We start from the raw sequence: 144,179 nt of genomic DNA, 5'->3' as shown, positions 1-144,179 counted from the left end.
AGATTTAGATCCTTGCAGAGTGAGACAAATGACAGGTTTGCGTGGTCATTCACTGGCTTGTCTTTCCAGGAGAGTATGCCAGAGTGTTTTTCATCATTTCAGGATGCTAGCAGTGCATCATAATAAAGTGAGAAAATTAGTGAGAATGTTGTATTATGCTAAGAGTCCAGCAATTATGCTTAAACAATTATGTGCTGCTCTTTTGCATGGTTCTGAAATAGATGTGAAGAATATTTGTGAAGAAATTGAGTTTTGTTACTTTGGTAGTAAAGATGAGAATGTTCAAATTGACCCTGAAGTAGAGGGTAATGTGGAAGATAATGTACAGGTTTCCAGTACAGATAATTTTCAGAAGGAAATTGCCACGTTTCAGATGAAATCAAGTGAGAGGCCTAATTTCACTTGTGTATGTTGTCGACGCACTTATTATAAGAATCAGACTAAGGTAGTGGATTTATATGCAAAAAGTGAAAGGGAAAATAATAGTGAATGGAAGGATTTTGCCACATACTTGATGGTAGAAAATTATTTTGATTTGGGATCGGATCAACGTGTGTGTACTTATTGTTGTAATAAATTAAACCAAAACCAGATGCCTGCTAGGGCAGTTCATAATAATCTGGAATTGGTTGAGATTCCTTCTGAATTGAAGGATTTAAATACTTATGAATCTATTTTGATTCAAAGTATCCATCCCTTTCAGGCTATTGTAAGAATGGAGCCAAAGACAGGGAAGTTGCCTCCAGCAGATTTACAGAGAGGATTAAAGGGAAGAGTTGTTTATTTGCCTCTAGATTTGAACAAAAACATTACCACAATTGGAATAGAAAAAGTGGAAGAGGAACCTCTGGTTATCTTGGTTAATGGGGTTCCGACAAAGAATAAGAAAATATGGCAAGATTTAGTGGATGTTAGGAAAGTCAAAAAGGCAACAGTGTATTTGAAGAAAAATAATAAGTACTATAAGAATGTATATGTTGCAGAAGAGGAAGTAAGTGATGAAGAGGATAGCGATTTGTGTGCTGGCCAAATTGAGAAAGTAGAGACCTCTAAAAGTGAAGAAATATATGAACATTATAGTGTTCATCCTTTGCATTCCAAGGAAGTCATGGGGAATGCTATTGAGTTGTTTCAAATGAAACAAGCCAAAGGGAGTCCCATTAGTGTTTGGGAGGAAAGTTTGGAAGCTCGGTGTTTCCCACAGCTATTTCCCACAGGTCAAGGAGGAAGATATGATGAGCGACCTCATCAAATTCCTGCGTCTGAATACCGGACTTTACGATTGTATGCAGAAGATCCTAGGTTTCGGCAATGCATTCCCTATTTGTTTCATCTCCTGTTTGAAAGCGATCTGTCTGGACTGTCATATGCAGTGAACCACATCTTAAAAAGTGGTATACAGATGCGAAACATCTCGGCAAGTGACTTTATGCATAAAGTCAATGTCCAAGACAGTATTTTGGATTCTCACTTAATTAATCTCATGGCGTGTCAGCGTGGTACTAATGAGTACTGGTACCGTCGTCATGGTGATTTAAAATGTATGCTGAGGAACTTAGGAACTCCAACATGGTTCCTCACTCTGAGCTGTGCCGAGTATGGCTGGGAAGACTTACTTGAATTTCTACGAGAGGCAAATGGAAATATTGAAAACATTGAATTCAAGACACCTGGAGAACTGTGTTCTTTGGATCCAGTGAATGTATGCAGGTACTTCAATCATAGATTTGAAGCTATGATGTCTTTCATCACAAATAAAAAGAATCCACCTCTTGGAGAGGTGTTGGATTTCTTCTGGAGAAAGGAGTACCAAGCAAGAGGTGCCCCTCATATACATATGTTGATGTGGATCAAGGATGCACCTAAATTTGGAACAGATCCGGATGACTTAGTGATGAATTTCATCGAACAGTATTCTACGTGTGCTGTTCCAAACGCAACGGAGAAGAAAAGTCTAAGAGAACAAGTTCTACGTTTCCAAAGCCATCGTTGTGGAAAGTACTGTCGTCGTAAATTCAGAAACAAGGACAAGTTCTACACCAAATGTCGTTTCAACTTTCCACGACCGGTGATTTCTAAAGGAAGAGTGAACAGTTTGATGTCTTCGCTGCGACATAATGTGACGAGAAAATCACCCAAGAATACATACAATTTGAAAAGGAACGAAGAGTCCAAGTACATCAATGACTACAACCCAGTGATTTTGTCCATGTGGAATGCTAACATGGATATACAGTTTGTGGCTGACAACTGTATGGCTGTGGCTCGGTATGTGACATCTTACATCACCAAAAAAGAAAAGACCGAACTGAAGGATATGTGGGAGGACATTTCCCATGAAAAGAGCCTCAGCAAGAAGTTGTACAGTTTCAGTCTGAAGATGTTGTCGCATCGAGAAATCGGAGCTTACGAATGTTCTGACCGATTGTCTTCAGCAAGTCTCTATGCCAAATCCAGGAGTCTCGTTTGGGCGAGTCTTGGTCTTGCTGCAACGCGAAATCGAGTTCTAAAACCTGTCCGGGAAATTGAGTATTTGGCAGAAAAGGAACCAAACAGTACCGACATTTTGAAGACCAACATGTTGGATACATATTATCCAAATCGAAGCAGTCACCTTGAGAATGTTTGTCTATATGAGGTTCTCCAAAATTATATATTCAAGAGGAACATCAAAGAAGATATTGAGAAAGGAGTGTATGCTGTAATTGGAAGTGAGGGATGCCTGGTCAAGCAAAGAAAATGCCAATTAGTAAACCATCGAAAATTGAGTGGTGAATCTCCAGAAAAAAAGGAGTTTTTTTATTTAGCACTTTTGCAACTTTTCAAGCCTTGGCGTGCAGAAGAGGAACTGCTTGGAGATTTTCTCTGTTACGAAGACTCTTTCAATGCAGCCAAGGAGTCCATAGAATGTCCTGCTTTTTCTAAATATCAAGAAATGCTAACTTTGGAAATTGAGCAGGAAGCAACGATTGCAGCCGAGATTGCCAGAGACAGTTCTCAGGACAGTCAGAGTTCTGTTTCATTGAGTCAAGATCCACTTGGAGGACCTATTATCGAAAATGAAGCTGCCACTGCTATGAATGAAGTAGAAAGAGCCATGGCACATGCTCAGGAGGATTCAGTTAACTTAGAAGACTTGGAAAAACAACTCAACGTTGAGCAGAGGAAAATATATGATGAAGTTACCAAGGAAATTGAGCACGGATTAAGTCATGAGAAGAACAAGTGCTCATGTACATCGTTGAAGCCTGTCCGACTGTACGTGAGTGGAGAAGCGGGAACTGGAAAAAGTTTCCTCATTAAAGCAATCTCTTGTTATTTGCAGGAAAGGACTGAGTCATCGCTGTCTTGTGTTGTCACCGCTCCTACTGGACTGGCGGCACATAACATTAAAGGTATTACTTTGCATCGTCTACTGATGCTGCCGGTGGAGCATGACAACAAATTACAATACAACAAGTTATCTGGAGATGCTTGCTGTGAAGTTTCAAGAGTCTTGAGGAAAATGAAACTACTTATCATTGACGAAGTAAGCATGGTTTCCAATGTCATGCTTGCCTTTGTGCATTTGAGAATGCAAGAAGTACTTAAAACTGAATATGATGTGTTATTTGGTGGGAAACACATCATTGTTTTCGGAGATCTTCTGCAGCTGACACCAGTAAAAGGTCAACCTGTGTTCAAAATACTCACGCATGAAGATACCAGGAAGTGCCTAGGGAGCATTGGCAACGTCAATATATGGTTAAACTTCAATTATGCAGAACTGCATCAAAATATGCGTCAGGCAAAGGATGAAGATTACAAGAATATTCTACAAGATATTAGAATTGGAAAAGTGACTGAGCATGGGAAAGAAGCTTTAAATGCACGATTACTGTCAAATTTATATACCAAACAAGAGATTGTGCCTGAGAATATTTTTCAGAAAATTACTGAGAAGAAATCCGGGATATGTCTCATGCCAACTCTTGCAGAATGTGCCATCTTCAACAACAAAATGTTGAATTTAGAAAAGCAAGAGATTGTGAAACTTGAAGCTATCGACAAATTAGAGCACATGGGATCAACAATTATTTTGTCAGACAATTTGAAATCAAAATTGGATTCATTAGAGAAGACTATATCTAAAACAGCGGGTTTTGAAAAGACTTTGAATGTGTGTTTAAATTGCCGAATCATTTTGAGAAGGAATTTACATGTAGAAAGAGGTCTGGTAAATGGATCAATGGGTAATGTTGTTGATTTTGAGAAATACAGAAATAGAGATGGAATAGAATTTTTAAGAATTAAATTTGATGGCATTGAGGAAGTACAGCAAATTGGTCGTTGTTCTGCTAGGTTTTTGCTTGTTAAAGACTTATATGTTCGCCGTAAACAGTTTCCTGTTTGCTTGGCATATGCGGTGACAATCCATAAATTGCAAGGTTTAAGTGTAGACTGTGCATTGGTGAATATTGGAAGTTCTGTGTTCAAGGAGGGTATGGCATATGTGGCATTGTCACGAGTTAGAACTTTATCGGGATTGTACTTAATTGACTGTGATGTCAGAAACATTTGTGCGGATCTAGATTGTGTTAAGGAATACAATAGGTTAAGAAGAGAGTATGCGCCACATTTGCCTCAATATCCTTTGTTTGAGAAACGTGTGGTAGGCCGGAAACGTAGAAATAGCAGTAATAGTAGGGAGGTTGTTGCAAAAAGACTAAAAGTCAATGAACCGAAAATTGTTAGCAGAAAGAAAGTGGATTCTGTTGAAGATGTTGTTGGTTTTCAATTTGAAAACAGTTCTGGTGTCAACTGCTATGCAAATGTAGTGGTTAATGTTCTCTTTTCACTAGAGAGTTTAAAAGAACAGATTCTGTTGAATTCAGAACAAATTTTATGCAGTTTGTTGAATTCTGTTTTCGAGAAATGTAGCACTGATCGAACAAAAGTAGAAAGTGTGTCTGAAGTTCGTTATCTGTTAGATGAATGTTCAGGTCAAACAGACTTCTCTGAAAATAGTCAGCAAGATTGTCAGGAGTTTTTAATGTATATGCTTGATATATTGCAAGATGAGGGTGTAGATGTAGATCAACTGTTTGGGCTTTCTTATCAATGGCAGCATGACTGCGAGAATTGTAGGGTATCAAGTACTACTAGTGTAGACTCAGAAAGATTTATATATTTAACTTTGCCAGACAGTAAATCAGTCTCCTTTAATAAGCTAGTAAATGCAGCTGATCACAACATGGAGTGTAGCCAATGTAAATCTGAAATGATGTCAACATTACTTATACGTAGATATGGCCAGTATGTCATTTTAATGATGCAACGATGTAGGCCTGATGGATCAAAATTGTCAACTTTAATAAAAAAATTTGTGGCTTCTCAGCTTTCAATATCAGGAAGGACTTTTGTAACTGTAGCAATTATCTATCACGATGGTCCTTCAACTACTTCAGGACATTATACAGCTTATTTAAAGTCTCGAAACGGCTGGTCATTCTGCAATGATTCCGTTGTAAGTTTAAAAAAAAAATTGCAGTTTGACCTTAAAAATTCTTACCTGGTGTTTTTAAAACCAAAATTTTAAAGAAAGAATCTCGAGATTTCCTATGAAGAATTGGAAAAGGTTCATCAAGTTGAGGGAATGTAAGTCTGCAATGCTGTCTAGATTATTGGTCCAAAACTTTTAATTGTAATGTTATTTTGTAAAATCCGACTATATAAACCTGATGCAAGTAAGTCTGCTTCATAGTAAGCAGTATCAGTGTCATAGGAAAAGGAGAACATGAGTGACAAAGAAGGGTAAGATATTAGTAGTCCAGGATTGTGAAAATTATCTTAAATGTTTTGGGAGTGTGTGATTTTACTCCACTGGACTTTCTTAAAAAAACGGCGATTTTACCGAAATTGTAATTTTAAAGTGCACTAACCTGCTTTTTGTTGTGCAGGGTCCCACTAACACCCCTGCTCCTCCATTGCCCTCCCTCGTGAATTCCAGCCGGTCTCTCGGGGCCGAGAGGAGAGGGCGAGCCGCCATCTTGGGGAGGGGTGTCCCACGAGCCTGGCCGGAGTTAGCGGTCCAGTGCTCGCGTGGGAAAGACTATAATTGGCAATGTGTTTCCGGAAGCGCAGCGGACGAGCGCAGCGGGCGCGCCGGTGGCGCGCCGAAGGCAAGCCCGTCTGCGCCCGTCCGCGGCCAGACGGGGCTAGGGGCGCGTCCTTATGCCCGCCGATTCATCTATTCTGCCAATGATCTTGTGGCATTACAGGGCCAGTGGCCTTTGGCGGATGCCACTATTGCTGATATTGAATCTCTTGGTCTTAGTCCCTCTACTCACGAGCCAGTCCCTGCCCATCTGGCCCCTTCTATTTGTTGCTCGACTCAGCTGCCTCCCGGCCTTAATGCCTCGCTATCCCGCTCTTTATCCATTTTTTTACTTAATACGAGGTCGGCGGTTAGGCACTGCCAGGACCTGTGTGTCCTGCTTGAGGTACAGAAACCAGATATATTATTTCTGACCGAGACCTGGTTTAGCGAATCGTCCCTGCCCTCTCTATTGGCTACCCTTCCTCCATCCTATGTTGCCCTACGCTCAGATCGTCCGGCTGGCAAAGCGGGGGGCGGAGTGGCTATCATTGCCCGGTCTGACCTTAACATGCAACTACTCCCATCACCCCCGATTACTCCCACAGATCATCTTGTAGTTTCTTTCCCTACTTTATCTCCCCCTCTTACCTGTCTATTGGTATATCGTCCGCCCCAGCTGTCACCTTTATTTTTGCCCTCCATACAGGATCTGTTGGCCACCTTAGTGGTCAACCATGCTTCGGTCCTTGTACTTGGGGACTTTAATTACTGGCCCACCGACGCTCTAGAATGTACCTCTTCTAAACAGTTCTCTGAACTTCTTTTGGCCTTGAACTTGGTCTCCCATGTCCAAGTTCCTACACACAAACATGGTCACGTGTTGGACCAGGTCTGGTCCCTCAATTGTTCTATTTCATCCATTTCTGTTTCCCCTTGTCCGTGGTCGGATCACTTTTTAGTTGCCTTTTCCCTCCATTACAGGTCAGCGGCGAAAGTTCCATTAGCCAAAAACACCTGGGCACGTAACTGGGGTCGTGCTGACCTCCAGTCTTTGTCATCTTCCCTACTGGACTCCTCGCCTAAGTTGACAGGCCTCTCCTCTTCATCCCAAGCCGCCATCCTTAACACCTGGCTTGCCAGGGGATGCGACTTGGTAGCTCCCCTACGTCGGATATCAACTAGACGTCCCAACGAATCCAATCGCTGGTTTAACGAGGAGTTAAAGGAGAAGAAGCTTGCTCTTAGGCGAGCAGAGAGGCTGTGGAGAAGGGAATACTGTCCTACATTGAAAGTTAGATACACCATCCTCCTGGGAGAGTATAAGAGAGCTATACTCGATGTAAAGACTGCTTATTTCTCCGCCAAAATTTTGGTGGCAGAAAATAAACCCAGAGAGATTTTTTCCATAGTTCATGACCTGGCCTACTCGGACAGGGCATCTCTCAAACCCCTGCCTACTCAACATTTATGTGATTCCCTTAATTCTTATTTTTTGGATAAAATAACCAACATTAAACTAAATATTCCTCCTCCTTCCCCGGCCTTCGTTGATCCTTCCCCCCCTATTGCCCGGTCTTCCCTCACTTCTATTCCTCCGCTCACTGAGGATGCGTTTCTGGCCATTCTCCCAAAAGTTAAATCGGGCTCTCCGACGGATGTCTGTCCAGCCCGCATCCTCAAACACATTTATACTGTTTGTCCCTTGCCCCCTCTTACTTTTCTTAACAATTCCTTGACTCAAGGGGTGGTGACTCCTTCCCTAAAATCCGCCACTATAGTGCCGATCCTCAAGAAAACGGGGGCTGACCCTTCCGCTCCAGCCAATTATCGTCCAATCTCGCTGCTGCCCTACCTGGGCAAGGTGCTGGAGCGGTATGTAACAACGATTTTCAGCTCCTTCATTGAGGAGAACGGCGCCTCAGCGCCCCGACAAGCAGGATTTCGACCAAGACACTCCACGGAGTCCGTTGTGGTGTCGGTCCTTAACAACCTTAGGGAGGGAGCAGACCAAAACCATCATCAGGCCCTGGTGCTCCTCGATCTCTCCGCCGCCTTCGACACGGTGGACCATTCCATCTTGTTGTCCCGTGTCGGAGCGGCGGGAATCGGGGGCTCGGCCTTGGTCTGGCTCTCCTCCTTTTTAAGGGATCGCACCCAGGCGGTCCGGCTGGGAGACTTTTCGGCTACCTCATTACCTGTCACTTGTGGTGTTCCTCAGGGCTCTTCTCTTTCCCCTCTCTTGTTTAATCTCTACATCTGTCCTTTGATTTTTGCTCTTCAGCAGCTGGAGGTCACCGTCTTTAATTATGCGGATGACCTCCAGCTTATCTTCAATCTTTCCTCTTCTTCTCATTCTATCTCTAATTTTCAGTCAGTTATGGTTTTCATCAGGGACTGGATGAATCACAACCACCTAAAGTTGAACCCGGACAAGACCGAGTTGGTCCTCACGGGTGGTTGCTCCAGTCCCTGGAATTCTCTATTCTGGCCTTCTTCTTTTGGGCCCCCTCCTTCTCCTTCTGCCTCAGTCAAGACACTAGGTGTCAAACTCAATAATCAACTCACTCTTCACTCACAAGTCAGTCATGTGGTTTCTTCTTGCTTTCTCACACTTCGCACTATTCGCACTGTTTCCCGTTTTTTTTCTTTTCCGGCACTCAAGTTGATTATGTCCGCTCTTGTTGTCTCCCGGCTGGACTACGCGAATGCCCTGTACAACGGCATTCCAGCGTATAGCCTACGGAAACTCCAGTTGGTTCAAAACCAGGCAGCCCGACTTATTCATGGCCTTTCTCGTTCGCATCACTGCACTCCTCTTCTAAAAGCACTTCATTGGTTGCCTGTCAAAGAGAGGGCCTTGTTTAAGTTGGGTTGCATGGTTTTTCACTCACGGCGGGGCTTGGCTCCCGCCTTCATTTCTTCTATGATTAGGGAGTATATCCCCACTCGAGAGCTTCGCTCTTCGTCTCAGTCCTTGTTGGTGGTCCCCCGCTTTAAGCGCAAGAAGTGGGGTGGGTCGAACTTTTCCACGCTGGCACCCACCTTTTGGAACTCTTTACCGGACCACCTAAGACTGGCAACACACTACCTTCCTTTTCGGAAAGACCTCAAAACTTTTCTTTTCAAACAGGCCTTTCCTTTGTGATATGCTCTTACTTTTCTTCAGGTCCACCAGTCGTCTGGTATGGTAGTCACTCTTCCCCATTGTTACCCTGCCCTCCACAGCGCCAAGAAACTGCTAGTGAATGTTGCGCTTAATAAATATTTTAAATTAAAATTAAAAAATTTAAATTAAATTAAATTAATTAAAAAATTAAAATTCTTTTTGAAAGTTGCGAATATAGAAAATGACGGGATTTGATTGGAAGAATTACAAGACTTGTGAATAGCTGCAACATGATTTGGCCAAGTGGAAACATGTGGTAGAATGTGAGAAGTCTTTTCTTGTATGTAGCATATTTTTCGAATCGTTGGAGGTTTTCTTTCAGAAAGTGGCGGGCTGACAATATTTATAGCACAACACAGTGGACGCTGTTCATAGGACATCCTTCGACGTCATTGAAAGTAAGTTAATTTTAAGGAGTTTTGAATTCAGATTTCTTATGTTGAATGGGTTTTTTAAACACAATCATTTTGATTGTGTTTTTTTTTCCCCGCTGTTACATGATGAATACCTTCAAGTCACTGATTTAAGTGAAATTTGATACATTCTGAGAACAGCAAAAATAAACCATTTAACATGTATAATTAATGTTTTGCTTTTTGTACTTATGATATACATTTAGAAATGTGAAGTAGATATGGAGAAACTGAGTCTTCTGTAAGTGTCAATTTTAATCCTTACAGTGCTGTACTTCTGGGTACTGTTTTTTTTAAAAAAAAAATGAATAGGCCTCACCTCAAAGAAAGCTGTTGAAAGCACACATCTTATTTGCATCCTGAAACAATTATTTAAAATGTTAGACACTATTTTATGATGGCTTTACATCTTTTTTGCGCTGCAATTGCATCACTATTGTGAGACATTAGCAGTGCAAAAAAAGCACCATGTTCCAAAATAGGCCTCAGTTCATCAACATCAAGATACAGTTTTTTTAAAATATATATATTTAGGATTGTGTAGGGGACGTAGAGAAGCAGAGACTTCTGTAAATGTCAAAGTTGTTGAAAAACTGTTTGTTCTTGAACCTTTTCCCTTGTCTTTTCTAATTTTTAAATACATGTTTTAATATTTTTGGAAATGTTTGTTCTCTGTTTTACAGATTGAAAGTATGAAAAAATATTTTAAAAAGGTAACAAGAATTATAAGGTAAATGTTTTCTACTCTTTTTACCCGCAATGCACTGCTGATGATGTCACTGACACTATCTCTCATTTACTCTCTATAGCTGTCTTTCTTTTTACATTATTCTCTGTTTACTTCCCTTATACTAACTCTTCTTTTTTAAAAAAAAATATTTTTTTAGTTCGCTTATAGTTCGCGAACCGGTCAGCGAACTTGAAGCGAACCAAAAGAAATAGAGCTTGCCAGAGTGATAAACATTCTAGCAATTTTATTTGAAAGGGGAGGTAGTTCTGAAAAGAACTTTTTTTTTTGTTTTTGTTGTTTTATATATATATTTTTTTTTTCTGAACATTTTTTGATTTTTTTGTATTTTTAGAACAGTTTTATGTTTTTTTTGTGTTTTTTATGGAGGGGAAACAACAAAAAAACAGGCATTGAAAACGGCTCAACAGGAGCAAAAAAAAAATTACTGCTTGGGTGCATTAGGGCACTTATGGTTTTCGAACACCATATTAATCAAGTTGATGCTCATGTTCCCATACGACAGCATTGCACCACAATATATACAAGTTAACCTCATATGTTTGAAATTTGGTTGAATGTTTGGCACAGTTTCCTGTGCCTCTCTTCCTGTCAAAGACATTGTTGTGTTAGATCTGGCCACAGGAGTTGTCGGGGGATTGTCTTGTAGGTCCCTTAACTCAGCCCGGCTGTAGTTTAAGGGATGCCACCTGGTCATATGTCGATGCATAGTATAGTTGCCCATACTATATTTCTTCTCTGTGCCTCTAGACAATCTGTAATCACAGATGAGGCAGGTGGCATATTTCGCATTCACCTTCTTCTCTCCTGGAGGGATGGAAAAAAACTGCCAGATGAAGCTTGTTTTTCTCTTAGAAACACGGGGCAACTCCGGGATAAATTGTGGTTGATCTGTATCCTCTTCTTCTTCTTCCTCCTCTTCCTCCTCTCTGTTAGAGATAAATTGACTTGGTGGTCCTCTCTTCTTATGAGGAGGTTGAGGTGGTGGTGGGGGTCCACCAGCTGCAGCAAGTACAGAAGCCATTGCTCAATTATAGGTAAATGGTCTTTCTCTCACCAAGATGAAAGTCAGAGTGAGGAAAGAAGGAGGGGTTTACATGATTTGGGAAAAGCAAAAGTTCTAAACCAATGAAAAGTGTTATTTTTAGGTCACATGACCTAGTCATACATCATTTGGAAACCAAAAGTGAAATGAACCAATGAAAAGTTTGATAAACAAGTCACATGACCTGTTCCGCTTACGTTACGCGGTGCGCGCCGCGTCCCGGATCGCTTCCGGTTCGCGGTCCGGAGCACTTCCGGGAGCGCTAACGCAGCGCGTCATTAGACGCATTACGCGACAACGTGATACGTCGCGCTTCCGCGACGCGTCACAGTTCCGCTAACGTAACGTTGACCGGTTCGCGGACTAGGTCGCGGCATTAAGATGAGCTAACGGAAAGCTTCCCGGTTCGCGAACTAGAAGCGAAGAAAAAAAAATATAAAAAAAAAAATTATTAATAAACATCTAAAATATATTTTAAGATTTAAAGAAGAATACATTTTACAGCTACAGATGTTAGCTTTTAAAAAACCAATGAAATTCACAGAAAAAACCATAGGTTATAGACCATATATAGTTAGGAATTTGCATTTACAAAACCTTGAAAATTCACTGAAAAAACCATAGGTTATAGACCATATATAGTTAGGGATTTGCATTTACAAAACCTTATTTTACTCGCATAAAACCATTGAAATTCCATATATAGTTAGTTGCGCTAACTATATATCGCGCACCCGCAATCCACTGCTGATGATGTCACATATTACATCATTCATGACATGGTCAGTGACATCACTGATGACATCACTGATGACAACATCCAGTGACTGTATGTTTCTGTAAAGTGTAAATATGTCTTACATATTGAAGAATGAGTGGATGTATAAGTGTCTGGATGAAGGATTTAGTAGGTGCATGACTGACTGTATGAGTGAGTGATTAAATATGTCTCACTGAGTGCATGGGTTAGTGACTAAACTGTCTTAATTTGTGCATCATTATGTCTGTTGTTCTGTAAACTGCTGCATGTGTTGATAAGTAGCTATATGAGTAACTATATGGGTTATTGATTGGTAGCCCAGTTATTTGTATGGGAGACTGAGTGTGTGTGTGGGTGGCTGGGAGGTGTATGACTCTGTGCATAGATGTGTGAGCAGTGGATTCACTAGATGTATGGGTTCAAAAGTGCATGTGGAAACAGCTGTATGGGCGGTTGACTGTGTGCATGAGTGTATTGGTGAGTGAATGGATATCTCAGTGCTACATGTCAAAGTAAGTACATATGTAAAACACAGTACATGTGAGAGTTGACATATATAAATAACTGTGCATAAGAGCCAGTGAATGTGTGAGTGGCTGTATGGATCATTGTGAACTTGTATCAGGGATTGTATAAGAGAGTAAATATGTGTTAGTATATGTTTGAATAAGTAAAGTTTGTATAACTGTATAGTTGAGGAAATGGAGGTGTGATTGATTCTTTGCATGACTGACTAGGTGTGTGAGTAACTCCATGGATGAGTGACAGTCTGTGAGTGTCTGTTTACACTGATTGTATCTAAGGTTATATTAGAGTCTGAAGAGGTTCATCGTATTATCACATGAATGATATCATCAGTGATGTGATCAGTAATGTCAAATGAGATGTCATCAGTGATGTCATCAGTGATGTCATTTGAGATGTCATCAGTGATGTCATTTGAGATGTCATCAGTGATGTCATCAGTGATGTCACTGACCATGTCATGAATGATGTAATATGTGACATCATCAGCAGTGGATTGCGGGTGCGCGATATATAGTTAGCGCAACTAACTATATATGGAATTTCAATGGTTTTATGCGAGTAAAATAAGGTTTTGTAAATGCAAATCCCTAACTATATATGGTCTATAACCTATGGTTTTTTCAGTGAATATATATATATACATATATATATATATATATATATATATATATATATATATATATATATATATATATATATATATATATATATATATATATATATATATATATATATATATATATATATATATATATATATATATATATATATTACAGTAGTTATAGTTAGGACCTAGTTTCCATAGGAAATCCTCAACATTCTATTTGGAATAACTTTGGCCCTGGTTGAAGAATCTTAGCGAATTTCTCAAAGAAGATGGCTCAGTCCGCTGCGCTCCTTCCCTAAAAGTTTGGGGGGGATTGGTCAAGTGGGGGCTGAGATAAAAGGGGGGTCCCAAAACTTGTTTTCTCCATGTTATTTTCCATAGGACCTTTAGACTCGGCTACAGGTCGAACGGGTGAATGGATTTATAAGAAATTTGGCAAAACTGTACAGTCCGGCTCGCAGATTACGCTTTTTTTGGAATGGTGTAAATCCGTTCAGTAGTTGTTGAGAAAATTAAAGTTAAAGTCAATTATATATCTATAGGCGCGCATGCGTGCGCGCACCCAAGTGGCTGCGCGTGAGCGGAATTTTTTTTTGCTGCGTGACGTCTGTTAACGTTCGATTCGAAGGAAATCAGGAAGTGTTGACCGCCATTTTGTCACTGCGAGTAAATATATTGTCATTTCAAAGCGTTGGAACATGGAAAGGGGAGAAGGTAGAGATTGTTTTGCTGCGTAGGTTTTCTCAGGGTGTGCAGTAAGGTCCTTAAAAGCGAAAATATATATATTTTTTTCTTGAAAAAGTTGCGGGGTGCGCGCACTCGGGCGCGCACACCTATTTACAAAAGTGTGAAAATGGAGATAAATCAGAAGTTTGAGTGCTTTGATATAAGGTGGCTCTGAAAAGAGCCCTTGTGTTAATTGAGTTGTTTCTGCATTTATAAGTAAGTACCGATGCAGAGTTTGATATAATATTGTTGGCAGCATTTTGAAAGGAAAGACAGGGGCCCATTTTCTGGTTAACAGGTGACCAGGCCAACTTTTCACGCCAGGCCCATTCCTGCAAAGTCGACCGCCATTTTTAGGAGATCTGCAACCACCGGCAGTCACTGGGTTGCAGGAGCAGATGGACTCAAGCCTGTCGGGCGAAGCATCGTTGCACCGCCACAGTGGACGAGACCCTGCTGGGCTCGTGGAACGCCGCTGTACCGCAACAGTGGGCGAGTCCTTTGCTGGGCTCGTGGAGCGTCCCTATACTGCCAGAGTATGCGAACGCTTTGCTGGGCTCGTGGAGTGTCCCTATATCGCCACAGAGTACGAACCCTTTGCCGGGTGCATGGATCATTGGGGGTGCAGCTGAGGGGCCTCCATCTGGGGAGGCTCGTCCGCGCCGCCTCTCCCTCCCAGTGGACCCCACGGAATCTTGCTGACATTTGTTATGGCCGGACCAGGCGAAGAAGAGAGGGGGAGGTCGGATATATATGAGTTATACTATTAGGTATGTCACATCCCCCTTGTGGCCTGCAAGGCACCGAAAAAAGAAGAGAATGGGAAGACAACTACATCTCGGGTCGGGCCCATGCCTTCTCTGGCCGATGGCGGCCGGCCGCTCTTTGCCATGGCCCCAGGAACGGATCCCTTGGTTCATCCTGGGGACAGGCCTTGGCGTGTGGTGTCTCCTCCGGACTATTCGCGTAATGGTTCTCCACCCCAGGCCGTTGCCGACGGCTTTTGTAGACTTTCTGACGCTCAAAAACCCTACTAGAAAGCAGCCCAAAAGTAGCCCAACATTGCTACTTTGGGGAAGGAGGGGCTGCGCGCGAGCAGAATTTTTTTTTTTGCTGCGTGACGTCTGTTAACGTTCGATTCGAAGGAAATCAGGAAGTGTTGACCGCCATTTTGTCACTGCGAGTAAATGGTGCTCCACATTGTAAATGCGGCACACCATGGGTGGCAGAGCAGCGGTGCACATTAACTGGTGCATCTCTGGGGATGCGCCAGTTAACATAAATCTGCTCCTTTACATTTAAGTATGAGCAGGGGACACAGAGTTGGTGAAGCTTATCGAAGGTTAAAAAGAGATGAGTCCTGTTCACTGAAAACTTGGACATAGGACTCACCTCCTCAGCATCGCTGGACATGGCTAAATAATAGCTGCAAAATGTTACTGTTGTTAAACAATTTTACTATTATAGTGTCTGAGATTTGTCTCTTACTCTGCAACATCTCATTGTTGTTCTCTTTCTTTAAAGATAAGGACATTAACCATGAGTGATAATGAGCAATCCGTTGGTCTCGATCTTATTGTTGAACATGTCATTGAAACGTCAGTGGAAGTGGAACCCTTAGATGATTTTAATCCTGAGGATGATGAAGAACATGATGAGGATGCCGATTTGTCAGAATTGTATGACATAGGGTGGGAAGCTGACGTGCTTCAGCATATGGAACTATAAACATTTATTTTTCAAATTTACTGGAAATAAAAAGTGAAAATGTAAACCGTTTCATTTAAAATTAAACATAACTTGAAAAACAGGTTATGTGTAGTGTCTTTAATAAAATAGTCAAATATGCTCATAAAAATATTTCTAAACCAATGAAAAGCCTTAACAAGTCACATGACCTGTTATGCTTACGTTACGCGCTCCGCGACGCGCCCCGGATTGTTGGTCATTCAAACTGAGGCTGGCGTCAGCATGACAGCGCCAACGTCTCGTGGCTACGCCATTCAGAAAATATTGTTGGCAGCATTTTGAAAGGAAAGATCTGCAACCACCGGCAGTCACTGGGTTGCAGGAGCTGATGGACTCAAGCCTGTCAGGCGAAGCATCGTTGCACCGCCACAGTGGACGAGTCCTTTGCCAGGTGCATGGAACGTCGCTGCACCGCAAGAGTGGACGAGTCCTTTGACGGGTGCGTGGAGCGTTGGGGGTGCAGGTGAGGGGCCTGCACGTGGGGAGGCGGGAGAGGCTCGTCTGCGCCGCCTGTCCCTCCCAGTGCACCCCACGGCGTCTTACTGACATTTGTTATGGCCGGACCAGGCGATGAAGAGAGGGGGGGGTCGGAGGCATATGCAAGACATCCCCCCTCGTGGCCTGCAAGGTGCCGAAAGATTATCGTCCGCGTCATCTCTCCCTCCCAGTGTACCCCACGGCGTTTTGCTGACATTTGTTATGGCCGGACCAGGCGATGAAGAGAGGGGGGGGGTCGGAGGCATATGCAAGACATCCCCCCCTCGTGGCCTGCAAGGCGCCGAAAGAGGAAGAGAATGGGAAGACAACTACATCTCGGGTCGGGCCCATGCCTTCTCTGGCCGATGGCGACCGGCTGCTCTTTGCCACGGTCCCAGGAACGGATTCCTTGGTTCATCCTGGGGACAGGCCTTGGCGCATGGTGTCGCCTCCGGACTATTCGCGTAATGGTTCTCCATAGTTGTTTTAATATATTTTTGTTCAAGAATAAAAACGTTTTAATCTGTTATTTTGCTGTCTTGTGGTATATTTCTAATATTTGTCGCTCTGATGTCGTTTCCCCTCCCAAATGGAACATGTGATTGTAATCTACAGCCGGACATTCCGACAGGACATGAGAGCAAAAGGGGTGGTCAGATCTGAAGTTGGGCAGGCGATAAGATCACGTTTTGCTATGTAGGGCTATCTATGTTCGTGATGGGGCCTAAAAGGGGGCAAGATGGCGTCGAGCTCGGTTTCTCTCACTAGTTTCACTAGTTTCATAATTCTCATGAGGGGTTGTTCCTAATGTTTCTATTTTAGCAAGGTCAAAAAGAGATCCTATCAGTGGCCTATTGATTTTGTTCGATTCCTTTTGTTTTCTCTAACGATTTTTAAGTTAAAGTTTGCTAGTACGATACAGCGGCTAGTCCGCATTTTATATATATGTCTTTTTTATTAGGGGTGTTTTCCGGTGGAGTCGGACGATCTACCTCTAATAAACGGTAAGTGTTCCTCTGAAGGAATGCGTCTGGAAAGTGGCTGACTGTAATGTATGATATTTCACTCAGTGACTTTCAGGCCCATGCTGTTTCAAAACTGTGCATGTGTTTGAAGCAGGCGTAGGTATTGACGCAGCATAGAAACTACTAGGAACCAATTGGAAGTGTTGTTTTCAAGTCACATGACTTCACATGCGCGTCTCAGGACGTGTACGCGGTGATAGTATCTGGTTGGAAGTAGCGGTCCAATTTCAAAACGTGAAAAGGAGTAAATCGAAACATATCCGGATTTAATATATCTTCTGAGTAGTATAAGTTCTATGGTGGGTGTATGAAGAAATTTAATAAGTTGCAATCGCGAACTTTTCCCGAAATATATATAGGCGGGTGCGCGCACACGGTCGCGCACGATCGAAAGCCGATAAACGCCCTTTATAATATGCTCCTGGAGCTGTTTTTGGAAAGTTCAAATTGCAAAGTTTTCACGAAATATATAGGCAGGTGCGCGCACTCGGTCGCGCACGAAAGCCTGGAAATGCGATATCCATTTTATTGACAACTGTTGCCGAGAGTGCGCACACCGGGTCGTGCACGAAAGTTTAGTAAGGCTATTTTTATTTACAGACAAATTTTAATGTGTTTAAAAAAAGGCAAGGTACAGACTTTCGAATTCTGTATCGCCTTACAAGGAGTCTCTATGCAACTTGAACAGTGAAGAAAACGGCTTGTTTTCGAAAAAAATATTGCCAGAACTTTATTGCCAAAAGTATAGGTTGCATACACGACATTTTTCTGAATTAGCATTTTAAAAACCAATGAAATTCACAGAAAAAACCATAAGTTTTACACACGTTATAGTTAGGAAGTAGCATTTAAAAAACCTATGAAATTCACTGAAAAAACCATAGGTTTGATACATGTTATAGTTAGCTGGAAATTTTACTGACATAAAACCAATGAAATTCCACGTTATAGTTAGTTGGACTCACTATAACTTGCGCGTGCAATGCACTGCTGATGACGTCACATATTACATCACTCATGACATGGTCAGTGACATCACTCATGACATCACTGATGACACCATCCAGTGAATATGTGTCTTTCTGAAAAATAAATATTAGTGAGTTATGTTTAAATATTTAAATATATATATTAGTGTTTCACTTTGTGTATAAGTGGCTACATGTGTTGGTAAGTAGCTACATGCGTATGTATATGGGTTATTAGATATTTTTATTAGTATCAGTATGAGTGTCTATATAGTTTGGTGGGGGTATTACTTAGCACATAGATGCATGAGTGGCTGACTCTCTGTTTGTATGTGTTTTGAAGACAGCATATGTACAGGACTGTATGGGTGGATGAGTGTCTATATGTGTTTGTTAGTGAGTGAATGACTGTCTCACTAGTGTCTTTATCAGTAATTACATATGTTTTAATCTAGTATATATGAATATTGATGTATATAAGTGAGTATATGTGAGAGTAAGAGATTGTAAGAGTTCCTGTTTAAATAAGTATGTGTTTCTATAAGTGATTGTTTAAGAGAATAAATATGTGTAATTTTCAATAGAAGTAAGGTGGAAGTGTGTGTATAACTCTATATTCAAATAAATGGATGTTCAATAGTTTATTTGCACGTGTGAATATGTGTGTGAGTAACTTTTGGATGACTGTTGGTGTGTAACAGGATGTATAGGTGTATCACTTCATATGATGAGTGAGTATATGTATGAGTGACTATATAGAACTGTTGGTGAATGAGTGGATGTGTATATAGATAGTGGAATTACTGAATTGCTTGTTGTAACTGATATAGGTATCTCCATTTTTTTTTAAATTTCAGTTTCTATTTTTGAATATGTGTCTCAAGGGTTACATTACAGTGAAAGGAGGTCTGTCACTATGTCACAAGGATGGTGTCATCAGTGATGTCACTGACCATGTCATGAGTGATGTAATATGTGACGTCATCAGCAGTGCATTGCACGTGCAAGTTATAGTGAGTCCAACTAACTATAACATGGAATTTCATTGGTTTTATGTCAGTAAAATTTCCAGCTAACTATAACATGTATCAAACCTATGGTTTTTTCAGTGAATTTCATAGGTTTTTTAAATGCTACTTCCTAACTATAACGTGTGTAAAACCTATGGTTTTTTCTGTGAATATATATATATATATATATATATATATATATATTCAAATATATATGGTCTATAACCATAGGTTATAGACCATATATAGTTAGGAATTCACATTTACAAAACCTTATTTTACTCACACAAAACCATTGAAATTCCATATATAGTTAGTTGCACTAACTATATATCGCGCACCCGCAATCCACTGCTGATGATGTCACATATTACATCATTCATGACATGGTCAGTGACATTACTGATGACATCACTGATGACATCTCAAATGACATCACTGATGACATCTCAAATGACATCACTGATGACATCACTGATGACATCTCATTTGACATTACTGATCACATCACTGATGATATCATTCATGTGATAATACGATGAACCTCTTCAGACTCTAATATAACCTTAGATACAATCAGTGTAAACAGACACTCACAGACTGTCACTCATCCATGGAGTTACTCACAAACCTAGTCAGTCATGCAAAGAATCAATCACACCTCCATTTCCTCAACTATACAGTTATACAAACTTTACTTATTCAAACATATACTAGCACATATTTACTCTCTTATACAATCCCTGATACAAGTTCACAATGATCCATACAGCCCCTCACACATTCACTGGCTCTTATGCACAGTTATTTATATATGTCAACTCTCACATGTACTGTGTTTTACATATGTACTTACTTTGACATGTAGCACTGAGATATCCATTCACTCACCAATACACTCATGCACACAGTCAACCGCCCATACAGCTGTTTCCACATGCACTTTTGAAACCATACATCTAGTGAATCAACTGCTCACACATCTATGCACAGAGTCATACACCTCCCAGCCACCCACACACACACTCAGTCTCCCATACAAATACTTGGGCAACCAATCAATAACCCATATAGTTACTCATATAGCTACTTATCAACACATGCAACAGTTTACAGAACAACAGACATAATGATGCACAAATTAAGACAGTTTAGTCACTAACCCATGCACTCAGTGAGACACATTTAATCACTCACTCATACAGTCAGTCATGCACCTACTAAATCCTTCATCCAGACACTTATACATCCACTCATTCTTCAATATGTAAGACATATTTTAACTTTACAGAAACATACAGTCACTGGATGTTGTCATCAGTGATGTCATCAGTGATGTCATTTGAGATGTCATCAGTGATGTCATCAGTGATGTTACTGACCATGTCATGAATGATGTAATATGTGACATCATCAGCAGTGGATTGCGGGTGCGCGATATATAGTTATTGCAACTAACTATATATGGAATTTCAATGGTTTTGTGTGAGTAAAATAAGGTTTTGTAAATGTGAATTCCTAACTATATATGGTCTATAACCTATGGTTTTTTCAGTGAATTTTCAAGGTTTTGTAAATGCTAATTCCTAACTATATATGGTCTATAACCTATGGTTTTTTCAGTGAATTTTCAAGGTTTTGTAAATGCTAATTCCTAACTATATATGGTCTATAGCCTATGGTTTTTTCAGTGAATATATATATATATACATACATATATAAACATATATCATCTGTATATCTATATAAATACAAACATAAATGCATGCATACATATACTTATATGCATATAGATGCATGTTATTTACATGAAAGTTGAAAAAACACTAATAAAAGCAAAGCTAAAAAGCCACCTCATTACAAACAGAATGGCTTTAACTTAAACGAGGGCGAGATCTATTGCATTTTCAATGCTTGTTTACTTTGGTTCCATCAAGAAGGCATTCAGATGTGTCACACATTTGCCATAAATTCTGAATGTTAGCACTCTAGTTGCACATTAGATCACTGTAGTAAAGCTACTGCTCACCAGGGACGTCTGCTGCTGGTATTCAAAGTGCATGTTTCAGTCTGCATGTCAGAATTTTTTTAATGAAATAGAAGAGGATTTGAGAAGTCACTCAAAATGATCCCTAAATTTTCTTTCTGAAGCACTAATCATACTTTCTATGGCAAAATTAACCCCCTCATGTTGTTCCTTTTTAAATTGAGTGTTTTCAGACTTACCACTTCATTCCAATCAAGATGGCTTCTGGTGTGCCATACTTTTGTTATAAGTAAGACTGTTAGCGCTCTAGTTGTTCTTTAGAACACTCTGGGACATTCTGTCATTGGGCTATACTTGGGGTACATCTGGGTGATATTTGGGCTACATTTGGGCTCTTTTGTCTCTGGTGGCCATTTTGGGAGACTGCATGTCAGAATGTTTTAATGAAATAGAAAAGGATTTGAGAAGTCACTCAAAATGTGCCCTAATTTTTCATTCTGCAGCACTAATCATACTTTCTATGCCAAAATATACCCCCTCATTTTGTTCCTTTTTAAATTAAATGTTTTAAGAGTTACCACGTTATTCCCATCACGATGGCTTCAGGTGTGCCATACCTTTGTAATAAGTAGGACTGTTAGCGCTCTAGTTGTTCTTTAGAACACTCTGGGACATTCTGTCATTGGGCTATACTTGGGCTACATCTGGGTGATATTTGGGCTACATTTGGGCTCTTTTGTCTCTGGTGGCCATTTTGGGAGACTGCATGTCAGAATGTTTTAATGAAATAGAAAAGGATTTGAGAAGTCACTCAAAATGTGCCCTAATTTTTCATTCTGCAGCAATAATCATACTTTCAATGGCAAAATATACCCCCTCATGTTGTTTCTTTTTAAATTAAATGTTTTAAGAGTTACCACTTTATTCCAATCAAGATGGCTTCAGGTGTGCCATACCTTTGTAATAAGTAGGACTGTTAGCGCTCTAGTTGTTCTTTAGAACACTCTAGGAGGCTGCAGTAGAACACAAAGGAATCAACTGACAGTCTCTGTCCTTGTTGGATGTACATGTTTTACTGAGAATGTCAGACTTCATTTTCACATGACTGAGAAAGATAATGTGAATTTACAGAAAATATGCTTTCAGTTTAGCTTATAGATCCCCTTCCAAACCACTGTGGGAAAATCATGAGATATTAGTTTTCTTTCAAACATTATTCATGATATCACAGCAGAAGGTTTTTTCACATGGTAAAATCACCTTAGAACCCACCACAATTCCTAAAACGAGTATGGTACCATCAACAAATGATTTATAATGTAACTAAAGTCCTAAAACCCTCTATTAACTACAATGCTTTTTAATGAGGTGCTATCATGTAAATTGGTCCCAAGATGGCTGCCAACACTTCTTGGATGAAGTGCTGACAGCCAATCAGCTCAGATGTGTGGTTAGGCTCCGCCCAGATATATATCTTTTTTTGAACCTAAATTACTCAAAATCCACTGGAGCACATATATTGAGACCTAGCAAAGGCACATCGGGCTAACAGTCCCTACAATTTTGCCAAGTTTCGTGCAAATCCATTCAGCCGTTCGAGCTAAAAGTGAGGCCAACCGCCCTATGGAAATTAACATGAGAAAAATGCGTTTTGGGACCCCCCTTTTTTCTCGGCCCCCCCTTGATGAAACCCCCCCAAATTGTCAGGGGCTGCTCAGAAACAAAATGTTCCATTTTCCTGAAAATTTCAGCCAATTCCGTCCACAAACGCCAAAGTTATTAGACATAGAATTTTCAAAAATCCCATAGAGAAAAAATCCTAACTATATATACCTACTGGCGACCACCAGTAGGTAATATATATATATATGTATATATATATATATATATATATATATATATATATATATATATATATATATATATATTATTTTTTTTTATTATTTTTTTTTAAACAATGTTTTTGTACAACTCTGAATTTATATGCTTTTCTCATGATTTAGTAATTGACATTCATGTCCACCAAGAAAGGATATTCCCAACATGTACAACAAGAAGAAATTGAGAAACAACCAGAAATATAACTATTTCACTTTAGCAGGGCGTAAGACAACAAAAATCTAATAAGTAGAATCGATGATATGATTTTCTAAAGTTTTCAGAAGAAATAGTTTCAAAAAGCAAAAAGCTTCAATTGTGGACATCTGGTTGCACTGGACCAGACTGGAGTGAAAAGTTAAGGCCGGCTGTGATTAAGCACGAGGGTCAGATTCATCCAGGGTGTAAAGTTTATCTTCTAGCTTAGTCCAATTTCATGCGAGAAGCACTTGTGGACGAGGTATTTAGCGGTCGGGCTACAGGTTGGATCTGGAGAGTGGCTCATTATGATGGGTTGCTGAAGTCCCAGGCCTAAATCAGAACTTCATGTTGGCAGTGCGGTCATCATTGTCACTAAGAACTTGCCAACAATCAGATCTTCGCTTTGGTGGGAAATGCAGGTAGTTGTCAACCCAAAGAGCTCTGGATGGTGAAGTATGGGGCCTGTATCTTGAAAGATCTTGTGGCAGTTGGATGCAGTTTCTGCATTAGCCTTGGTTAAGTCTGCATGTGTGGCGAGAAGACGAGAGTTGGTTCTTTTCAACAAGAAGAGCTCACAAGCTGTGGATTTTCACTTGGTGTCCAGTTCTTGCAGTTTTAGGGTTGGGAGAGTACACTCTATCACCATCCAAGGGTCCAGATCCTTGATTACACTCCTTGGTGGCATTGACTCTCTCCAGCAGAGAGCAGCAGCATGGTTCAGGCAAGTCTTGCTGGTGCTGGTCAGCTGCCCAGTTACATGGAAGCCCCTGGAAACTTAGGGGCATATTAGCAAGAACCTCGTTAAAATTATCGCCATTTTAGCGGCAGGAAACTGCCGCTAAAACGGCGATAATGGGCTTGCTAATATGCGTTATAGAATTCCAAATGAACCCCAGGTTATATGTCCTGCACATGTAACATGGGCTTCTATTGGAATTCTATAACGCATATTAGCAAGCCCTTTATCGCCATTTTAGCAGCAGTTTCCTGCTGCTAAAACGCGATAATTCTAACAAGGTTCTTGCTAATATGCCCCAGTTTATGTCCCTGAAGCTCAAATGGGTGGTCAGCTAACTGACCCTTGATGTAACTTCTGTGATCCTGGGTTCAAAGAAAGCAGCTGAAGTCTTCCTTCAGCCTTCAGACAGTGGAGCAGTCCTTCTCCTGAGGCTCCACAGGTACTGGAGTGTTCTTATGAGAGGTTTTGAGGTTGCATTTGTAGTTCAAATCTCTTTATTAAGTTTAGGTGTAACCCCTATACTCACCTAAAACCTTTGGCTGGAGAGGGTAGCAAAGGTGGAGGAACAAGAACTGGGGTGGGGAAGGCATGGAGGTACAGAATGGGCAAGGTGGGTATTGTGTGAGGGGAAGGTTGAAAGGGGAAGAGAAGGGTGGGTTGGGTTGACCAGTCAGTTGTTATATGCTCAGCGAGTACTCATCTGTAGTTCATTTGGCCACCTGGACCAGTAGTATTTGACTATGCCATTAATGCTCCTGGGGTTCTAGCCCAGTCATTCTAAGCACTCTGAGATATATTGTGCATGAATGTTCTTCTAGGTGGCGGGATGAGTATTGCAGGGCAGTATCTCTTTCATGGAGACCGTGATCTCCTACATGGCCACAGCTTATGTAGCCCGTCCGAGTGTGCTGTTAAGTGTCCTTGCCCCAGTTTGATAAGAGAACTTGTTGCACAGCTCAGAAGGCCAGTGTAATTGCCTTTGCCCTGTCTGAGGTGAGTGGGTATATCAGTGGATTCAGTCACCCTGGCAGGATATATCTGGAAAAGGGAAGAGTGTTGGTTGTGGACATCTTGTCTAAGTCCTTGTGAACCCCTTCCCAGTATTGAAGGACTTTGGGGCAGTTCCAGAAGAGATAGTTAAGTGTGCCTACCTGGTTGCAATTACGCCATCATAAGCCTGTTGTGTTAGTCTTCGATAATGCCAATCTGGCTGGGATGTAATTTCAATTGTGTGCCATTTGAGCATGGATTCTTTTTTGGCAGAACTAATGGAGGATGTGTAGTCTATGTGGAGAGTATTGAACCATTCCTTAGGCTTGAATTTGTGTTCTAATTTGGTCTCCCACCACCTCTGAGCCAGGGATTTGCTGTTGTCTGTAGGCGAGTTAGGCAAATGTGTAAATATCCGACAGTATTTGTTTGTCATTCGCCTTGGTGAATAACCATTTATCAAATGTAGTAAGTGGCCTACTAGTGTGTGGGTGGATCAATGGATGGGAGACCCATTGTTTTTGCATTGCATAACTCCAGAACTCGCTTTCCGGAAGACTGTATGTGCCTTGAAGCTGTGAAAAGTCCAGTGCCCTCATACGGTAGTACAAATCTCCAAATCGTTTGCCATTGGCTGTTTGCCATACATAAAGTTCTGTGCCCGTGTATGCTGGAAGGAATGCCGAATTCCATTTGTCGTCATTACCTTATCCAAATGCTGTCATGGTTGTTCTGGTGATAGGTGGATGTATACCAAGCTTAGCAATGTTTTTGGCATGCCAGATATGGACCCCTGGTATACCCATGATCGACAAAGCACCAATGTTTTTCAGGAAGGGGCCTTGTCCATTCGACCATGTATCTAAGTTGGCTGGCTAAATAGTGGTGTGTAAGCTGCAGAACTCCAAGGTCACCATTAGCAACAGATAGGTCTGCTCACTTTCTTGCCATGCAGGGTTTCCTGCCTTCACAGTTGTATGAATCTATTGTATTCTGGAGTTTGGTTAGCATATGTGGGGGTGGGTTTAAAGGAAGTGTCTTACATACAGAAATTACAGTGTAACAGTGTCATTTACACTGTGGCAAATCTGCACATCCATTACAGGCCTCCCTTCCTCTATCTCTGGAGATCTCTGCTTACTGTGTCTAAGAGAGATAAGTAGTTACACTTCACCATCCCTCTGAGGGAGGGGTACAATTTGAGATCTCACCTTGTTGTGCTGCACTACTGGAAAGGGAGAGAGCAGGAACCATTCATGGTAAAACTGGGAATGTGGCAAAATCCACGATTGGATGCGTGGGAACAAACACGCTCCACTCATGGAACGCCTTCCCAAGGCAGAGTAACTTGAGGCAGCGACTTACGCTGCTTTGTGTTCATCCAGATTTACCAAGCACTGCAGGCTCACAAAAGCGGCCATATTATCAAGAACGGCGATAACATTATCGCCGCCGGTGTGAACGGAACCTGGGCTTCTAGGCGAATTCACAAGGGCATATTATCAAGCCCCTTATCGCTGGTTTAGCTGCAGTTTTCTGCCGCTAAAGCGGCAATAATGTTATCGTCGTTCTTGATAATCTGGCCCACTTGTGCCTTGCATTGCGTGGTAAATCTGAATTAAGTATGTGTTGCGTTGAGCTTGTGTTACCTTGCGTGATGCAGCACTAACTGTTATGTAGAACAGAAATGCCTCAAAGGAGTTGCTCTGAACAGTTGGAGAAAAGCTTAAAAATATATAAAATTCAGAGGAAAAGAGCTGGGAGCAGCTTGACTTGTCGGGCAATTAAGCATCAAACAGTGTGCCTGAAATGGCAGACGGTGGTGGGTCCAGTTTGGCGGTCATCCTGATATTTATCAGTACAAATGCTGTTATGCAGCATATTGCATTAATTACAGAACAAGGCCCCTAGCAGAAGATCTTCTGGTTCTCACAGGCAGCGGGCCTAATTTAGTGTGATTTTTTAAAATGATTAATAGTAAAATTTAGCATCAGCAGAAACGTTAACTATTTATGGCACTTCCAATTATATGGCACTTAAAATATTCCCAGAAACTGAAGAAGCTTCAGTTTCATCGTTATCAGGGGTCTGAGATTCATGTGAATTCATGGATGGAGTCAAAGCAGCGTAGTTTGAGTAAATGAAATGCAATCGTATCAATGCAGCATGGTCACGTTAATTATTTGCACAGAAAAACTCCCTTTTCCTGGGTTCCCAGCCCTCTGCGGCAATTTGACATAAATGGCTTCACTTTCAAAACTACTCTTCCGCGCTGGGCTGATGGGGAACAGTGTTCTAAAAGTAAAGAATAAAGTAAAGAACGCCCTAAATGAGAAAACAAAACTTGCAGAGGACTCCCAGCAGTGTCCACACAGATGAGGGGTGGGTGGATTTGACTCCCAGCAGTGTCCACACAGATGAGGGGTGGGTGGTTATGACTCCCAGCAGTGTCCAGACAGATGAGGGGTGGGTGGATATGACTCCCAGCAGTGTCCAGACAGATGAGGATGGGTGGATATTACTCCCAGCAGTGTCCACACAGATGGGGGGTGGGTGCAGAGGACTCCCAACATAGGCCAACAGTATGGGGTGTGTGGATATGACTCCCAGCAGTAACCAGACAGATGAAGGGTGGGTGCAGAGGACTCCCAGCAGTGTCCAGACAGATGAGGGGTGGGTGGATATGACTCCCAGCAGTGTCCAGACAGATGAGGGTGGGTGGATATGACTCCCAGCAGTGTCCACACAGATGAGGGGTGGGTGCAGAGGACTCCCAGCATAGGCCAACAGTATGGGGGTGGGTGGATATGACTCCCAGCAGTGTCCAGACAGATGAGGGGTGGGTGGATATGACTTCCAGCAGTGTCCAGACAGATGAGGGGTGGGTGCAGATGACTCCCAGCACTGCTCAGACATAGGGTGTGTACATCATCAAAGCATACCACAACTACATGGGGGTTTGTGCACATCCCTAACTTGTGACTTTCATGACAGTGCCATAGCAACACATTACTTACAGCAGTGTCCCACTCCCTGGAGGATGGATTACTGTCACAATCTGCGTGACACACCACATGTGGGTGTGATGTCAAATTCACATGCATACCCGCCCATGGATTTTGCTGGCTAAATACACACCAGACCATCATGACACTATAGAGTCTAGTGATGTAATAGCCCACCAAACAAAGAGAGCAAAATGGAACACACACTGTCATGTACATCCCTGGGCTGATATGAATGTCCAGGTGGTGGGCAGACCACCACGATGTAGTCTATTATGGAATGTATAGGGTTCAAAACCCTTAGGTACAATGCTCAGAATTGTGAGTCATGTGTCCAAATACCCTGCCGAACAATTTCCAACATAGGTGTAGGTTGTGATAACACACATGCATAGTGCCAAAAAGGGTGAATGTGTCCATGAAGGCATTTGTACATACTGAAAACACAAGTACAGTGAGTAGCATGGATGGCACAGACAAATGAGCAGTACACATCTGTGAGCAGGCATGGCCCTTGCTGAAGGGAATCTTTACCAAAACAGGAAATGTGCACACATGTCAGCACAACAATTGTGCAACTGTCTGCAGTGAAGATCTCAGTTGTCACAGAGGAAGGAACACTTTTAGGGACAATGTCTGTAGCCAAACTGAACATACACAACCAATGATTAATTGCAGAGACATTGTGAAGACACACAGATCCATTGGTCGACCTCATGACCATCATCAAAAAATATAGTTCACAACCCCAAAACATTAGCATGACACCAACTCCAGGGCCCTCATCAACAACATCAAGTACCTGAAATGCAATAGTGTAGAATGCAAAATAAAAGGCTTTATTCAGCTTCAAAATCCAATAATTCAAAAAATGAGTCCAAGCTCTAAAGAGTCCAATTGGCAGTCCATAACAAAATCCTATGAGGGATGTAGGAGAGGTCGTCTACCCAAAACTTGCCTGCACAGGAATGGATGATGATCTGTTGACCCTTGGTGGGCATCATCTGGTTCAGGACTAGGCACCAAAGGGACAGCAGTGGGAAGGGTAGGTGTGGTGGGTGCAGGGTGGGACGTATCCTCCTCAGTGGCTTGTGCAGCACCAAAGGTGGAAATTTACTCAGCGCTGCACACTGCTGCCAGTTCATCAAGACCACCCCCTGCACCTGGGGGCACTATGGGAGTGGAGGTTGTGGGCTGTGCGGGTTGCGGATTTTGAGTTTGGCTGAGTGTGTGTGGTCTGACCCCAGTCCCTGTGGGTGTGCCTGCCTCCCTCTGAGATTGCGTGCCAGGAGGTGTGCGCTTTGACTTTTGTTGGGGTGTGCTGCATGTGTCCGTAGGTTTGCATGATCGTGCCTTCCTGCATGTGCTTTGGACAGGTATGGGAGAGGGGAGTGTGGATGGGTCCGAAGAAGGAGGGACGGACCACTGCAGGAGGGCAACTGCTGCCGTCAGTGAGGAGTCCATGGACGTGAGAATCCGACGTTGGTCAGACATCATAGCTGACATGCCCTCCATGATCGACAACAACTGGGTGAGTATTTTAGCCTGGCCATGGAGGACTGTCAGCATTGATATCTGACCAACATGAATCTGCCGGAGTAGGTCCACAGACTCGGCACAGAGTTTAGCAGGGGAGACAGGGGCAGGGGGTGCGGTGCCTGGGCCGAAGGAGACATGGGGGGGCTGCACGGACAGAAGGCACTGGAGCAACTGGGAGGGTGGAGAAGGTACTGGAGGAGGCGGGGACAGACACAGTGCTGCTGTCGGGTGTTGTGGCGTATTCCCTCTTCTCCAGAGAGTCAGAGGCGGACCCATCTGTATGGTAGGAAGTGTCGCCTTCCAAAAGGTCCGCATGCCGACTCCCCTCACCCTCCGTGCCACTGGCTCCCTCCGACTTCACAGCGATGGTGGCACTGTTGCTGGGTCCCTCCTCTTGGTCCGTGCATGTGTCTCCTTATGTCTCTGTTGATGATGGTGTGGGCAAGTAGAAGAAACAGAAAGGCATCAGTCACCTGTACACATCTGACACATGAGCACAAAAACAGTAGGTCACACTGCAAATCATGGCATGCATCATGAGTAACAGCCAGACAGCCCTGCACATATTTGAGACTTGTACTGCCCAGTTGGTATGGACACAATGCTACTTGGATACAAGGATCCAAAGAACACACCAGGCCACAACTTGAATGCGAATTAAACATAGAGGCTACTGTTTCTTTACAGGAGAGCTGATCAATACAATAAAGTGATGCCACCTCAAATACACTAAAGAAAGTAACAGTAGTGGTAACACTCTGGGAACAATAACCCACCTCACTCCCCAATGTGATACAACAATCAGAGCCATGTAAGTGCATTGTTTAAAATATCAATTTTAAGAAATTTTAGAATATTGGGACTCATCACACTTTACATAATCGACATGTATTGAATATGGTAAATCACCATCTTGTGAAGGCAACACGTATGTGCCTGCATGACATATGTCTCACAATGAAAAGCACACAAAAAAGATGTACACCCTCTTTATAAACAGCTGGAACCTTTTAAGATAAAACACTGTTAGAAACAAATGGCATTGCAGATTTGCCACATACATGGTCCAACGGAGTTCTGGATGTCTTGACACTCATTACCTTGTACAATTGACAACAAATGAATGTCAAGACCTCAAGACCACTGTGGGGACATGTATATGGAGATCAAAGCACACCATTAATCAGTAACACTGGACTCTTTGAAAAGCTGCCTGCTTCTTTGACGAAAGTGGAAATTGTGTGCACTACCTTGTGAGACAACTATCACGCAGGCACATAAGTGCCATGTACACAATTCATCATATTACCACATCCAAAACATGAACAACTTTTTACAAGTCTTGTGAGTGCCAAGGTACAATCATTTATGTGACACTACTTGAAATATGACAGACCTCACATGGGCATCCATTCCCTGATAACACAGTTGCTTGCAATAAGACCTACTGGTTGTCATGTGGAGTGGCAGACATGTCCCAACTCAGGACAATGCTTCAGCTAATGGGCCTGCAATTGAGATCAACAAAATCATTGCTGCATTGTGGACACACCGTTATCCCCATGCAAAATGACAACACAGAAGTGTCAGAGTAACACAATACACCGTAGCATCTGAACTACATACATTTGACAAAATTGTATGAGGCACAATCATATCTGGAACCAAATGATATTGGCTGCCAAGCCCCAAATGAAATCACTGACCAACATCACAGGGGCAGTGCATGGTGAAACATTGATCAGCCAATTCACATCCACAGGTCAGACCTGGCAAGGCTAAATCAGGCAGGTCCATGTAGACCTCTCCTGCACAACACCCCCATACCTCAGTCAATATGACTGCTACAGCTCAAGAAGTGAGACCTCAGAATCAGGCTAACAAAAACTGTGCAGCAACAATCCAAAAAGTAACAGTAGTTCACCTCGTGGGGCTGGCAATACATTTTACTTACAAACAACCAACAACAGATTGTTGTGAATAGGCACACAGGCACTGCCCAGTGTGAGTATGCACAATCCAAATCTTGTATCCATGTCCAGTGGACACATGTAGCAGACACAGGAAAAATACTAACTATGCCAGGGATCAATACCACTGAGGCAGACCCATGCTGAAGCCACATAGAATGGGCACAGTGTTGGATGACACACATGATTAGGAGGCAAGGGTGTCTCAGGGGACTGTAGTGGGCACATTAATCCGTGGGTCTGGAAAGAGCTGACTGTACCGTGAGTAACAGTCATGGCACCATGCATATCTCACACTGATGTACAGCATGTCTGAGAACCCAACATGGGTCTTGCATGCTGCAAGGGTGTGCAGTAGAAACCTCACTCTCCTATGTTGAGACTCATCATCAGTGCAAACAAATATGAAGCCAAAACACAGTGCACATGTGATTGCACAGGCAAGGTCCCAAAACATGTCACAGACCACCCTCCCACATGATGCATAGATCAATGTGCAGTCTTATTTCCTTGCACTATAGATGAGAATGATGTAAATGTGATTACACACAGACCAGAGGACACATGTGAAGGAGGGGAAGGGATGAAAATGAGTACCAGGTGACTATGGTGCACTGAAAAAACACTGCAAATATAACCTGTCTAACCAGACACCACAACTGTGGGAATGTGTAGCCAGGATTCAGAGCACTTCAAAAAGCATGTGACATACTACACAACAAACATCCATGTACCTACCCCTTCCTTGCTGCTGTCTCTCCTGTAACTGCCTATCGAGGTCTGGAAAGACGACTGCCAGGACCCACAGCATGTGGGGGGTGAGGTGACGGCTTCCACCATGCCGGCGTACGGGCTTCAGCTCCAGCTGGACCCGGGCGATATGCCGGGTCCAGCACCGGATGTCCTTCCACCCCTTGTGAATGTTGTACAGCCACCAGCGATGGCCCTCCACAGAGCTGACGGACCTGACTATCTCCAACCATATTTCCCTCTTCTCGTAGGAAGTTACCTGTCAGGAAGTCAAAGTGAAACAACATCACTACACCTGCTCCATGTCCCCGACACACACACTTGCACACCATTGATAATGTGAACAGGGCATAGGATGGTGACAGGACTTGCATCATTGTCCATGTGAATTAGGCCTGTGTGCAAGCCACAATGCACAACATGGTATCGAAAGCCTACAGATGGCGTAACGGGTGCAACAGACCCACAGATCATGGCACACACTGGGCAACACATGCAACTGCAGGGTTAGTGACAGCACGTGACAAACACACACATATCCCACTCCACTTGAGAACCCTCAGCAGATCAGACAAACGCACCCTGGCACAGATCACTCGCCTGTCACTGACAACAGCGGAAACAACCCTGACTTTGCCCATGTGCCATTTGATAATGGGGTGTCACAGGTGTTGTGCTAGCTTAGCAATTCAGGCACACAGTACTGATTACATGTCACATCAGATGGCAGAGCAGCTGCATACGCACGCCATGCAGCAGTGGTGCAAGGCATCAAATACACACTCAGCCAGATGAAAAAGAACATTCACACACATCAATGTTCATGAGGTCTAACACATCATTTGGACAATCTCACCACAGGTCCCCTCAAGTCATAACCATCTGTGAGTACAGTCACCTGTCAATCCTGGGGGTGCACTGTTCTACCTCAGCACATTTTAGAATGAAGCCACCAAGGTCTGGCATGGCTGAAAGTGTCATTCACTGTGCAGTGAAGGTCACAGTAAGCACAATGCAAGTGAGGAGTGAACACACATGAAGGGACACCACCATGAGGGACACCACCATGTACACCCCCAGGACTCACTCACAACCACATTGCATGTCTGTCCCACTCTTAGAATCGGGGGTCTCTGGTTGGCACAGGTATGCACTTGTGGCAAACAGGGACCCTCTCCTCTAGTCAGGGTAAGAGAACTACTCCTTTAGAAATAACCCTTGCTCACCCTCGAGGTAGTGTGGCGCCAGCAGACAAGGCTACACTTCAGGGCGATAGTTAGTAAAGCATTTATGATCACATACAGGAAACCCACTGACCCACCACAGACGGACACCAGTCATAGGATTGTATCAAAAATACGTAGACTTTTATGTAAAAATACTTCATATGCAGAATTTATCACAAGACCATATAACGTTTAGCGATTGGAGGCCACCAGATTTAAATAGGCTATTGTTCTTAAGTGTTCTTGGTTAGCAAGGTAGGATGACAGGGAAAACAAATGTTGCGGACCCTGGATCCGATACAAACTCGGGATGGAGTTCACGGGTACCTTGCGATGAGTGTCCGAGGCGTTTCAGTCCGCGGCTACTGGTGGGGGCGGACCCGGGACGAGGCCAACGGTTCTCCAAAGGACTTCTCCGGTTTGGAGCCCCCTCGAGGTGCGAGGTGGGTGAGCGGGACGGTGTGGATGGTTGTGGCGATCCAGGGTCTGATGCAGCTCACGGGGCGAGGCGCCGTTGAGGCCTGCGGGGTGTACTACTTCTTAGCACACCAGGTCGTACCTGTGGATCTGTGTGGGGCGTCGCGTTCTCGGGCGGACAGGTGTAGCACCGGGCCTTTGGTACCACAGTACAGAAGGCCTTTCTTGAGGTGCGGAACGGCCTTGGTATGCAGTAGGGCAAAGCGAGACAGTCGGGTACGTTACCATGTACGGACCGTCCGTGGCTATCAGATGAGCTCCGTGCAGATTCGGCGGGAGAAGGTGAGAGGCGCACAGCGTGCTCCGTAGCAGGCGAGGTGACAGGAGAACGGGCGGCCCGGCTCTGAAGCGGAGAGCAACTCAAGCTTGAGCGGGGCTCTCTGTGGCGGGGCGACCAGGCTCCGAGCTGTCACGACCTTGGAGGGCGAAGGCACCCGAGTCACAACTCCGGCGAGGGAATAAGAACTAAAGGCTCAACAGCAAACGGGCACAGGCAGAATAGAACCCAATGCTCCTGGGGTTCCGTTCAGGGGGCAAGCTCGTGATCAAGCCCTTGGAGATAGTTTCAGGCACAAGTCTTCAAAGTCCTTTCTGGTCTTTTCCTCTCCATCTTCAGCAAGACACCACTGCAGGTTTCCTTTCTTCAGCTTCTTTTGGTCCTTCTAGTCAGGCAGAGGTTCGTCGTGGTCAAAACTGGATCTAATTTCTTAGGAGCAGGGCTCCTACCTGTATACTTGGTTTCTTTTGTCTTGGCAGGCCAGGGGGCTTGTGCCTGGTTCAACCCGGTTTTGAAATACTCTGTTGACAGGAAGCTACCGTCTTCTTTCAGGGTGCAGGGCAGGGACATCAGATGCTCCGCAGGAGGTGGAGCCAGCATTGTGGTGGTGGAGCACAACCCTATTCAGAGTCAAGGACCACTCCACCCACCCATTCTGGTGTAAGCACCCTATTCACAACCTGGTAACATCGACTGTCCCCGGGAATTCCCCAGCCCTGTCACTCACACAAACCCAGACAACAGATACACATCCTGGCAGAGGCGGGCTGAAATAGTCAGGCGAGCGAATGCTAACTTTCTAAAAGTAGCATTTGCAAACACAGGATATTAAAATAAGCCTTGCTAAAGGAAGTATTTTATTATTCTGAGTTCAGGCATACTAAACTCGACATGCCACCGTGTTCCCTGAGCGATAGTCCACACAGTACCGGAGTTCGGGTGTAGCACCCGGTGCTGCAGCCTTAGGGACCAAGACCACTGGGCTGGCCAAAGGACTGCTGTAGGACTCAATCACCCCGACAGCAAACATCTTCGAGACTTCCTCCTTGATGCAGGCTCTTACCCTGTCAGTCACGCGATAAGCCTTGTGCTTCACCTGCAAACTGTCTCCCTTGTCCACATCATGGATGCACCAATCTGTGACACCGGGAACCAGGGAGACCAAGTCAGGGAAGTGCCCCAGCAGCTGGCGGCAGTCACTCTGTTGCTCAGGGGTCAGGGAGGGTAAGAGGTTGACTCTGTCCACTGACCCGTCACGCTTGGAGGCTACCAAGAGGTCCGGAAGAGGTTCGGTCTCCTCCTCAATTCCGTCATCGGTTGCCAAGAGCATGCCCACTTCGGACCTCTCCAAGGGGGGCTTAAGGCGGTTAACATGTAGGACCCTTAAAGGGTTTCTGGGAGTTTGCAAGTTCATCAGGTAGGTGACAGGACTTTTGCGCTCCACAACCTCAAATGGACCTGTCCACTTATCCTGAAGTGTACAAGGCTCCACTGGGGCCAAGACCCACACCTTTTATCCAGGTTGAAGCTCTACCAGAGTGGCATTCTGGTCGTACCACAGCTTCATCTCTTCCTGGCTGGCTTCCAGATTGCCTCAGCAAGTTGCCTGAATCGCTTGGTCAGGTTTCGGAAGGTCAGCATGTAACTGTATACATTCTGGGGAGGTTTCCTGGGAGATTGCTTATAGCCTTCCCTAACAAGACTCAGAGGTCCTCGGATCGGGTGACCGTACAAAAGTTCGAAGGGACTGAATGCGAGCGACTTCTGTGGCACCTCTAGTTATGCAAAGAGCAGGCATGGTAAGAGGACGTCCCACTTAGGCCTCATTGGTCCTTCTAGGCTCATGATCATGCCTTTTAGGGTTCGGTTGAATCTCTCAACCAGCCTGTTTCCTTGGGGGTGGTAAGGGGTGGTGAACTTGTAGGTTACATCACACTCTTGCCAAAGGGATTTCAAATATTTCGATATGAAATTGGTGCCCCGGTCAGACACCACCTCTAAAGGGAATCCTACTCGGGAGAAAATTCCCATCAGTGGTCTTCCCACCACGGGGCCCGTCACTGTACTCAGAGGGATAGCTTCCGTGTACTGGGTGGCATGGTCCACCAATACCAGGATGAACCTGTTACCCATGGCTGTCTTGGGGTCCAGAGTGTCAATTCCCACTCGCTAGAAGGACGTACTGACGACGGGGAATGGCTGGAGGGGGGCCTTGTTTTTCCCTCCACACTTACCACTTGCCTGGCAAGTTTGTCAGGTCCTCCAGTGAGCATCTGAGCGTCTGTGCATTTGGGGCCAATAGAAGTGGGTGACAAGCCTGTCATAGGTCTTGTCCATCCCCAAATGTCCTGCTAACAGTACATCATGAGCCAGCCCCAGTAGGAAGGCTCTGAACTTCTGGGGTACCACCAGCACACAGGCTGACCCAGGTTCAGCAGCCTTAGGCTCCGAATAAAGGAGATCGTTCTCCCAGTAGACTAAGTGTTTTCCGGACTGAACACAATTGGCCTGGTCTGCAGCCTGCTGCCGCATACCCACGAGAGAAAGGCACTCCCTCTGCTCCTTGCAGAATTCCTGCCTGGAGGGACCTCCTTCTTGCTGCCAATGGGTCAGCTCAGGCAGGTCTCCCAGTTCAGCAATCTGTTCCCCGGAAGGCTCCATGGCATCCCCCTCGATGTCTGCTTCCTCCTGGGCCGTGGGAACAGCGGGGGCCGGATGTCCATGCCCCCTGCACCTTCTCTGTAAGGCCGGTTCCTGGGCCTCTCCTTCAGGCTCCAGGACTTCTTCAACACCCTACTGGCTGCCATGGACCGGGTAGTCACGCAGGCCCAGTCGAGTAGACCCACCATCCGCAGATGTGTCGTTTTCTCCACCTTTCCCCAAGGGGAGTTCTCCAACTTGTTCCCAAGTAGACAATCTACAGGCATGGAGGTCCTCACAGTGACTTGCAGAGTACCAGAGACCCCCCCACTCAAAGGGAACCTGAGCCATCGGACAATGGCTCTCAGAATTGTCAGCATTGACAACCCTACAGTAGGCGTGCGGTACCACCTGCTCCTGAGACACCAAGTGCTGCCGGACGGCAGTCACACTGGCTCCTGTGGCTCGAAGAGCCTCCTCCTTCTTACCGTTGATGGTCACTACCTGCCCATATTTTTTAGTGTTACTGGGGAGGTAGTTCTCGGGGACCATCTCACTGTCTCCTAGAGAGACTAGGGTAATCTGTACAGGATCCCCAGCCCCTGGGACTGTTACTTTCTCCCTTAACGCTAGCTATTTGCTTTGGGGAGCACCAGTGGGTGCGGGTTTTCCAAATAAGCGACACTTAGGATCAGTGGCAATGTGACCCTGTTCACCGCACCAAAAACAGGCGATGGACGCTCTTTGAACAGGTTTACCTGTCGGGGCCCTGTTCTGCTTCGGTGGTGGAGGAGGCTGAGAACCTTTCCCTTGGTTCCCTTGGGAATTACTTTGGGGGCATCTTTGGAACCCTTTCTGTTTTCCCCTGTCCCCCCACTCTTCTGCTGACGACCCTGCCCACCTTTGTCTGAGTCTCCCACTGGACCCTTGTGGACCCTGGTGCTGATCTAGCAGTCCGCTTCCTCAGCAAGCTTCCTCGGGTTGGACAGCTTGCTATCGATCAGGTGCTGCGTAGCTCAGGAAAACAATTAGCGGACAAGTGCTCTCATGCTACTAAATCAAGAAGCCCTTGAAAATCATCCACTTTGCTACCCTTCACCCAACCATCCAGCGCTCTGCAGAAAAAGGTCACATACTCCACATACGTACTCCCAGGAATCTTAGTACAACCCCTAAACCTCTGTTGGTACATCTCCGGGGTTAACCCAAACCTGGTCGTTAAGGCATCTTTTCATGTGTGGGTAGGAATTATATACCTCGGAAGGGAGATCTAGCAGGGTGTCCTGCCCCTCAATCAGGAACTGCCCCCACAACCCCACCCCCCAATCCATCTCAGGGATCCGGTGGGAGGACATGACTACCTTGTAGGCCCGAAACCACTGCCCTATGTCATCCCCCTTAAAGTTCTCCTTCACAACATCTTTCGGTACGTAGACCCTTGACTCTACCTGCACTGGAGTTGTGCTGTCACCAGGAGCTGTGTCCAAACTTTTTGATTTCAGCTCCAAATCTTTGAGTTGTATCTCATGCTCTTGCTGGAGTTTCTTCTCCGCCATTGCCATTTGTCCGGTTAATCTTGCCATCTCAACTTCATGCGCTCTAGTTGCTGCCCTGTCCGCCAGCTCCTCTGGTGACAGGCCTCCGTGCACCTCTACAAGGCTATCTGGTGGATCCACCACCAGCTGATTCTCTGGCTCTCTCGATCCTTGATGATTTGGGCTTTGTTTTTGCATCCGGTTTGGGCGACTCTGAACTTTAGGCACAAATATTTCAGCTGCTCTACTTTGTAATTTTCAAGCCCTTCCCAGTCGACGTCATCTAGTCCAGAGATGATAGAGGGTGTTCTCACAGGGAGTGAACCAGGCATGGTTTGACGATACGAGATCTCTCGGCCAGACAATAAATCTGTGGCTTCGTTATTGGTCTGCTCTCACTACGTGGTGATCAGTAATTTACTGTACATAAATCATAAATGCAAATTCGAAATTCCCACCGCTGCTGGCAGAGTGGGCTAAAGAACGGTGATGGATCAAACCCAGATCTTTTGACTGGATGTGAGTGTTTGATTGATTCAGATGCTCCGTCCATCACCACCCCCTTTTGTACCGCTTTTGGCTGCCATAGGTGTGGCAGGGTATGCTCAGACGTGAGTCCCTTGCTTACTTTGCCACTGGATTCAAGCAAGCCAGGCTGAAGACGGCTGGAATGCCAGAAACCAGTCCTCGGTAGCTTGGTTCCGGTCCAGGGAAGGCATGGCTTGGCAGTTCGGGCTGGACTGTTCCCATGAGGCACAGGGTCAGACTAATTTGCATATAGCCATGTCTGAACTGGGGTGGCAGAGTGGGCTAAAGACCGTTGATGGATCAAACCCAGATCTTTTGACTGGGTGTGAGTGTTTGATTGGGTCAGATGCTCCGTCCATCACCCCCCCCCCCCTTTTGTACAACTTTCTAAAAGTAGCATTTGGAAACACAGGATATTAAAATAAGCCTTGCTGAAGGAAGTATTTTATTATTCTGAGTTCAGGCATACTAAACTCGACATACCACCGTGTTCCCTGAGCCGGCCGGGACTATAGCGTGTAAAAGTTCCAGCCGATCACCTTGGCCTAAGAGAACCGTCAGCCCTTCAATAGTGAAGAACGAAAAAGGGCGGTAGTTCACTACTAGGACATGCCACACATATCAGGGCTTGTTCCACCTTACGCTTACAATGCACCCGGCCTGTAGGCCGACCATAGGGGTGACTGATATGAAGGTTAGGGAAGGTTTTAGGGACTGGCAAGTGTGTGCATTTGCACAGTCAGCGTGACAGTACCGGACTGTACGCAGGCTCTGCGATGGCGGACCCGAGACATCTTTTACGAGGCCGCTTCGGTGGGTGGCGCAACCAGCGCTGCAGGCCCACTAGCAGCATTTGTATCTACAAGCTTCGGCACTCCTTGTGCACGTTACTGGGGACTCACAGTAAACCAAATAAGCCAATCATGCAAATCAATTACGGATACACTTTATATAGGGAGCACTCGCACTGCGGCATGGGTTGGCCGTGGCGCAGTACCCTGAGCATCGAATACCAGCAAAAACATCTGAGGCACATCAGCTAAGAGTGGAAGGGAGATTCACGCCAAGGTGCCAGGTCTAACACCCACCAATACACAATGCCTGTTGTGACACTCACACAACGGTTGCACACTCAAAGGTTGTTATGTTATGTTATGTTATAAATGTTTGTATAGCGCACGGCTGCCCCAGCCAAGGGGCGTCCCGGCTCTAGCTGTCTATGTCCAATGGAGACTGCTGAAGATGTAGTCTGCAGGTGGCACAACATAACTAACGGAAGAGGATGGGTTTTTATAGCTTTTCTGAAGGATAGAAGATCCTTCATCTCACGAATCTGGGCTTGGAGTCCATTCCAGAGCTTTGCAGCAAGGTATCTAAATGAGCGACCGCCCATCCAACTTAATTTAATGCAGGGAATAGTGGCCAGGTTCTGTCCCTCCGACCGTAGAGTGCGTCGAGGAACGTAGGATGAGAGGAGTGGATATAGCATGGGGGGAAGCAAGTTTCAGAATTTTAAAAGCAAGGCATAAGGTTTTAAAATGAATCCTCTTTTCTACAGGGAGCCAGTGTGGACTCCTGAGGGTAGTAGTGACTGATTTGTGGCGGGGAAGGCCCGTCAGAGCTCTTGCAGCGGCATTTTGGACTTGCTGTAATCTGGCTTTCTCGGCTACGTTAGTTCCCAGCACCAAGGAGCTAGCGTAGTCCAATCGCGAAAGAATTGCTGATTGTACCACCAATTGGCGGGTATGGTGGTCAAAGTATTTTAAGATAGGCCGTAGGTTTCGTAAAATTCTAAAACAGCTGGCAGCCACATTTTTTGTATGATGGGTAAAATTCAAGGCAGAATCCACCCATACTCCTAGATTTTTTTACCACATTTTTGGGCACAGGTGGTTGATCCAGAGTCTCAGGCCACCAATTATTCCCCCAGGCTGTTGTATCTTTACCTAACAGCAGGACCTCCATCTTGCCGGCATTGAGTTGGAGGTAGTTTGATGACATCCAGCTGGTGATATCTGCGAGAGTCTGTTTAAAATTCTGCGCACTCACGCCGCTCTTGACTTTTTAATGCGACCACCTGCTGGGTATCGTCGGCGAAGGACACAAGTGAAAGCCCGCGCTTCCTGGCTACCTCTGCCAGAGGAAGGACATAAACATTGAACAAGGTGGGGCTGAGGGCAGACCCCTGAGGTACTCCCTGTTCAACGGGACATTTTTTGGAGAGATACAGTGGAATGGAGACCCTGAAAGATCTGTCTGACAGGAAAGCTTTAAACCAGCTAAGACCCTGACCAGAAACCCCTACTTCCTCTAGTCTGGACAACAGCACCTGCAGTTTGTGCAGTCAGCACTGACCTGCTCCTCTGGTCTTCCATACATCTTGCTGTCTTGTGGTAGAAGTACATCCAGCAGGGCCTTGTTTTCCTCCTCACTGAAGGCTGTGGCCCTATCCACAGTATGAGCCATCATGATATGCCAGAGGATGCAGAGACAGCAGCAGTGTGGTCCACTCCAATGTTGTGCAGGCACTCTCAGGGCTGCATGCAGGCTTAAATTAGTGCTGCTGAGGAGCTCTCAGTTTCAGGAGTACAGTGTGATCGGCCAGATTAGTTTGCATCCTACGTTTCATCCAATCCCTTCACAAATAAGGCCCTGACACACATTTGCATGGTTTAAAATGTGAGCTTCAGCTCCACAATCACTTTGCAACATTGTATATTTCTGACCAACTGAATTTTGCAGGGCACGTGTAGCACACATTCAAATCTCAATTTCCATGACAACCAGGATGCATTCAGGGCCTATTACCTGTCCCCTAGGTGTCCCCTAACTCTTTTTTTGACATATACACACACGTGTACGGTGCGTTTCACGCGCTCGCGTATTGCACGATTACAATAGTGATACCATGTGCACACACGCACGGAATAAAGGGGTTCAGTGCGCTCGCGTATGGCACGATTCCAATAGTGATACGATGCGCACAAACGCACAGAATGCAGGGGTACGGTGCGCTCGCGTATGGCACGATTCCAATAGTGATACGATGCGCACACACGCACGGAATGCAGGGGTACGGCGCGTTTCAGACGGTACTGTTCACACGCTGTAGTGAATGCAGGGGTACAGTGCGTTTCAGACGGTACGGTTCACACGCTGTAGTGAATGCAGGGGTAAGGTGCATTTCAGACGGTATTACAATAGTGATACGAGGCGCACACATGGTAGGGATGTAGGGGTACATTTCAAACAAGGATGTCTATCAAGTTCTTGTCATTGCATACTTACATGAGCAGGCCCTAGGTGTGGCAGGTAGTGATATAGCACAGGGCATGTGATCTTGTTGCACAATCGCTGTGTGATGACCTGTTGACGCGTGTCATGTGTGATGGGGCACTATGTCCCATATGTATCATTATGCAGATGTTGTCATGCACATCAACAACGGGATGGCACATTCATCACTACGGGCACCTGTCTCATGATGCCAGGGACCGGGGCACTTTGTCACTTGACATTTCTCGCTCAGCATGACCCTATAAGACTATGTCCGGTGTGTGTAATGTTAGAGATTGAGCTTGCTGTTTGTGTTCCGTAAACTACATCTGCTGTTGGTGCATCTAACATGGGTCTGTGTTGAGATGGGAATGGTTTCACATGTACGCACACCATGCCAAATGTGCATTCTCACGGGTTTTGGCATTTTTCTCCAGGCATACATGTCTGCATCTTGACAATGGCTGTGTTGTTTTGTTGTCACATGCACACCTTAATCGCAATGTGTTTGATATGTATATTTGACATTCCATGTGACCGTGCGGGTGTTTATACCTCACTACGTTAACAACACTGCCATTACAACGCAAGTCGTTACTACGACTTGCGCTGGATGGCGCTGTTGGTTAAGGAATATTGTAATTTTATATTCCAACACCTTCCGTACTGTTACGTAGACTGGTGTTGGAATATACATTTATAATATTCCACAATCCACGACCTCCAACGCAAGTCATTGTAATGACTTGCTTTGTAATGGCAGCGTTGTCAAGTACCGCAATCTAAAATATCGCGTAGTACTGACATACAACCGTGCCATGCTGTCTGCTGTCTGAATGGGATAACAACCTTACACTGCAGGTATCGTGACGTGTGTCACTCCCGTGATATCTTGGGCTGTTCACTCAGACCAGACCAGCAGCTCCTTTGAGGGCATGTCATGTTTATTTTTAAATCAACTGGTTTATCTGGGTTGTTGTAGGAGTGCCAGCAAGCTGCCATATATGTCCTGGATGTATTGCACACGCCACACTCCATAGTGACCTGATGTGTACTAGCAGTTTTGCATGTGCTATGTACATTGCTATCGATGTAGGCTGACAGTTATTCTCCATTCTTCCCAAATATGTCCTGCAGGGTACCGCCTAACCCTGGGAGAAGGACTTCGCTACGCCCATGGAGTGGGCGCAGTGTTGCCCACTTCGCCCTTTGCAAAGTAGGCGTAGCAGGCAACACTACGCCCACTCCATGGGCGTAGCGAAGTTGGCCGCCACCTGCCCCCCTCCCGCCCTCCCCTACATACCTTATTTTCGTTAAATAGCCTTAGAAAAGGAAATAAAAAGCACTTACCTTGTCCGCTGCGTCCGGGGGTCCCTCTTCTAATCGCGCCACCGTCTTGGAAACCAATGCACATGCGCGGCCGCCCGCATGCGCATTGGTTTGACAAAAATAGGGTATGTAGGGGAGGGGGCAGGCGGCGCGTAGTGGGGTTATGCGAAGTGCGTAGGTGGCCGTAGTTTCTCGCCCACTTTGCGTAGCTTTGCGTAGCCCCACTACGCATACTACGCCCAGGGTTAGTACCGCTTCTACCAAGGCCATTTCCAGACTTGGCTGCTATGAGGGAACGTGACTGCATCCGACGTTACAGATTCACTCGACAGTTGATTCTGGACTTGACGAACAGGCTGGAACCACATCTCCAACAGCAACACAGGTATCCAACTACGCTGAGCCTCAAGCTAAAGGTGATGGCAGCCCTCCATTTCTTTGCAACAGGTACGTTTCAATTAACCATAGGGGATGTCGGGGGAATGTCCCAAACAATGTTCAGCCATGTCCTGCGTGATGTTTTAGCTGCCATGTTGGAGCACATAGATGAATTCATCAGATTTCCGTCTCCGGAAGAGTTGATAGATGTCAAGGGTGAATTCTATGCCCTGGGAGGAATGCCACTTGTCATTGGGTCCATTGATGGGACACATGTGGCTTTGGTGCCACCATAGGCTCAGGAGAAGGCTTACCGCAACAGAAACATTACCATTCAATAAATGCCCTGTTGGTGTGTCTTGCTAACATTCAGATTTCCCATGTTTGTGCACGTTTTCCAGGATCGTGCCATGATGCATTCATCATGAGGCGTAGCAGGATGCCACGAATGATGCTGCATCTGCGCAACGATTGGGCATGTCTTGTTGGTGGGTATACTCTGTTTGTCCTCTGTGTCTTAGTATCTTTTGCTCTGAAGGCATCTCCTGAACCACTTATTTACATGATGTATATTTGTAGGTGACGCTGGATATCCCAACATGCCATGGCTAATGACACCTCTCCGCAACCCAAGAACAGCTGCAGATCAGGGGTACAATAATGCACATGGGTAGACCAGGCGAGTTATTGAGCGGACGTTTGGCCTCCTGAAAAGCTGATTCCGGTGCCTCAATAAGACCGGTGGATCCCTCCCATTTGCCCGGGCCAAGGTCTGTAATATCTTCATCGTGTGCTGCATGCTGCACAACATGGCAGTTGAGAAGGCAGTGCCACTCATCCTGGATCCTGAGGAGCAGGAACATCCACCCGTTGAGGATGAAGGGCTTGGTCACAATGCAAGTGATGAGGAGGAGGAGGAGGATGATATCCAGAGTCAGCTCATACCCAACTTCTTCTCATAATGGTGAGTCACTGGGAATGAGTGTGCAAGCTTGTAGCATTGAGTGGCATGTGTTGCAATGTGTGTGCCCAGTAGACTGTATGCAATGTAACTTTGATGTGTTTGTTCTGATGTGTCACGCAAATGCTGATGTCATGCCACACTGAAATGCGCAATGACTGAGCTAGAAATTTACATATGTACTACATTGTTCCAGTTTATTACATGCCCATGTCCTTGTCAATGAATTTAAACAGTGAGCCCTTGTGTGTCAGTCATTCCCAGGTTAGTGTGCCTGTTGTTTGTTAGTGTCATCTTCATCCTCCTGCTATTCCTCATGATGATTGCAACGTGGACCAAATCAACGTTCCATGCACGGACATGTGTAAATGTCAGTTCGGGTAAGAGATCCAAACAAGCTGTTTTTGGTTGGTATGGTTTGAGAATGTGTGGGAACTGTTCCTGTGCATGTTGTAGAACCATATATCCATGTCTCATCACCATGGATCACATTTCATGTAGCACCACTCCCATGACCGGACAGTCACCCTTCTTGACAGTCATCTGTTGTGGAGGTTTTTACTATGGTGAAGAATCAATGTCTGTAAACCTTCACACTGACACATTGTGGATACCATCAGTTAACATTGTGTGGGACATCACAACCACAGGCTCTATGGGGAATTGCAGCATCACTCTGTGCAGCGGTATGTGTTTGGCTCATCCAATTAATCTTGTGTGCCAGTACAATGGATTTCCAATCAAACATATTGTGAAGGTGTGGGCCAGCGTATGTCCCACATGTTCTGTCAAATGTCCGGTGAGTATGTTTGTATGGATGCATTGTCCCTTGTGCCAGTATGTCATGTCACTGTCACATTGCTTCCTCAGGGTTAGTGTAGGACACTGCTTTGAAAGCCTTCTCGGTAAGTTGATGTTAACTTTCTATTCCTATGATGACAGGAATGTTGCGCTGATGATGTCACAACGTTGTGCTGTAACAAATATCAATACTTCAGTGGCACCAGTCGTGTGACCTGAATCCCAGAATTGTCTTGTGCAGTGCTGCATATCCTGGTCACGGTAGGGGTGGTTTTGTGCCATTGTGCATCATTACTTTCTGTTGAGTTCTGGACCGGCAGCTTGTTATGTTAGGCATTTCAAAGCCCAGTTGGACGAGCCTATGACTGTCTCTTGCGGGGCTTTCTTGTGTTTACTTAATTTACTCCCTCATTGGATGAGGTTCTTAAGGCTCATGCGGATGATGTGTCATTTCCCTTCTTGACCCACACAATGATTCCCAGGGGTAACTACGGATTTTTGTCTTTCTGTGAGTAGCACTGCAGCGCATTAAAATTTCTGTTTATTGGAGCCATATTCATGCACTGTGATTCCTTGATATCCGCATGGCAATAATTGCATAGAAGCAGCCTGCAGAGCGTTATCACCCCTTCATTTAGCTGTCAAACTCTGCTACCATTGATGTATCTGTGTTCAATCCTCAGATCTCCTTACATTATTATTACTGTGATCCCAACTAGGATACAGTGGCTGTTGATTTCCTTTACAGGTGTAACTGTTACAGTATAGGTTCTGAGGGATTCTGTGATTAAGTGACAAGAAGGGTTGAATCCTTATGCTTGTTTACCTTTGTTTCAGATCTTACTCCATGCTGTTCCCTTCCTTTCCTTCACTCGCCTGATCACCCTTTTGAGTCTGTCAATTATACTCAGACCAAGGGACTATCGGGGGATGAACCACTTTGCGCAGCACACGTTTCTGAGGATTCAAGGATCCGTCAGTCCCAGGCAGTCATGTGCAGATTGTTTCACCAGCATTACCGGTAACCAGTTTGGATGACTGTTATTTTCTTCAGAGGAATACCACTGGCCATGGACATTGGCTATAGCAGCATGGCCTCAACACAACCTTGATCCATTTGTGTAGTAAATGTGTTCCCCACAGTACAATGTGCCTCATTATTGTCATCGCAGATCTCTTGCCAGTTTGCATGCGTCATCTGTGGCATACTTTACAATGATTGTACATATGGGAGTATGTGTACTGTGGCAACATGCATGCAGTTTATCATGGCTAATGATCCATAATGTGCATGAGGTACATGTTTGTGTATGTATTTGTGCAGCTTGCAACCACAACGGGCAGGCCACACCTGCTGACGCTGTTTGTCCATGCCGCAGCTTGGTCTTTTGGTGTCTGATCCTGTGACCGTCATATTTGGTGATTGATCATCCATTTTCTTTCAGTGACCCATGAGTAACCAGAGACTCTTTCCTTTCCGTGCACCTGTTACATTGTGCCTTTCAAAGCTCCTTGTATTTGTGTGCTACTTTCTGATTGGTGTCTCACCCCTTCCGCCGTCATGTGTTCACTCCTTCCTGCTGCTGCCTCCCCTGCGGCACCGCACCATCAAGAGCCCTGATTCTGCAACACACAGCCTCCGAGATGCTCCTCACTCCCTCCACCCATTCTTATTGCAAGCAGCAGTTTGTCAGTGCCAGTGTTGGGCCACCTCTGTGCCAAAGGCAGGACCATCATAGCCTGCAACGTGCACAGTGCAAGACCCTCTGGTCCTTCCATGATGTAGGTAACACAACAGACTTATGATCCAGCCACCTGAGGGAAAGGTTCCAGATGGTGGTTAAATGGTGATTGTGAATCTTAGAAAGGATGTTGTATTGCTTGGCGGGCAAGGGGTCAGTAGGGGAACCAGATTTACACATCTGCAATTTGAGCAGAGGGGCTTCCTATGAAATTGTGGCTAAATCTGAGACCACAAAGCTGGGAAATGGCTTTAGTGATTGGTCCTCAGACATTGGACAACTACATCATCGCGCAGGCCCTCACCTACACAGACTACATGGGTCAGGGGGACAGCAACACCTGGCTGGAGGACAACCACACCACCATCCTGCATTGGTACATCAACATTTGCATCCACTAGTCTAAAAAACAAGACACTGCACCACACTCTGCTTCAGATGCACCAGGAAAGTTTGACCAGAGTCAACATTAATGAGCTTTGTGGCACCCTCCCATAGGACATTCCAACCAACTAGACCGCCACACCCTGCAACCGCACACCCTGGATCAGCAACTGATCCAATACTCTTGCCACATAGGCTGACTTTCCTGTGAAGCACAACAACAGTTAAGTCACCAGGGAGAAGGCAGGCCTACTGGACTCATACAGGTCTAGCCGGACTCATGTGCACACCTTGTAAAACACACAACCATCTGTTGCCTTTCTGCCCTGAAATCCTCCACACACAGACATCACCATATCATCAGCACGGACAAGAGGACAACCTTCAGGTATGGCCTAGGCACCAACACACACAACATGAATGACATGATCTGAATTGTGAGTGAACTATATATCCCCAGCTTTCCATCCAAAATACATCACACACTTGCAAGGCCAAGGGGATCCCTTGCAACTTACTACCACTCCAAGCTTGTGGACGTACAAAAAATCCTCCTCACACAGTGGCAGACTGCGCTATTTTCCACTGGACATACCCCCCTCAGGTCCTGGACTCCCGTCAGCAGCAAAGACACCACCCGGCTCATGTACTCCATCCACTGCAGCTATCCATCAGGAGCCTTCACACACAACATCTCAATCACAGCATACACCATCCTTGAAGCCCACATCCAGCACGTCATGAATCTTTCTTTTGACTATGCCACTTTCCATGGGAGCTGGAGGCATGCCGAAATCCAGGACCTTCTTTGACAACGGATGTCAGTAACACAGGATGACCTGGAACATCCACCTGCTTCCCTACCCGGCAAATGTCATCAATAAGACAGTAAAGGAGCAATTGACCATCTGCCTACAAGCAAACATATCCAACCAACTTGCCCCAAAGCATCTTCCACAGTAATCACCCCACTGCAACAGCCCTCATTGCCACCAACAACATCTTGGACCCTGCGCAACAATGGTGAGGCCACCACCCTCACCCCATCGAATGCTCAACGGCATTCAACACCATGTGCTAACACACTGTCAGATCACACATCTCCAACACTGGGGTCCACAGGAAGACCCAGGATGAAATTAACAAGTACCTCCCCAGTAAGGCACAGGGAGTCTGCATCACCCCTTCGTCGCATAGTACACTGGGGTCATCGGTCCTTTGGCCCAGGCCACATCTCTCAGCGTGACGATCTACAATGTCTCCATGACCCCCCTCTCCAACATCACATGCGCACACGACCTCATCATCATGCCCTATGCCATTGACACCCAGCTGTTCCTCACCCTCACCAAAGACCCAGCAACTCCCAGATCCAACATTCAAGAAGGCATGAGGTGCGTTGACAAATGGATGAACATCAGCCACCTTAGGCTGGACTTGGACAAGACTGAGCTCATCATCTGAGGAATGTCCCCTCACAGTTGGGACAACTCCTTGTGTCACACCGGCCTGGGCAGCACACAAGCACACAGTGGCCACGCACGCAAGCAGGTGCTCATCTTACACTCCTCGCTCACAATGAGCATGCAAGTCAATACCATCACTACCTCACGCTGCAAGTCCCTCCGCATGCTGCAAATGACCTTCCGATAGATCCACTCCTAGTCAAGACAGATAGTCACCCAGGTCCACGACACCAGCCGGCTAAACTACGGCAAAACCCTCTATGCAGGAACAAGAGCTAGACACCAGGAGGACTTGTGCACATCCAGGATGCATGCGCACACCTCAGCCTCAACTTCCCATGCCACAGCCACATGACCGTCCACCTGAGATACCTACAATTGTCTCACTGTCAACTGTAGGATCACCTTCATACTCCTCAGCCACACTCAGTAGGTACTCCACAACCCCTGTCCCAAAGGCGAACATGGACTTCTCCCATCCAACACCACGTTGCCCCAACTCCGTCCAGCCACCCTTGCCCTGGGCACCATTCATCACATCCACATTATAACTGCATGCAGGAGATAGTTCTCCCACATCACCAAACAGACCTGGTATTCCCTCCCCGGGTACCTCATCATGACCCTTAACCTCATCACCTTCATGAAACTCTTCCAGAACTGTCTGTCACAGCAGTAGGGCAAGCCCCCCACCCCCCTCAGCAGACTGAAACTATCACAGGTGACTATTTCGCTCCATGTATGTATTTGGTGATACATTGTGACCTATGTGTGTCCTCAACCGGACTCAGATCCCAGTGTATTGATGGCTTGAGTTTGTTGCACACTCTGGCATACTTTGAGATATCCCCTCACGTATGTTGTTGACTCATGTAAAAAGAATGCAACATCAAAATCTATTGTGTTTCTTTTGTTTATTTTTCCATCTTGTGCAGGAAACGTGAATAGGTGCCAGGTGCTGTACAAAAAGGGGGGAATCCAAAGTTCACAAAGGGAGATGTGGTGCCTTGCAGTTTGAGTCAACAGAGTCCAGACCACAGTGCTTGCCATCATTGGTCAGACTGCAACCAGCAAATCCATGTGGGTGAGTGGGACAGTCAATAAGGTGATGCTGTTGCACACAACGGCAAGATGCCAGACCAGGTGACCTGGGAGATGCGCATGGCCCACTGCCTCTCACTGTCTTTTGCGTGGACGACCCACCTTCCTTGTGGGACCCTCATATGCAGACCTTGACAATGCATGGGACACTTTGTCAGGCGATTCCTCTTCCTCGTCCCTCCCTGTGCCTGTTGGCGGTCTTCACCTTGATGTTTCTTGTCTGGTGACACAGGGAAGGGTGCTGCATGTTATCAGCGATCTGATGGAGTGAATGGCTTATGTCCCTGTGCAGCGCCAAGAGCTCATCCAGTCTTGCCTCCATCGGCCCTTGGTGTTCTCGTTGAATGGCGTGTTGCTCCGCCTGCAGGTTTTTGATTTCTGTGAGGGCCCCCACTACCTGGCTGAACTCCCTGGTGTCACGCCGGTATGCCTCCATGATGTTTCGTAGTTCAGACATACCGGGCCCTGCAGCTTGGTGGTCAAGTTCTCGCCTCTGCCTGATGCCACTCCCACCACCCCTGCCCACACGAGCCTGGCCTGTGGTTGTGGGCACATCAGGTCGACGGGACCCCTGAGGGATGGCAGTGGTGGTGTTGTCTGCCACCTCCTGGGTGCCCGGCAAACCTGGTCCCTCATTGTCAGACTGGCTCAGTTGTGGAGTGTGGCAGGGCTCCGAGCTGTCTGCTGGGATGTGGCAGGAATGGGTGTGGTGGTTGGCGCATTTGTCCCTGATCCAGCTGCTGCACAGGTTTGGGCTCCGGAGGTGCCAGGTTGGTCGGGGTCATCCATGGAGTGGTGAGAGGCGTTGCTGTTGGTGGGATCAGGGTCCTGCGTAGCCTGGAAATGTGATTCATATCCCGCCTCATTGGGGGTCAATTCAGCACATTGCCCTGTGGGTGTGAGAGACACACAATGTTAATGCCATTTCATGCAACATACAATTTTCACATACATTGTCGTTGGCACTGTTCCACCTGGTAGATGTCTATGCTTTGGATTGTTCTCAATGTTCACTTATGGAAGGGTATGTTGTGGGGTCAGATTGATCTATGCTCCGAGTCATTGACATGTGAGTGACTATTTACAATGACTGACACAGCCATGCATGTCAGCAGTGATTTGCCAGTCATTGTGCACCACAGGTATGCCAACATGTATGCAACACATTGACACTGAGTATCACCATGATGGAGCAACAGCACAGCTGCGTCACGCATCTTTGTCATAGAAGTGGCACATTGCTGGAATTGTGTCGCCGGCGCAAATCAGATCCAGCAATGCTCTGTGTGGCCCTATCTGCACAATGCTGCGTCACTCCTAACGTCTGCCTCAAGCATGCACAGGGTTTTGAGGCAGCATGTGCATAAAAGTGACTGAGTGAAATCTTGAAGATTTCAATCAGCACTTTTGTGAGGTGTTGCTGCGCAGTGACAGCCACCCACCGCCCTCCTTCCCCGGACCATTACACTTACTTCTGGTGCAGGGCTTTAGAACGTGGCACATCTCCCAGATGCATCACCTTGTAAACACCCAGCACCATGGCGCAACTTTTGTGCATCCGCTGCGTCACAAAGGTGAAGCAACAGCGTTGTGAAAGAAGCGCAAGGGACTTGTGAATCAGTGCTGTGCATTGTTTTTGCTTGAATGCTTCATCTGATCTGTATTTGTTTTGTTGTGTTACATGACGATTGGACAGTGGGGCACTCCATTGCCTGTCCCAGGAGGCTATGTTTATGCAAGGGGTGTGTGTGACAGGCCGTGCTGGTAGTTGAAGTCTGATTTGGAACTCGGCGTCCCTCGTAGTGTGGCTGTCCCTCCATGGGGCATGCTGCCATGACAGTGTTTTTGTGTTACTGTCCAAGATATCTGACCTTGATGTCCTGGTGTTAGTGTTTGCACTGGTCACAGGAGGGCCTTGTGGAGCCTACACCAGGGCCCAGTGTCAGCTTTCTTGTCAGTACTTTCACACTCCCTGTGCATTGAGCATGGTGCATGGGTGTGTACATGGGCCATATGGGATGAGTGCAATTGGCCATGGGCGTACACAGAAATGTTGATAGGGGTGGCCACATTATTTGCTTCATCCCCATCCTCCTTGCACCCTTCGGGCCCTCTGCCTTGCACCCTCCTCACCTCTGCCTTGCACCCTTCTCGCCCTCTGCCTTGCACCCATTTTGCCCTCCCCCTTGCACCCTTCTCACACTCTGCCTTGCACCCTTCTCACCCTCCCCCTTGCACCCTCCTCCCCTCTGCCTTGCTCCCTCATCTCCTCTGCCTTGCACCCTTCTCACCCGCCCCCTTGCACCCTTCTTGCCCTCCCACTTGCACCCTTCTCGCACTCTGCCTTGCACCCTTCTCATCCCCTTGCACCCTTCGGGCCCTCTGCCTTGCACCCTCCTCACCTCTGCCTTGTACCCTTCTCGCCCTCTGCCTTGCACCCTTCTTGCCCTCCCCCTTGCACCCATCTCGCACTCTGCATTGCACCCTTCTCGCCCTCAGCCTTGCACCCTTCTTGCCCTCCCCCTTGCACCCATCTCGCACGCTGCCTTGCACCCTTCTCACACTCCCCCTTGCAAGCTTCAGGCCCTCTGCCTTGCTCCTTCATCCCTTCTGCCTTACAACCTTCTCTCCCTCCCCCTTGCACCCGTCTCACCCTCTGCCTTGCACAATTCTCGGCAACCCCATTGCACACTTCCCACCCAATGTAGGGTGCTGCCACCTGGGACAATGGCACCATTTCTGAAGTATGATGGACTAGGGCTGGCCCTGACATGGCCCACACCAGACACACTTGCGATCCAGGGGGGGGGGCAAGAGCCAGCCTTGCCCCCCCTGCGGACGCCCATTCAATTGGGTCCTATTTGGAGGGCCACAATGCATTTTAAGACAGCCACCCTCCCAGGATACTGGATGTCCATTCTTGGGTTTGTGCTTCTTGTAGCATGGGACATAGCATGGCCTTTATTTGTCAATGGGGCATACACATGTTAGTGGCATTAGCGTAATTTTGGCCTGTAGTTATGGGCGGCGGGTGCTTGCCACTTGTTGCGGGCATTTTTTGTACTTGGAGTGTGGATACCATTACCCCCATGTTACTTGAGTTGTTTGTATACTCACCAGGCTCCACGACTCCTTCAATGCCATGTACTCCCACCGGTGGTAGCAGGGCCATGACCTTCTCATCACAGGGCTGGTACTGTACTGGTCTGCTGGGGCCACCACCTCCAGTGTGCTGGCTATTGGCGTAGTCCTCGTCCTTTTTTACAATGCATTCTATTACATAGCATGCCATTACATCGCATTTTCAGAAACTACCTTTACAATGCATTTCATTACATCGCATTATACCTTTACAATGCATACCATTACATTGCATTTAAGGTAAGTGTTGGATAGTAGAGGGGTAATAATTACTATTCTAACTCCAGTGAGTGCAACAGTAGGGTAAGTGTTGGATAGTGTAGGGGTGAAAATTACTATTCTAACTCCAGTGAGTGCAACAGTAGGGTAAGTGTTGGATAGTGTAGGGTATAAATGAATATTCTAACTCCAGTGAGTGCAACAGTAGGGTAAGTGTCGGATAGTGTAAGGGTACTATTCATTGCAGTGGTATGCGGTGTAATGACTTGAGATGTAATGCCTGCGTTGTAGTGACATGCATTAAAATGACATGCGTTGCAGTGACATGCAATGTAATGGCTGCATTGTAATGACATGCGATGTAAAGGAGGTTGCGATATAATGACTGATATGTAAAGGTAGTGCGATGTAATGAATGCGGTGTAAAGGTTGTTTCCCTTCAGGGTCAGATGGGATGGGCCGCTATAAAATCAAAAAACTTGCAAAGTTCTCAAGCTAAAAATATTCAATCAACATTTTTTTCATAAGATCAGGTATTTTATTGTCTTGCTCTTTTTATGATTTTAAAGCATGTGCGTAAAATCCGTTCCGCTCGCGGAATTTGCGGATTTTCGGCAAATTCGCAATGCGTGAACTCTTGCAAATTTGCCGAAAATTCGCAAATTCGCACGCAGCGGATTGTTTTGCTTGGTGATACAATATTGCGGCCCGCGGCATTCACTTACTGTCATTCAGCGTTTGCAGAGTTGTTTTTCCCCATATTTTGCATGTGCTGCGCCATTTTGGATCTTGCTGAGGGATCCTGCGGGAGTTTGGCGACCGCGATTACGTAATCGCGGCTTGCCACCTTGCACAGCACGCATCGTGAGAGTTCGCAATTGCGAACACGTAGATGCAGCAGGCAGCAACAATCTTGCACTTGCGAAATTGCAAAATTTGCAATTCTGCACAAGAAATCCACCAGCAAGCAGCATAAACCTTCTGAAAATTATGATTTTTATCAGAATAACTCCTCAGGTTGACATTTGCCTGCACTTTTTTTTGCAAGGAGTCCATTTTGTGGGGGGGTGGGAGGAAGGAAGTGCCCCACATTTTTGTGTGTTTTTCAACTTTTTGGGGTGTATAACTGATGTTCCTCTGTCTTCCATTGCTTTTAGGTGCACAAGAGAACCACCAGTGCCAGGAAGTAGTCCTGCAGCGGTGTGTGCAGCATAACGTCACGCGACGTCACGTGTGGCCACAGCCAAGACAACTCTGCAACTCATGCAAATGCCACCTGCTGTTCTGACATCTGAATAAGATGTATAAAGAAAGATGGTCCTTGACTATGATTTAAATAAACACTTAAATGAATTTCATTTGTTTTTCACTTTTGCAATTAAATTTCGCATACATTGATTCAATCAAAACAAATGGGAGAGATATGTTCAATAGTAAACAAAACTCAAAAGTTTTGACATGAATGCTTTAGAAAAACCCAGGAATTGCTCATGCAATCGAAATATAACCACACAATGTGTATATGTTGTATCAAAAAATTCAATTATTTATTTACAGTTAAATAAAACAGTTGACTAAACGGCGCAATAAACTATCAAGAGTATAGTCAGTGAGGAAGAAAAAGGGGGTGCTCAAGTGAAAAGGAAATTTGAAAAAAAGAGAGATAAAGCTAATGAACAGTCTTATTATTTACACAGAAAAAAGCGGGATAGCTTCCGCTGTCTTATATGCCTGTCCCCTATAGTAGTCAGTGTTTTGATTGAATCAATGTATGCGAAATTTAATTGCAAAAGTGAAAAACAAATGAAATTCATTAAAGTGTTTATTTAAATCATAGTCAAGGACCATCTTTCTTTATACTACTTATACCCAGGTCCTTTGATTCTGTGGGTGAACCCCATTGATTTAATGATCTGAATAAGATGGCCCCAAAAAAAGTTCCCCGTAGCGCCTCTAGTAAGAAAGTTGCCAGTAAGGAGCAGAAGAAGCAAGTGAGGCACTTACCAAGGAGACTGGTGTGCAGACCGCCACATTTTCTGGGAATAAAAAAAAAAGTGCTCCTGCAGCAGCAGCGGGATCTGCTGGGGACCAAGCTGGGGGCAGCACCCCCGCTCCATTGGGCTCATTGCCACCACCACCACGCCAACTTAAGTCCAAGCCCCTGAGTGCTGCAGAGGCAGCCAGTCTAGTCGTTCAATCACCATCGACCAGTGATGTTGGCTCATCGCAAGAAAGTAGCAGCAATGTCCCTCAATCAACACAGGTTGTTGTAACTCATCTGACGAGTGTTCAACAACCATAGCCGCAACAACAACCACATGTGCAAGTACAAGCCCAAGTACATGTGGAAGGAGAGGCAGCGCAAGGAGATGCGCAAGCAGAGGTGCATGGAGCGGCACAAGTGCCCACAATAGTTGTTCTTCCAGAAGTAGGGGCACATCAGGAAATCGACATTCAAGCCGAGGTATCATTTGAGGAAGCCACTCCTCCTGATCATTCATTGTCTGGATGCGGATTGTAGTAAAACAAAGATTAAGGCGCAAACTAAAAATGGTCCCAGGATAATAAAAAGTTATGGATGTCCCCATTACATGGCTTTTTTTAGTGAATCTGCTGACATTTACCATTAAAAAACGTAAACAAGCATGGGAAATATGAACATTTTTTGCAGAACAATATAGTCAAATACAATTTTCCTGATAAACAGGTGACCGGTAGGAGGGAGAATTGAATAAACCCCGACACCGAAAAATTGGAGCTACTAAGAAATAAAGAATAAGAACCACGAAGGTGGAACTGATATGAAAAGTGAAGGGGTAAGTGTTTACACCTCTTGAGAATAAAATGGGAAGTAATCGAAAACAGCCCTAAAAAATGAACACCCTCTAAATGAACAAGACTTGATTATAATTTAATGATATTTTAATTTAGGCAAGAGATATCAAAAGGAGGAACTGATAAATATCGGAAGCCCCATTTTTAATCAGTGTGTGTAAACCGAAAGAGAGAAAAACAGGAAAACGCACATGTCTTATGGAATAGTAAGTATTAAGACCTGTATCTAAATCCACATAAAATATCAGAAGTAAGGGGATCCTGAGGAGTAACAAATATATCTATCTCTCTCCCACTATAGAACTCTTAAATAAGAGCTGCAGGAAATTACCTAAGCTTTTACTCAGAATAGTGAGAAGGAGAGCAGCATATACATGCAAAAAGGTGGGTTGCATAATAAACTCCACGCCCTCCAATGATGAGTGAGACGAATGTGTGAGTTTAGATTGGTCCTACTTGATGAGCGAGAAGATATCAGAACGAAAAGAAGGAGGTAGTTTTATGGAAGAGGTAAATGCAAGTGACTTGGTTATGACTATAAAGGGGGTTCCACAAAAGAAATGCACAGGCTGGATATGTACTAAGAGAGTGAAATAACCTGCTAGGAGCCCTATACCGCATATGAGTGACCCATGGAGTTTTAATAAGTTAGGACATGGACTTTAATAATAAGAAATGTATATTTTAAACTGTATGAGAGATCAATTAGTGATTATGTTTTTATGTTTCATTTATCATTGCAGACTGTTTTTAACTGTCCTGAAGAAGGTGGTGCGCACAGCAAAGATCCACCGAAACGCGTCGACTTTTTTATGTATTTGTATTAAGTGTTTTAAATATTGTTTGTATTTTAATTATTTACTTTCCCTAGATATGGTGAAATATAACATGCAGTAAAGTCCAGCATTATGCTGAGAGTGATCATATTGTTTTTAACTATTGTTAGAAATTTGCTTGATAAGGTGATGTATTGATCTAATATGAATTATATGCCGTTCTAAAATCTTTTTATGAAAATAAAGCTGGAGAGTTTATCTCATTCACACAATGACCCCCAGTAGTTTGTAAGTGCTTTTTGTGGTTCCACCTTCAAAATAACCCTCACAATCGTGTTTGATAGATTTGAATGGTTGATAAGATCCCGAGTCTCGTGAGATTTGAGTAAAAGTAAATGTTACAGTGGTACATGGCCAAGGGAACCCTTGTTTTTAACTACTGATTACATGTGCATCACTGCACGCTGGGTCTCTTTTTCAGGGGTTAAAGCAAAGCTAAACGCAGGTGTTGACCCGGACAATGTTTTTAAAGCTGCTCGGAAACATGCAACACTAGCCATGTTTGGCATGGAGACAAGTCATACAGGAGAAAACATTTTGCAGGAGTTTAACACAAAGGTCTTTCAATGGCTGTCCCCAAGAAAATGCAAGATTGGTTATGTTTCCACGGATAATGGCGCCAATGTAGTTAAGGCCATGGATATGGGTAACTATTTCAGAGTTCTGTGTTTGGTGCACTGTATAAACCTGGTTGTTAAAAAATTCTTGAGTGAAGAAAGTCGAGTGTGCGAGTTACTGCCGAAGAATGTGCACACATTTCAGACATTCTTTTAAAGCCCGGAAGAATCTGAGGGGCCTGCTACATCACCATAAACTGCCAGTGAAAGCACTCATCAGGAGGTGGCAACACGTTGGAACTCAACCTTCTACATGCTTGAGCGTCTGTATGAGCAGTGTGCGGTAATCGATCAGTATTTCTTTAGACAGGGTGCAGCTATGAAGGACCTGAGGATACATGCGGAGCAATGGAAGCTAGTTCAAAGCCTGACAGACATGCTTCGTCCTTTTGAGGTCTTCACGCGTGCAGTCAGCAGGGAGGACTGTAATTTGGGAAAAGCTATCCCATTGTTGCGCATGCTAGAGCACCAACTGAAGGCGGTGTCTTCTACGTTTCAAAAAGATGAAGAAAAGCAAGAAGCTTTTGATTTAGCGGGGAAATTATTAGAGCGCCTACTTTGCAATGAACATCTTCAAAAGATCCACACAGAACAGCATTACATGTGTGCTACTATTCTGGATCCACGCTACAAAAAGGCACTGGCAGGCAGAGTATTCTTTCCTTTTGGTGACGCAGAAGTTTCAAGGTACAAACGTTGGCTAGCTATGTTAGCCATGAAGTTTGAAAAAGAACTGCAGGAAATTGAAGGAAAAGGCAGTGCATCAGCATCAGCAGGCCATCCGGAGTCAAAAGAATCCACTTCTGCACCTGTGGCTGTGGCAGGAGTGAGTGATTTTCCCTCTCACCAGCAACTGGATCATCTGCACCAGACACAACAGTAACATTGTGTGAAGAAGAGGATTGGCTAACTCAGCTTGGGTTTGCTTCTCAAAAGGTCCCAGCAAAAAGTAAGCAAAGTGGAGGAACCTTGGAGAACCTTCAGTCGATGGTGCAGGACTATCTGAATGACTCAACAGAGGTCTATGTTCATGATGACCCATTGGCGTATTGGCATGGGAAAAAAGAATTGTGGCCAGAGATCTCCAACCTGGCTATAAATTAATTGTCTTGTCCACTCGCAAGCGTGTCTTCTGAACGTGTTTTCAGTGCTTCTGGTGGCATTGTAACTTGCAAAAGGACCCGCCTCTCGCCCAAAAATGTGGAGAGGTTAACAATGATCGAGATGAATCAGCACCTCATACCACCAGATTACAAAATACAAGAATTCACGCAGGAAGAAGACGAGGAGGACACCAACTTAGATGAGGGAAGTTCTTCTCTGTTAGGTGACCTACTCCCACCTGAATTTGCAGAGTATGAGGACGGACTCTTCTTCCCTGACACCGAGCCCTTTAAAATGAGCCAATGAATCAATAACTTTCTTTTTCGTCCTTATCCACTTTTATTCCTATGTGTCTGTCTTTCTTTGTTTTGCAAAGTCAATATAAAAAAAATGTAATCACCTAATCACAAAAACAAGCCCATCAGCAGAACTGTCTAATACCGGATAAAAGTGGTTTGGAGAAAATCCATGAGGAAAAAGTTTTTGCTTTTTTGCTCACTATAGTGTTTTTGGGGGCCTGTTTGGGTGGGTTCCCGGTGTTTTTGGGTGGGTTTCGGGGTCTTGAAACAACGCTGGGTATGGATACTTTTGATTGCAAGTGGTTTGAAGCAAATCCATGGTGGTAAAAGGGAGTTAGGGCCTAGCTGCAGAGCGCACGTGGAGTGATTTTGGAAATTTGCCTGAAAATTACTAAGTCCCCATTTTTGTAATTTTGCTTTTTTGCTGTTTGGGGGTCTTCTACTAGTTTTCACCTGGGTTGACGGCTCTGGGGCCATTGCTGGGAAGGTCTAATACCAGATAAAAGTGGTTTGGAGAAAATCGGAGCAGAAAAAGATTTTGCGCTTTTGATCACTTGCCTGTCTTTGGGGTGCTGTTTGGCGGGCTTTTAGGTTGTTGTGGGTGGGTTTTGGGGTCTGGGAGCACTGCTGGCACAGTCTAATGTGGATTGCATTTCTTTTCTAGGACATCCATAGTGGAAAAGTGGAGTTATGACCTAGCTGCACAGCGCGTTTGGACAGAAGGCCGAAAAATATTGTAAGTATGAGATTTTCCATTTTTGCTTTTTGCCTGTTTGGGGGTGTTGTGCTTTTTTGCGGGTTGGTTGGCGGGTCTTGGGGCATTGCTGGAAAGGTCTAATACCGGATAAAAGTGGTTTGGAGAAAATCCATGAGGAAAATGTTTTTGCCTTTTTGCTCACTATCATGTTTTCGGGGGCCTGTTTGGGTGGGTTCCTAGTGCTTGTGGGTGGGTTTCGGGGTCTTGGAGCAATGCTGGGTATGGATACTTTTGATTGCAAGTGGTTTGAAGTAAATCCATGGTGGCAAAGGGGAGTTAGGGCCTAGCTGCAGAGCGCACGTAGAGTGATTTTGGAAATTTGCCTGAAAATTACTAAGTCCCCATTTTTGTAATTTTGCTTTTTTGCTGTTTGGGGGTCTTCTACTAGTTTTCGCCTGGGTTGACGGCACTGGGGCCATTACTGGGAAGGTCTAATGCCGGATAAAAGTGGTTTGGAAAAAAATCGGAGCAGAAAAGGATTTTGCGCTTTTGATCACTTGCCTGTCTTTGGGGTGCTGTTTGGCGGGCTATTAGGTTGTTGTGGGTGGGTTTTGGGGTCTGGGAGCACTGCTGGCACAGTCTAATGTAGATTGCATTTGTTTTTCTGGAAATCCATGGTGGAAAAGGGGAGTTAGGGCCTACCTGCACAGCGCCTTTGGACAGAATTGAAAGAAGGCCGAAAATATTCAAAGTATGAGATTTTCAATTGTATTTTTTTTGCCTGTATGGGGGTGTTCTGCTTTTTAGTGGGTGGGTTGGCAGGTCTTGGGGCATTGCTGTGAAGATCTAATACCGGATAAAAGTTGTTTGGAGAAAATCCATGTAGAAAAAGGTTTTGGCACATTAACTTAGGGCTCATTAGGGTTAGCACTAGCAGCAGGATTGCATGTGTTTCGGGGTGTCCTAGATTTTTGCTACTGAGTTCTGGGGTCTTAGAGCACTCGTGGGAATGTGTAATTTTGGTTGCAAGTGGTTTGAAGAAAATCCCTGGTGGGGAAGGGGGGATTTGGCCTAGTTAAAGAAAGGGTTTGCCACTATTCTTAACTTGGGGCTCGTTAGGGTTAGCCGTATTGTATTGCATGTGTTTGGGCGGGGGGCTGTTTGTGGGGGGTTTGCGAGTCTTGGAACGATGCTGGGTATTGCTACTTTTGCTTGCTTGCAAGTGGTTTCAATATAATCCAGGGTGGGTAAGGGGGGGTTTGGACCTACTTTACTTTCAAAGTACGCTTTGTCACCATTTTTCTACTAGGCCTCGTTTTTTGAGATCTGATTGGGGGTCATTTTTGCGACTGGGTTTAGTAAGGGTCTGGGAGCACTGCTGGGAAGGTCTAATTTTGTTCTGAAACACAGTTTACAGTACACCTAGCTTGAGGGGAAAGATCCGCTAAATTAATTCGCCCATACTTATTTATCCTTCAAAAGGAGACTCGGACAGAGTACTCACTTTCAAAAATATTGTACTGTCTATTAGGAAACTCAAAGTGTGACTTTTTGCACTACACAGCGTACATACCTTATATTTATTTGTCAGTTGTGTTCTAATATCACTTCCTGTTTTTCCATCAATAATTACAGGCCGGGTTTCAGTCTGTGCAATGGGAAAAAAAGGATGAAGTCAGGCTTCACATTAGCGAGCCACAATTCAGCATCTGCCAGGCAGGCAGTGGACAGGGTGTCTTCTGGTCACCAACATTGATGGACGGAACATCAGCTGGAATGGAGGAGTCCCGCTAATAAGAGGAATGGTTTGATGCATGCAACTTACCAAATTCAACAGGACAACTACAACAACATACAGATACAGTATCAATTCTTTACTAATTATCTTTTAAGTAATGGTATTGCTGTGAACTTCTATGAGTGTGACTCTGCATTTCTTTGATCTCTGCTTCTAAATTCATCCCAAAAGCCATTCTATAGGTTTTACTTGTGCTATTTTTTAAACCTAATTTAATGTAAGAAGTGTTTCTCTGAGTGCAGAGATAGGCAAGTGAAAACGCATAATTATTACTGCAGCCCTGTTCCCTCTCATTCTTTCATTCACAGTTGTCGAAAGTACTACTTACTTTTCAGTAACCATGCATGCAGTAGTGCATGCACTTCCTTTATGTCACTTAAAAGATTTATGGTTAGCTTTGTACCCAAAGATTTCTTTATCTTCAATTATTGTTTGTCCATGCTGTTCTTTTTTTTTCTTCTCTCAACAAAACTTTCCCAAAATCCCCCATTCCCGTCCATTTTCCAAACCATAACCCTCGTCCCCCGGGCTGTGTGGTTTTGATTGATGTGTGACTAAATGACAGCAATAATTCCACACACTTACTGGGTAGGATAAGGTAATAGCAACAGGCTGGTGAAGGAATCTGAGGATATATTCTATTCTTACTCAGCTTGACACTCAGTCACTATTGGCAAATCAAAGCAGATTTTCATGTGCGCCATCAACTTGATTGGTCATCAAGAACATCCTCCTCCTAGACGTGGCAAATTATTACGCTGCTGTTTCCTTCACCTTCGGTACTATTTCTTGTAGTAGTAGCCAATGTCAAAGAAATTCAACGCAAGTACTAGTTTTACTTTCAATACTTTACCATTTGTTAGGCTACATTGTGGCACTGTTCTAGTGTACTGTCAGCTGCTATATTCTCTATCGTACCGTTCTAATGCTACGGTAAGGACAAACAAGGTTTCATTTTCTTTTTTTTCAGATGCTGCAACTGCCACTGTGTAACACCACAAATACCACCGCAATGATGACATTTCATCCACCCAGGATTGCCAACCATAATCGCCATTTCGCGTGCAGCTAGCCCTGTGCCTAGCCCTATTTCCAAACACAAATTACAGGTAAGATAAGCGTTTGGGGGGAGGTAGTATAATGGAGTATTAGGACTCGGAGAGACGAGAGACTGACGGTCCTAGAACTATTGAATTCACTTACTCTGTGAGAGGCCCTTACTTTTGAAAACATTTGGGCCATTAGTACTTACACAACTTGAATCAAGATGCCACTTAAGTTTCTGGACTTTTAAACCCCCACCCACCAGCCTCAAAAGCAGTAAAAAAAACGTATACTAAGATAAAGTTTAAAGTATATTTATATATCCCTAACATAAATAATCTCCCGCAAGACCCAACCCACCCCCCCTCCCGAATCCCAATGAATGTCCCTGAAAACGAAGTTCAAAAAAGTAGAAAACCCAACTCTCAATTGCCACCCCCCAGAAGTCTTTAAAAAAGGGGCAAGGGACAGTCTCCTCCTACTGCTGGCTGCTGTTGACTTTTCGGGCCAGGTCGGCATGCTCCTTGCGGAGGGTCTCAAGCAGGGTTTTGGTGTTGAGGAGCTTCTGCTCGAGGTAGGAAACCCTCAGGGAAAGGTGGTGCATCCTTTTTTTGTAACTGCTGTGGGGGGCAGCTGATTTCTTTGCTGCTCGGCGGTGGCGGGTGGCTGCGGTACCCCGGCTCCGTACCACTGGAGACCTGCTGCACTGACTGGCTGACCCAGGGAGCGCGGAGGAGGATGCAGGTGTCACCGTGGATGTTGTTGACGTACTAGTCTGCGTGTCCTCCTCCTGGGCCACCAGCCGCCGATATTCGGCGACAGTGGCCTCCAGCCTCCGTTGCCGGGCTCTTTTAGCCAGCTCCTTCCGGGTTGGTTTGGAAGGAGCATCTATATGAAGAAAGAAAGACAGTCTGTAACCAATGCTCTTTAAGATTAATACAAAATGATTCAGCAGAAAGTTGTGTCACAGTAGAACTAACAACTTGCAAGCGCAGTACATAACTATTGTGGCCAGTATCTATCTAACCTCCCACTTCTTCATCCTTGCTCTAACATTAGTGGGAGTTTAAGGAATCAATTCTACGAGCACTATGGACTCACTCCATAAGAGTCGACTATGACAGTACACCACTCTTATTCTTCTTCTTCTCTCTTGTTTAGCAAAATTGGTACGTTAACTTCTGCAAGCCGTCATATTGCCAGCGCAGTTAACTTGCACCCGAGAAAAACAGACGCCCGCCATGATGAGTGAGACAGACTTGCGTTACTGTACCAGTCCAGTACATGCAGGTGGTGATGCTCTTACTTTTCTATTATGGGTGGCACTGAGAATACTCTGTTACAAGGGCTACTACTTAATTAATTTATTTTTCACCCTACAGTGCCAATGAATACTAGAAAAGGAAAATTAAGAAGATAAATAATCTGATTATCTATCACTGCACATGGTATGTATTTGCTTACATATGGGAGGACTTTAGACACTTTGGTTTTTATTGAGTGAACAGAGATACATCCACACATGAATGACTGAGTTCTACTAAACTTATTAACAGAGGTAGTGAGTGAGTGGCCATCGTAATAGCCGGATATATGTTGTGCTTGCAATACAAACTACTGCTACTATTCATGGTAGTATTCGGACAAAATTACAACTCCTTTTCCTTGCCTTTCCAACACTGGGACGGATGTGCGGGTGCGGTGTTACATGCTCTTCAAAGTAACACTTAGTTCATCCAGTGACCGTCTACTCTCTCTAGATACACATATGCTATCTAAGAGTCAGATAGTACCATGATCCAGGCATCCATCCATTCAAACTATATGTCAATCATTCTTCTTCATGTCTCTCATCTGAACAAACCTTACGTTTTCTCACGGGGAGCACACTATGCAGTCTGCAATCTCAATAAGAAAGGAATATAAGAGCTTACCACTGCCCACCACTACCGTGGCAACCCGCACAGCAGTTTCGTCCGGCACTTGCACCACCTCCTCCCCAGAAGTCTCCTCCTCCACCTCCACACTGGGCCCAGCACCAGATGTTCCACCTCAAAAGTACATTTGAGAATGTTAGATGTCATAGACATACACCACTTGCTAGTATTTTGTCTTGGAATGAAGAAATGTGAATACAGAAACTAATCTAATAATTTGTGACTGTCTACTCTAAAGTAAAAATGTCCCTTTTTCCAGGGAAGGATGTTGTCTTGCTGCACTTTTTGGCACAACTAATGAATGCTTGCTTTTTAACACGCACCATTTTTCTCATAACAGACAAAAGCTTCACTTCTAAGAACAAATCATCATCACTAGGACGGAGTGACCAACGATTCAGCACCAAAAAGAAAAATTTAAGTTCAAACCAGGTCAGGGCTCGGCTCGCCCACAATAAATGTGTTAAATAAATCACTAAGCACTTTTCCATTTTTAATCAACCGTTTATGTTTTATGACAAGCTTGATTTTAATAAATATTTTTACTTTTAATAAAACTTTAAAACTTAAATAGACTCTGGGGTTTTTGGTCAAGAGTGAATGAGCAAAAGGTTTTGCAATTTGCAAGCATGAGTCCGTGCCTCTGACACTTCTGAACTCTGACTCTGTACTCTTGTTCTGCGTTGGATAATCATCATTGGGGATCAATCATCAATGAATTCGGGAGCTAAATGACTCTGCCACACTATCTAGTCAGTAAGGAGATTGGGGGTTCTTCAAAGACGGATATCACTGAGGTATGTGGAAAGTCGACCTGCGCCTATTATAATTGATAAACAATGCACTATTTAGTGGCCATAGTTCTGTTTGTGCAGATTTGTCCCTGCAACAGTAGTAGTATGGATTGTCCTCCTATCCAAACCTAAAGTAAAGTACTATCATATTCTTTCTTGGTGGTCATTCACCTTTTTATTGTTGGTAATTGTCAAAGCATAAACATTTAGAAGACTTGAAAAGACATTATGGACAATCCCAGAGGACTGCACTCTAGCAGCTGGGTCTCTCGGGGCTACTTAGGCGGAGCCTGACTTCCTGGCGCTGCGGTAAGAGGTAGTGGCAGTACCTTCTGAACCGCTTGCTCGCCACAGGCTATAGCGCTGAGCTTGCGCTCTCATTCATGTTGTGACTGTGATTATTTTAGCCATTTTAAAATCTGTGACTAATACGGAATTTTATCTTGTAAAATTTGCTATTCGCATTGCCCACACTCACCACCACAACACCCTACTGACTGGTGCAGCTCCGTCATAGGAGACGCTCTCTGATTCGTCTTCCCTCTGAATGTTAGAGGGAGGACACCACTTCCTGTTCCAAACTGCTGGGCGGTTAGCGCTCTAGCAGCTGGGTCTCTCGGGGCTACTTAGCCCTCGCCTTCCCTGAGCGCGCAGCGTTCGCGCGCAGTGGAGCCGAAGCTACGCCGAAGAGTAGCCAAAGAGTAGCCCGTCTGCGCCCGTCCACGACAGGACGGGACCAGGGGCCACCCACCCTGCACCTACTTCCCTCCACTCCTCCATTGACATGGCCACATCTAAAGACACCCACATCAGGTACTCTTCCCAATTCCTACGGTCCCTCCGCCCCCAGGACCACCACCGATGTGTAGATAGTGGTTGGCCCAATCCAGAAGGACCTTTTTCCTGCTGTCAGTGTGGTTTCCAAGCCTCTCTCAACACTATAATACTAGGGTCTTCACTTATTCCCAAGTCAGTACAGAAAGGCTGGAAAAGCTTCCTACTTAATGTTCGATCACTTCCGCGTCACTGTATTGAAATATGGGACACCATTCTCAGCCTCAAACCGGAAATATGCTTCCTAACGGAAACTTGGCTAAAGCCCCACACCATCCCATCTGTTATGACAGGAATTCCCACAGGATATAAAATCCTGAGACTAGACCGCCGGATAAAAACCGGTGGCGGCACCGCCATAATATACAAAGACTGCCTCCGCATTACCATACTAGAACAAGTCTTACTTCCCTCTATGGAAATAATGATCTTCAAAATAAACACTGGAAACAAACACCATTGGAAGGGTGCCTTAGTCTACCATCCTCCTGGCCCCGATACTAGCTTTTCTCTAACTCTCACTGAAATACTTGCTCCTCATATGAAAGCAAGAGAGCATTTCATTCTACTTGGAGATTTTAATTTCCACGCAGACACACCAGAGGACCCTGATACCAAGCTCCTACTAGCAGACCTCGCCCTTCTAGGCCTACATCTACGGAACAGTGGTCCTACCCACAGAGGCGGCCACACCCTAGATCTCATCTTTTCTAATGACCCGTCAATATATTGCCATCCCCCCAAATCAGTACACTGGTCCGACCATAGCATGCTGGAATTCTCCTTCATGCAACTAACTAAACCTTCCGATCCTTCTGCTACCATGAGTATTAAACGTAGACCATGGCATAAGGTTACTCCAGAAGCATTCGCAGAAACCTGGAAAGCACCAACTCTCCCCGACTCTGACAATTCTGAATCGGCCCTTGCTAAATTAAATACCACTCTCCTTGACACAGTTAACCTTCTAGCCCCACAAAAATTGGTCAAACAACCATCGACTAATAACTAAAAGGAAATCTGGTACACGGAAGCGTTAAAAATTTAAAAACAAAAGTGCAGAAAGCTAGAAAAACGATGGAGGAAGAATCACTCCAGTGAAAGCAAAGAGCTCTATCAACAAGCTGTCTCCTCTTATTACAAAAACATAAAAAAGGCAAGGAAAACCAGCCTTCAATCCCAAATAGACGAAGCAGATAATTCTACCAGAGAATTATATAAAATCCTAAGAAGTTTCACAAACCCTACAGCATGCGAAAGTACTGATACCTTCTCTCAGGATCTGTGTAATAAGATCTCACAATTCTTTGAAGATAAAATTGACACCATCTATAACAAAATATTGGCCAAACATCCCAACAACACAGAGACGGCTGATGCTCTTTGTCCACAAACTAATTCTGCGACCTTTACTGACATCCCAGAAATCTCCGAAGATGACACAAAATCTTTACTAAACACAATAAAAACAGGGTCCCCCCTTGACCTCCTCCCCCCTAGAGTGATGAACACGCTAAGCACTGCTCTCTGCCCCGTCATCCAAAAAGTTTTGAACCTCTCCTACAAAGAAGGTAAACTCCCTCAGCAATGGAAAGAGGCAGTGGTGAATCCTATTCGGAAAAACGCCATCTCCCCTTGGACAGAGCTCTCCAACCTCCGTCCCATCTCTCTGCTGCCGCTCCTGAGTAAACTGGCCGAGAAGCATGTTAACACCCATCTGTCCAGCTTCATAGAGGCGACAGGGGGCCTGGACCACTCACAATCTGGGTTCAGGCCCAACTACAGCACCGAATCAGCACTCCTCTCCGTGACCGATAACATCAAGATGTCACAGGATAGAGGAGGCTCTATGATTCTGGTGCTGTTAGACCTGTCGGCCGCCTTTGATACTGTGTCCCACAAGATCCTCGTGAGCCGTTTACAGGGAGTAGGCATAGGAGGACAGGCCCTTTCCTGGCTGGAGAGCTTTCTGTCCGGGCGCTCACAATCCATCAGCCTGGGACCGTATCGCTCCACCTCAAGGATGCTCACGAAGGGGGTGCTACAGGGCTCATGCCTAAGCCCCACATTGTTTAATGTGTACGTGGCCCCCCCTTGCTGAGATCGTGAGAAAATATGGATTCACCCCGGTGTCCCTCACTGACGACACCCAACTTCTCTACCCTTTCCATTCCCTAAACTCCAATGTCAGGGATAATTTCGCGGAAGGCATGAGGGCCATCTCCAACTGGATGGCTGCCAACCGTCTCCAATGCAACGTTGGAAAAACGGAATTAATGCTCTTTGGAAAAGCGTCCATACTATGGTCCCTCGACTGGTGGCCCTTAGATCTGGGACCAGTACCCACCCCAAAACTAACTGTAAAAAACCTGGGGGTGAAGTTAGATCAAAACCTAACCTTGAAGGAACATGTGAGTGCAGTTGCTGGAGCTTGCTTCCACACAATTGGTCTGTTAAGACGAGTCTTCACATACTTATCAGATAACTACAGAAAGACCCTAGTACAGACTATGGTGATAAGTAAAATTGATTACTGCAACGGACTCCTCATACAAGCCAACGAGGACGCCATAAATCGCCTCCAGGTAGTCCAAAATACAGCGGCAAGACTGGTCTTGAATGCCCCCCCCCAGAACCCCCTCCAAGCCTCTGCTGCGAGAACTTCATTGGTTGCCAATACGACAACGCATCAAATTTAAAATCTGCTGCATTGTTCACAAATGCCTGTTCGGGAAAGCCCCCAATTATCTGACCCAAAAGTTACCCCTCTACAAACCTGACAGAGCATTACGGTCAAGCAATCAATTGCTAATAAAAACTCCTCTGGTAAAAAAAAAACAGACAAGGTGGCAGAGCCTTCTCTCTGATAGGGCCTAACCTATGGAATAACCTACCCCCCGGCATAAGACAAACCTCCAACCACTCTTCCTTCAGGAAAAAATTAAAAACCTGCTTGTTCCTGGAAGAATAAATAATTAACCATCAGTCAATAACTTCAACCTCTGGTAATACCTGCCATGCCACTTTGCGAGCAAAGCGTGGTGATACCCCTTATGGGGTTGATTCTTGCGCTATACAAGAATATAAATAAATAAATAGAGAGGGATGTACGATGTTACGGCGCACGGTTTTACCGCGCGTACCTTTACCACGCGTTTTTTACAACGCAAGTCGTTACCACGACTTGCGTTGGAGGGGTGCGGACTTAGGAATTTTTTTATTTACTATTCCAACACCAGCCTACATACAGTAGGGAAGGTGTTGGATAGTAAATTAAATGATTCCTTGTCCTGTAGCGCCCTCCAGCGCATCATAAAGGATGTTCCCCATAGAGAGCTATTGCTGACTAGAATGGGAGTTTCGTTTAACACATTTTGCCAAATGTGCAATCTTAGTTAGCTACACAGACAGACTAATAAGAATAATCTAGTAATACCACAGGGAGTCATAGTCGAGGCAGGATAAGAATTTAGATACAGTCTACAAGAAGATGAAAGACGATTTAGAAAAAATCTAATGAGGAACGCTAGGAAAAAATAGGTACTCTATATTAAAATTAAAACTTACCGGGGGCCAGCAAAGGAGCCCTCGCCTGACCGATCCTGACCTTGTTCAACAGCAGCTGCCTCCTCCAATGTCCTCTTGCCCCTGGGGGTAGCTGATGTACTGCTTTAATCAATGAGAGAGAGAGGACTAGATAGGCTAGACCATATCCCCTGGGTTATATGTATGTATCAATAAGGACTAGGTAAGGTTAAGAGAAGTAGGAGACTCAGAGCAGTACGTCAAATAAGAAGAAACGTTGTTTTCCTTATAAAGCCCTCACCCACCGACCTAGTCGGTGGCATGCTTCATCATTGGGCCCACCGCAGTGGCACCGAATATGCCCCGAGTGTGCTTCAACGCCAGGTGACTGCGGAGCTGGTATGTTGCTGAGTGTGCAGTGAGTTGGGTGAGAAGGGCGAAGTTTAAAAGCTATACACTATGGGCACCAGGGCTAGTAATGCAAATGCTACCAGTGCGCCTGCAGCACTAATTGTGCCACCTACATAAATAGCCCTAAAGAGAGAACTCAAGCCTGCCACTGCAGTGCCTGCACACAGTTTGTTAAACTGCCTTGTTGTCCTGACAAGTGCACCCACTTGCAAGGTCTTACCCATCCCTTTTTATGCACATTAGACACCCCTTTGGTAGGTCCAAGGTACCCCCCCCCCCCCGGGTAGGGTGCAGTGTATGTGAAAGGTAGGACATGTACTAAGGTGTGAACCATGTCCTGACAGTGAAATACTCTCCATTTTGTTTTTCACTGGTGCAAGGCCATCTTGCCCACAGGACAGAATGGTGAAGGCTGTGTAATATGTTTTCAGCCAATCTTCCCATAGGCTTAAGATGGAAAGGTGAAGTTTAGTGTGCCTGAACATACAATTTAATAACAAATCTTTTGTGTGAAGGTTGTTTTTGCATTGTGTGTTTAGAAACCACTCTTTTAGAAGTGGCTGGTTTTTTGTGTTCCAACATTTCTGTGTGTCTCTGCCTGCTTGTGGATTGACTGGCTGGATTAAATGTGATAGGATCTGGGAAATGTCTTGAACCAGGGAAGGAGGTGAGACAGCAAAAGGCTGACCTGCATCCGGAGTGTAGAGGGGAGGAATAGCCCCTGGAGGCTGCTGCCATAAAACAATGACCCCATCTCCTGCTGAGTGATTAAGGATCCAGACCCCTACTAATCAAAGGAAGAAGGTGTCACTGGCAGGGAGATGTTCAGAACTGGTTTGGGCAGGGGTAAGTGCCCCCTGTACACAAAGACTTCAAAGAAATTTAAGGGGTATAACTATGAGAGCTGAAACCCCTGAACGTTGGAATGGGACTGATCAAGACTAAAAAGGATTGAAACAACTTCATGGTCAAGAGGAACCTTTGCCAGGGAAGAAACAGCTGAAGAGACCGAAGGAAAAGACCCTTGCTGTGTGTTCTGGAGCTGGCCTGCAGTTTGCTGATGTAACCAAGAAGAGGCTAAAGGACTTTGCTGTGTGCTGTGTCCTGAAGTAACTTGTCCCCAAGGGCCCATGGTGAACTGGCTCCCTGTTGTGGAAACTCAGGAACATAAAAGTTTCCAAGGGTGTCTCAGCGACTCTGTGTGCATGTGCATTTTGCAGCCTGAGACCCTAGTAAGAATTGCCATGATCGTGGGCATCTGGAGTTCAAGTGAGTCTCAGATACACTGTGTGTGTGTGCTTTGTGCAGCCTGAGACCTTTGTGAGGATTGTCCTGTGATCGTGTGCACCTGGAGTCCAAGTGAGTCTCAGTGATGCTATGTGCGTGTGCTTCATACAGCCTGAGACCTTCTTGAGGATTTCCCTGTGATTGTGCGTACCCAGAGTCCAAGTGAGTCTCAGCAACGCTGTGTGCATGTGCTTTGTGCAGCCTGAGACCTTCGTGAGGAATGCCCTGTGATTGTGTGCACCCAGAGCTCAAGTGAGTCTCAGCGAAGCTATGTGCATGTGCTTTGTGCAGTCTGCAACCTTCGTGAGAAATTGCTCTGTGACGATGTATCCCAGAGCAGTCGTGTTCTTTGAATTGATCAACAGTGTGACTAGAAGTGCTGCGATTGTCGGCCAGGACTGGCTTCCTCAGAGGAGAAGGGAGGATTCACCGCTGCCGGCCCGAGCCTGCCTTTGCCAAGGAGAGACCCCGAACCATCACATCGGGGGTCCGTGTTCCACTGCCCAAGATCAACGAAGTCGCATTGGAGGTCCAAGCCGCGAGGAGAGTGAGATTGTACCCCCCAAGTAAAGCTCAGCAAGCACACATGTGTCGCGCCTGGGGCGGGGTGCGGGGTGCAGGCTACGAGAGAAGGCCTCTCGGCCTTTCCCATCGTTGCAGCGCAAGCCTCTGCTCAAATGCTTATCGTGGTCCATACTTGCAGAGGAGTGGCTGTACCGGGGTCGGAGTGTGGAGCAGCACTTTGTTTTACACCATACCTGTGTTGTGGGCATATTTCAGCAGTAGCTGACCACGAGTCAGTAAGAGTAGCATAGAGACCGTCCAGAGTACCATGATCGGTGCCTGAGTACATTATTGGTGGCATTACGAATTGCCTGATTGTTGCATTACGCATTGCATTATTTTTGCATTACGAACTGCCTGATTGTTGCATTGCGCATTGCATTATTTTTGCATTACAAACTGCCTGATTGTTGCATTACGCATTACATTATTATTGCATTACGAACTGCCTGATTGTTGCAGTACGCATTGCATTATTTTTGCATTACGGACTGCCTGATTGTTGCATTATGTATTCCATTATTTTGCATAGCGGACTGTCTGATTGTTGCATTATTCCTTGCATTACTTTTGCATAACAAACTGCCTGATTGTTGCATTCCGAAATGCATTATTTTGGCATTACGAACTACCTGATTATTGCATAACGAACTGCATTATTTTGAAATTATGAAGTGCCTGATTCTTGCATTACGAATTGCATAGCATTGCATTAGGACTGCATTGGTTTTAAGTATATTTAACAAGGACCCCCTGAGTATGTGAATCTTATAATTCCTAGGTCAGGGAAAACAATACATTTGAAAAATCAACAACCTAGGCAACTAATATTTAAAACACAGTAATGATAAAAATGAACAATTGGCTACAGCTGGCTACAAAACTTGGTATTTTATTAAGCAATTAAAAAATATATAGACAAATCATTGGCACAACACAATATTAAGGTTAAAATTTCACAAAGTACATTATTGTAAAGAACATTATACAGAAGTCAATGAAAGAACACAATTTTTTGATCCTTTAACATTAATCCTGCGTGTACAAATTCGAGAATCTTTTAAAACATCATCCATACCTTTGGAATATGAGAATCCGCTTTTTTGGGAAGCCATCTAAAGCAACTCATCGCTAACAGATCACATCATAGATCGTAACCTGTGTTCAAGACATTGAAAAAATAGTACAAACTCAATAGACATCTAGAAAAACCTTGGAGGAACCCATCCTTGGATATTATCCAGCGCTATTCTATATAAAGGGCTCCGGTTGGCGGGAAATAATTATTTAACTTCTAACCAATCAGCTCCGGCAATACCTGACCGTGAAAGAATCAAACAAGAAGCAGAAACCTTATTCGACTATCTTTTTAAACAAAATTTCTACTAAAATTGCGTGGCTGCTCCAGGAAGAAGGCGCTGGCCGCCGAAACGCGCGTAGAGATTCATTTTTGCCACCCATCTACTATAGATAAAAACCCTTTTTTTAAAAAAAATTGTGTTCTTTCATTGACTTCTGTATAATGTTCTTTACAATAATGTACTTTGTGAAATTTTAACCTTAATATTGTGTTGTGCCAATGATTTGTCTATATATTTTTTAATTGCTTAATAAAATACCAAGTTTTGTAGCCAGCTGTAGCCAATTGTTCATTTTTATCGTTACTGTGTTTTAAATATTAGTTGCCTAGGTTAGGACTGCATTGGATCATTGAGAATTGCTCATTAATACTGCAAGAATCTACAAGGGCCTGCTGGCCTAATAACCGGCATGGTGTAATATTACAAATATGCATATGTTGGATCTCTATCGTATGTTGTCATCGTATATGTTTTTTTATAAACATATAATTGTTTTAATGAAACTTGTGGAGTCCATTTGTGGTGTCATCACTGGGTTACTGAGAGTGTGGTTGCAAATACTTTACACATTTGCCTTGGAGATAGGCCTGGCTGCTCTTGCCAAGCTACCGAGGGGGTGAGCAGGGGCTATCTGAGAAGGTGTCCTTCCTTTACCTGACTTAGAAGCAAGGGTCCCTATTTGGACTAAGGTACCTACCTCAGCCAACTAGAGACCCCCAGTTCTAACAGTCATTCATGATTATCCTCATCATTTGTGTAAAACAAAACACTTGCACTAAGCTCATTCAAAAGCCCAATTAAAAATGTAGTGTGAGCTCAAATAAAGGTACTAACAATGGAAAGTAAAGGAAAAAGTAAAGCGGATTTGACTGGTGATAGCTTGTTTATCCAAGTGTAAAGGTTTTTGTACTGTATGTGAAATATTTGTGGTTTTCAAGGCGTTGGATTGCGCTTTATTTTCAAGAAGAAATGTTGGTGGATTAGCGCAGCAATGTTCTTGTCAGGTTTCTGAGAAGCCATGAACACTGAAGACAATCCAAATCCTCCTCTGTACCTTGATACTGCTGCAAGAATAGCGTTACCACCAGAGAACCTCATCAGGAAGGACTGTAGGGAAAGATAGCGAGTTCATGGGGCACTGAGGCTGAAGGTTTGATTGTAGGAAGGCTTTGCTTCTGCAGTCTGGATATTGATTTTTGAATAAAAAGAGAGCACAAGATGAGCATAGTTGGATTTATATCAAGATAGAGGGTAAAATAAACACGAGTGTCTTGCCAGATATGTATCGACTGGAACACTAGGTGATGGCTAGAGCAGATCTGGAACCTACCTCCTGGATGAAGGAAAAACTGTTGTGAGTAGTGCCTCAATGCATTGCAATGTACGCATGGAGGGAAGCTGCCTAAGTTATGCAGTAAGTCATTGGTAGGGTCATGTAATACGGACAGATCTAGCACAGTATAAAAAATAACAACATTAGGGGCACAGATGAAATCAGGGCTCTGTGAGAAACAGTTGCAAGACAAAGTTTAGCATCTGTCTCTTGGCAAGGTGTGGCCAAAACCACTTCTCAGCATGAAGGGAAACAAAGACACTTGGACATGATGTGTCTAAGACATTACAAAAACACTGAACTGCTGCATGTCGTTTCCTAACATGGAATATTCCTGCCGTGACTAGGATCAATTTTGGGAATCTTGTCTGTAAACACCTCTCCTGCCTTCTCCAAACTCTGCACTACCTGATGTTTTACCAGACTGAGAGAAGCCTGAACTATGAGGGATATGTACAATGAAGTGGCGGAGTGAAATGCAAGGCTGCACCATATTTATAACAATATGGTGCAGCCTTGCGCTTCCCCCTGCGATGGCGCTACACTGCACCCTTGCACCATAGTGCAAGGGTGTCTGCGTTCAGGGAAGGATTGTTTATCCTGAAATGCCATTTTGTCACTTTCATGTGTGCTGCTTAATGCAGCACACATGAAAGTCACAAAATGGCATTTTTTTAAGATTGTTTATGTACTGGAAAGGGGACATTTGTGTACAAAAACAATCCATGACACAAGGCAGAACACATGGGGAAAAAGCAAAAAGAAGGAGAAAGAATGCATTTCTCCTCGTTTTGCCAACTTAAGACCAGGTTTTACCTGGTCTTGAGTTGGCGCTGCCTCCTATGTACCCTGCCCTTGTACATAGGGGCAGTATCAAAATCAATGGGTGTTGCTTGGGAGCGCACACCGCAACACCCACTGCCCACCTCTTTCACGCTAACCATAGCGTGAAAGGGGACCTTATTTACAAGGCAACGTTGAGTGGCTTAACGCTGCCTTCTTAATATGGCTAAGCCTCTATCGTCACCACAACGTTGATAAAAGTGACGATGTGGTTTCAATAGGGGTTTTTACATATGCCCCTATGATCTTTCTCAGCCACTTTTCTTTGCATTCCTCTCTTTTCATTTTCACCTCTTGTCTGTCACTGAAGGGTTGGAGAAGTTCCTTTGAGTGTTTCTGACTGTCCTAATCGATCATCAAGGGTCAAGAATAACAATGTGATGAAGAAAGTAGCTTCATCGTTTTTGATTTTGTTGTCAATCATCTTGAATGACAAGAACAGATAGCCTGATTTGTGTGCTGTGATTATGAGCACTGATCTGCAACAGTAGGAACATGTCATCTGTCTATTGTTGGACATTACCAATATCAGATTGCTAATCAGAGGGCCTTTTCCGAATTACACAAAATAATAAAAATATATATAATGTGCAGTGAAGGTTTTCTATGAGTAAGCTGCCAGAGTTTCATTTTCAGAATATCATCTGAAGTAAACATTGCACCCTAAACATTGCGTACACAAATATCACGAGTGAAATTAATACTAGAAAATCTACATCTAATTGGACAATACATTTCCAAACACTTTTTACCATATGTGTTGTATAAAATATGGAGACATGAAAAATGTACACGCCTTTACTACTGGAAGAACGATTGTTGAAGTTCTGTTAGCCATAGCTCTTTACAAGGTCCTTCATTCAATAGAAATGAATTTGACCTGGATGAAGGGCCTTCTTGGTTTCACGTTCATAATAGTAATAACTTAGGGCTATAAATACCTTTGTATTGTGAAAGTTTCACCCTATGCATCTATTTTCAGGCGACAGAATCCTTCAAGGACCTTGTCATCAACTTGATTTAAATGTGTAGTTGCTGTTGTTGGAAAATACTAGTAGTACATGAGAATTAACTGTATTTTCTTGGAATAGTAAGAGTAGTGTTATTATATTCAAATTATTGTCTTCATACATATTTCAAATGTTGCGTGTTTGAGTTAAGAGCAACTGGACCATCACTTACCAATAACGGGTCTTTGACCAGCCTTTTTGTCTTAATTGAATACTCTTTATGAAGTAGTTTATTTTAGATAATTCCATAATTTCCATTTATCGTTGCATATCACCCTTAAATGTTAGAACACACTCTAACTTGCATGCACTATGAGAAAACAGTTATTTTGTCTCTCTCCTTCTGGCTGTAATTTTTTTCAGGCTTGGCTTGTGCAAGAAATCCATTTGAGAGGGTTTCAGGGCAGAGAGGTAGCACTATGCCCCAACTGTTAACAATTGATGTCTTTTGGCACTAGTGTCCTGTGGCCCTTATACTGTGGACCCTCTAACTAGAAACCACATACGCCTTTTTAGCACTTGATTCTCAGGGTAGCATGACAGAGCAGTCCAAGGCTTAGTCATGGAGGTGGTGTGGGCTAGATACTCAAAACTCAGCAGCACAACTAGCAAGACTCAATAATTTGATATCCACTTAGTGCTTTCCTGTAAAAATAAACAGTACTTTAAAACACATACCATTAAATATGACATTTAAATAAAGAAACATAAACATAATTGTATTTGGGAATGCCCATGGAAAACTCATCTAAATGTCTTACCAGCCAACAGGATGAGCACAATAAAGAAAGGTTTCACATGTCAGATAATCTCTTAGACATACCCTGGACGCCCCTGTGCAAGAATCACCTTTAGCGGCCTGTACAACAGTAATCCCTAACCTCTAACCATAAACACCTTACCCCTAGTCCCTATAAACACAATACCATCCCAGAACATGAGGCATGCATTAATCAAAATGTCAGGTCACCTGTCTTCGTCAGCATGTCACCACAATAATTATATTGAAAACACTAAGTTAAATGCAGTGCAATTCAATATTCAAACCCGTTCAAGACTGTTTCACCTCTCATGAACATGTATGTCAATAAAGTTTTTAATTTTCAAGATGGTGCATTGTTAACGTGTTTTTACATTTTTACTAGAGTTAAAAAACCTGCATAGGAAATAATAGCAAACCTACATGTACTGCAGAACCTTAAAACAAAAAATCTCATCTCCAAGAATGCTTGAAACATGAGGAAGCTTCTCTTAAAGTACCCCCTCCTCTGTCCTCTGAGATGCTGTTTGACTAAATTTAGAATACACATAGAAGCTCCTGTGGGGGCTGCTACACTTTTTACACTCCCTGTAGTCAATGTAATGTGTTAGTGGTACCCCTGCTCCTCCTTCATTACCACATTTGGAAAATATGAACATTGTGGTATGCCGCTGGGCATTCTGTGCTGATCTACAGTGTTAGTGGCTAGCCCGTTGTATCAGATGTCATGGGTGAGTACATTTTTCATTTTTGTTTTTTTTTTCCTTTGAAATGTGCTTGCCGGTGTGAATGTTTTCAATTGAAAAACTCCCACTTCCATGGGGCTGGTATGCAGGTGCCCTATCTACTGCTAGGGGCCTGGCGCTTAAACTGGGTGGCTACTCTCCCCACCAGGCAGATGGGAGAGCTAGCTGCTCGGCATTGACTTGTCTACTTCTTCCGCACACAGTGCTCTTCACTGAGCAGTGCATTAGTGTGGAGTGCCCTGGAGGCTTAAGCTGCTCATGGGCATTTTTGGACAGACCCAGGGTCTCACGGTCTTTGCACACAATAGGTAAAAACAATATTTGGGGACAAAATATTGTGTCAAGAATACTGAAGACAACAATATAGTGAAGGTAAGTTTTTATGGGTAAGCAGACTTTAGGTATACTTAACTCCACATATATGTACCTTGACTATGTACGTATCCACAAGGTATTTAGATGTGGAGTTAAGAACAGTAAATCTATAGTCAAGTCAATGCAAAGTTTATTGTACAGATTACTTAACACCATGACAATAAAAACATTTAAAAAGAAGAAACATAGTATACAAAGGCAAAAGAGAATAATGGTTCCTTGCAAGACGCTATAATGTAACTGGCATAATATGACAGAAAAATACAAACTCTGGTTGTGCAGGCTTTCTCTCTACCTTCTTCCCTTTCCCTTATCTTTCGTGGAAATAATGATTAAAAATGAGTTAAAATTCCACCATAAAATGAATTAAGTGTTTTAACTAAGGAAAAACTAAATTACAGAGTGGTCAAACTCTACAATGCTGAATGTCCGCGATCCAAAAGCTAAGAGTTAACGATTCCTGATCATCTCAGTGCTTTGTTGTGAGTTTTTGAGGAGGCACTGCACTGCTTTAAAAAATGTGCCTATTCTTGTCAATTCAAGGGGAACCATGGTGCTAAAAATCCAGATCATTGCATGATTGCATGTTCTTATACCATTAATTAAGAAGAGTGGCTTTAATAAGAATCGGCGGAAGTCAAGCAACATTGGACAGGTTCACAGTAGATGTAAAAATGTTTCCGATTTGTAGCGCAAAGTCTACACTTAACTACTTTAAAGAGCAGCGGCCAGTTAGAATTAAAGTCTTTGATATGTAATGCCAGCATCCTTACTGTCAAGATTTGGGTCAGGCAAGCTTTCCCTATTGTGCAGTTAACATATGGTTGTGCCCAAAGTCCAACTTCGCTGTCATTGTTGTATGATGCTGCCAGGGCCCTTAATGGTGGTAAGGAACACATTTTTTGCAAATCTGTGGTCTTAGAAAGTAGGTTAGTCTATTTTTTCATTATGCTTTTTTATTGCAGTAGATGTAAGTGAAGAAGTGTTTAGAGTGGTCAGGTCGATTTGTAGAGCTGCTACTGCCGTCCTTAAATAAATGGACCATGGGTAGATTTTATGTTTGAAAATGTCTTTCAAAATAAATTTCAGGGTACCCGGCAATGCCGCAGTGCATCAATGGTAGTACTTTATAAGAGACCCCATGCTAGACCATGCAATGCCCTCCAGACCAAATTCAAGTCTCACCAAGGGTCCCCTGGTGTAATAGGGCAATTTAAACACTCTTTTCTATATTTTTAGGTGTAGTTTTTCAATGGTTTTGGTGAGTTGACCTGGAAAGGCCTCGCTGCCATAAGTAATAGCAGATGGTAATGATTGGCGCTGAGGAGGGGCTTTCAAGGGCTGTATATAATTGGCAGAGTCTAGTAGTTATTAATGCTATAATCTATATTTATCTCATTGCACTTACTGTCTCAATATTTTGGTCTTTGATATATTTAACACTATATTCGGTCCAAACAATATATGTTTACTCTGTATTCTGTCAGACAACCAGGTATCCCAAGGCCAAAAATGTGGTGTAGGTACTTGGATAGTACAATGGTGCTTAGTTCCTCGTAGAAACTCAGGGCTTTAGCCCAAGTGTTTTGGGAGCATGAAGGAGGGTAGCAGCACTCATTTAGTATGGACTGGTCCCCTGGAGGACCCACTGCTCACAGGCTCCCTGGGGGCAAAATGAAGATCCATAGAGGAATTTTCTCACTGCTGCAGGTTTCTCCCTGCCAAAGACACTCACTGTGATTGTTGCAAGCTCTGGACCTAAGCAGCAAGGATAAAAGCAGATGACTCCCACCTTGTTGGTTGAATTTCATGAATGGAGTTTGGACCATTTTTACTCCTGGTTGGATACTTCACAAACCAGGAATGTTGGGAATGATTCACAGAAATAACTTAAGACACAATCCTAAACTTACAACCATTTTGGTATTCACAGAAGGCACTTACTCATTTTGATATTCACAGAAGGCACTTACTCATTGATGAGTAAGTGCCTTCTGTGAATTCCAAAATGAGTAAGTGCACTTACTGATTTTGATATTAACAGAAGGCCCTTACTCTTCAATGAGTAAGGGCCTTCTGTGAATACCAAAATGAGTAAATGGAAGTATGTTTAGGATTTTGTCTTAAGTTAATTCTGTGAATCGGGAGAGTTGTTTTTTAGGTCTTATGGACTCCAAGGGCCTGGTTATGAGTTTGGCGGTGCGGGAGCTGACCGCCACGCCTGCAGCCCACTCCTGCACTGCTAAACCCATGGGCCCACATCTGCCAGACTGCGAGTTTCCCCCGCAATGACAACGCTAAAAAAAATTCCCTGCACACAATGGACTCTATTGTCCATGCCGTGCAGGGACTGTGGTACATGCACAAAGGGGGGCACATGTTGTGCCCCCCTGCATGCATCCTTTTGCACATGTAGGGTCCCCTTTGTTTCAGGACTAGCAGCCTTTTCATGGAGGAAAGAAATGGTCCTGAAACTTGTAACATACATGGCGGTGCCGCAGCGGCATCACCAATATTTTACTGAGGTCTTTACTGCTGCGCCCCCTCCAGGAAATGGAGGTTCCATGGTGGCTACAGTGGTGCAATGGCAGTCTGACTAGCCTACTCGTAATAGGGGTAGTTGGACCTTTTATAGGGGTGTCGGACCTTTAGTGTGGCAGTGGCTAGACCGTCACCACTGGACCCCAGTGAGTCTGGTGGTCCTCAGACCGCCAGACTCATAATTAGGCTCTAAAGGTTTCTAATTTTTGGACTGAAGCTCTGTGTGAACTGAATTCCCTCTTCAAAAAACTAGATGGCGGAGCCTTGCCTTACTGCACTTTCAGATTCTCAGCCTGATTCTACTCCTGGGCACATTCCAACTAATAGCTAAAAGTTCAACCCTACCCCCTTTTGAAGCAGTTCCTGTTTGCCTTATTGCAAAAGGGCCCAAAATGCCATGGGTCAAGGCATTTTCGAGATGGCAAAATTCTTCACCCACATTAAGCTTGGGCTCTGAGGGACAGAGGTGTGTGAGTGGGGGGGGGGGTACTATGGTAATCCTAGTGCCCCACATTTAATTCTAAATCCACCTTGCGGAATACCCTGTATCCGCAATAAAACCTGACACAGACCTCTGGTAGGACAAAAGAAAGAACTAATTATTATACAAGAATTGGCTTGGCACCCTGTTCTCTCCCTTTAAATTGTGCCCCAAGTGTTAAATGTGGCTCAATGTACCTATCAAGCAGAATTTGACCATGCAGTGTCCAAATGATGCCCATAGCCTCCACCATGCATATTCTGTGCAGTTTGGATGAATCATCTCTGCCCATTCTCGTTAGATGACATTTGCCTGCTCCTGGGTGGCATTTCACACATGCAACTATCTGCAGAGGAATGTCTGGGTGGTGCATGGGACTCCCTCTGCCCCTACAAAGGGCTGCTCTCAGGTAACGCACTGACTGTGGGCCACCTTTCTGTGACACACAGTCCGAACGCCACCTGATAGCCTTCTTGCCTCATTTGCATTTTAGGGGTATATGGAATTTTCCTAACTTACTTTCATTAAATTTCTCAATATCTTGACATAATTAAGTAATGTGACATGTAGTAACATGAAATGCAAGCCTGGCAATTGGTGCTGTGTTTTAGTGTGGAGTGCTTCATCGCATCCACTTTGGATGCAAAGATGAATTTCACATTAACCGCATCGCTGCGGCGGTCATTTTTGCACTGCGCGGCTTTTTTTCAAAAGCTGCGTTACATGACAAGCTCAGCTCGTCATCCGCACACGCCCCCCGTGGCTGATGACAAGCTGAGCTCGTCATCAGCATCGAAGGGGTTAAAACAAATTACGCAAATAAACATAAGCACTGTGCACAACTTGTTTCTCACACTCTGTCATTCATGTTGTTTCTATGCATTGATGGTACACTTTTACCATCAATGGCTGATTTATGGTAAAGAACTACGCAATGTGGCATACTAACGTAAATTCAGGAATTTTGTATAAGAAGAGCAACAAAAAAATACCACTGAAAGGCCCATTTAAGATAGCGCTAGTGATATAAGCATGCCTGCCCCATCAACAAGTAAAGTCAAGGAAAGCTTTATTCGATTGTTATTGTATCAATCATAAAACCACATACAAAAATACATATACAATTTCATTGTGAATTACACCGAGTAAAGACTAAAAGTACACAACAATATTTTCGAGGTAACATAAAGCCAAATAGATACAAAATTCAAAACCAGCATTCACAGGGGAGGAGGTGACCAGGGATTAAAGAGCACCAAATAACATACCTTTCCTCTGCTGGAGTGCTTTCTTTAGAAATTTGGCTACTCTCCATGCAATGTGTTTATCTTCCAGTAACTGCAACCAGATAAAAGCTGGGCGACATTGCCTTACACTTTGACGTCTTTAAAGCGGAAGTATCCACACTTTCCTCAACTCTACATAAAATTTACAAAAGAAAATTAGGTGAATCGTAAACTGCTCGGAATGATTGTCACAAAGGCAAAGTGTCACGTTTCGGGACCAGTCGTTCATGATTTGTGTTGTCAATAATCTATGAACGTTACCCAATCTAAATCTTGTCAGAAGCATCCTATTGCAAGCTCCTGGTAAAAATAGTAAGTAAGGCTCCGTTCGCATGCAGGAAAGTGTTAAATGGTGGTGCATAACGCAAGGTTTTGCCATTTCCCCTGCCATTCTCAATGAGCCCAATAGTTGAAGACCTTCTTTTCTCAGGTCCTTCCTCAACACAGATAACATAGTAATGGGATTCGTAAAGTATTCCGGGTGACCTAGGTCCTTCATGAAGCTACATATAAACCTAATCCAGGGGATCTTTACGGCCCCATCCAAACTCAAACTATCTTGCAGGATATCGCTATTTAACTTTGTCTGCTCCTTGGTCCAAATCCTACGCCATAGGAGTACTGGTTCCAGTTTGATGAGATCGGAGATGAAAGAGAGACCTAGCTCCTCATGGCAAACAAAGGAAAACGTACTAGGAGGAGCAGACAAAATATGCAGCAAGAAAGAGTTTTCTACCTGCTGCAGTGGTAGGGTATTAACGAAGCCCCAAACTCCTGATACATACATAGCAGCTGTGATGAACATTGCTTTAAATATTTGCAAAAGCTCCCCTGGCAACTTCCTCCCCAATTTCTTAGCAAAGGATGCTTGGGATGTGGTTGATCTAGTGAACACAATCTTTTTAGTAGTTATGATCTGGGACCAGGTGTCAGATAAGAACACATTTCTGGTTGTGGCTATCTTATTGCCATCCAAGAACATTTCCCTTACTCTCTGGAACCCTTTGCTGCATCTCATGACGAAAGTTTTAGAGACATTAATGCTAAGGCCTAGGTCTTTCATGAAGTCATTGAAACTGTCAAGGACCCTCTGCAAGCCAATTTGTGTCTGCGCCATTAAAACTGCATTGTCTGTGTAAAGAAGGGCTTGAATAGGTCCCCTCCTGCTTGTGGGAAATATTGTCCCTGCCTAATCAGTGCTTCGCCGAGGCCATTTATATACAAGTTAAAAAGGAAGCGGGCCAGGACGCAACCCTGCCTGACCCCTCTCCTTATGGGGAATGAATCAGTACGCTCCCCGCCTAGGCCGAACCGAACACTGGCAGAGGCTCCATTATACAGATGCTGCAGGAAAGCTATAATGTTTGGGTCCACCCCCACAGCTACGAGAACCTCCCACAGTCTCCCATGCATTACGATATCAAAGGCCGCAGTGAGGTCCACGAAGACCAGGTGCAGACAGCCCTTTTTTGCTTTTGTATACTTTCCAATCAGAATAGACAGGTTTAAGTGTTGTTCTATAGTGCCTACCCCTTCTCAAAAGCCATACTGTAAGTCGGACAGTATTGATTGTCTTCCCCTAGTCTTGCAAACGCTCCAGTACAATACGATCCACCACTTTTACCATTGAGTCGAGCAGAGAAATCGACCGTAGCACCCTGGGTCATGACAACCACCCTTTTTAAATATTGGGATAATTATTGATTCCACGCAGGTCTTTGGTGTTGATGTTCTAAAACTGGCATTTATGACTTGGGTTATTATATGGCCCCAAAGGGAGATATTGGATTTAGATAAATCAACCAGCACTCCGTCTGGTCCTGGGGCCTTGCCCTCCAGTCTATGAGAGAGCGCTCTATTCACTTCATCCAGTGTAACTTACATCTCTACCCTATCTGACTGGGCTGGGAGGGTGGAAGGCAGTTGTGGGTCAGCATTTCCTTGCCTGTTATAAACCTTGGTGAAGTGATTAACCCATGCCTCCTCCGATATTGCGATCTCGATTGTGGGACCGTCGCCATCTAATAGAAAGGGGACTCTTACTGCTCTCCAGAATGCCACACTATTTTTCTGTAGAGCCACTGTGTGGAGGGTCTCCCATGCTTCCTGTCTCAAGATGCATTTTCTGTCCGCGATGGTCCGTTTATACTCTGCTCTAGTCTGTCTCACCCTGTTGGGGGATCTAGGTTGCCTGTGTAGCTCGTGTTTCAGGCTAGTGTGCACTGGTGTACATTTTTTATCAAACCACCCTTGTTCTTTATGTTAGTTACAGTATTTCACAGATAATAAGCTCCTAACCTTATTACACATAATTAAAAAAGAATGTACAATGCTGTCACTGGAGGATGTCTCTTTCAAACAGATGTCAAAGGCCAGTTTAAAATTCTTAATTAGTTTCGTAATCACCACATCTGTATCCACTTTAGACCATTGTAAGGAGTAGCCATTAATTCTGCTCAGTTCGAGGTTGCCTGATATTGGGGGATTTTGTTTGACCTTTTTGGTTTTGAGTGGAGGCAGTTTAACCTCCAAACAAAGCGGGAAGTGGTCACTTATTGGGTTGTCCCCTATCTTGAATGAAGACAACCTAGGTGCAAAAGAGCATGAAACTAGCATAAAAGCGATTGCTGAGACTAGTTCTCTTCTGTTAAAAGTGCATGGCATGGGTACAGGGGGGTTAATAAATCATTCACAAAACCCAAATCATTCGTATACATGAGCTCATTGAACAAATTGCCCAAGGGGGTGTGGCAAAAGTTGGTTTTACGCACCCCATCATTATTCTCAAGTCCACATATTCCTATATCAACAGAGTTACACATTGCGCAATTAAAATCCCCCATCAAAATTATCATACATTCTGAAGTGTCCGCATTAAAGATATCTGACAAAGTCCCAGTTAAATTCCCAACCATAGTACTAATTTCCCCAGGTGGCACATTGTTATAAAAGTTAGCCAAAACTATGCGGTGGGTTGCGATCAATGAAAATTCTAGTATATGATAATAGCAATCCTCCGAACAAAGGGCTATATTTTCAATCACCAAACTATTCGGGATATATGTGCAGAGTCCACCCTTAGGTCTGCCTCCTACACCTTTTATCGCTTGGATGACAAGGGTGTTGCAATGTAATAACTGCGTTGTAAAGGCATGCATTGTAAATGTATGTGTTGTAACATCAAACATTCAACTCTGAAGGTCCAACCCCTTTCTGCGAACTTTCTAAAAGTGCCATTTTCTTTTCTTTTTATGTTTATTGGTTTTATTCCATTAAACTGCATAGTGAATACAACTGCAAGCATCACACTTGCACTATCCGGTTGCGCAATATATACATAGCCACAGTAATTATCATTCTTTTTCCAGCAAACATATTCCATACCCACCCACCCCTGTCCCTCACAATAGAAAAAAAACACAAAACCCAACTTAGGCAGGCATGTAAGTAGTGCATCACATTTGATGTGCAGTTTAAAAGCAGCACAGCATTTGATTTGTGCTGTTCTTTGTTAGTGCACATGTCTGAGTATTTTAAATTGGTTTATGTCAAGTCTAGTTTTTCCAGGAGGTATGCAGTTAGGAGGGCCCAAAAATCTTTAGGTCTAGATGCTTCTAGAAGCTCTTTGGCGTATGCCTCCAGTTGCTTTTTACAATATACAAGGTCTCAAATCCATTTCCCCAACAAAGGTACCACTCTTGCACACCAGTGCATTGCAACTGTCAGCTTGGCAAATAATGTTCCAGGCATCCGAGAAGGTCTAATCCAATAAGAACTGCTAGGACTTAGACCATTTGAACCCCAAAGTAAACGTAAGTCAAAACGATGTGCACTCCGCACATATGCGACAAAAGGTTTACCAAATAAACAAAAGAAAACGTAGGAGGCGAGCCCGCACTCCACAGGTATACTTGCAGTAGTCGAACAACTGGACGACTGCAGGATACGGCTTGCATTACATGAACCCACAGGAACCCTGACCTCGCAGGCTCTTCGTCGGCGAGAAGCTGGAACACAAGAACTCTGACCTCGCAGGCTCTTCGTCGGCGAGAAGCTGGGATGCACTGAACTCCGGTGGGGACACACCATCCGACTCGAAGGAGAACTCGAAAACAAAATTGACAAGCGCTGTTCCGTTCTATGGGAGGAGTTTAAATAGAGTCCTCCCATTGTCTCGATCTCCATCGCCGCATGGCCTTCTGGGACATGTAGTATTTCCGTAAAGGACGCTCAACACGGAGTATCTGTCTCCCCGCTACGCCGGCATTGGCGATCGCTACACAAGTAATGTAACACAGCAAAATAGTGCACAGATTATGTGTGGTTGATCTTTTAGAGATAAATCCTGACTGGTCGGGTAAAATCAGATTTGGAATCAGAGGCTGAAGTCGGGTGGCAATAACTTTTGCTAAGATTTTTGTGTCAATATTTATAAGGGAAAGTGGTCTATAAGATTTTCACTTATTTTCAGCTTTGACAGGCTTTGAGAGCATGACGATTAGGGCTTCCCTGAGAGTCGGGGGTAATACAGCAGTTTCATAGGCTTCAACAAAAACGTTAAGCAGGTGTGGGGCTAAAATGTCCCAATATGCCTTATAGAATTCGCTGGGCAGGCCATCTAGCCCAGCTGCCTTACATGTCAGGAGCGTCATGATAGCTTCATTGACATCTTCCACATCTAAGGACTGGGTCAAGTATTCACTCTGGCCCTGCAAAAGCCAGCCCAGAGCGATATCCTCCAGATACCCATTGATCTCTTTGTCACTGGCCCTTTGCTTGGTTCCATAAAGCTCCAATACATTCCCCCCCTTATTGTCACTTTAAAAGCTTCCCAGAGTGTGCCAGCACTTTCAACTGTACCATTGTTCTTAAAGCTGACAGGTCTAAAAATGGATCACATTTCAAATTGTCTATTCAAAAATGACCAACCTAATAAATAATAATTTGGTCTGTTGCATATTGTGAATCCCTATGAATGGCTGAAAATTATAGTTTAGCTTCCAAGGGTCAGCAGAACACCTCCCATGCGTTTGCTTTCGCAAATGGAAAATGCATTTTTCAATTGCACTCTGAATCCAATTAGGAGAGAGGTGCTGCTTCAAAAAAATATGTCCCTTGGACCACTCCCTGTCCCATCAGTCCAAATTCATCCTGCAGAATTACCAGACTGGAAGCTGTCCCATGGGACAGCTTCCCCTGTGCAAATCAGGGACCAGCTAGTCTTGGGAGGTGGTAACTGTTCAATGGCGTACGACTGTGATTGAGTTCACAAATCACTGATACATTCCTTTGGGACTTGCAAAGAGGAAGGCAACCCTCTTTCATGCCCCTCATATTTCTGATCGAAAATTCAAGAAATCTCTTTTGCCTGTTGGAATGACTTTTTTGACTTGCAATGGGAGGGGGGGGTTGCAAATTGTGAGGAGTTGTTTTGTGGACACACTGCCTGATTCACAAAACCGTTAGCACTTTTGCAGCATTTCTGGCAATTTGGCAGGCTTATTGATTTCAGCAGAGTTTTTGGTTTACGGTCCAATTACTAGGACCACTACATTTCTTTCCCTTTTTAATACTTTTGTCTTCCTCCACTGGCTTCTGAATCAAGGTCCTCCTGGTACATCTGTAACTACCGCTTTTTCATTACTTGTGTGAAACCTCAAGTTTCCTCTCTTAGTTCACCACATGCTGGTGTAACTTGTGGTTCAGTGTGCGGCCCACAATGCTTTTCTCTTTACACGGACTAGCTTGATGACATAATAACTTCATTATACTTTTATTATTATGCATGCACACATGCTATCCATATTGTCTATACATTCTCAAATATTTTACCTCTTACAAAGTTGCAATTACTGATCGTCATACTACCACTCATTACAGGATGTTTCTGTAGTCCGTGAGTACATGCCAATGCACAGCCTCTTGTTTAAATGAGTAGTTTAACTAAGATAGTTAAGTTTGATGTGCTCCTGGTGTATCGCTCTTTCATCGTGAGCGTGGTCAAATGTTTCTATAGTCCATCATGATAAAGTGTTCTAAGACAGAAGTCCTTTATTTCCTTTCTTTCACTTTATCTTGATTCCCCCTTGTTCTTTTCAAATCCCTTCAGGTACCATATTACACAAACTACGAATGGGAGTGGGTATTACAGCACCCACCCACCCATGGTCCCCCGCACACGTAATAAAAACCCAGCAGTTGCCAGCAACTGCACGGTGCCGCAGCCACATGTGCCATAAAGCTCAGCCCCACTGCACAAGCCGTTTCTTTCCAACAAAGAAATGCATCCAAAATACAATGACCGCAAAGGAGCACTGCAGCAGTACATGGAGCCCTCCCCTGTTCTCAGTGGTGTGAGACGACGCTTCCCCCAGTTGGTGTGGCCCTAGGTGGGTGATAGGACCCCTTGAGGCTCCAGCTTCATCCAGCGGATGGGCCCCATCTCCCTCTGGCATCGGCGTTGCCCCAGCAACACAGAGAAACTACCCGCCGGCACTCCTCAGCACCTGGGCATCTTGACACATAGCAGCCCAGGACCACTTAGCAGAGCCCCGGCTTATGATCAGGATAATTTGCCATAATGGAAAGCCACCAGAGAGAGGGGAGGGAGAGCGCTTAATTCATCTTCCCTCTCCTCTTCCATTGCTCACAGGCCATGAGGAAACTCCAGCACTGCATGTGATGTAGGCAACCACAGCACTCCCCACATTCTGTAATAAAGCGCTTACTTGTTTGAAACCCAAGGCATAAGGATAGTCCAGTCTGATCTCTGCTCTAGGCAGGAGCTACCTCTGCAGGCTGTCCTACCCCATGTAAGCCTGGGGCAGCACTCCTCACACAGGTTTACTTTTCTTAGATATAGCATGGATTTGTCCTTGTACTCTTTTATCTCCCTGAGGATTCCAATAGCAGCCAAGCAGACACAAGCCCTTGGAGATTCTTAACAAGCAGGATACCACAGGAGGGTAAGAAGAGTCAGTCTTTTTGCTACAACACAGACAGGAGCAGCAACTACAGGCCAACCCACACTCATACAGAAAAGGCAGTGCTCCTCATTCAGTTCTTCAGCTGTTTTTCTTGGAAGGGTCCTCTTGTTTCCTGAAGTATTCTAAAGTCCTGGGATTTTTGGTCTAATACTTATACCCCATTTTGTCATTTTTCTCTTTGTGTCAAGAGTCCAAATCAGTCTTGTCCTCCCTGGTCCAGCATGACCACAGGGGGTGGAGACAGCCTTGTGCAAAGGAGACACAGCCTATTCAGGTGCAAGTGAAACGCCTCTCACCACTCTAAATGCAAACCAGGTATATTCAGCCCAGCAATGCTTCACGCAGGCAAGGCAAGGCCCAACCTCAAAAACCCTTGTGACTGTCTAGAGTGGATGCATATCCCCAGCTCCTGTCACTTCAAAATCAGATACTGAACACAAAAACAGCCATAAGCACATAGAATGGTGAAGAAAGAAAATGCCCACTCTATAAAAGTGGCATTTTCCAACACTCAATTTAAAAACTACCTTTACCAAAAGGTGTGTTACTAAATTCTGAGTTCAGAGAGTCTAAACTCAATTTTTCTATCTTGTCCCTATTGAAAGTTGCACATTGCAGCCCCAATGTTAAGCCTATTGGACATACAGCCTTTCAATAGTGAAAAACACAATTCACAGTATTTCAGTATCAGGAAATGTCACAAACACCAGCACATGTCCTACCTTTCCCATACACTGCACCCTGCCCATGGGAGTACCGTGGGCCTACCTTAGGGGTGCCTTACATGTAAGGAAAGGGCAGTTTTGGGCCAGGCAAGTGGGTGCACTTGCCAGGGCAGCATGACAGTTTACAACTGTGTGCACAGACACTTCAGTGGCTGGTCTGAGGTACATTTACAAGGCTACTCCCTTGGGTGACTCAATCAGTGCTGCAAGCCCAGTAGTAGCATTTGATTGACAGGCCCTGGCACATACCATGCACTTTACTAGGGGCTTACCAGTAAATCAGATATGCCACTCATGGATAACCAATCATATCACAATTTACACAGAGAACATATGCACTTTAGCACTCAGTCGATGCACACACTGGAAACATCCCACAGTGAACTATTTAGGTACCAGCGTGTCTTCACATGTCACTATCATGCAGAGAGAGCTTCACAGCCATAAAATGTATTTGTAATGCGCTCATTCACCAGTGGAAATCTTGGCACTGAATAACAGATGTTTATTTTTACCCAACTCAATGGAACTCATTGTATCCATCTGAGAAGGATGAAAGAGTGGATAGTTTGGGAATTGAACTGTTACCATGAGAGCAAAACGCAGGCCACAAAATTTGGTGCATCACTCCACTAAGCCACCAGCACATGGTAGGCTGTCCACAAATGTGGACACCCTATCTTGAAATACCATCCCCAGTCTTAGAAGCTGATGCAACAAATTAGGCACCAAGATGGAAAAGTGACTGCAGTTGCGGTATGACTCTCACAAACCAGCAGGAGAATCAAGAGTCAAGCAAAACTGCAACTTCCACGTGGTCTAATGCAGAGGTCTTCAAAATTTTGTCAACCGAGCCCCCCCATTGAGACCTTCTTACAAGTCGATCCCCCCCACCGCCACCACCACCTGATAAAAAAGTTCTGGAAGCTGGTACTCTGCATCATTGATGGCCATTCCCTCCTGCAGAGCCCAAGTTGTATAGGGCAAATAATATTAAATAAAGTAAGAGTGTTTAGTAAACTGAAGTTTTTGTAGTGCATGTGCTTATTCTAAAGTTCAAATGAAAAGAAAACAATTAGCACAAAAAAATTCATTGGTCCTTTATTTTCACATAAAACACAAAATGTAGGATAGATTAGCAATAACACTCCCGAAACACAGGTGTGGGAGTGCATGTTTTTCTCCACAGAGACAATGTGTGGATGAATTCTTGCTTCAGCCATCCTTAGGAAGTGCTCGACTTCCAGTCTTGAGCAGTGCCTGGAACCGGGAGTGCTCACAAAATGTTGTAATATATTTTTTTCAGTTTTATATATCGCGAACATGACCCAAAGGTATTGGAGCGCTATACAGGAGCATCTTTTACATTACACAAGCACACATTCATGTTTTGTAAGCACAGGGAGATTTAGTGATTTGCCCAGAATAACAGGATGTTGAGCAGACATCAAGAATTGCACCTTGTTTCCCAGCTCTACAGTCATCAGCTCTGGCTGTTGTGCCACATCCTTGCCCCTAAACAAGATATCAGAAAAAGAAGTTCCACAAAACATGCTTTCTGACACAATTAAAACATCCATGAATATGTGGAGTATGGCCAGTTGTTGCTATGTCAGTAGGAGGCCAGCCACAGTTTTCCAAGAAGGCCTAGGGGACATTTATATCATACACATGTGATATAAGTGATACAAGAGGAAATATACATCTTTATTCTCTAGCAGCATCAAGAGTCAATGTGTTAGCATAGTTGGCTTATAAAGAAGATCGCCTTCCAAATCTTCAGAAATAGTTGCACAAGAAAACATTTAATTTTGGTCTATGAAAGAAACGAGGACAGATGCTAGGCATACTTTACAATATTTGTTATATTAGGTTTGTGGACTCAGCTCTAGGGATTGGAACATGTTAAACAAGCACCAGTGACTTTAATCAAGGTCAAATTCCTTTTTCGTAAGTCACTGGTAAATTAGGTTATTTTGCCCAGAATCACAAGATACCAGGACTCAAACCTGGGTCCCCAGAACCAAAGTCAGCACCTATGGCATTAATGCCAAATCCTCTCCTCCTTGAAGCATCCAACATTCCCACTAGAATTGGGGTGAAGGGGAAAGGACTGAAGCTTTAAAAAAATAATACAAAAAGCTTTTCACTCTTACCTGCCAGAGAATGGAATCTCCAGGAAGGATACAACCATTGTAAACTCCTTGCAGTAAAACGTACTTCCGACATGGGAAGCAACATGGGGCGCAACTAGACCTGAACTTGGGGGGGGGGGGTGCTAAGACCCCCAGCCAGGGCTGGCCCTAACACTGATCGCTTCGGCACGTTGCAGCAGAAGGCCGCGCTTCCCGTTTTAGACGTCACATGAATTGAGGAGAGCTCCAGTGGGCAGTCTCCCCTGTGAGCTGTCTTCTATTTCAATTTCTGCACTCCCTGCAAGTTTCAACAGCAGCCTCGGCCGTGGGGTCTGATTGTATTGCTGAACACTGATAATCCCTTGTCCTCCTTTTTCACTCACATCCAAACAGACATGGCTGCAGAGCATGGGTACTGAGACAAGAAACAACAGTAAGATATGTTTTGGACATGGATTTTATCATGTGTGAATTGACAGTATCTGAATCGGTGGCGGCAGCCATGTCAAAGGCCTTAAAAAAAATACAGGACCGACTGTCTGACCAGGTTCAACCTGCAAAGGGTCACAGTTCGGACACACCCTGTGAGTGCAGGCGGGTCCCCAAAGTGTGAATCAGAGTTAAGAGAAATCCGGAACAAAGGCATACTCTGTTGACAAGTTGCAGTTGCGAAGACCAGAGGGATCATCAGGTAGCTGCTGGGCCCAGTGGTGTATTTTGACCAGAGAAGGGTGCCGCCCATAAAGGGGCTTCTGACTAAGACCTGAGGATACAATTGCCTTCACATCAGGTGCGCAACGCCCATAGGGCTCAAAGAGCTTCAGCGCCCTCACCCCCCTGCCCCTCAAACCCACCCATCAAGTGTGTCAGCCCCGGCTGAACAGAATACTGATGGAAAACCACCAGTGTGCTGGATGCACAGCGTGGATCAATGTATTTATATTTCACATTCTTAATGAACAATGAAATCGCCAGTGCTAATCAAATCAATTTAAACTTCACATTTATCTGAAAGTACTTATTCCAGCATCACAGAAATGTTTTATTGTTGTTCATTTAAATAAAAATTGTCAACATGTGCAACATAAGATCATTGCATTTAACTAAATGCTGTACAAAATCAAAAACTTCAACAAATATTATGACTTAAGTGGTGTCCCGAAGTTACATAGCAATGCCCAATGCATTTCGGGATTAAACTGAAATCCCTTCTTCAGGGGATACTTTAGGAATAAAGAAACATACATAAACATACCATATATAGAATGCTGATATTATTTAAATTCTTTAAGATGCATTGTTTAACATGTCCAGGAGTGCCTGCACAGACCCTGTATGTATTTAACCCCTTCGATGCTCATGACGGAACGGTTCCATCATGAGCATTGGTTGGCCTGTGCTCATGATGGAACCGTTCCGTCATGTGCCCATTGGCTCATTAGAACCTTCAGCACTGCGCGAGAATTCGCGCCGCGCTGAAGGTGTTAACCCAAGGCAATACCAAGAAAATAGAGCTGTGATTTTGTGCACTATGCCCGAATTTGTGAAAAGAAGCAGTGAGCATGCCCTCTATCTAAAGCACTGTGAACACGTGACTCATAATCCACTGTGACTGCATGCGAACCTGCACAAAACCTGCGTGCACCTCACTTAACAACTTACTAGAGGGCTGTAACAAACAGTGAAACTCAAGTAAAAAATGTAGGCGACACAACTACAGGAAAAAATTAATCTGTGTAAAAAATATGAAATCCTTAAGTGTGTGTCACCGTTGGCACCTTATTTCAGTTATGGATAAAAAAAAACCTGAAAAAATGACCTACGAGTGGAGCAGTGACGGCAATGTCAAACTGCTGGGGACAACTCGATGTAACAACCAACTTCTGAACTATACGCCGAAAAAACATAAAATAAGCAGTGTGTGGGTTTAAAACATACTGAAGTACATTTCGTGTCATGCACAAAAATTACCTGAAACCGAGCCCGTTCTTCACTGCATTGTAATTCTATGTCGGTCTTAAACCAAAGTGAAAGAATTGCAACTCCCGGCTCTACTCTTCTCCCACTTGCCAGGCTCCATAGGCAACACTGATGGTGTAACTCCCAAGACCTGACTCAGACAGCTTCCTGAACACACACACAGACAGTTTTGAAGCTCCCAGCACACCCGAGTACTTCACAGGTCTTTAAAAGACCAATTACGTGTTAATGAGGCTTTGTTTTTCACCCCTTCATAGAGCCCCTTAATCTCCACTCTTCCTATTGCTGGAAGAATTAGCCCCCCTTCCACTCCCCACCACCTCCGAAATCGTTTGGCCTCTGGCCTTTAAAGACCTGTGACTCCAGACATACTCAGCTAAGCCCCCAGCAGCTGGGGCTGCAGCAGCCTGGGCTGAGAGACACGACTGGTGCCTGAAAGCAATAACAGAAGGTGAAGTGTGCGCCCCCCCCTGGAGGGATGCTTCTCCCCCAAGGGGGGTGCGCCCCACAGTTTGAAGACCTGTGGTCTAATGTGACACGATGGACAATGCCTAATCAGAACCCTTTCAAAAGGTAAGACTGAAATGTACAGAAAACTAAAAGAGGCAGGTGCGGATTTGCTAAGATTTTATTCCATGTTTAAAGCAAATAGGTGCAAAATATTTTTGTCCAATTTTCTATCCAGCGCTAAACTTGTTTAGTTCTGGAAATAACATGAAAGTAACAGAAAGCTGCGCTTAGCACTGCTATCCATTACATAGAGCCAAGGGGGCGTACCATGGATGGTACGGGGCATTCACATGCAACCACCCATGGATTCTGACGCTAAACCCAACTTACTAAATAAAGTAGACAGGGTTTAGCGTCAGAAAATAGCGCAACCTTCATTAAAATAGCGCTGTTTTTAACCAGGCAAAACACTTTTTTTCTCCTTTATTTTCCGTCTTCGCATGTGTGCTGCACTGTACAGCACACATACAAAGAGGGAAAATGTTAACAAAAGTGTCTAAGTATAGCATTTTGTACTGGAAGGGTATCATTCCAGTAAAAAAAACAGTGCTTGACACACGGATACACCCTTGCACCATGGCGCAAAGGTGTCTCCTTTGCGTTCGGTAGCTCATTTCAGCACTGGCGCTAGTTAAAGGTGAGGAGAGTGCCATATTTCAGGAAAATTGGAGCTCTCTCCTTCTTAGGCAGTCCCACACAGTATTTGAGGCAGCTGCACTGCACTGCATGAGAAATCGGTAAATCTGTCCCACACTGTGTGCACGTTTCAACCCAAATATAAATCTGGACCGAGAGCACAATGTTTTAAACTCTGCATGCCAGGAGCTGGGCGAATGCTTAGCAGCCTCTGCTGTGGGGCTAGCAGACCTGGCACAACATTGTACATTCCATACATTCACAACCGAGGATGCCAAACATCAAGCGGATAATTGATTGTTGCATGTCATTAACCACAAGACACAAGCTCATTAAAAAACGACTCTCATTAAAGAAAAAACGTAAAGCGGGCAAGAGCCGGAGACCTGGCCAAAGTCGCACTGCATTGCAGAAAGCAAGGTTGAAATGGAAGCACTGGGGAGTGAAGATTCAGAATGCTCTTGAAAGATTAGAAATCAGCCATTCAAGAGACACCACAACCAAAAGTGTGGCACACAATGTCATCACACCAACACACTCACCAATGGAGGAGAATGACAATTGGTCTTGGTTTTCACACCACCCGGCCGATCCAGCCACAAATATACAAAGCAATTGTGTGTCACTAAGAGTATCAAGCCTCACTGACACCTCTGAGGTGGTGTCCATGAAAGTGACAACAATGAACCCAGGAGGAGGGAGGAGGACACAAGCCGCGAAATATCTGTAATGCAACCACATCAGGGAGATAAGAACACAAATGTCTCTTTTTTAATTAATGTATTTATTTTTAGTCCTTATTCTGCCACTTTACTTGCTGGCTATAGTCGTCCCCTTGTATGGTAGAGCAGGCCATGTTGGAGTCCTTCCAATCAAGAAAGAAAAGCAGTTTCCAATTCCACTCTTCCCGGGAGTGCCCGTAGCAACGAAGGGAACACAGGACCAACAGCTCAACATTGGCTTAATCATTGGACCATCTGTTTTTTGATCCAGTCTACCAGCTTAAGCCATACTTTCTCTTTACTGCTAGAATCACACAATAGGTCCTGCTTACTTATATATATAACACTCTTTTTGCATTCCAGAAAAAGGGGTGGAACATTCGCCTTCGATGATTTACAAATCTCTCTTCTTCCTAAAAGAATTACATGAAAAATAAGTCTTGCTTCTGTTCTACTAATACTAGTAGTGTTATCATGCCAAATTCCAAATAAGACCAGGGCGGGACTGGCCTTCACAGTGGTACCTGTAACTTCAGTCAAAAATTGGCACACCTTGAACCAAAACTTCTCACTTTCAGGGCATGTTAGAAACATATGGAAGTCATCAGCGACGGGATACTTACATCTCGGGCATTCATAATATATCCCTAAAAAATGTTCTAGTCTCTCCGGGGACCAATATACCCTATATGCAGTGAAGAGGTGGTTACATTTTAAATAGGCAGGTTTCACACCTTCTCTCAGCAATGCAAAGGAGGCCAACCACGCTTCCCTCAAATCAATATTCAAAACTCCCTCCCCCCAGAGCCTCTGAATATCTCTTTCTAGATCGTCTTCTGCATTATTCAGAGATTCATACCACAAAGCTACCTCCTTCTTAATAACAACAGTTTTAATTGCTTTAATTAAGCAAGTATCATCCTACTCTTCACTCCAGTTTTGATCCCCCCACCAGGCAGAGAGCTGGTAATATTTAAACCTGGTTAATTTGACCACCTGCAATTAAATTAAAAGTTTCCCACCTTCAAATCCCCCCCAACAAGAAATACCCAAAGCCTTTAATGGGAGACTAAGTAAGTCTGTCAAACAATCAGGAGTCCCTGGGAATTCCCAAATCGGGGCCCTAGACGAGTAATATGTAATCCCTAATTTTTTCCGAATGTAGACCCATGCTTACAAAACTCCCTACAAAATCTTCAACCTTACTTTTTTTAAGAACTTCGGGTCTCCAAACTTAAACAAAAATTGGTCTTGGCCCTCCCTTAGTTCTCCAAGCATGGCCCCAAACAGACTGCCTGTAGCAGAACTGTCGACATTTAAAAGCATCCTACAATTCTTAAAAAGAAAAGCATGCCCATACGTCATCAGATCCGCTAAAACCAGCCCACCCTTCTCCAGTCTCCTCCTCAATCTCATCCAAGATATGCTTGAGCACTTGGAAGCCCAAATAAAGCTTCATAGCCTTCCTTGGAGTTTAGCAATTTTCATTCTATCAAATAATAATGGTATAGAATTGAAAAGAAATGTTATTTTGGGTAAAATAATAATTTGATGAGATTTACCCTACTGTATAAATTTAGCGAAAGATTTGCCCATATGACCAGCAATTTCTCTACTTCTTGCCTAACCTTTTCCCAATTTGCCTTAGTAACTTCGGCCAGTTTCTGCGTAACTATAACGCCAAGATAGCGCATGTTCGATTTTGCCTGCAGTTGTTCTACTGGTTGGTTCCATTCCATAATTTCGGTCTTATTTGTATTCACTCTGTATCCTGAAACCCTTCCAAATGCTTCAGCTTTAGCCATTAATATGGGAATAGACATTTGTAGATTCAGGGTGTAGAGTTAAAGATTGTCTGCATAAAGCGCTAACTTAATCTCGAGATTCCCATATCTGAAAGGAATATTGTCAGGATATTGTCTAATCCATATCGCTAGTGGTTCAATATACATATTGAACAAAAGAGTAGACAGGGGACATCCCTGCCTAGTTCCACGTAATATATAGACTCAATTGGTTAACTCCCCATTAACCAAAACCTTTGCTCTTGGTGATTTATACAAAAGTTGGACGGCCTTTATTAAATTGAGAGGAAATCCAAAACGCTTTAAAACGTCCCACAGATATGGCCAGTGAACCTGGTCAAAAGCCTTTGCGGCATCTACTGCCACCAGCGTTACAGGAAGATTATAAGTTTCCACTAGATCTATTACTCCTAGTATTTGAAAAGTTAGCTCATTAAGCTGCCTTCCAAGAATAAAACCTTTCTGGTCTTTGTGTATTATGCCCTTAATGATATTGGCAATTCTGGCCGCCAAAATCCCCGCAAACACCTTATAATCTGTGTTTAACAGAGATATGGCCCTATATGAATCAACCGCAAGGGGATCCTTATTAGGTTTCAGTATAAATGTTACTGTTTCCTCGGCCCAACTTACAGGAGGATCTTCCCCGTCCCTTAATATTAAATTAAAAAGTTCCCTGAGCTCTGGTACTGCCTCATCTAAGAGGTTTAGATAGATCTTGGTTGGAAGGCCATCCGGCCCAGCAGCTTTCCCTCTAGCCATTTTCCTAAACTGCTGTCGGATCTCCCCTTCTGTTGTATCCTCTGATAATGTTGCCTTTTGATCTTCTCTCAAATGTGGGAGTTCGATTTCCTTAAAAAAGCCTTTGATGTTGTCCCTCCCAGGGGAAGTATCATCATTATACAAATTACACGTATGTCTAGAGACCTCCAGCCCAATTTTGGCATTAGTATGGAATATATCTCCTGTTAAATGATCTCAAGGCATTTTATTTGGTTACGCACTCTATCGGTCTTTGCTTTCCATGCCAACAAGGCACCACTTTTCTCCCAATAAGCGAAATGCTGCAGTTTGCTAACCTTCCATTTAACTGTTAATATTTTATCCACGGCTCCTTGATATTCTGATTGCAACAGTTCTAGTTGTTTCCTAAGAAAAGCCACATTACTAGAGCTCTCAAGGGAAGCTTTTTGTACCTCTTATTCTTTATTCTTAATGGTTTGCAAAAACCTTTCTTCTTGGTACCTCGCACCACATCTTCTACCCACCATAATACCCGTACCTATGGATCTTAAAAAGGCCATAAAGGAATCCCATATAATTTGAGGTTTAGCTGACCCCCTATTAGCTTTAAAAAATATCATAGCCTCTTGTTTCCTTTCGTAAACTACCCCCTCATCCAACAGAATTGTCCTATCCCGAGTCCATCTAGTTATACCCCTCATTTTGGGGGGTTTTAGTGATAAAAGGACAACCAAATGATCCGAACGTATAGCAGGTACATGCATAATCATTTCAACCTCAGATACCAGCTCATGATTCAATAAAAAATAATCGATTTGGGAATGATGACCATACTTTTTACTAAAAAAGGTAAAATTTCCCTGTTCCCCCATCTTATGTCTCCAAATATCGATTACATTTAGCTCTCTAATCATATTTTTAAGCACTACCATGGTTTTTGGTGGCGTAATATATTTAATGGATGTGACTGTGATATCCGGGGCCACTACACCAGAAGGAGGGACAAAATAGACTCCACCGGTGTATGGTGGATGTAGTCTTTTCTGATCTGGACAGTTGTCTGAGGAGGTAAGTGATATGAATGGTATGGTTGAGAAGAGTATGAAGGAGAAGAGATGAATGGGGATAAACGCTTTCTAGGAAAACAATGATTTTTTAAATGATGAAAACAATTGTCCATAGCTTGACAACGGATGAAATTTGTGATAAATGGTCAGTTAGTATGTAAATATATGTGATAATATGCAATTGGTGTGATTTAAACAGCAACAACAAAAACAAAGAATGGAGGGTCCAAGTTACAAGATTTTAAAGACCTGCAAGGAGAGAGTCCCCTAATTACAATGATATATAACCGTAGAAATCCTCGGTCTGTACTAATGATGTGTGCATCTTGTGAGAGATTACGTTTGAGTATCAACTCTCCATAGGGGAGAGATCCCTTTAAGTATGAATACCCTCACTCACCATAGGTGACATGCTTCATCATTTGGTTGTCTCCTCTCAGTGGAAAAGCCTAATTCCACTGAGGGCTACAACTCCCTCACTGTGAGGGAGGAGCTCGGGGATGTTTTATGTAGAAGCTGCTACAATCTCTGGGATCCTAAAGTCCCCTGGTGATTGAGGTTAGGTGCAAAAAATGCAGCGCAAAACAAGGAGAAAAGTGATTTTAAAACCACCTAGCGACAGCAAATTAATCTAACTTTATTCGCTTGCTCTCGCTGGTAGGGATAGAAAGTAGTGCAAACAGCAGTATGGAAATTAGACTGCTGGTGTTTGACACACGGTCAACATGTTTCAGCCCCTATGATCTAATGAAGTATCCGGGCTTTCGTCAGGACCATAAGAAAATACAAAGCTGCTGCTCAAAGTGGCAAATGTGCATAAACAATAATTGTGTTATGAAGATACTAGACCAATGTTCCAGTGTATTCTTCTGTAATACTGGAAATGCCTATACAAATATAAGCTTATATATATATAGTTCTCCTTATTGATGTCTTTTTAGCTATGTTTAGATGACTCCTTGCTTTTGTTGTTAAGTTTCCTACCAAGCTTTTTTATTTCACGTTTAGATTTACAAATTGTGGTTTGTGAATAGCAACTATTTTCTCTTTGTACTTTGTACCATCATTATCCTCTTATTTTGTTTCAAAATAATATCGCTGCAGTGCCCCGAAAAACACTTACGCATGATTGTCTGAATAAAAGAGGCACTCAATTCATGTTTACGTTAAATCTTATTATACTGCAGAAAACAGGTGGGAATATTGCTACCAGTGGGAGACAGTTTAAATTAGACTACTTCAAAAAGAACAAGCAGTAACGTAATAAATACATGCAGAGAATGAAGCCAAACTCTCGGAGGATGTTAGAGAACAGTTTTGAAAAGTCAGTCCGGCAACTCAATGAAGAATACACTGTAGTGAGTCGGCACTGGTGCAAGACGTTACCTTCTCATTTAGGGCCCGATGTAGGTATCAAATACCGGTCGGAAACGGCCGATTTCGGCCGTTTCCGACCGGTATTTGGCCTACTGAGATGTAGGGGACCTTTTTTTGTCCGATTCGGTATTTTAACGATTCGGTAAAATTACCGAATCGCAAAAATACCGAATCGGTAATTTTACCGATTTTTAAATTTGGGATGTAGGTGGGACTACTTTCTGTCCCACAGGCCCTTCAGATTCGGTATTTTAACACCCAATCCAATTGGGTGTTAAAATACCGAATCCAGGTGTGCATAGAGGGTGCTAGAGGGTGTCAAAGTGACACCCCCTGCACCCTTGCACAAGTCGGTAATTACCGAATCAGTAATTACCGATTCGGTAATGTCCATTGATTCCTATGGGCTTCAAGGCCCATAGGAAGCAATGGGGGATACCGAATCGGTATTTACCGAATCTGAAATACCTACATCTCCCCCCCCTCTAATTTACCACTTCATAATTACCGATTCGGTATGATTCGGTATTTATGAAGTGGTAAATGTAGATTTACCTACATCGGGCCCTTAAAGTCTAGCTGCCCTCTGCAGAGAATATTAGATTCGAATGACACCCATTCAGGACATTACGTTTTAATTATATCGATGAACCTCATAAGATTGGTAATATAGGATGGTAGATCAGGCTACGTGCCAAAGTAAAACTCAGAAGGTTTTGCAGAAGGCTGGCTTTGTACACAACACAGGACGAAGAGTGTTTTTAAATTAAGAGCATGTAGTTTTAGGGGAAGGGATAACATTGATTTTTCTGGAGGTCTGAAGGCCTTTTACTCTAATATGGCCAGACTTTTCAAAATGTGTAATCTTAGTGTGAACAGATAACCGCAAGCACAATCGGCATAATATTCCTTATAGGACATATGCAAAATTAGTATGAAATTAGGTTTAGTTATGTGAAACGTGTTTCCTGTACATTATGTTCAAAATTAATGCAAGGGTTAATGTCACACACAAAAAAATGTGTGTAAATCCGCTTTTGATACGATACATATGGGTGGTCATTTTGATTAGGGGTTGCCACTCCTGTCTTCAACCTGCCCCTGCTTCCTAATTCATCCCACTCAAATTTTACCCTTTTTCTCACTACCGACCGGTATTTGGACATTGGTATGTAGGGGTATCAAAAACATACAGATTCGGTAAATTTACGAATCGGTAATTTTACCGAATCGGTAAATTTACTGATTCAGTAAATTTTACAGATTCGGTAAAATTACTGATCGGTAAAATTACCGAATCTGTAATTTCTTATGTAGGTAGCACTTTAAACAGTGCTACAAGGCCTTTAGAATTTGTTATTTACCACCTAATACCATTGAGTGGTAAATAACGAATTCCTGTGTACATGCACATCTGTGCATGTACACCTGTGCCATGTGACACACATACATGCCCTGAGAGCATGTATGTGTGCCACATGGCACACAAGCCAGAAACAGGGGTGTAACAGGGTGTCAAAGTGACACCCTGTCCCCCTTGGCAATTCGGTATTTTTACCGATTCGGTAATTACCGAATCAGTATTTGCTATTAATTCCTATGGGCTTCAAGGCCCATAGGAATCAATGGCAAATACCGATTCGGTAATTACTGAATCAGTAAATAACGAATCCTACCGATTTGGTAAAAATTACCGAATTTTTACCTACATCTTATTTACCGATTCATAAATACCGAATCGGTAAAATTCGGTATTTATGAATCGGTAAATAAGATTTACCTACATCTAGCCCTAGATGCTTTGGGCATTTTGCCACTGCTGATCAGTGCCAAAGTACAAGTGCTTCCTCTGTAAATTATGAATATGGATTTATATTTCCATGATTGGCTTGTTTGACTTGCTACTCTGTGTGCCGAGGGCCTGTGAGTCAAATGCTGTTATTGGGCCTGCAGCACTGATTATGCCACTCACACAAGCAGCTTCGCAAAAGGTTCTCAGACCGGAAATTGCAGTGTCTGTGTGCAGTCTGGTATGGTCATGTTGACCAGGCAAGTGCTCCCACTTGCCAGACCCTAACCTGCCCTTTTCTGACATGTGAGTCACCACTAAAGCAGGCCCAGGGTATCCCTGTGGGAAGGCTGCTGTGTATGTGAAAGGTAGGACATGTCCTGATGTGTGTGGCATGTTCTGATAGTGAAACACTGCCAATTTCGTTATTCGCTATTGAAAGGCCATCTGTCCTATAGGATTCAATGGGAGTTTCATTATAACATCCTATAAATATAACTTCCCATTGGAACAAGATCAGAAGGTAAAGTTTACTATACCTGAATTCAGAATATAAAGATGCATCTTTTTGTGAGGATGATTTTTACATTCTGTGTTTGAAAATACCACTTTTAGAAAATAGGTATTTTCTTGCTTAGCCATCCTGTGTGCCTCTGCTTGGTTTGTGTATTGACTGTCTGTCTTTCGAGTGACAGGGGCTGGTGATGTGCATTCTGTTCAGACAGGCACTTGGGGGTGAGATGTGGCATGCCTTTCCAGGGTGAGTAAGGGCTGGGCTGAATAGACCAGGGCTGCATTCAGAATAGAGGGAGGAGATTTAATTCACACCTGAAGGGGCCTGGTCTGCCTTGGACAATGCTGTCTTCACCTCCTGCAAGGAAGCTGCACCGGAGAGGACAGAACTGGTTTTGGCTTCACAAAGAGCTTCTCTGCCACCAGAGAACAAAGGAATTTGTGCTATAAAAAGTGGGGCCCAGACCTCAGACTTTTAGATTACTTCTGGGATTTAAGAGGAACCTTTGCTAAGGAGAAGAGCTGGAGAAAGTGAATGGTAAGTGCTAGAAATGGGATTTCTGGTTGGCTAGGGCTTGCGCATAAGCCAGGCAGAAACCACCAATCTAGTAAGGGCAAGGGAGTTACACAGTGAAGATAACCCCTGCTCACCCCCCTTGGTAGCCTGCCAGGAGCAGTCAGGCTTATCCCAGAGGAAATGTATAAAGCGTTTGCGCAACACACACACAGCAGCAACACACTAGGCACACCACAAAAGAAGCTCAACAGAAGGTTATATAAAAATAGCCTTTGTATTATCCAAAACACATCAGAATTGTAACCACACGGATACACTGTGTCAACTGGCACTAGGCATACTTACAGGGGATTATACACACCTGGCAGGGCCAATCGGGACACTGTCAAAACCTTTTTTAAAGCACTGGTAACAAGTAGTAAATATCGCACAACCAGTAATTACTGGTATAAAAATTACCTCAGAAAACACAATGAGTCACTACTGGTAAAATACTGTGCGCAACATTATATCACCTTAGCAACATAATCCCATGATGCATGAATCCCATTAGATCAGGCATAATCAGCAGCAAAGCAAAACTAAAGGGATGATGGATGGAGTGTTGAACACTGCTAGCACTCACTCCCAATCAACTGATCTGGGTTTAATCCATCATCATTCCTTAGCTCATTCTGCCACCCCAGTTCAGATATGCCCATATGCAAATCAGTCTGACCCTGTACCTCATGGGAACAGTTCAGCCCGAACTGCCAAGCCATGTCTTTCTTGGATAGGAAACAAGCATCCTGAGACCGGTTTCTGGCTAATCAGCCGTCATCAGCCAGGCTACCTTGAATCCAGCGGCAAAGTGAGCAAGGGACCCACGTCTGGGCATACTCTGCCAACTTAGCTTGAACAAAGCAAAACCAAAGAGGATGATGGACGGAGTGTTTAACATTGCAAGCACCCACCCCCAGTCAACTGATATGGGTTTAATCCATCATCATTCTTTAGCTCACTCCGTCACCCCAGTTCACACATGGCCATATGCAAATCAGTCTGACCCTGTGTCTCATGGGAACAGTCCAGCCCGAACTGCCAAGCCATGTCTTCCCTGGACCGGAAACAAGCATCCTGGGACCGGTTTCTGGCTAATCAGCCGTCATCAGCCAGGCTAGCTTGAATCCAAGGGCAAAGTGAACCCAAGTCTAGGCATACACTGCCAACTTAGGGTGAACAGAGCAAAACCAAAGGAGCAGCGAAAACACAGTATGCAATAATTCACATTATGCAATAGGAATCACAAGCATAAACACATTATTCAATAATCACGGGGCCTAACACACTGAAACTACCCCAGGCCCACTGACTTTTCACTGGGGCTCAAATACCCAATGTCCAAAATGTCAGAGCATAGCTGCAAATGCAGTGAAGCAAAGAGCGCAAAGCGCTGGGGCAGGGCAGGAGTGTAACTCAACCCTTACTTATTATAATCGAAATGTCCCCAAAGAAAAGTATGGCGCTGGCACTACTGTGTCTCAGGGTTCCCCACTGGGACTTTCCAAGCAAATGGCCCCCAAGTTACAGCTGCCGCTAACTGGCGGTGCAGCTGTGAAGACGCATTGGACACTGGCACCACTGTGCCGCCTGAGCCTCACTCCAGGACTCTTAAAAACAAAAGTGCCCCCTTGGAGCAGCTGCTCGTAACAGCGGTACAACTGTGAAGGAAAATAATACCAGCACTCAAGGTGCCTCAGGGTGCTCTGACAATGTGCATGGGAGGGGGCAGGCACTGACAATGTGCCTCGAACCAACCCCAGCCACTCACCCCATGCTACCCACTCACCAGGGTTCTCCTGGACTCCGTCCAGCTTCTGCTTTGGTCTTCTACTGGGCCGACTGAGCTAACTACATGTGGGGCTCTCCTCAGGTCACGGGAGCCCCGCTCAGGAGCAGGCCATCGCTTGGCCTGCTTTTTCCTTCGGCTGCGCTGCTATTGGCGGCTCCGGCAGCCTCTCTTGTTGGCCCCGCCCAGCCCCAGGCAACTTACCTGGCTTCCTGGTCACGGTGCACAGCGGCGGATCTTCTTGTGGGGTCGGGCCGTGGCAGTGATACCTCCTCACAAGTGCAGGGTGGGCACGCGCCATAAAATAAAGACAATTGCGGGGTGGACACCTACTTTTAAAATATAAATAAAGCGGGGTGGGCACCCGCTAAATAAGCACACAAGCGGGGTGGGCACCCGCTTTCAAATTATCTCAAATGCAGGGGGGCTCCCGCCAGATCAGCAAAAATGGGGGGGAATCCCTACATCGGGATTCCCTCTAAATGGGTTGTAGCTCCATGCTGCAAAGCCCCAGCACTCTCCCCATCCCGGGAGAGGTATTTCAGCACACACAGGGCACCCAGGTCCTAGGTTCCAGGGGGAAAAGGCTGGGCCCAGGTAGGCAAGCACACAAGCCCCTCCAGCAGTGATGCATTCCCTCGTGGCAGTTCCTCCTTGGGCCCAGCAGCAGCAGTCCTCTGGAAGCACAAAAGCACAACATTTTCATGTGGTCACAGCTCCTATATTTATATTACATTTCTCCTTTGTCTGCGCTGGCACAGGGCTTGGGGGAACCAGTCCCAACTGGTCCTTGGGGTTTTTGGAGCATTCTGTGTACAGGGCACCTCTTCCCTTTTGTCAGGTGGGGGCTCATTGATCAGACACACCACAGGGGGCGGAGCCAGCATTGTACAGGCTAGGTACAGGCCTATTCAGGGACTTCTACTCCCACTACTTCAAATGCAGATGTCTCAATCAGCCTAGGGTTGACTCACCGTTTCCCTCCTGGAGCCACACACACCCAACCAGCTCCTTTCACTCAAAAGCCAGACATGCAATTCACATCAGGCAGGCAGACACATAGCACACAGAAAGGCCAACTTCTAATGGCTCATTGCACCATCAGGATTCAAGCAAACCGGGCCGAAGACGGCTGTAATGCCAGAAACCGGTCCCCGGGAGTTTGTTTCCTTCCCAGTGTAAGAATTGGCTTTTGTAGTTTGGTTTGCCCTGTTCCCATCATGCACTGGGACAGGAACAGACTAATTTGCATACAGCCAGGTTCTGAAACTGGGATGGTGCAGTGAGCTAAAAAACGGTGTTGGATCTAGCCCTGATCTCTTGACTGGGTGAGAGCTTTCTGCTTAATTCAGAGACTCTGTCCCTCACCACCCCTTGTTGTAAATATAACTTCTAAAAGTGGCATTTCTAAAATAGTTAATATAAATCTGCGCACACCATTGCAAAGCATTTATTATCACTATTCCAAATATATCAAACTTGACAATGCTGCTCCTCTCATATCAGGAATTACCACTGAAACACTTATCAGGGAATCCCCAATGCATTCCTATGGGAGGGCAGCCTCACAGCAGTGAGAAACCAAAATGGCTGTTTGTCATTACCAGGACATGTCACACACTTAAGTTACATGTCCTACCTTTTAACTACGATGCACCGTCCCCATAGTGCTAGCTAGGGCCTACCTTATGGGTGACCGACATGCAGTAAAAGGGGGGTCACAGACATGGCACACACTTTAGATACCATGTCACAGCGGCAGTAACACTGCGCCCACAGGCCCAGCAATGGCAGAGGCCTGAGATCGGTTTGAAAGGCTACTTTGGTGGGTGGCGCAATCAGCGCTGCAAGCCCACCAGTACAATTTAATTTACCAGCCCTGGGTATATGCGATATCACTTTACAAGGGACTGACAGGTTAATTAAATAGGCCAAACAGGTGTAGACCAATCTTACCATGTTTAACACAGAGAGCACCTGCACTTTACACTGGAAAGCAGTGCTAAAGTGCTCAGAGTCCTAGAACCACCAACACCATGTCAGAAAAAAAGGCTTGGAGAAAGGCAAAAAGTTTAGGGATGATCCTTCAAAAAAGGCCAAGTCCAACACAACACCCTTCCGGCCAAAACACAGGGTAGACCAATCACCACCTTGATGGGCTTCCCTGCTTTGGGCAATAGAACATGGACGCGGGCCTGAAACTGCAGGGACACCTTCCAGTTCTACACTTCTCTGAACCCTTGTGGTTCTCTCTGTAAAAGCTGCCAGGACCAACTAGGCTACCCACTGGTACACCCTAGCTGTCCATGGCCAGGATCATTCCCTAAATCACCCAGATGTTTCTGGTCCTTGCCAATCCACAGAGTGGGGGGCAGTAACCCCTGGAACATAGTAAACATTCTACACTCTTCCTCTCATCAGTGCAGTTCCAAACTGCCACTGTTCCTCCTACCTAGGGTCCACACCCTCAGGCTGACCAGAAGTCACAGGCGAGTCTCTCCTCCCCCTACCAATTCTTCTGGGGTTCTACACTCTCCTAATATGAGAGACAACCTCAGAACACAACTCTCCTACCAGTTCAGAACCTCTCTCCAGCAACTGGTCTACCAACCTGGGATCTAAACCCTCAGGTTGCCCGGGGTCAGAGGCGACAACTCCCTTCTGCTGCACCCTCTTCCAGAATCCTGCACCCTCCCAACTGGAGCGGTACCCCTAGAAGCTACATTGGTCAGGACACTGCTTACAGTTGTCTTTTTATCCAGGTCAGGCAAACCGTGAACCTGGCCTCCCAACCCAGGGACAGAACCCTGTAGTTAAACAATTGACCGGCGCACCAGGACTTCCTTGGGAGCACATATGCCTCCCCGAGGGTGACACATAACTCATGTGTCGTGAGACAGTTGGCCTGGCGCAGATTTCACGACCCCTGTCCATCTGACAGTGCGTGAAGATCCCCAGGACAGAAGTGGTGTCACCATGGTCATTCATTGGTGACTCAGCCCTTCAGGCTGACCCCTGACCCACTCGTTCTTCCACTCACTGGGGACTGTTTCCCCCTCTCACCCCTCAATCTGGACTTCCACACCCTACAATTAGGAGTGGCACTGCAAGAAACCAGAACTGATAGAGGCCTGCGTACAGACACTCCCAGATCCCCCTCAATGAGCGGTTCATCAGGATAGACTAGGCTCCCTACCTGGGGTTCCCTTAAGGAACCATCCAGTCCCAGAGACTGAGGTTGGGCACTTTCGGGACATATCCCAGGCTCATTCCTTCTCTTATAAGATAGGACGTGAGTCCCTAAAACGTCCTCACTACAATGGGACCTAGCTGGGCTACTCTGAACCCCTCCCACCACTCTCGGTTGGAAGATACCTGGACCACTCCTCCTAGGGTCACTCCCCATTGCCTCTTTAGAACCTCTGGCAACAACCCAGAGGTCTGATTCATGTGCAAGTTCCCTGGGATGAGAGAACTCACACTCCTACCGGTTTTGGCAAAACCCCAGGAAACAATTACTGAACATGTGCTCTCTGACAATTAGATTGAGCAGCCCTTTAAAATCATTTGCCATGCTAACCATCACCCAATCCTCTAGTGCATTATACCATTCATCCACAAACTCTCCCTAAGACTGGTGAGACACTTTATGACTGCCCCTGAATCTCAAACTGTACCCCTCTTCCTGGGAACCAGGTACCATTTTCTGGGAACTGGGAATGGAACTTCCTGCACTGGACTCCATATTGCTGCCATCACTTGACCCCACCCTTACTGGTGAATGCAGACAACTAAAACTGCACTCAGGGGATAATCTACCCTCTAGAGCCAGTTTCTCCCTGGCAAAGGCACTCTCAGCCTCCTTCATCCTCTCCTGTGCTAGGACCCTATCAGTCTCTAGCTTTTGCTCTTCAAGGCCCAACTCCTTGAGACTCAACTCCTGAGCCAATAATGCCTTTTTCTCCTCTAAGGCTTACTTTCTATGCTCCAACTCCAATTTCTGAGCCTACATATTCTCACAGCTCTCCTTCTGCAGCCTCTGTAAAGCCAGCTGATGCTCCCTTTCTTCCCTCCTATCCACCCACTCCTCTGGGGACGAGAAAAGAGATGGGGTCCTCCCTCTCTACTGGTGTCCCTGCCCTGTCATCCTCTTTCTCCTCTCCAAACTCTTCCAGGTTTCCCTCAGACACACTACCCTCTTGGTATGCGGACTGGGAACCCTCCCTCTCCTGGTCCTCCATTGCCCACATTTTTTTTGCCACCAGAGTAGGGCTTCCTGGAGGTCTAGCTGGGTGTCCCACAAACTCACTGCTATGCCTCTCTCCTCACAGAACCCCTTTAACTCCAACATACTGTATCTGCACAGATCAGTTATAATAAAGGCGGATTCCATTTTGGGAAGGCACCAAATACACAGGTGCAACACGTGAGACCTAGGTGCAAGAGCTGAAGTAGGAATACACAATTCAGAAATGACACTTTTTAGGAGAAAAAATAAAACTCAGAAACAATAATCCTGAAACCTGTGATTGTCTAAATGCAGAAGCAGAGTTTGTAGTGCCAACAGTTATCGCTGTAGTACTGCGCAAACGCAAGTCCGATCTTCACTGCTTGCGACCAATGTTAGAAATAAGATTTCTGTTTGATTAGGGCTTGCGCCTAAGCCAGGCAGAAAACAGCACTTTAGTCAGAGCAAGGGAGTTAAACGCTGAAGGTAACCCCTACTCACTCCCTTGGTAGTGTTGCACGAGCAGACAGGCTTATCCCAGAGGCCATGTGTAAAGTGTTTGCGCAACGCACACACAGCAGCAACACACTAGGCACACCACGAAAGAAACTCCACACAAGGTAATTTAAAAAAACCTTTGTATTATCCAAAACACATTAGAAATGTAACCACACAGATACACTGTGCCAACTGGCACTAGGCAATATTTAAAGGGGATTATATATACATCTGGCAGGGCCAATCGGGCCACTGTCAGAACCTTTTAGAGAGCACTGGTAACACGTAGTAAATATCGCACAACCAGTAACTACTGGTAATAAAATGACCTCAGAAAACACAACTAGTTACTATTTGCCAAATACTGTCCGCAGCATTATATCACCTTAGCAACATAACACATGATCATTAATCCCATTAGATCAGGCATAATCAGCAGCACAAACAAAGTATGCAATTATTCACATTATAGATAGGTATCACAATACTCATGGGGCCTAACACACTGAAACTGACCCCAGGCCAACTGGCCTTTCACTGGAGCTCAAAACGCCTATGTCCAAAATGTCAGGGCACAGCTGCAAATGCAGCAAAGCAAAGTGCGCAAAGCACTGGGGCAGGGCAGGAATGTAACTCACCCCTTTCTTATTAATATAACCAGAATTTCCTCAGAGAAAAGAATGGCGCTGGAACTAGTGTGCTTTCTGGGTCCCCACTGGGACTTTCCAAGCAAATGGGCCTCACGTTGGAGCTGCCGCTAATTGGCGGTGCAGCTGTGAAGACAGATGGGGCACTGGCACAACTGTACCGCCTGAGCCCTACTCCAGGACTTAAAATTAAAAGTGCCCCCTTGGTGCAGCTGCCCGCGACGGCGGTGAAGCTATGAAGTTAAATAACACTGGAACTCATGGTGTCTCAGGGATCTCTGGCAATGTCCATGGATGGGGGCAGGCACCGACAATGTGCCTCGAACCACCGTCAGCGGCTCATGCCACACTACCCATGCACCGGGGTTCTCCTGGACTCCTCCCGGCTTCTCCTTTGGTCTTCTGCTGGGCCACCAGAACTAACCACACTCAGGGCTCTCCTCAGCTCACAGGACCTCACTCAGCAGCAGGCCATTGATTGGCCTGAGCTTCCGTTCGGCCATGCTGCTATTGACGGCCGCGGCAGCCTCCTCTCTTTGGCCCCGTCCAGCATCAGGCAACTTGCCAGGCTTCCTGGTTGCGGTGCTCAGTGGCAGCTCTTCATGTTGGGTCGGGCTGTGGCGGTGAATCCTCCTCACAAGTGCGGGGTGAGCACCCGCCATAAAATAATGACAACTGTGGGGTTGGCATCCGCCATAGGCACTACAAAGCGGGGTGGGCACCCACTTTTAAAATATGCATGAAACGGGGTGGGCACCAGCTAAATAAGCACACAAGCAGTGTGACCGTCTGCCGGGGATTTACGCGCGCTATAAATGCATAAACTAAACTAAACTAAGCAGTGTGGGCACCCGCTCTCAAATATTCTCAAACGCGGGATGGGCTCATGCCAGATCAGCAAAAATGTGGGGGAATCCCCACGTCGGGATTCCCTCTAAATGGGTTTCAGCTCCGCGCTGGGTAGCTCCAGCACTCTCCCCGTCCTGGGAGAGTTATTTCAGTGCACACAGGGCACTCAGGTCCAAAGTTCCAGGGGGCAAAGGCTGGGCCCAGGCAGGCCAGCACAGAGGGCCCTCCAGCAGTGATGCAGTCCCTTGTGGCGGTTCCTCTTGGAACCAGCAGCAGTAGTCCTCTGGAAGCACAAAAGCACAACATTTTCATGAAATCACAGCCCCATTGTTTATATTACATTTCTCCTTTGTCTGCGCTTGCACAGGGCTTAGGATAACCAGTCCTGGTTTTTTTGGAGCACTCTATGTACAGGGCTCCTCTTCCCTTTTGTCAGGTGGGGGCTCGGTGATCAGACAGACCACAGGGGGTGGAGCCAGCATTGTACAGGCTAGGCACAAGCCTATTCAGGGACCAGGGACTTCTCCTCCCACTACTTCAAATGCAAATGTCCCATTCAGCCTAGTGCTGGCTCACCCTGCCCTTCCCGGAGCCACACACACCCCACCAGCCCGTCACTCAAAAGCCAGACATGTAATTCACATCATGCAGGCAGACACATAGCACTCAGAAATGCCAACTTCTAAAAGTGGTATTTCTAAAATAGTTATAATAAATCTGCGCACATCCATTGCGTAGCATTATCTATCAATATTCCAAATATACCAAACTTGACAATGCTGCTCCTCTCATATCAGGAATTACCGCTGAAACACTTATCAGGGAATCCCCAATACATTCCTATAGGAGGGCACCCTCACAGCAGTGAGAAACCAAAATGGCTGCTTGTCACTATCAGGACATGTCATACACTTAAGCTACATGTCCTACCTTTTAACTACGATGCACCTTGCCCATAGGGCTAGCTAGGGCCTATCTTAGGGGTGACTGACATGCAGTAAATGGGGGGTCACAAACATGACACACACTTTAGGTGCCAAGTCACAGCCTCAGTAACACTGCGCACACAGGCCCTGCAATGGCAGAGACCAGAAATGGTGCACAGACAAAATATCGACTCCAAAATATCGAATGGACAAAATATCGAGTTAAAAATATCGACAATATTAAAATATCGATAACAAAAATATCGTTGGTCAAAATATCGATTAAAATAATGATAAAAAAATATCGAGTACAAAAATATCGACTCAAAAAAATTGACAAGACAAAATATATATAAATAGTCAAAGTAAAAAATGTTGATAATATGTAGAAAAAAGGTTACATTTTTTTTTTATTAATAGTAATATAATTTGTAGTTAATGTTTAGGAGCGGGATGTTGGGTTAATAGGGGATAAGGGTGGGGAGTAATTTAATAATAATTAATTAATTAATATATGTTTGTAAATATTTTTAATTAATAATTAATTGGTAATTAATTAATATTAATTAGTTAATTAATTAATATAATTGTGTACATATTTTTAATTAGTAATTAATTGGTAATTAAATAATATTAATTATTTCATTACATTAATTAGAGTAAATTATTTATATATATAATTTTAAGTTATTGTTAATTAATTAATTGTGAAAAAATAATATTAATTATTAAAATAAATTAATTACAGCTAATGTGCTAATATATTTACTTTATTGTTATTGTTAATTAATAATTAATTGGTAATTAAACAATATTAATTAATTTTGGGTAAAGGAGTATTTTTAGGGTTCAGGGTCAGTTTTCAGTTTTTGGGTAAAGGGGTATTTTTAGGGTTCAGGGTCAGTTTTCAGTTTTTGGGTAAAGGGGTATTTTTAGGGTTCAGGGTCAGTTTTCAGTTTTTGGGTAAAGGGGTATTTTTAGGGTTCAGGGTCAGTTTTCAGTTTTTGGGTAAAGGGGTATTTTTAGGGTTTTCAGTTTTTGGGTAAAGGGGTATTTTTAGGGTTCAGGGTCAGTTTTCAGTTCTTGGGTAAAGGGGTATTTTTTGGGTTCAGGGTCAGTTTTCAGTTCTTGGGTAAAGGGGTATTTTTTGGGTTCAGGGTCAGTATTCCCTACTGTTACACCCACTGGAGTGGGAATAGTAATTTTAACCCCTACGCTATCCAACGCTTTCCCTACGCTTGCACTCTTTGGAGTGGGAATAGTATTTTTTACACTTCTGGTATCGTACAGTAATATAATAGTATCTTATTTAATTATAGTATGTTACTATATATATATGTTTTAACAAATAAGATTGAAAAAAAATATTTTTATTATTTTCATTTATTATTTAATTATTATAAGTTAATTTAAGTATATTTTAGTAATTAAATTTTAATATTAATTTAATTTAACACTGTATTTAATAAAGTCGATATTTTTTACAACTATATTATTGTAAACGATATTTTGTACTCAATATTTTTGTACTTACCTGTTTGTAGATACAAACTCGATATTTTGACTGTCGATATTTTGTCCACGATATTTTTGCAAGTCGATATTTTGTCCCTCGATATTATTTTAGTGATCCACCAGAGATACGTTAGACAGGCTACTTTGGTGTGTGGCGCACTCAGTGCTGCAAGCCCATCAGTAACATTTAAATTACCAGCCATGGCTATATGAGATACCTCTTTACAAGGGACTGACAGGTAAATTAAATAGGCCAAACAGATGTAGACAAATCTTACCATATTTAACAAAGAAAGCACACGCCCTTTAAAGTGCCTAGAGTCCTAGAACCACCAACACCATGTCAGAAAAAAGGCTGGGAGAAAGGCAAAATGTTTAGGGATGACCCTGCAAAAAGGGCCAAGTCCAACAATAAGTACTGCCCCTTTGCTGAGTGCTATCTGGGGTTGCCCTGTAGTGGCTGTTTCTGCCAAGAAAATGACAAGAACTTTGCTGTGTGCTGTGTCCCCTCTTGATGACAATCTCTAAGGGCTTGAAGTAGAGTGTGACTCCTGTTCTGAAGTCTAAGGCTTCACCCCAGCTCCCCTGAACTTCATTGCTGGGAGTTCTAACCTGCCAAGAGGTGCTTGTTGCCATGTTGGGCCTCTGGAGGTTGTTCCTGCTGTTGGGAGCATGAAAAGTAATGCAGACACATCAGTACCAATTTCCGATGCATCGCAGAAGAGACTGACGCAGCGCCTGCCAGCGGTGGGAAAAATCGCTGCATGCCACATCTAGTGCATCGATCTACGAAGTCCGAGATCACTGCACTGATTCTGAAGCAGTCCCTGCTGTGCGGCTGCAGGGACTAAAGCACCGTGGCACTGCGGCTGCAGAACACAGCGCAGCACTGTTGCCATGCCATATCGTGAACCGACGCATCCCCAATCCTCATGCATCACTCCGGGGCTCCAAGTCTACATCAACGCTGGGGCAGCAGTAAGAACCCACACATCACCTCCCTGCACAGTAAGAAACTGATGCATCACCTCCTCTTCAGTAAGGAACCAACGCATCACCTCCTCTACATGGCAGTAAGGAATAGGTGCATCACCTCCCCTGGAGTAAGGAACTAACGCATCACATTCCCTGCACTTAAGGAACCAACGAATCACCTTCCCTTTGGCTGTTATTGTTTTTTATTTTGACTCATTAGGGTACTTTGCTTTGAAGGTGTTGCATCTATAATTTGCTATGGACATAAGTGTTTCTACTTTTTAAAAGTCATATTTTGATTACTGTATTGTGGATTGTTGTCGTTTTGGTCTTGTTTGGTTTAGATGAAGATAACTTATTTTTAAGGGTGGGCGTAAAATCCGTTTCGCGGGCGAATTTGCGGATTTTCCGCGATTTCGCGATCCGCGAATCTCGTGAAATCGCGGTAAAATCCGCGAATCAGCGGAGCGAATTTTCAGCCAAGCAAGGGTTACAGCAGCAGGTGCAAAAGTTGAACCTAATTTCTTTGTAACCTTTTACAAAAGGGTTACAAACAAATTAACTTCAACTTGGACACCTTCTGCTAATTGCTTCCTGGCGCCTCGTTGCCTACTTGCAACTATTCTCTGACCCTGCTCTGACCCTTGAAGCAGGGTCAGAGAATAGTTACAAGTAGGCAATGAGGCACCATTTTGAGTTGTCAGGAGGGGTTAAACTAAAAGAGACCTTTACAGCACAATTTTCATATGCATTTTGCTAAAAATAAAAAGCTGTATGTTCTGTAGGGGCAACTCAGGAATCTGGCACTTCAGAGATTGGCCTCTCTTTCTTTCTCTCGTTCTCTCTCTCCCTCTCTCTTTCCCTCTCTTTCTCTCTCTTTCTATCTATCTATCTATCTATCTATCTATCTATCTATCTATCTATCTATCTATCTATCTATCTATCTATCTCTCTCTCCCTCTCCCATAAACGACTGCATGGGTAACTTCGCTATGCAAGCGGCTCGCGAAGACGCAAAAATCCCCGCGAACACGCAAAAAACCCCGCGAACACGCAAAAAACCCTGCAAACACGCAAAAAACAAAAATCCGCAAATTCGCACAAATTCGCGAATTTTGCAGATCGCGAATTCGCAAATCCGCAATTTTGCGGATCGCGAATTTGCAAAATTCGCCCATGCTTACCATTTTTTCTAAGCTTGTATGGTGTCAATTTGTCGCGTTTTCACTATATTACTGTATGTATGCACAAATGCTTTACACACTGACTCTGAGATAAACCTGTCTGCGTGTGCCAAGCTACAAAAGGTTGTGAGCAGGTGTTATTTTAGAAGTGTATCCCCCTTACTCTGACTAGGAAGAAGGGTCCCTACGTGAACCATGGTACAAACTATTGCCAACTAGAGATCCTATTTCTAAGAGTCATCCTTTCCCCAAATTTACATTAGGCTAAAAACATGGTATCAACATTTTTTGAGCTTTTTTATTGGCTTTTCAAATACAACAATCAGTTTCTGAAAGAAAATTTTCTGTTTGTATCGCCCCACGTGACGCACATCAGTTTCACACTAGCAACCTGTGTTCAACAGCTGCTTTGTCCAATGATAGGATAGACTGTACCGTTGCGTTGACAGTGTGCTATCTAAAACAAAAGTGTGTGTCTGGGTAGGTAAGTAACACATTTACGATTAAGGGCCAAATGAAGTAACTAATCCTCTAGAACAAGTAGGGAAATGCACTATATTTTAACTGTGTGATGCCACATTCAATAAAGTATTGGGGACAGGAGAAAGTGAGCAGCGAAGGAGTGGCAGGCACCACTGTGCAAACTGCGATTGCGGGAGCTCAATGGATATCAAAGGATAGCTTCCCAATGAGTTTTTATGGTGCTTCCAGCTGGAACATGTCTGTTGTGGGGTATGGTTGTGCTGCATGGGCATGATACACTAACATATATCTATTGGGGCTATTTGTTTAGGTGTTTACTGCGGATATCTTCTAGGGTGTTTTGTCACCATTTTTAAACCTTCAAGTGAATGTGGCTGCTAGTTCGCCCCAGGCCCTAACAAGGGGGAGTTTCCTGAGTGTCCTAGCCTCTTTCAATGCAATACTCTGCTTTCACTAGCCAAAAATGTTGTGAAAGCGTTAAACCATAGTTTTATGGGAGGATTAAGATGGCATTCCAATGCATAGCAATAGTGTGCTTGGTCTATTCCATCAGGAGGTCAGCAGGTCTTGTGTTGTCCTTTCCTATTTTGGGGCTAAAGACTACGCCCAAAATACATAGGGGCTTATTTACAAGCCCCTTGCGCCACCCTTACGTCACTTTTCCCATGTTAAAAATGACGCAAAAGTGGTGCAAGGGGCTTGTAAATCTACCCCATAGTATGCATTTCACATTGGAATTTCCCAACCAAATTCTATCTTCATTAGTCACCTGATGCAAAGCACCATGGGAAATTAGGCTGCCCGCTGTGCACAATGCACCCTGGTGAGAGAGATGCGCCTTAGTGCACTGTGCTTTACTCGCTGGGACCCCTTCATGGGTGTCCTCCACATAATTTCCAGCACCTAGGAGGCTGAGGTCAGGTACTTATAACTGCCCCACCCATGGGCCAGCCTCTTTGCTCCCTTGCTGGACACACTGTCCAGTCATGTAGCGGTTGTCATTGTGGTGTTGGTATGATCGTTTTCAAGGCTGCGGGTGTTGCCCCTGCTTTTTGTTGCAGGCGACATCGAAGATGCAAGGGCAGGGAGACTGGGGAGGTCTGGTGTGTTTGGGCACAGTTTCGTTTTCTGGAGAGGCCGTTTTCCCCCCTGCCCTCCCAACCATTTACCCGCTGAGCTACAGCTGGCATGGTGACTCTGGCGGCAGCCAGTTCCTGGCTTCATGTGTTGGCCGTGGGGACTGAAGTTCACCGGTTTGGACAGTGTACTTGAGCAGTCATGTGGGGCCTAGCGATTGCCGACCCTCATTACCAGGCCAAGGGACCGAGTCCTGTGGTATCAGTGGTGACCACAATTCTGGGCAGCTGTGAAAGCAAGGTTTTAGAGGCTGCTGGGGGTGAGACCAGCACAGTGTGCGAGTTTCTGTACTGTTGGGCAACAAGAGATGCTTTCCCGTTGGTCTGAGCTGGGAGAGTGAGCCCCGGCAAGTAAGATTTGCAGGTGCATTGTTTTGGTGGATGCACTGTTGTTAAGGGTATACCACACAGAATTGCGGCTTGTGAATATTTTCTGTCTTCACTACAAAGGAAATAGTGCAGGCTCAGTGTTCTGGTTGGATGCTTTGTTTAGGGGTTTTTGAGCGCCAGTGTTGTTGACTCCTACGTCATCGGGCATTATTGGTGAAGTGGGTCTTTGGGGGCAGCTGAGAATAGGGAGGTCTGCCCCTGAATTTTTGGGGAATCAGAGCGGCTCAGGCATCTGCTCTGCCACTTTTGGGCTCATTCAGCTTGTTGGGCTATTTTATAGCCCTAAGGGTCTTATGTCATCTTTTTGTTCAGCCAGCCACCATTTTCAGGTATTCACGGTGGCTGGTCCTAGGCAGATCAGATTTTTTCTAATTTAGTTAGGGAGGCCCCCTTTTTACTTTCCCTTTCAGTTCAGTTCATAAAACTTTTACTCGGTTACATCTTGACGAAACCATAAAAAGTACAAAAATAAAACGCTACAGTACATATAAAAATCACAGTGTCAAAGTACATTTAAAAACAGTTGTCGTTTTAGTCCATTGCTAACAATAATTCGTTGACAGACTAAACAGAAAATTAAAATAAACTGGAACACTCAAGAATTGCAGCGAATTTTTAAACATGATTTTAAAAAACAAGCTACGGACTTAGCAGTGTATTGAGAATCCAAAAACTGCAGAGCCAGATAAGCGGGCCGACATGTTCTCAGGCCCATTTTTCGCAGTAAGGGAATAATCCAGCGCTTGCGAGGGAGCTCATAGTATCTGCAAAACAATATTACATGCATCGTAGACTGGGAAGATATGCCATCACAAGGGCATTTCGTTGGATTAAGTGACCAGTCCTGCTTTTTTGGAAATGAAACTAGGCGAAAGAAAGAATTGAATCGAAACCTAGTCAATACATATTTTTCATAAGTACTTAGATGGAATGTTAGGTATGGTTGAATACCCGGAGCAGTCTGGACTGATAGGATCTGTACGTTTGAGGATTTGCTTATTTCTTGAGAAAGACGTAGTTCCCTAAGATGGGTTAAGCATAGTTTTTTCAGTTTTTTCCTGGTAATGGCTGTCATCACAGAGGGTTCTAAAAAATAAGAAATACAGTCCAAATCCTTAAGAAAATTGGACACGTACACAAGCCATGGGATTTTACTCCAGTTTTCCAGGGCCAAACAGTCAGTTATCAACGAGCGGGTTAGATGGCACTGTGTTTTAGTACAGATACGGTGCCACAACAAAATCGTCTGGCATCTAATATTATCGATTAGATAATGAATACCCAACTCGATGTGGCAACCGTATGTTGGAGCACTTTGAGGTACTGTCAGTAAATATTTAACAAACCCATTCTTAACCGTTTGAAGGGTGTCAATGGGAGCGTAACCCCAGACCCCTGCACCTTAGGTTAACACGCTATGACACTTTGCGTGATAACTTTTTAGCAACTCCACTGGAGCGGGCTTACCCAGTTTCCTCGAAAAGAAAACTAGAGCTGAGGTCACTGTCTGAAAAAGTAGCTTTTTGCTAACCAGGGCTTGTTTCCAACATAATCTTTCGTCCACTAAAATTCCTAGGTAGGGATATTCCCTGGTACGTTCCAACCTAACTTTATCAATGAAGACTGGTTTAGGTTTCTTCGCCCTGGGACCAAGATGCATAACATAGGTTTTATTTTTATTCACTTTTAGGCCTAAGGAGAGCATAAATTGACAATATTTATTTAGCTGTCTTTGTAGCTGATTTAAGGTTCTGGCTAGAATTATGGAGTCATCCGCATATTATAACGCAGGAATAGGGCGGTGACTGATAGATGGAAGGTCCTGGCTCCCTTCAAGCATGGCCGCTTCCAGCCCATTAGTATATAGGTTAAATAAGAAGGGAGCTAAGACGCAGCCCTGTTTAACGCCTTTATTAATGGCAAATGATGGAGATAATTCACTGCCAATCCTGTATCTGACGCATGCAGTGGCGTCTGAGTAAAGTTCACGAAGGAATTGGATGAGTGGTGGATCTAACCCTAGTTCACCAAGAATAGACCACAGCCTTGAGTGAATGACACAGTCAAACGCTGCGCTGAGGTCTACATAGACTAAATACCGATTGCCACTTTTGGCCCCCACATATTTGCCGATCAAAAGGGCTTGGTTCAGTGCCTGCTCCACCGTTCCAAGTTCCGCCTGGAAGCCATATTGCAGATCGGTCAAGATGTTATTCGTTGACGCCCAATCCTGGAGACGCTCCAAGATTAGCCGACCTGCAACTTTCCCCAGGGCATCCAGGAGGGAGATGGGCCTGTAACAGGCTCGGTTGTTACGCTCACCCTTCTTGAAAATTGGAAGCAAGAGGGAAGTGGACCAGGAGTCTATTAGGCCAAGTATAGTGACTGCTGCCATGACCTGAGTGACAAGGGGTGACCAGAGTTCCGGGCTATGTGCAAAGATATCTAGTGGAACTCCGTCCGGGCCTGGTGCTTTACCGGTTTTGGAGGATGACCTCCTTATGATCGAAGAGGAGGTCAATAGGAAATATCTGGTCCCCGGAACGGTCACCTGCCAAGTGAACCTCGTTACCATTTTCCTCAGGGGGTCCACCAAATATCTTTGAAAAGTGGGCTACCCACTCATCAGCCGTCACTGCAACATCAAGATGTTGTGAGGAGGAAGCATCTACCAAGAAGGGTGATTTTACCGTACGCCAGAACAGGGAACTGTCTTTTGATAAGCAGGTCTCATGTAAATGGGCCCACAGGTTCTTTTTAATTTCATTGCCAAGATTAAGCTGAGCTAGATTATAAACCTTTCTTAATTTAGTAATTTCAGTTTGGTCTCTAACTGGGTAATGAAGAGCTGTTTTTAAGTTAGTTAGGGCTTTACGACAGTTTGAGTTGAACCAGCCATTGGTTACCGGTTTCCTGGACTTTTGGTTCCAAGACAACTCCTCTCGTATGATTCTAATAATTTCCAGAAAGCTGGTTATAATCAGCTGGGGTGAGGAGTCTAGTACTAAGCCATGGGAGGGCTCTGGATAACACTTTGCTAGTAATTGCTGCTGGGTCAATTTTGGACCATTTTACAGAAAAACCGTTCACTTTGTCCATGGACAACGATTGTTGGTTCAGTAAACTTAGTCTAGTTAATTGAGGTGAAACGTTTTTAATTAACAGGGTAACACTAATAGGAAAATGGTCACTACTAATGTCTGAGCCTGTTTTAAAAGTTGCCAGCTGACCCTTTATAGTCTGGGAACAAAAAATGTAATTGATGACACTTGACAGACCCCTACAGTGGAACGTTGGTAAGAAAGCAGACACCCATTTAAACAGTTGCCTAACTTTGTGTGCGTAAAGTGCGTCAAAGAACATCCATTTTCATCCAGAAGACCACAGTTGCCATTCTTGTAATTATTACATAATGAAATATTAAAATCCCCCCCCATATCACATAGGAGGCAGAAGAAGTGTACTTATTCCGCTGTTCATTTAAAAAAGATGTAATTTCCATTAAAATTTTAACACAGTCAATTTTATGAAGATTGTTATAAAAGTTAACCACAAAATACGTCATACATTTGTTAAATGAAGCCCTTAGAATTTGGTAATTCTCACCAGACAAAAGAACAGTTATATCCATAGGTGGTAAATTGTTTGCAGTATATACTGCGAGACCTCCCTTAGCTCCACCAAAAGTTCTAGAGCTAGCAGGGACATAATATGTTTTAAAACCTAGCAGGTGTGTAGGCTCAATGGCCCAGGTTTCCTGCATGCATAATATCTGGTGTACACTGACTGTATATAACCATGCTTTGAGATTGATTTTGGAGCGGAGAACGGCGACGTTCCAAAAAAGAACAGAAAAAGTTAGGTAGGAGTTTGGCGGGTCAATAATTTCGAGGGGAACGTTTGGAACATTTATGCCTATCGAGGGATACATTTCTGGCGCCGGAACATTTAATTGTATTTTGGGGGGTCCATCAGGGGTTATAAAACTATCATGGACCAGACCTATTTCTAATGGTCTTAAAAAGTCCACCTCCCTCTCGCTAACAGGTGTCTCATTCTTAGTAGCTTAAGTCTCTGGTAGATCAATGATTATATCTGGAGGGGAATTAGCTGTTATTAATTTTAATGCCATTATCCTCTCAGGTATTACCATGTTTGTGGAGGTTCTCGGGGAACTGAGAGATGGTGTCGAGATTTGGACCCAAAAAATATTGGGCCCAAGGCGCCTTGAACAGGACGCGATAGTGGTCAATCCACCATTTCTAAGCAATTAAATCTGTTTGCGACTGGTATGCCTCTCTATCCTGCGAGAGAAGCAATGTCTCTACCTCTGGTTCCTGACCAATCGACCCATTCCCTTCTCCTATCCCAGTTTCCTACTTTAGTCCAGTTTCATTGTGGGCCTTCGTTATAACGAGGTGTTGGGGGGTAGAAGAAGGAGAGTCTTTTTGGGTCTATCCCATCATTCGTTACCGACATGCCCAGTGAACAAATATGATCGACTGTGTGTGGGTCGTCAAAATTGACTATAACGCAGTCCCCCTGGGTTCTTTTTGACTCATTACCTATCCAGGAGACCCTGCGGACCATTAAGACTCTGCTAGCAACGTGCGGGGGCAACGGTCTATTGGTGGTTAGCCAGTACAGTACCTTATTTTTTAAAGACCAACCTGGTTCCTCCGCATTGGGACTCAACTCGGGGACCCCAGTCATAACTACCACAAATGGGCTTGCTTCTGGTGGTAGATGTATTGGGTGCCCACTCCTCCCCCTGTTCCTAATGTTGGTATGTTGCGCCCCTGGTGGTTTAGCAGGGGCAGGCTTCACAGTTTCAAGGGGGACCGGAGTTTTTGTTATCACAGGGACCTTCTTCGCCACTAAAGAAGGGGGCTTCGGTATTACAAGTGTCACTCCAGGAGCGGCTTTTGTGGATTGCACCCCTACCGTAGAATTTTTGCTGTTCGTTTTTTGAGCCCCTGTTTGCGCCAGGCCCGCTCCCTTTGGGTTATTAGAAATTGCGTTCAAAGCAGGTAACTGCTTTTCAATCTTTGTGAGGCTCGTTTTAGTGGGTTGCATGTAAATTTTAATGAGTTCACCTAATCTAGTTAGTAATTGGTTATTTACCCCACAAACTTTGCACCCTCCACCCGAATTGTTATTTTCACTGAGGTTTGCTGTGTTCGTAGAGAGATTTATTTTTTCTGTTGGTATAGTAATTGACTCTCTCTGCATTGAACTATTTTGACCTGATGCCTGATTGGTGGATGATTCTTTATGGTGGTTATGTTTCTTAGCTTGTTTCGCTTTGTGTGGTCTCTTTTGTTTCTTTTGTTTAGGTATGGCGCCCTCCCTCATTCCCCGATCGAGCTCTATGTTGGGATCTTTCGGACTCGCAAAGAGAACAGGGTTTCTACCAACTGGGACGTTTGCGAGTCCGAGAACGCCATGGATGCCGACAAATCAACCGTGCTTGGCACAGCGTGGGTTTCTACTCGTACCTCCAAAAATGGGCCAGTTTCCTGTGGGTGAGTTGGTTTCCTGGCTGCGGCTAGGGAACCCAGCGATGACCGTTTGGCCAGAGCTAAATCTTGTGAAACCCTGCGTTCTAGGAGGATTATGCCTTGGTCACTTGCCTCATTTGCCCTAGTAATATAGTGATCGATTGGGCCAATGATCTGTGCTGCACCCTGTGCTGTTTTACTCCTACTACCTCCAGTAGTCATGTTGGTGTTAACAATATACGGAGTTTAGCCAATAATAGAGAAAATGGAGCATGAGGTATATCCAATTAAAATGGGCAGGATGAGTATCGCACGACAAATATAAATGGGGTGTCCCAGTCCAGTCTTACCCGGTCTTTAACGGGCTTAAATGGGCCCGCCCTTGGCCCGGGCTTCGCCCGGCATCTCGCGAGGCGGGGAGGACGCTGTACTTATGCGCCTCCTGGCGCTGTGTGATGATGCGTGGGGTGCGCGTGGCCTGCTGGGGGTTGTAGTTCCCCTGGCCCGCACTCCTCTCGGCGGCCGGGCTCCAAGCTGTAAACGGGAGCCGAGCAGCGGGAGGCAGGCAGTTCTTGTAGGAGGATGGTGGTTTTGGCGGCAGGTCGTCCCAAGCAGGGACTCCACTCTTAAATGGTAAGTCAGTAGCAGAAAAGGCTTCCCCCGCTCTGCCGGGAGGACGCTGTACTTATGCACCTCCTGCCGCTGTCTGAAGATGCGCAGGGTGCGCGTGGCCTGCTGGGGGTTGTAGTTCCCCTGGCCCGCACTCCTCTCGGCGGCCGGGCTCCAAGCTGTAAACGAGAGCCGAGCAGCGGGAGGCAGGCAATTCTTGTAGGAGGATGGTGGTTTTGGCGGCAGGTCGTCCCAAGCAGGGACTCCACTCAGCAATGGTAAGTCAGTAGCAGAAAAGGCTTCCCCTTTCATGTTCTGGCTCCCTCACGTTGGCTGTGCTTATCCGTCCATGCTTAGGTTACATTAGAGAGTCCTGGCATTTGTCAGGTAAGACGGGGACCTCCACAGGGAGGCATTGTAGCTTTGGCGGCTTGCATGTGTTGCGGGAGAACTCCAGAGAACTCCAGAGGAAGGCGAGCCTCGGCGCTGCAACGGCTTGCGTGTAACCCAGTCGGTACTTGACCGCAGGTGAGAATTGGGTTGCTCCCGTCTTCGGAGAGTGGACCTGATGGGGGTATGTTGGCGCAGGCCTCCCCCTGTTTCATGCGGGGGCTACAAAAATTTTGGGGGGGTTTATTCTGCCATCAACCTTCAGAGTGTTATGCAGGGTTTTTTTGGAAGGGGTGAACAGCAACAATGCCTCATTAAAAGTAGATGGTCTTCTTAGGACCAGGGCAGTATTTGGGTGCGGCTGTGCGTGGACTCGGGCAGCTACCCTGCCCGGGCTGACACACTCGATGGAGGCGGGGCTGGACCCCCTTGGAGCCCAACAGGCACTTAACGCTTTATTCTGCCCCCACTCTTCCTTTTGAGATCGAATCTTGGTGAGCTACAGCAAGCGGACGTTGGGGCTTTTCGGATGATGGGCTGATGGTTCTCAGTCCCCTTTTCCTTAATTTCCTGCTGGCAGAGCTGCGGCCACAGTGATGTGTCGACATTTCACGCTTATCTCAATATTTTGGGCATTACTTCATATCATGTAAGGGGATCAGCTCCTTATCTTTTCCTCAGAGTGAAGCGACTTTTCCTCTCCCTCTCCTGGGTCACTTAGCTGGTTGCCCCTTTTAAAGGTTAGTTAGGTTGGTGTAGGCCCCGGGTACCTTGGGATAGCAGATTGGGATACAGGCAAGGATCAGCACACTTGACCATGTATTTGTGGCTGGATCACTTCTGCAGCTTTCCCGACACTGGAGGGCACTGTATCACTCTATTACCCCGTGGTGAAGAGAAGGCTGGGCCCAGTACGGCCAGGCTGGAGCGTCGGGGGACCACAAGATCACTACCCCACGTAGGCCCCGTACGGCTTTGACGGTGCACCAGGCCAAGGGGACAGTACTCCCCCTGGCGGCAAGCAACTTGGAAAGCAGCGTTTAGGGCACAGTACGGCTGGAAGGTTATGGACCACAAGATCACTGCCTTACGTAGACCCCGTACGGCTTCAGAAGTGCGCCAGGCCAAAGGGGACAGTACTCCCCCGGGCAGCAATTGACTCAGTATGGACCACAAGATCACTGCCTCACGTATGCCCCGTACGGATTTGGCGGTTCACTGGGCCAAGGGGGACAGTGCTCCCCCTGGGAGAAATTGATGCGGGAAGCACTTTTAGGATATGGTATGGCTGGAAGGTTATGGTACAGTTTTCAATGTAGGCACAAGGTTATATGGATAAAGGTGGAGCGCTTTTGGAGGGAGCTATTGCACAAAAGTTGTGTGCCGTTTTGGGTCACAGGTTCAAAGGATAGGATTTAGGTTCCTGTTGATGCTGTCAAAGTTTGATGTGGATGTGCAGTTGAGCACGAGGGTAGGCGGTAAATGCTGCCGCAAATCGGCGCGGACACTTGGAATATCACGTTCTGGACTATGAGGCAGTGTTTAGTGGAAGATAATTTGCAGGAGGCACTGAGGGTGGCGATGGAGGGAGGATCTCACCAATTTGTTCATGACATTTTCCAGGTTCATTCAGCGGGCAAGCGGTGACAGAAAGGACAGTGGCATCTGGACAGCCGTGGAGAATCCGACAGGAGGAGAACAAAAGGGAACAAAGGGCGGACTCCAGCATGGACACCGGTTCTAGCAAAAGTGCAGCAGCATAATTTGGGTGTCGGTGTAATTAATTTATTTATTTGTTTTTTATTTATTGCGATTTTATATAGCGTGAACATCACCCGAAGGTGTCAGACCGCTTTACAAAAGAACCAGTTGTGATACATAAGGACTTAGGATTATATGAGTTGCATAAAAGATGCAAACAGGAAAAATTGCAAATGTACAAGTTGTAAAGTCACTTAAGGAAGATATACAAATGGATAAACTCTGAGAATCACATAGGAATGGTTGTGAGTAAAAGCTCTACTACTTATACTAGTGGTTAGAGTTATCTCTATATACATATATATACAAAAAGATTTTCTCAGGATTCCATTGTACCAGCGATTAGGCTTGGATAAGTATTTATCACATATTTACAGAGTAAAAAGAGAAGCTAAAAGAAATAAAAAGACCCGGGTCGTGGGCATCGATGGAAACCATCTCACCATGGCAAGATGCACCCAGGTCAAGACCCAAAAAACCAGGAGAGCAGAGTTCTATTACGTGGGGTCAGAGGGGGGACGCAGTCACAGCACCAAGGGAGGGCAGTAGAATGTCTGCTGTTTCGCAAGATGGTGGACCAAGGACAAGAGCGACAACAAGAGAAGGTCCCAAAATGGCGGGGCGCACACGAGTTCCAGTCCAAAAGTTACGAGGGCCAAGTTCAAAGAAAACCAGGTAACCGAACCAACGGAGGAAGAACCAGAAGGGATAAGGAGCCAGACAGTCAAAAGGGGGGCAGGCAGTTTCTGAAGCACAGCCGTGACGTCCGCGAGCACAGGACCTGGGCAGCAGTGGTAACAGTGTCCAATCCATTCGCCCAGTTCGAAGGGAGACCGGCACAGGCTCCAGGGCAACAGTCTAGAGAACGGGATGCCGCAGAATGAACCATGTCTTGCTGGCTGCCGTAGTTTCTTTAATTCGAATGTGGCTGCAGGGCTGCTGCCTGCATCTAGTTTTTTCACGGCCAGCTGGATTGTTTTGGGGAGGGGTGTGTGTGCCCGAGGGCTGCTCTACACGGGCCCTCTCTGTTGGCCCAGAATTGCAGGGGATGCTGCAGACGTGGGACGGCTGGGGAGCGCGGCCAGGGCTCACCTTTCTCGGCGTGGGCTGTATGGTGATCCTGCAGGTCCGGGAGAACCATAAATCCCTGGTGTGGAAAGGAGCCTCCGGCACTGCTCTGGTCCCCGGGTGCATGGGGAGCCCGGGCTCCGCTTCAGAGCGGGCCGAGAGAGCCACTGTTGTTGGGTGGCGGGTTAAACGCCAGTCTATTTCTACAAGCACAGCAGAAGGAGCTTTGGCACGAGAGTTCAAGATGGGGTTAAGGAATGAATGAAGGAGAGTGCTGAGCTGGGGACCATAGGGTTACCCTTCGGGAAGGGCCTGAAGCTGTGGGTATACGGCGTAAGCTAGCAATTAAAGAGAAAAGCTGATACTGTTGGTGTTGGCGGGGGCCTTTACGCCGGAAGGGCACCAGGGATTTTGTAGGTAGGTAGGCAGGCTTACAGGCCCCGGGGGTACACTTTTAATTAACAATATTATGGTGGAAATCGGCAGGGACAGAGCAACACAGGCAGGCGTAAGAGAGCAACTTCTAATACACCAGGTAACTTGGATCTTTTAATACTTTGGATTGTGGAGGTATATTAGCGAAAAAATTACGTTAATGACCAAGGGACCAAGGGAAACGTCTCACGCTTGGTCGGGGGATTCTCAAGAATGGAAGGGTCAGCCGTGGCCTCCCATCCAAGGTCATTAAGCAGGGGGTGGCTCTCTTGGAAGTGTTGCACTGTAGGAAGGGGCCTGTTGTGGCTTAATTTTTCAAAATAGAATGTCATGGTTGATAGGGCATTTTGAGGTAACATGCCACTGGGGAAAAGTGATCATTATGGGGTGGCCAGTTTCCGCAGGATGCCTGGATCTCTTGGGGCATTCAGGTGGGTCGTGGGGGTATCCTTTGGCATCAGAGCCATTACGATGGATTCAGTGCCCAGTGTGGTCTGTTAACATAGTGATACAACATGACATGATGGGGGATCAGGGGTGATTTGGGTACATGGGAGCACAAAAGCAGGCAGCTGGACACATTTTGGAGCTGTCATCTTAGGACACTGAGATCTATCCTGTGGCCACGGAGGCCTGGTTATGGTGGTGCTCAAACAAACACAAATGGGGATATTAGATGATTTGGTGTGCATTGGGCACCAGAGCAAACAGCTGGACCCAGGTCGGAGACTGTCAAATACAGGCCGGTGAGATGGAGCCTGAGGCCGTGGTGGCCTAGTTACTAATGGTAATAGATCAAACGCGTTTAGTTAGACAGGTCACCCAGTACAGCCCTGCATATGCTCGAGGAGCGCAAAGTTGACCTTCGGGGTACCATTAGCAACCTAACAGATACATGGCCAGGAACATCACTGGCACATGCTTGAGGAGCTCAGAGTTGACCTTTGGGGTAACATTGGCAACCTCAGAGATGCGTGGCCCAGAACGGCCATAGCACAGGCTTGAGGAATTTAGAGTTGACCTTTGCTGTAGCATTGGCAGCTTTGTGGATACATGGCCCAGAACTGCTTTAGCACTGGTTCCAAGGGCTGCCAGAGGTTGCTGAGCAGGCTTGAGGAGCTCAAAGTGGACCTTTGAAGTACCATTGGCAAAACAGCAGACAGGTGGTCCAGTATGGCAATAGCACATGCTGGAGGAGGTTGTGTTGATATTTGGGGTACTCTTGGCAACATATAAGTCATGTGACCTAGAACGGTACTGGCATTCAGGGGCATCAACAATGATATTGTGGCCATGGAGGCACGGCTGGTTGGGAGCAATTAAGGCTGACAAGCCTGTTACGCAATGCCAGAGGAGTTATGGGAGGCATGGGTGAACCTGAGGAATAGATTACAGCATGGAAGACAGCTTGAACAGCACAGCACAGTCATTTCTGGGATATGACATTGAGGTCAGTGACAATGGAGGTCTTTTGTTTGGGTCGGGATTAGAGAGGATAAGCCCGGTACCACGGACTGCCGGAGGACACTGGGCAGTGCTGGGAGCTCAGGCGCACACTCAGAGCACTTTGTGCAACAAGGAAAGCAGCTGGATCTAGTACGGGCTGCCACTTATGGGCATTGTATTTGATACCGTGGCCAAGGGGGCAAACTTACCAAGAGGATAGATTTACTGAGCTCTTTTCCATGGGCTGCCAGAAGGTGCAGGGCAGTGTTTTGGGCAGCTAGGGCCTGGCTTAGGGGCCCGTTACAAAAAGGGTGGACAGTGCGTCCCTGTACGGTGCTGAATTTGTTGCTGAGTTAGTATGCGCAGGTCGAAATAAGAGGGCATGTTTTCAATGTGTCATGTGCCGAGGGAGGGTACAGACATCGCTGATGCTTTCTGCGGCTCACAGTTTGGGGAGTTGCTGTAAGATGTACACCGTTACAAGGCTTGCAAAGCTGTCCTGATTAGCAGGGAGCAAGTGAGACAAAAAGACCAGAGTGAGGATTGAAGATCTGTACAGTGTCTTTGGCATCCGTTCAAACAGGGATAGTCGCTAGTGCGTGGGACAGCAGAGAGGTCTGCAGCCGAGTGTAATTTTTTGGGCAGGGATACTTCCTGTTTTGCAGACATGTGAGGTACAGGTTTTTGGAGGTTGGGGTGGGGGTCTTTAAGAGTGGGGATCCCCCCTTACTTTACGCTGGAGACTGGGGCATGTGTGCAGAGGTTATTCAATATAATAATATGCATGTGTGGCTCTGGAGAACCCTATAGTTGTGGTTCTTGTCCCGCTCCTCTGGGAGGTTTTGGGGGGATATCTTTACAATATGAAGTGGTATGGTTAAAAGGAGTAGGCTTAGGGGTAGACGCCCATGGACAGCATACATCCCAATTTTTACAAGTCTACGACAGATAGGAGAGGTCTTGGCAGGGCTGTAGGGTGTAGGTATCTAGTTTTTATGTTTGCTGTGGGACATGGGCTCTTCCCTGTGAGAAAGGTGGCACCAGGAAGGGGCTTGTTATGTCACAATGGAGGGCAAAGGGGCGAATTGGTCTAATGTTCTCTGTGTTGCTGGGGAGCTGCAGACACACATGGTCTTGGGAGACAGTGTTGCTAAGATATTTCGTTTTCTGAAATATTATTGTTCTTTTTCAGGTTTGGCTCTAGTTGGAGGTCTCTGGGGTGTCTGTTTCAATATTGGAGGAGTCATTGGTAATATGGGAAGACCAGCAAGAAAGAGAGGCAAACTCTGGATTTCTTGGGATTCACTCTGTATCGTTTGCACATGGGATCGTATAGGAGAAGGGGGGCTGGGGGGGAGGTAGCTTCAACCCTCTTAAGATAGGTTATTGGGGGCGGGGGGGTATGGTTTAGGAATTTACATACAGTTGAGTTACGCCAATGGTTGAGCGGCTGCTAGGTGGGTTTAGTGCTGGTCAATTTGGAGCGTGGTATGGGGGCTGTACACATAGAGGCAATCCGAAGGCATGAAAAGGGTCTATGGGGTCAGAACTTCTTTTCTCGAAGTTCATGTGGCTGGCTTTAACTATGACGAGTAGGTATTTTTTTTTCGTGGTTTCCTTTTTCTCATGGGTCGGATGGTGTCAAGTGCAGGTTTCCCCTGCGGAGGCTCTGACGGTTCCCAGTTTTTTGGGTGGCAGAAAAAAGGGTAGTTCCTCGCCCTCTTTTTCTGGGTGGAGGTTGGCAGTCATGTTGGCATGTTTTATTCAAGTTTATTTGTTATTGACGGAGGCAATCCAGACTAAAAGGGAACGGTAGACAAATTCATGAAGCAGGATCTTTAAGGTGATTTAGGAAGTTAAGTTAGTTACAGGTTAGTAGTCGTAAAGGTTAAGGTTAAAAGGTCAAAGGTGAAAGGGTAAAGTTTAAAGGTTAAAGTACAAAGTTTAAAAGGTCATAGTAGGGGTGATAGGGTGAAGTTCAAAGGTCAAACATTCAAAGTCAAAGGTTAAAAGGTCACAGTAGGGGGGTACTGTATTGCAGGTTTAAAATGTTGTGTGGGGGAACCTTAGGGGTGGGGATAGTGTAACATAGGTAACAGTTTGTGTAGTGAGGTTGTAGTTTTGTAAGGCATCAGGCCAAGGGCCTTTTAATTGTGATGTGCACATGTTTCAATAAAAGCGGCCTTTTTCACACTATTGCAGTGTCAGTGGTCTGTGCTGCTCCCCATATTCCCCAATCTGTAGCGTGCCTGTAACTAGGGGTGGGTGGAATTTGCGTAGTCGCGCTTCGCAAAGTTCAACGAAGCAGTAAAAAATCTCTGCGAGCACGCAAAAGTTCTGCAAACACGTGGAATTACTTGTTCCCCCCGTTTGCAATGCTTTTTTCCTGTTCGCGAATGCTGTTTGTGAGCTCGGGGTGAAATATCTCGCAAACTTGCATTTTGACAGCACAAACAAGCAAAAAATTCCGCGAAGACACAGATCGCGGAATTTTTGGCATTTCCACGTTCTTTGCGGAACGCAAACTTAACCGAATTCCGCAAGCAGAATGGAATTTAAGGCCCTGGCCTGCCTGTAACATGTGCTCCGCGGGGCTTAACGTGAGTTATTGAGTTAACTGCCCAACCTAAGATGTCTGTAGGTCAAGGGCCCTGCCTGGGTGCAAGTAACACAATTTTAAGTGAGCGCGGCCACGCAGTTCCATTTCTTAATAGTATGCTACTAACGCCATGGTCGGGTTTCAACCTGAATGGGCAATATCCTCGAGTGCACTGCAGAGCCCTGCCAAGTTGTGGCACATGGGCCTGCCCTGGCTGGCGTGATCATCCATGGGCATCAACTGTGATCCACCATCCATGTTGTTTTCACATAAGGGCCTCTCTTGTGAGCATTGCACCCCCCCCCCCCATCAGTTTAGCAGGCCGGTGTTGAGTAAAGACCCTCACAGGGGTCATCAGTCATTTATTTTCTTTTTGATTTTTGGCAGGGGGAACAATTGAGCGGCGTGGTGAGTGTATGTAGTTAATTTGTGGAACTCGAGGAATTGGCCCTTTAGTTGGTAGACTCTTTCCTTTGGTAGCTCTTGTGTTTGCGGGTTTAATGTACAGTAGAAACAACAGTAAAGACTAATCTTGATGATTTGCAGGGTGCACCATTTATAATTCACCATACAAAGGTGTGTAGGACATGGTAGGTATATCTGGGTGTAAAAGAATGCCATACAATAATACATGGGGTTACAGAACAAGTTGATGTCAGTAATTTTACCTTCAGCACAGCTCATGTTAATTATTGCTTATTCATTTCATGTTCGGTTTCGTATCAAATATTTGTGATGCATCTGGTTAGAATAGCACTCCTTGAAGCTTGATCATGGCTTCATTCGCTCGGTTAGCAGCTTCTTTAAACAGGCCAGGTTCTTTAAACTTTTCACCTCTGTGTCCTGAATCTGGTTGAGGGTGTACATTTTTGTATTATTTCGTTGCTCGCAGCCAGTGGTGGCAAAGGCGGGCAGTCCCATTGGTTATGCTAGGTAAGCACGTTTCATAACATCATGGCCTTAAATCACTGGTATGCCATGTTCCTCAGCCCGACCGCACTCAAAATAATTGTATATACCATGACACAGACAACTGCTGACTGGGGAAATTGAAGATTTAACTAGTGCAGTCTGCATTATATTATGTTAGGAGACTTCAGTAAGGGGTTTAAAAAACAATTTCCTTGGGACAATGAAAAAGAGTTTGGGCGTTAGTTCTGGAAGTCGATGAGCAACTACATTTTGCTAAAAGTCTATCATAATGTATGCGATACCCTGCAAATTTGGATGACCAAGAAGCAGTCCTAGAGGGAGTTGGGATGATATGAGATCCCACCATCAAGCGTAATGGGTTGCCAGAGAAGCAAGACATATTCCAAACATTATCAAATATTATATAAGGACGTTGAGGGAGCCCGGTAGGAAGAAAGGCCTTTTAATAGGGTTTGATCAGAGGCTAGTCATGGGCAGTGTGGGTAGCTGCCCAGGGCTTCACACTCAGCTCAATAACAGGGGGCCCGCTGTCACACTTTCACAGTCAGCTCATTTACTCCCCCATGCCCCCTCCCCAACTCGATCACATTGCTAATGTCTTTATGAGCGAGGTGTCTTGAACTCGCAGGTCAGGGCATGGTAGCCTTCCTGGGTGTGAAAGGTGGGGGAGGGTAAACAAGGCGTAGAGGACGTGAGAGCAGCAAAGACAGCAATTATGTTGGCTCTCAGAGAGGAGGGCGGGGCAGCATCTCTGTTTAAAACCTGTGGCAAAGAACTGGTCTGCCCTTTGTGTATTCTGTTTCCATGCAACAGAAGGCTCTTTTGTTTCCAGGATGAGCCGGACATTAACAGATAAGGAGGGATTGATGAGGGGAGGAGGGAGCATCCAGCTCAGACTGCCTAGGGCAGTGTTTAGTAAAGTTTCTCCCTACCACTTTGAGGCACAGAGGTGACGGTCCTTTCCCCTGGGCCATGAAGCAGTGAATCAGGCTGCAAAGTTAGGTGTGGGGCCGTTTTCACTGGGACTTGCACCAATATCTAGTACTGCTAAGTCTAGTGCAGGTGGGCCTCACAGCTCTCCATCAGGCTGAAAGGGCCTGAGGTGGGGCCCCCAGGACAGGGGGGGGGGCTGTCCTCTGCCTCACAGCGCTATACTGCTAGATCAGTACATTTTATTTCCCAGAGAGACTAGCATGCTTGCTTCCCAGCCTAAGCCACCAGTGATAAATTTAGAGGGTTGTAAATGCAGCTAAGTGCGTAAAAATTGATTACCACCCAATTTCCCCAGCAGGGAACCCTGTGGCCCCTCTTATCACGAATGAAGTAGATTGAGTGCTTTGTGGCACACTTTGAGTCCCTCACTTATATCCGAGGGGCTGTCAATTTCTTGTCCTTTCAATTACTTGTGGGGGATTTCATAGATACAGTTTTGAGCCCATGATTGTGCTGCCCCTGGGTCTTGTTTAACAGGGCAGGGGTGATGGTGTGTGGTGGAAGGCAGAAGGGAAGTACTGTAGCTAGACAATGCTTTAACACATAATAATTAAGTACGCCTCCAATCGGTCCCACTCTAATCCACACTACCTCACCCCATCCCACACCACTCCACCCCCACCTAATCCAACCCACCCTAGACCAATCCAAACCACCCCTACTGCACCACACTCCAATCCTCCCACCCCATATCCAAATTTGCCCCACTCTAATATGTCCCACACCAATCCAAAACAATCTGCTCCAAAACAATCTGCCCCACACCAATCCAATCTGCTCCAAAACAATCTGCCCCACATCAATCCAATGTGTCCCAAAACAATCTGCCACACACCAATCCAATCATCCCCAAAACAATCTGCCCAACACCAATCCAATCTGCCCCAAAACAATCTGCTACACACTAATCCAATCTGCCCCAAAGCAATCGTCCCCCTCCAAAACAATCTGCCCCACTCAAAAAACAATCTGCCTCACTTCAAAACAATCTGCCCCACAACAAAACAATCTACCCCACACCAAAAAATCTGCCCCACTGCCCACTCCAAAACAATCTGCCCCACTCCAAAACAATCTCGGCTACACCCCAATCCGCACCACACCCCAACTAGCACCACACCTCAATCCACACCACACCCTAATCCCTTTCACACCCCAATCCACGCTACACCCCAATACACGCCACACCCCAATCCACGCCACACCCCAATCCACACCACACCCCAATACACGCCAAACTCCAATCCACGCCACACTACAATCCTCTACTCCATCCCAATTCACCCCGCTCCAATCCACCACAATCCACTCCAATTCACCCCACACCAATTTAATCCACCCCAAACCAACCCAATCCAAACGACCCACTCCAATCCAATCCTCTTTACCTCACCTCCTCAACCGAACCCAATCCATCCCACTCCCTCCACAATCCATCCCACTCCATTCAAATCCACCCCACTCCAATCCCCCAAATATCTGCCCACAACAATGTCCCCCTCCACTCCAAAACAATCTCACCCATCCAATATAAAACAATTTTCTCCACCCCAATCCAAAACAATCTGCCCCACTCCAATCCAAAACAATCTGCCCAACTCCAATCTGCCTGCTTCTACCCAAAATAATTTGCCCCACTCAATCCAAAACAATTTGCCCCTCTCCAATTCAAAACACAAAACAATTTCACCCACTCAATCCAAAACAATTTGCCCCACCCTAATCCAAAACAATTTGCCCTATTCCATTCCAAAACAATCTGCCCCATTCCAGTCCAAAACAATCTTCCCCACTTCAATCCAAAACAGTCTGCCTGCTCCCACTGAAGTACCATAAAAATAGCATAAAGGGCTATACCTACCAATAGCCCCAATCCCATTGCCAAATAATCAGTCAGTTGGCAGTGTAGAAAGTTCAATCATTTAATAAGCAAAAATACTCTATAGAGGAGCCTCTCCAACCCTCACCCATCAGGTGGGCGGAGAAGACTGTTGGCTTGCATTCAAACATGAGGTTATATACTTTTCAGTTCAACACATATAATCACTGTTAAAGGAAAAACACCAGTTGGCCCTCGAGCTCCTGCGAAGGGCCATATATGGCACACATGATTAGTTCAAAGCTTAACTATTTATTACTGAGAAGGTCAGGGGAGTGACTCCCTTTCGTCTTGGTGCCCGCGGTGTAGGCACGGTGCCTCCAGGAATGCGCTTATCGCACCCAAAGCCAGATGCGACCTTGAGTCTCAGGACTGTCGAGTAGACAGCCTACGTTCAACTGCTCCCAGTAATTCAGATGAACTGGGGCTTGACAACTGCCGGAGACTAAATGAACTGGGGCTTGACAACTGCCGGAGACTAACACGTGAACACAGCCCGTGTTCGAGCATAGGTTTAGAACATAGCGTCTGTATGGTTTTCAGCCTACTCTATTAGCAGTAAATACGCAAGGAGCAAATAAACATTTTCCTCCCTGCAAATGCATATATGATATATATATATATATATATATATATATGTATATATATATATATATATATATATATATATATATATATATATATATATATATATATATATATATATATATATATATATATATACGTATCATACTAATATAATATAGATCCGATACTCCTTATGCATGGGAAATCTATTTTTTTATCCCTCACCACCCAAAACAATCTGCCAGACTCCAATCCACTCCAGCTGACCTCCATCCAATCCACCCCACTCAAATCTAATCCATCCCACTTCAATCCAATCCACCCAAATTGAATAAACCCCAATCTGATCCAAACCGCCGTTCCAATCCTACGTAGCCCAATTCAATCCAACCCCCTCACCCTAATCCAACCCACCTCACCCAATCCAGTTCACCCCACCCCAATCCAAACCACCCCACCGCAATTCTATCTACTCCAATCCCCCAATCCAATTCACTCAAATTCAATTCACCCCAATCCATTCCCCCATCTCACTACATTCCACACCACACTAGTCCACCCCCTCCACTCTAATCCACCCCACTCCTGTTCACTCCAATCCACCCAACCCCATCCAGTCCTCTCTCCCCATTTTAATCCACCCACTCCAGTCTAATCCACCACATTCAGTCCACCCCACTACAACCCACCCCACTCCACTGCAGTTCAATCCACTCCACTTTACTCCAATCCACCCAACTCTACCCCAATCCAATCCTCCACAGTTCCAACCACCCCACTTAGCCCAATCCCTCAAGTCAACAAAACTCCAATGCACCCCACCCCAAAGCAATCTAATAGACTCTACTCCAATCCACCTCGCCCCATTTCGATTCCTCTCACTCCAATCCACCCCACCCAGTCCACCTCACTCCACTCTCTCCAAATCTTTCTATCGCAATTCAACCCAATCCACCCACTACCTCACTCAACCCCACTCCACTCTATGACTCTGCACTTGATAACACTCCTTAGCACACGTGATAGTTTAAAATAGCAGAAGTATGTAACGTGTTTTCCTCTCAGAGTACGGTGGTTTGTTAGTTATGTTATGTTAACATTTTGATTAAGCGCAACAGCTGCCCCAGCAAAGAGGCGTCCCGGCGCTGAGGAACCACAGGAGCTATACTAAAGAAGGAGAGGGAAGAAAAACAGGGTATCCTAGGGAGAGGGGAACAGATGGGTCTTAATAGCTTTCCGGAAGGCAGACAGGTTTTCCAAAGAACGAATGTTCAGTGGCAAGGAGTTCCAGAGCTTGGCTTCCAAAACCCTAAAGGAGCGACCGCCAATATGGCAGAGCTTTGTACGGGGTACAATCACTAGGTGCTGGCCTAATGAGCGCAAGTTGCGCTGTGGCACGTAAGGTGTTAGGAGCGGGCGCAAAAATTCTGGACATCCGGATTTGAGGATCTTAAATGCCATGGTGAGGGTTTTGAACTGAATGCGTCTGAGTTGGTCTTTATTTTCATTAGAATTAGTGCCTACACTTATTGAGCAATCATCTATAACTCTGTGTTGTTCTCAGAGTGCGGGGGTACGTGAGTGGTCTCCACATTCATGCACATATGCTGTCCCTTGAGTGTATTCTGTCTGTGTTAGTTATCCCCTGGGTCTATGTGTGTATTATTCCTGTGTTTTGTTCCTATTATTCACACCCACTCAATTGCTCAGAAAGTAATGCAGTTCCTGGTCAATATATAAGCCCTATTCTACCCTCCGTAGTTTCAAAATCCATTGTGCATCCCTCCCTCTTAGTGCCAGTTCCCTATTTCACCCTCTCGGGTGTCTAGGGACATGTTCTATTCCATAAAACTCGAAACACTGGTTGGTTGTTTCAGCAGAACAAATTGACATGTGTCAGCCAAGGGGTATCTCATGTCCCCCTGCTTGACTGCTCTTGTATGTTCACTGATCCTTTCTCGTAGTGTTTTTTTTTTTATCGTACTTCTGATGTATCTTTTTTTGCATTTGCACTCTATTGCATAAACCACAAATTTGATGAGGCACGTACTTAGTCTCTTCAACATTATTAGGTTCATAGACCTACTGTTTCACAGAGGTATTTTTCTGTGTAATTACAAACAGAGCTAATTATCTTAATGTTTTTTTGCACTGATTCTCATCCCACCACGAGCTTAAGACTCAAGGGTTTTGGTGATTTTCCTATTAATATTATAGTATGGGTAGTTTTGTTGTTAATGGGGCTACTTTGAAAACCCCAATATACATACAGTTTTCTTTGTGTCGTTTTTATAATACACAGCCTTGAGAAAGTCGCGGGACGACTTCCCTTAATGCGATGAAACACGTATTGGCTGTTGAAAACTTCCGGGAAAACTTGCACTAAATAAAGTGACCAACAAAGAAGAAAGAATACTAACCTTCTGTTCATTACGGCATTTATTTTGTGGAAAATTTACATACTTGTGTTATGCAAACTATCACATGTGCTAAGGAGTGTTATTTGATGCAGAAGGCTGAGGCCTATTCTGAGGAGTGGGGTGGTTCTCCTCACCTTATAGCACCGTCAAATACTGGGTTCTTTAAAATAATTTGTTTTAAATTTCTATGTGGCACTGTTTACCTAAAGCAAATACCACTGTCTGGTTTATTTGACTCTGCACTTGATAACACTGCACTCTACGACACTCTCTACCACTGAAGTCTACTCCCCTCTACTCAACTGTATGACACTCTACACCCCCTATTCCACTCTACAACTACTACTCCAAAAAATCCAGTCTATGACACCCTACTCCTATCACTCTACTCAAAGACACTCCATGCCACTAAGTTGTAACCATGCTGAACAGCAGCCACACTGGTGAATAACACAGCAACTCACAGTAAGTAAGTAAATTATTTTATTGTATAGTTAATAAAAACCATTACAAAAATAAAATGCAGTAATGTTTAAAACTGATCGAATGATACAGACATAATTAAGAATTAAAACCATGGGTAAAAATTATATCCTTTGAACTTCGAAAAGCCAAGTCAGTTATAGAAGAAACTGTCACTAGTCAAAATATCGAGTTTTTAATTTCGACTAGACATAATATTGAGTCAAAAATATAGAATAGACATAATATCGACTAGACATAATATAGACTACAAAAATATCGACTAGAAAAAATTAATATCAACTAGAATAGCAATAATATCGAATCAAAAATATAGAATGGACATATTATCGACTAGACAAAATATAGACAACAAAAATATCGAATTTAAGGTAAGTTAATATTAATGTTTAATTTTTGTGTAAGATAATTCTGTAGCGGATTGTGGGTTTATAGGGGAATAGGGTGGGAAGTAATTTAAATAAAATTAATTAAATATGTTATTTAATTTATTGGTATTTAGTTAGAATTAATTGTTAAATTATTATTATTTGGTAATTAATTAAAATATAATTGCTAATTCATTTTAATTGATTAATTGATTAATATTTTATTTTTTGTAATTTATTTTCTGTAGCGGGTTGTGGGTTTATAGGGGAATAGGGTGGGAAGTAATTTAATTATAATAAATTAAATATGTTATTTTAGTAATTGGTATTTATTTAGAATTATTTGTTAATTAATTGAAAATTGGTAATTAATTAAAATATAATTGGTGATGAATTTTAATTGATTAATTGATAAATATGTTAATGTTATTAATTTTTTTATGTAGCGGGTTGTGGGTTTGAAGGGGAATAGGGAGGGAAGTAATTTTATTATAATTAATTAAATATGTAATAAAATAACATTTAATTTTTGGGTATTTATTTAGAATTAATTGTTAATTAATTATTAATTGGCAATTAATTAAAATATAATTGGTAATTAATTGTAATTGATTAATTGATACATATGTTAATGTTATTATTTTTTTTATGTAGTGGGTTGTGGGTTTATAGGGGAATAGGGTGGGAAGTAATTTAATTATAATTATTTAAATATGTTATTTTAATTATTGGTATTTATATAGAATTGATCGTAAATTAATTATTAATTTGTAATTAAATAAAATATATTTTGAAATTTAAAGGGCTATACCTACCAATAGCCCCAATCCCATTGCCAAATAATCAGTCAGTTGGCAGTGTAGAAAGTTCAATGTAATTGAATAATTGATAATTATGTTACTTTTATTAAATTAATTTCTGTAGTGGGTTGTGTGTTTTTAGGGGAATAGCTTGTGAAGTAATTTAATTGTAAGTAATTACATTTTTGAATAAAACATTTATTGAGTTATTTTAAAAAATACTTTTAGATTGGTAATTATTTTATTTTTAATAGGTAAATAAGTACTATTAGTAGGTAATTTTTATTATTAAATAATTTTTATTTGTATTTTAAATTGATTATTTAATATATTTTACACAATTGTAAAATATTTTAATTAATTTATATTATTTATATTTAAATAAGAATTATTTACTTGCCCTACTATTGCACTCACTGTAGTTGGAATAATAATTTTACCCCTACGCTATCCAACGCTTTCCCTACTGTTGCACTCACTGGAGTTGGAATAGTAATTTTTACCTCTACGCTATCCAACGTTTTCCCTACTGTTGCACTCACTGGAGTGGGAATAGTAATTTTTACCCCTACGCTATCCAACGCTTTCCCTACTGTTGCACTCACTGGAGTGGGAATAGTCATTTTTACCCCTACGCTATCCAACGCTTTCCCTACTGTTGAACTCACTGGAGTGGGAATAGTAATTTTTACCCCTACGCTATCCAACGCTCTCCCTACTGTTGCACTTTCTGGAGTGGGAATAGTAATTTTTACTCCTACGCTATCCAACACTTTACCTACTGTTGCACTGTCTGGAGTGGGAATAGTAATTTTAACCCCTACGCTTTCCAACGGTTTCCCTACTGTTGCACTCTCTGGAGTGGGAATAATATTTTTTACCCCTACGCTATCCAACGCTTTCACTACTGTTGCACTCTCTGGAGTGGGAATAGTAATTTTTCCCCCTACGCTATCCAATGCTTTCCCTACTGCTGCACTCACTGGAGTCGTTACAGTAAATGTAACCCTTTCGCTATCCTACGGTAAAAATATTGTATATGTTTTGTAAATAATATGTATATATATATATATGTATTAAACATATATTTTTTTAAAGTTACATTAATTATTTCTCAATTTTAGGTTTATTTAAGTATTTTAAATATGGCTAAATTAATGTAATTTATTATTATATTACTTTTATTTTACTTTTAAGACATTTAAACAATTCGATATTTTGACAGTCTATATTTTTTACACTCGATATTTTGGAGTCGATATTTTTGTACTTACCTGTTTGAAGATAGGAAGTCGATATTTTTGCAGTCGCTATTTTGACCTCGATATTTTGTCCTCTCGATATTTTGTCTGTCGATGTTCTGTCAGTGATCCAGAAGACACAGTCACAAAAAATGCAAGATCAGGGTATGTATTGGATCTTTGCAGAAGTTCCTCTTTTTTTCTCAAACTTGGTGATTAATTTATCTGCTCTACAGATCAGTTGCGAGTCCGCTGAGCACAGGACTTGTATGATCGCAGAACAGTAGGAGCGAATTCCGTATTCATTGAACTTCGCTTTTAACCTGTTCTGGCGTTCCTGGTCCAGTGCGGGACAAATGCAAATCAGATGGATGAAATCTTGTTTTGCAGCACCACATAAGTCACACTCCTTGGAGCTTTGGGTCCTCCAATTTGGTTGATCGGCATCTGTTGGCAGGTTGCCCATACTTAAACTGAGGTATTTGAGTTTGACATATGGTGAAAAAGCAAGTCCTAGATAGGCAGCCGGTGTGGACTTTTGTATGATTGTATTGTCATCCAGGCATGTGAGCGATGGCTCACGGCTGTCTTGTCATTGATCAGTGAGTGCCCATTGGCTACCTTCTTTACTGCCAGCTGGAATGTTGGTACAGGTAGCTTGGTTTCCCATAGTGCTACTAGTTCGGTGGTTTCAAGGGAGAGTTTTAAAAACTTGGCGTACTGGGAATTGGGACTGTTATGCATTGCTTCCCACATGGCGCGATTGACCTTAATTTCCCGATTCATCCAGACGTCATACCAGAATTTAACCGTCTCATATTTTTTTTGCAGTACTTGAGACTGCAGGCCGAACTCGAGTCGGACCTGCGCAGGTGATGCGTTGTGAGGTAAGCCGAATATGCGCTTGTAGACTCTCATTTGGATTTTGTTTATAAGCTGTGCACTCCTTCCGTGATATAGCACGCTGCCATAGGCTATTGTTGGGAGTAGCTTGGCTTTGATGATGGTTAAGAGGGGATTTAACAAAGGGCCTTTGAGTTGGTTTGATAAACTGCTAAATGCGTCTAACAAGGCTGTTCCCTTCTTTTCGATGGCATTGAAATGCAAAGAAAAATTAAGGCGCTTGTCCAGTTGTATCCCCAAATACTTGTAGCTTTCCACTACTTCCAATTTATTGTTGTCTATTACAAAGGTTAGTGATGCTTTACAGCATCGAGTTATTATCATAATCTTGTTTTCTTGCTATTTATTTCAAGAAGGTTCTGTTTTGTATATCCGGGCAGTTCTTGCAAGAGACACTGCAAGCCTATTTGTGTCTGGCTAAGGAGGACCACATCATCGGCATAGAAGAGATGTGTTTAA

The sequence above is a fragment of the Lissotriton vulgaris genome, chromosome 2_1 (genome assembly GCF_964263255.1).
Source record: "Lissotriton vulgaris chromosome 2_1, aLisVul1.2, whole genome shotgun sequence".
NCBI classification, from domain to species: domain Eukaryota; kingdom Metazoa; phylum Chordata; class Amphibia; order Caudata; family Salamandridae; genus Lissotriton; species Lissotriton vulgaris.
The sequence above is the reverse complement of the archived record's forward strand: the minus strand, read 5'-3'. Positions refer to the sequence as shown.